At 43.1% G+C, this 125,604-nt stretch overlaps 1 protein-coding gene and 1 long non-coding RNA gene across 5 annotated transcripts; one reads left to right on the top strand and one right to left on the bottom strand.

Annotated features, from left to right (window-relative positions):
• The first annotated feature begins 11,716 nt into the window (after positions 1-11,716).
• LOC130594524 (calcium-activated potassium channel subunit beta-2) lies at positions 11,717-111,464 on the top strand. Of its 4 annotated transcripts, none has more exons than XM_057400489.1 (5): positions 11,717-12,253; positions 96,690-96,800; positions 101,941-102,090; positions 104,524-104,719; positions 110,737-111,464. In XM_057400489.1, the coding sequence occupies exons 2-5, from the start codon at positions 96,745-96,747 to the stop codon at positions 111,019-111,021; spliced, it is 687 nt and encodes a 228-aa protein (XP_057256472.1). In that variant the 5' UTR covers positions 11,717-12,253; positions 96,690-96,744; the 3' UTR covers positions 111,022-111,464. The 4 variants fall into 4 exon arrangements, with proteins under 4 accessions (XP_057256472.1, XP_057256470.1, XP_057256469.1 ...); XM_057400487.1 differs by having other exon boundaries at positions 11,729-12,253; positions 101,920-102,090; positions 110,737-111,461; XM_057400486.1 differs by lacking the exon at positions 11,717-12,253 and adding an exon at positions 62,103-63,058.
• Positions 24,968-71,782, bottom strand: LOC130594527 (uncharacterized). Its single transcript, XR_008971107.1, has 4 exons — positions 71,233-71,782; positions 26,311-26,440; positions 26,088-26,236; positions 24,968-25,734 (listed from the first exon to the last, which is right to left on the bottom strand). It is a non-coding gene; the product is annotated as an uncharacterized LOC130594527 (long non-coding RNA).
• Positions 111,465-125,604: the final 14,140 nt, after the last annotated feature.

Below are 125,604 nucleotides of genomic sequence, written 5' to 3'. Positions count from 1 at the left end.
GGGGAAGGGAGACTGACACGGACCTCGATTGTTGTCAGCTCGGCACCACTCACTGGGAGTGAGTGAACAAGCTACCTGACTGGGTTTAAACCACGACAGATAACCCACCCTAATTTCATTTTAGCCACAACTGTTAACGTGTCTCATTTTGTGCCGGGAACACTGGAATTCCAAATGCAATCAACTTCCCCCACTAACCCTAAAGGGAGTCCAGGGGCAGACACTGCACCCCAAATACATTATATACTCTCTGTAGCTCTCCAGACATTTCCTGCACGATTCCGTTAATCCCTGTTTCTCCAATTTGATTAATCTTTTCACTATGTCAAATACCTTGTGGAAGTCCAGAGAGATTAGATCTACTGCACAGTTTTTGTCAAGAAAGTCAATTCTCTTATCAAGTAAAATCATCAAATTCATCTGATACAATATACGTTTGATAAAGCTGTATTGCATTCTTTCCTTCAAAAAGAAGTTTTTTTCCTTCATAAAGCTTTGTGTAACATTGAGGTCAGCCAAACCAGCCTTTAGTCACATTTGATCAGCTCTTTCTCTTAAAATATACTAGGCAAGTACTATAGGGAGGGGTGAAAGGAACAGTGTTCCACCTGGAGACATACTCCCTACATATTGGCTCCAGCAAAGCCACAGCAGAATAGCACCTAACCTCTATTACCTGCTTTTCCACCTTTTTTTTTTTTCATGTTTGGAGTTTCTTACATTCTTTACTTCAAAAGCGGTTTGAAATCAGGCTTTTACAGTGTCAAAGTACAGAATCAGGGGTTTAGGAATCAAACAGACCAAGTTCAAGAAAAAATAATGTAAGTAGTGTATTTCCACAAGACCATCAGATAAAAAATGCTGTACCTTTTCTCATGGCAATTAGGGAATCTGTTCGCTGAAACAGGCCAGAGAATTGCTAAGTGCATAGAAGTAGGTGTTTAGAAATGAAAATAAAATTGAGAATATTACATGTGTTTTTTGCTTGGGTTTGATCCAGTTGTCTGGGTGCTGCAGCTAACTGGCTATTAGAGATACACAGCCTTCTGGCTAGGGATCTAATTCTTAAGCATTTCTATGTCCAGTGAAACACTGGCACAGGTTGCCCAGAGAAGCTGTGGCTGCCCCATCCCTGGCAGTGTTCAAGGCCAGGTTGGATGGGGCTTTGAGCAACCTGGTCTAGTGGAAGGTGTCCCTGCTCATGGCAGGGAGGTTGGAAATGGATGATCTTTAAGGTCCCTTCCAACCCAAACGATTCTATGATTCTATGATATCCTTTGGTCACTCATGGAAAAGGACATGAATTTGGGAACCTGAGAAGCTCCTGTGTGCTAAATTTATGTTAGCAAGTTTTTAATATTAACATCTTTCTCTTCCTTGCTGTCCCTTCTCCCTTCATCCTACCCACCAACAACAAATCATTTTTCTTTGCTCAGCCAGGGCAGCTTTTTCACTTTTCCTCCTTAAACCTTTGGTGCCCCTCCTTATTTTGTGATATTACTATATCTTAGGATGGCCAGATGTGACTGTATCCTGACAGATAATAAACAGCACCAGCTTTTCATAGATCTAGTCTATGAGTAAGCCCTAAGTAAGCCCAAGAGTGGTACAGTTTACATAAGGGAAGAAGATGGGGACAGAGGAGAGTAGAAGGCCATGAGTTGGAGGGGCTTCACACCCAGAAATGCTGTGCCTTGTACAGGTTACATCACATCTTTATGCTTTGTTTTTTGCTTTCTTGTGGCTGACTGTCCATGGCAATGATACACTCCCAAGCCAGCTCCTCAACACCTTTGTTCAGCACAGCGCTTGGCCAGAGCTCTGCATCTCATCTTCCCTCCTTATTATCCATGCTGAGATGTAGGAGACTGTTTCAATAACTACTGAGAAATACTGCACAGGACTGCATTATGGCATTTTACTGTTCATATTACAGACAAACAATAAAGTTGATGAGTTAATGAAAATATAGAAAAAGGAGGGTATTTCACTTGCACTGTTCTAGGAGCTCCTCAAGCAGCCATGGAAGGACAATTAAACTATTCTTATAAAAAATAAAATGAATGGTTAGTGACTGGAATTAGAAGAGAAAGTAATCAAATTGAAACATGATTATTATCAAAGACAGACTCTAATAGGATACCAGAGTCCGGTTGAAAGTTCCGGCAAATTTGAACTTAATGCCAAAGAAAACCCCACTTAATCGTCTTTGTTTCACTGAACAGTTTTATGAACCTAGTAGGGAAATTTTAACAAATCTGATTATGCAGGGGGAAAAGCTGTTGTCATAATTAATCTGATTCAGAAATCAGACTCCAGCAAAGGGGGAAATTTCCTTCTCATTTATATTCCTGTCAAACCACTGAAATCAGAGGGCTTCAGGAAAGTTTTAGACTTCCTTTGTGAAACTATCTTGCTTGACAGTAACTGGGCTTATACTTAGATTTAGGTGATTCTCCCAGTATACTCAAACATTATTGAGTATTATTATTACATGGAAAAAAAGATCTCTGGAGCAAAACCCCAGTTCAGGATTTAAGTTTTTAAGAGTAAAATGTGTTTGTACATTTAAAGTCAGGAATTATACCAGACAGTAGTAATTGTACAGTAGAGAATATATCTCATATATATCTCAACAAATACATACACACAGAATCTTGATCCTCTATTTCATTAAAAATGGCTATATTAAAAATTAATACCATGAAATTTCTTCACAGTGTCTCAAATACTTCAAGGAATGTCCTAGTAGCTAAAATATTAGTAATAAAATACTGAAATAAAATGCATGAATAACTTTGGGCAGACAGTGGCTTTTTGTTCAGTGGTTGCACAGCTCTTGACACAATGGAGTCCCTGAAAGGGAAACCTGAAAGGACCAAGCCATCCAAAATAATTAATGCACATGATTGAGTTATTTGCAAAAGACAGGAAAGAAAAAGCAGATCTTCATCTTTTGGACTTAAACCTGTACTGTCGTGGTGTCTGGGAAAGACATCACTTACTACTTACCAGTCTAGTAACACTGGGTTCCTAAATGGCTCCAGATCAACAATTCTTCATGTCATCCCATGTTTGTCAAGGCCAAATTCTGCCCATTTCCACTAGCACAGGTAGGATTACCTGTATCGACTGCTGAAGAGTTGCTCTGTATTAGTGCAGGTAGAGCTGAGAGCTGAATTTGGTCTCCACTTCTTTACCCCTGTGAAAGGTATAGTTTGGATTTCCTCTGTCTTGGAATCCTATCTTGACACATGCACACAAGTATCTCATTAGTGACCTCACACATGAATGCAGCTCTTGCCTTGGAACCCTCTGCTGCTATGAACCCATGCTGTCTGCCTCCCACTGACAGGCAAGTGGCTCTTGTTTGAAACAGCTTTTCACACAGATACTTTAAACCCTGCAGTCTGTGTGCAAGGCAGACACTCATCACTGACACAGGGCATCGAGGCTCTCACACCATGCAGCCTGGGGAGATTTCAGTGTGCTCTTCACTGGGAAAGGCTATACCAGGATCAGGTAGGATGCTTGGGAAAGCAAAGCCTCATCACAGGGTGCTTCATGCTCCAGGGCCATCTCTGCCGTCCCCAACATCCTCCCAGCTCTCCTCTGCACCAGCTACACCATACCATGCCCGTACACATCCACAAGGAGAGAGCAAACTGTGCTTTGATACTGGGTAGGACATTTCACACTTGACAGTGTTTTAGCTAGTTTAGCTAGACAGTGTTTTAGCTAGTTTTGTTCACTAGCTTTTAAAACATAGCTGGTTTCTGTGGTCTAAATTTTCAGCTGGGAGCCCCTGCAATAGAAGGGCAGGATTTGTGTACTGCTGGATAAATCCTCAAGCAGTGTTTTATTGTGAAGGATATGGCCCCTCATCCTGATAGGGATGAACTCCACAGCTTGCAGTGCAGCTTCTGCACCTGAAATTTCACAGTTTTAGAGTCAAGGTTATTTCCAAGGGTCCAAAAATAGAGCAAGTACAGACACAAAAATCTAGAGAATCTACTTAAAACTCCTCAGAGTAAAGGTCAGATTATAGGTGTATTTATGGACAAGTTGTTCCTTTTTCTTTTTCCTGCTTTTAAAATATCCTGAAGTAGAGAAACAATGCAGCATTACTTCAGTGGGCATAATGAGTATAAAATCATTTCAAACAGACGTAAACAGCATTAGGTAATGAAAACCAGAGATAACTCACTGGCTAAATTCCTCTGGAGTCCTATTCACTTCAGCCTTTGATGATACATTAATATTTTGCATATGAAGAGTTGAAAAATGTATCAGAGAGGATGGAAAAAGAAGAGATTTATCAATGAAAAAAATGCGTGTTTATGTCAAAGGAGTATCCTTGTAGCCTGTGTTAAAAGCAAACCTTTATCATCCTGCCTCTTTCCTCTTGGAAAGCATCTGCTTGATTTCCAAATACCATTTCCACCCCCCACCAAATCATTTCTCCATAAACATGTCTTGTGTTCTCAGCTGCTTTGCTGATGGGTAAGAGGTGACAGCTTTGTATAGGGGCTGTAAGCTTTTCACATGGGGGAAATAACTTTGTATGAAACCCATATATGTTTTAAGACGGATGTTTAAGATCAAATGTTGCCCTCAGTGGTATAAATCCCAAACAACTCTACTTAAGTAAATACAGTCACATCCCTTTGGTCACTCCAGGTTTACACAGGAGAACTAAGGAAAGATTTTGAAGCTTGGTGAGTTTTTATATTCACAACCATAAATCCTCTGTCAGTGTCTTTGGTGGGACCCACACACCCTGCGGGAGCATGTGAGCACCTGATACAGACTAGGTCAATAAAATCAAGAAGCTGCATCTTATGAGAGGTTTCTCTGTCCCCACCAGCCCATTTTCTCCCAACAGGCTGGGCTTCAAACTCAGCCCAATGCTCATCCTGCTCCCCAGCTGCTTCTTCACCCTCCAAGCAGGGTTGCATCACCTGCAGCATCCCGTGCAAGCATCCATGGTGATCACAGACACAAGAGCCAGAGAACATCAAGACACAGCTGGGGGAAAATGGAAGAAAAATTGTCTCCTGGCACCCTGTTCCCAGGCCAGCACAACCCTGAGCTCTCCTGGAGGATGCAAACCCCCAACTCCCTGCGCAGTCATAGTATTAGCCTGGAGGCAACCACTGCCTCCACAACCTGAGAGGAAACAAGGGCCCATCGTGGGTGAGGTGTTGCTCTGCCCTTCCTGCACAGGCATGCCTCTGCACACCTCCGCAGCTAAAAGGCAGCTCTAATGCCCATGCCAGAGTAAGTATTGTGAGATGTGCTGCTTGTCCTCAGTTTAGGAAAACTGAGAGGGGCCTGTGGAGCCAGTGAAGTTGTGAGAGCTGTGCTGAGACCTTGATGGCTCTGACATCTTATACATATATAGAAAACAGCCTTTCTTTCTGTGTGCCTTGTAGTCCAAAAAAGAAAAGTAAAATGTCTGCAAGATGGTTGTGAGGACATTGCAAGGGAGGTTGTGCCTTCAGTAGCAGACGTATAAGACCAGCAGCATACAGCGTAAAACACACTGCACAATACAGAAGCTACTTCAGGCAGTTTTAGGCTCTTGCTATTCTGAATTTCAAGTTTATCAGGTAGTCAGCAACAATACAAGCTTAACAAAACTGTATTTCAGTCATCCTGTTTCAGTTCTCAGGTAAAGCTCGCAAAGCACTTTATAAAGGCGGAGGATTATTCTTAGTTTACAAGTGGGGAAACTGAGGCACAGTGCTGCAAAATGACCTCTGCACATTACAGATGCTGACTCCCAGCCTATTTACCTGTCCGCTTCTGTTATTGCTTCATTGAACACTCCCCTCACTCAGGCACAGCAAAGTCCCCTTCCCTCCCCCTGTGCATGTTCTCTCCACAACTTGATCTTTCACACCTGGCGTGCAGAGCTTAGCACACAGCACCAAGCCATCAAAGAAACCCAAACAGGCATTTCACTGATGCAAAAGACCTTTTGAAAAGAGAGAGAACAGAAATAGCAGCATGAGCTTCATCAGAGAAGTGACTATTCCACCAAAGCAAAGCAGCAGCTGAGTAAAGAATAAAAGGAAGACCAGATTAAAGGAGATACGAATCCTGAAGAAAGGATTGCTCTGCATAGCAAATGATTTGCAGGGGAGTGGAAAAAAGGCAAGGAAAGAATTATCTAGCAATATCTTGCTGAAGTGGCTGGAGATGTAATATTAACATAGGAATAGGAAAGCGTGGCTAGAAAAAGTCGTCAAGAGCTGGTGGAGAAACAGCTAGGCAGTGTATGTAAAATCAGAGAGTATTTAAGTGGCCAATTTGGGTTTTCTATGAAAGGTGAATAGCATAATGTATTATCCATCACAAAGCAAGGAAATCACAGCAGCATTGGTCGGAGCAGTGCTTCAGGAAATTATTGAACAAGCAAGAAACAACCTCTGATCACAGCATTCTGGGAGAGGAGTAAATTTGGAGAATTGCACACAGAGCTTAAACCAACATGGGCTACAAATGTTTGAACAGTAATCCATTGCTTAACAAATGGGAAAGCAGCAGGGAGCAATTGCTGCTCAGCAGAACTGTTCAGAGCAGGAAACCATCTCTGCCCAACAGCTGCACACAAAATCAGGCTTTGAAAGCACTGGTACTGAGACCCAAACTGAGGAGAGTAAAATCACTGAAGTGTGAAATCAGGTTGGAATTACTCATCACTCAGCCTGGAGACTATCCCCAGCAACTGCGTGTGCATCCTCAGATACATATTTTACTAGCCTTTACGCAGTAAACATTCAGTGGGTCCAGCAAGCAGCATTGTGTAAGTAACCTGTTTTGTTGGATTCTGTTTTGTTGCCATTCAAACTTATAGTCAATCTTCAGTGATTTACTGAAGAGGATTGAGCACACCAGAAAATCATTTAATTTCATCATCTCTGCCAAAAGAATTCAATAGTTTACACTACCCATCATTGTGAAAGATTCTCTTTGAGTCTGGATTTCCCTTCCAAGTAATCATGAAAGGATGCCTGATCTATGCCTGAGCAGAAAACATACCGAAGTCAGTAGAGGGGTCCCTGTTTGCACCAGTAGAAGCAGTATGAAGAGTTAAAAAAAGATTTATTCTGATAACTGTCTTAGGTATGTCCCCTCTCTGCTGCTCCTTGATACCACTGATGACTAACACTGATGCAGTATGTAGAAGCTTTGATGTTTCTGAAAATTAGCTCTGTTTTATGGTATATTTGCTCTAGGTAACATCCCAGCTGGCAAGTATTAATCAACTAGCACATCCAGAAGTGCAGGAAAAAAGTAAGCTCTTGAAGATAGAAAGCAAAGGATGGGTTAAAGAGTCTTTATTTTTGCAAGCAAGTAAATGTACTCTGTTCCCCATCCGCCCCCAGAAAGTATGAAATGTAGCAGATGTTCTGAGAACAGCTAGCCTGCAGACTCTGTATAAATGAAGGTTGAGTTAGGGAAGAAGAAGGCAGAATAATGTTTACAAGAGAAGAGCAAGAAGATTTCCGACACCTGGGCAAGTTAATGATGGCAGATGGCAAAAGTTGAAGGCAAAGAGAAGGAGCAGTGAGCACCAGCAGCTGTCGAACAAATGGGGAGTAGAAAGGCCTCCACTGAAACTGCACAGGAAGAATTTAATACTGGCAGTTCTGTAAGAATGATAGTGTGACTATGCAAAGAGGAGCCTGTGTTTTAACTCCTCAGACAACTACTGTCAAAAGTACTCAATGGATTGTCAACTAAGGAGATTTTCACAGCAAGAACCATCTATTTGCATCAAATATCATCAGCCTACAGAGCAGCACCTTCTGGGTCATTTAACAACACTCCAGATGTAGTTATTTTCTCCTAGGCAAGTGGCTCACAAAGAGCTATGCAAGAAAAAGACAGAATTGGCATGTAAAGGGGGACAATCACACAGCATGTGGAAGTGATTAGCTAGTCAGTGTAATATAACTCAGTTAAATGAACAGATTTCCAGGACCTATGTCCTATGATTCTCAGCATGAGAGAGACTGCAAGACTATGGCCAAACACAGGGTTGCATTTCACCATCAGTAAACAAGTGATTTCTGACTTTATGCTAAAGATAATGGTTTATGACTAGTCACTCAGAATAACCTGAGTGATTTCCTGTGGCAGCATGTCAGCTGTTGCACTCTGAAGGCGTAGAAGACACAGGTGCTGCCTGTTTTACCACTGGAAAAAGGAGGGAGACAGCCAGAGCTGTAAATACAGGGACTGACTTCAACCAACTTTCTTGATTATTCTTTCATTTAAAAGACAGACATGGGGTTAGTGCATTTAGCCTAACTGTTAGGAATCTATCTGCCCCTACATTACACTCGCCCTTTTTAGGAAATAGCTGCCCTCTGCAAAACTCAGTTCTGAGTTCAGGCACCGCAAAGCCTGAGAGTGTCTAGACATGTATGACAGAATTCGGTCTCTTTAGAAGGATCCTTCTTAATGTTAAGACTAACTTTCATATACACTTATATGACCTGTTACCTGCCATGCACATCGCAGCTGTATTATTTGCCAGCCTAACTCTGCAGTGACCATTGAGACTCTACAGAGAGACCCAACATGGAAGAGCTATCAACAGATCATTCCTGCAATTCCTTTAATACCCAATTCACACCAAGTATCTATGGATTAGCGAGACACCCTGCTGCTGTTTCAAAAAGACTCAGCAAGTGGGTAGAAAGGATGCTGTCTGATAGGTAAGCAACTTCAGAACAAATTCACGCTGTTCTTAGAGAATTTGTCACCACAGGGGAAGAAAAGGTTATTGTATGTGAACCTGCATCTTTAATTACATTGTGTGCTTCCCTATGCAATTAGAAATGTGCATTTGTAACAGATAGCTACACTTTCTAGTTATGTACTTATCAAATTCTTGTTATAATTAGGATGACTCATAATGAAATTATGCACTAGTTGCTCCATTCATTATATTGTTTGACTTACAGTGAGCATGCAAACTACAAATCTCCTGAATTCTTCCCATCTATCATCCTCCTTAGCCATTTCCTTAGCAAATACTGGTCAGAAACAGAGGCATTTTAAATTATTGCAACTCTTTTGCAGGGAATGAGTTTTCTCAAAGAGGGTCTACTGCTGCAGGGCTGAGTAGCAATCTCAGCTCCTATAGGAGTCAATAGGGTTTTCCTAATGGAGGGCAAAGTGCAAGTACATGTGTGCCCTCTGTTTCAACAGGACAATTGTACTTTGCAGCATTCTCACAGTCCAGGAAGACAGAAAATTGCCATACCAAATCAGAGCAGTGCTCCACCACTCTTTGTATCTTCTCTCCAGCAAAGAGCAGATTGGTGCTCATCAGAAAAATGCAACAACAGTAGAACCCTGGTAAAGATAGGGAGGAGTTCCAACACTGATGGGACTGATGGCAGCTGCTGCTGCTGTTCAGTGATTAGAAAAAGTCTGGGGAAAGGGCAAGTATCACAGAATATGTCCCTAGCACTGAATATTTTTGAACTAATCAGACCCTATATGATCTTTCTGATCATTCCCTTTTAGCCTAACTTTTGCACCTTGAATAGTTTACCTCCCCCTTTCAGCTACTGCCTGACATTAATAAGGACATTATTCACCCCTCACAGGTAGTTATCACGTGTTGACCACATCCAATTGACTTTAACCTACTGCAAAGGATTGAAGCCTTTGGGATTGCTGTGGCAGGGAGGTCCATGGCTAGTTTGTTTACACCATAAGGGAGGAGCTGGGATAGTCATCCATATTTTTAAGAGCCCCCAGCATGCATAAAGGGGGAACTGTGAACATGGGTTGCAAAGATCACCTGCTTTAACCTGTCTTTGAACACTGTTGTGCCCAGTTCAGCACTACAATACCACAAAAGATCATCAAGAAAGTCAGTAACCCTAAATTTGAGTATCTCCAATAGGAATCTAATGTCTTTTGAACTGCTGTGTCATACCACTTGCAAATCAATTAGTGAGACAGAATTATATTGCTCAGGACAAGGAGAACTTTTATTTCCCCTTTTTTCTTTCCTGCCTTAAGGAGAATGTAATGCTTATGAAAGATGCTAGATAGATGGCAGTGAAAAAATGAATTATTCACAAAGCAGGTATTGTTCTGGCAGCCATGCTAGCGGTCAGCATGTAACTGTGCACCTTGAAATTCATGCCTACAAACTCTGAAGTCCCCTTTGCTCTCCCTTTTGGGAGAAGCTTAAGGTTCTAATAATCCCCCACTCTAAATGGAGAAACAGAACTGGAGCCTCAAGACCTCCCCTCCAAAACTGATTGTGTAAAGTGCAGAGGTGAAAAGGGGAAGAGCAGATGTCCAAGAGTGACAGCAAGTACAGGCATGGGAAGCACAGGGTGTGAAGGCAGCCCTGTTATGAGCAGTACTAATTTAGGGACAAATGTCATGCTTGTCATAGCCCCAGATGTCCCCATCAGCATCTATGGCTTGCCTGCACCAGCAACAAGCTTGCTTTCACTCAAGTTTCCATGAAGGCCAATTCAGAAAGAGGAAAGACCTGCAGATCACATGGAGCACACACGCTGACATGGTGTTTGGTAAAGCCCTTGGCAGTGTGGGCATCTGGTGTGCTGGTGGCAGGAAGTCATGTGGGGAAAAAAAGGGATGGTTTAAGTTGGCCATTTTTCCTTCCAGGAGCAAGGCAGAATTTACCACTTGTTCAGCGCAGACCAGCAGCCTCTTCTGCAAGAGCAACTTTCAAATAGCCTGTAACAGTCACAGTAGAACACAAATCCAAAGGAGAAGAATCAGACCTTAACTAGCCCTCAGTGCCCTCAATCCCTAACATTTAAAAACCTAATGCATATTAGTGTTCTCTTAACCCCTTAGTTCTCCATGGTCTGAGGCACAGCTGGGTTTTCACTGTGATCTGCTTTGCCCCTTCATCTCTTTAAATGCCTTCCATTTCTGAGACGTCTCCATGCATGGTATATTCATTGTAAGCCAAGGGCTGTGAATTAGGCAGGTGCTAAATAAGCAGCAAAAGAGCTAACTCTATCTTGCTCTCTCCCAGCCTGCCTTGGCTCCAACTTGTCTCTCCAGTCCTTCAGCCCGCGTGCCGTTGCTGCTGGCACCATCTGTGCTGGTGGCTTTTACTTTTGTCCACTAGGGACCACAATGGGATCAGCAACACTAAAGTAACAGCAGATGTTAACACGCATTGATCCGTCTTGACCTGGGCTGATTATTAACTGACAACCAAGAAGAAAAAGGCTCTAAGATCTCAGAAGAGCACTAATGTCTCTGTCCTGGGATCTACTGATGTGCATAGTTTTACTGAAAACAGCAGTCTCCAACAGCATCCTCTCACCACCACTCTTCTCCACATCACAGGCACCACAAATGCTGTGCATTGCTTCTGTTTCTTCTGCTTATCCCAGATGCTGTCAACTTGCAAATTTAGATTGTAAGACCCTGCTACCTGCAAACTGTATTTTGCTTTTAGGAAGTGTAGTGGACATCTGTCACTGTGTAAATACAAACCAAAGCATGGTCCATACATCCCCTTCATTCACTTTGTGCCACATCTGCCTTATGGAGTTTTATGAACTTTCAGCCGCCAATCGCTGCTTCCACTCACCCCTGCGACAGCCTCTCCTCACAGTGGGGGTGGACGCTGTCGCGTTTCTCTTGTCGTTCACATCAGTCCTGAGAGCTACGGCACTTCCCATTCCCGCGAGTGATTTTTCTCGTCAGTTTCAAAACAATGTGTGAAACCCTGCTCTGCAGAAACAGTAGCCTCAGTAAGTTTAAGGATGACTGAAGCTATTTCCTCCACTGGGGAGGTTTAAAAACTATGGAGGGATGAATGGAGTTAGACCTATCGCTGCATTTCTAGCAGACATCCTATTACAGCACTGAATAAAAGCAGGAATGACATGTCTAGCCTAGGTTAATCAACCCTACCGAGTGCAATGCCTTAAAAACACTATGAAACAGCCTTAAGTCAGCTTGAGATAACTAATTTCAAGCATGGCTGTCTAGTGTGCCTGTCATTCCTATTGTCCTTCCAAACTATTTCAGACATTTTGAGCAGGGAGTACTAAGCTATGAGTTAGCAGGGGTTGTGACATTAATGGTCAAAAAAGGTTTAAGCACCAGGAGGGAACAATGACAGCGCTTAACAACTGGTGGCAGTTTGGAGGATTCTGCTGGATCTCTGTTTATTAATAATCAGGCTTCGCCTCGGAGGAAGATGTGACAACTATCGGAGGTAGGATTTGCATGGGAAACAAAGGGAGCTGTTGCTGTTCGGTGCCTATTGTTTGTGTTTCGCTCACTGGCTTTCCGAGCACAGCCAGGTGCAGTCGGCAGCGGTGAGGCAGTTGTGGGGAGGGGGTGGTAGGAAGGGGGGATAGCCAAGGGGGGAAATACTGTTGACAGTCCTGTGGTTTATGGCAGAAATGCCTTGAGGACAAACTGGCTCAAATCTTGCTGCCTGCTGAGTGTGCATTCCACATCGCCATTCCCACGGAGTAAAATACATAGAGGTCATGCAGAAAACACTTTACTCCTTCTCTACTGAGCCAGCTGGGCTGTTTCTGAGATGGTAGAAGACAGAGGAGAAGCTGCCCTAAAATAAATGGGGAAGAAGAAAGCTATGGAGCCTGTAAGATGTGGCAGACATGCTATTAATGTGTAAAATGTGTCTGGAGTGTCACCAATGTCACTTGAAAAAGGGATAACAGAAGTGGGGGGGTGGGGTGTGCATGTGCTTGCAGGAGGGTTTTTCTGGGTGAGGAACTCCTCAGGTTATAACCTATTGCAAAAAAAGGTGCAATGTGTCCATCCATTTTGCATAATCAAAGCTTCTTCTGCACTGTTGGCATTGTCTTGCTGGATGAGAATTGTAGTTTCAGACAGAAAAAGCTACTATTTCCTCCTGTGCCACTGCTGGCCCCCTGCCACTCTTCCTCCCTCTGAGATAAAACAGTGTGAGAAAGGGTGCAAACAATGTATAGTTGGATGCTGAAAGGGTTGTGAGTGAGGGCTGAGGGGGGAATGAACACCCAGTAGTATAACAGGAAAGCTTCCCCTTGAAAATGCTTGCTTCTTCCCAGCCAGAAGTTCAAGAGATGATATGCAAAGTTAGAAGCCTCATATACTTTTTGACGATGCGCCTGTTTATCATTACCAGCCAAGGAAATGTTCAAACATCAGTCTGTTCTGCATGGCAAAAGAGGGCAGCGAGGTTGCATGGGGTCCTTGTCAGTGCAGGGCTGCAAGTTTGTGTTTTTGTCACTGCATATGACCCCCACCAAGACAAGTAACAAGAACTGAATGAATTAAAATCTTACATCCCTTCATATGCAAAATCCTTATCATGGGTGTATTTGATCCAAGTGCGATATTCCCTGTATGATGAATTGTTTTGACTTGTGTATTAAAGTTTCATTCCCAAACAACAGAGAGGCTTAAGAGTGAGTGGTATTTAGTAACAACAAAATGTTCTGCTTGCCGAAATGCTTCTCATAGGAGCATTTAAAAATGCACTTAAAGAAGTGAAGAGTCATATCTTGCAGTAAGAGCTATGGTATCACTCGCTGTGTTAAATTTTAAAATTAAGGTTATGATGTCATTTTAAATCTACTTTAATATGGGTGTCATTAAGCATACTTTACAATACTGTTGTCAAAGGCTCACAACTCGGAGAACTGTGTTAGATTGATTGTTTTCATTAAATATTCATTAGAAAAAGAATCCCTATCTAGCAGGGACTTACCCAGTAATTTGAATTTACTCATCCTAACTAATGTCCCCTTTAAGGAGAATTCAGTGTATTATACTACATTGTAAACAGGTCATGATGTAATTCATTCAATGACAAAACACCCGTGACAATTTAACAGCTAAAATGCTAAATGTATTCCATCAAAATAAACACAGATTTTGCTGAAGAGAAGCAACTATATTGGATCAGGAAGTGTGAGAATTTTTCTTAGGAAACATAAAATAAATATTCTCCATTTGATCCAAGCAACAACTTTTCAGTCAATCGCATTACTTTGCATTGCAAATTGTGGGAAAAAAATAATTTCTACCTGTGTTATTTACTCTACTGAGTAACATAATGATAACAGTGAAAACTTTCTTTCAAAGAAATTGTTTCTAGTGGTTTGCAGTATGGATCAAAGAGATATTATGCAGAGATATTAAATCTGTGTCAGAAATGAGCAATGCATGTGGAAATCGAGTATATATTTTTTCCTTCTTGTCTCACTTCTGTCCAGAGGCTTAGACTATTTTACTTTGTTTTACTTCAGTGCCTTTCTGAGGGAAGGGGTTGAATGGGTAAAACCACAAGGAAGTCAAAGACTGAGTTGAGCCTGTGTCCAGGTGCATAACTCCCAGAGGACTTGGGCAAGTCTCCCAACCTCTTTGCAAAAGAGACAGTGTAATAGCCCTGCTTTTCAACTAGTGCACTCTCCTCACCTTTGAGGAAGGTGTACTAGTGGTGCAATGGAAATACAGATGATAGTGTTCAGGGAATGAGGCTGAATGTAGAGCTCCAGATAAGGCAAACTGCTAAACAAATTTTTATAGCAGGAGCAGGTTAATATTTCAGGCATTTTCAAGTGCAAAATAAGACATAACGCAAATCCCATGATTCAGAACTAAATCTGTTTTCAGAACTAGTCCACTTACAAAAACTTCTGCCAGCAGCAAATATCCATTCATCTAGGGCCTGTCAGAAGTGATTCCAAAATTTCTCAGCATTCCCTTTGCTCCATCACTATAGAGCAGATGCTGAACCAAATTGCATCAGATTGATTCACTGTGCTGAGAAACAATTTCTCTGTTTACTTCAGAAGCTCCATGAGTACTTTTTGCCACAAACCTCACTCACCCTTCTGCTTATGGATTGTCTATGGAGCTCATGCAATTTTCTAATTTATTTACTTGATATTTGAGAATTTCTTCAGTGTACAACTCTTGGCTTACAGATCTTTTGGGAATGGCAAATGTTTGCAAATTCATACTGTGTTGCTTAGTTCAGTCATGTGGTGTTCCTTGATTAGATGATGTGTGTAGTTAACTTAGAGAAAGTGAATTGCAAATTTCACAACCAAGTATACTGTTTCATATTGGATTTCCATCCCTATCTGAGCAGTCAGGTTTAAAATTCATGTCTTGCAAGTAGTCGTATGAGCAACACATAAGCACTGAAGTGTTCCCACTAGACAGATGTGAGAGCCAGGTTAAACAGCTTTGTTTCATATGAATATTCATGAAAAGTGTTTGAATTCTTAAAGCTCTGTTAAAATGAATAGTCAGCATCATCCATCACACACTGCATGGGTCATTCTCTTACAATGCTTGCTATGTCCCTGTATTTTCCCTAACTCTCCCTGTGGAAACTCTGCAGCCAAATTGAAAGGAAAAAACACCATCATGGAAATTTCTAAATTTCCCACATTATAGCCTCTCCTGTTGTGCTTGTCTTGCACATTGCATGACATGAAGACAGCCAACAGAGAGGACAGCAAAAGAGCATCAACACTGATGCACTGAGTGAAGGAGAGAAAACATTGAAAGAGTGAACAAATAAGGGTGATGACTGGCAGAGCAGCGGCCAGTCACACAGAGGGTGTATGTAGGAAGTAAGGATTGACACAGTGTGAGTACATAAATACACCAATACAATTTTTAACAATGAATCTAGTTATTTTGGGTCATTAACGCCAAGGTTTATGATCTTACCAGACCCAGTCTATGGCAAGCCCTGGAGTTGTCACTCCCAATTCTTCCCTGTGCTGGTAGGTGCTACATGGGTGCTCACCACAGATGCAGTCAAGCAAGTGGGTGATGTGGTTTAACTTTTGTCATGCAGGGGTCTGATGACACGCTAAAGAGCTATGGAAGACTTGTGAAAATAACAGACAAAAAGAAAACTAACTAACAGCTGGTGCACTGTTTAAAAGCAGTGAAAATCAGTTGGGCGAAGAATTTCTGTCAAGTGCTTTTTACCAGAGATAAAACAAAAAATCACCTGTCAAAACACCAAGCTCTTTTGACTCAGAAACAAATGAGGAGGAAAAGGTTATAAAACATGACTATATTTGCCTTTTAAATGATTTTCTTTCTGTACTTATGCCGTATAGAAGGAAACCTCAGGTCTCCTACTGAGTGAGCTATATTGTCCAACTACTTTACGTAGAAAGTCAGGTGTGTGCTGGATCAACAGGGTTGCTGTGACTGCACAGAACCAACCAGCAGTGTTACGACCCCATTAGATGGTCTTTTTTACATTTTAAGTTATTTTAAAGTTCAACCATCCTAGATATCTATTCTAAAAACCAGAAATATGACTAAATTGCACGCAGCAAGCACTGTGTGCAAGGCACACAGCAAGAGCCACTATGGACAATACACGTGCGTTCATAATCTGTCAAGGCACATTTAAAACTGCTTAGGGAGAGTAAGAGAATGAAAAGAATCAGAGGAACTAAAATCAAAGCAAACACAGAGGATCTTTGCTAGGGCAAAAATTGACTCAATGTAATCTGGAATAAAATCCCGAATTCAAACTCCCCTGAATACCACTAAATGTCTTATTAGATCTTCAAATACTTTTTCTTTCTTAATATAAAGCTATTACTCATAATTAACCCACATCTCTGCTTGTGCCAAGCAGAATAATTTTGTGTGGACCACTTTTAAAGAAGCAGTTAATTATTAGAGAGAAAACACAGAAAATGTCAAATCCCAGCTCTCTATGCTCACATTGCTGGTTGCCCCTTTGGTCTGTGCTTTAGTGCTTTTGAAGCTTGGTTGGGAGCAAAGAGCTCCCACTGATAAGCTCCACAGGAACACACAGCAACATCTTGCAGCTGTAGCATCTTCTTCTAAGATCCTTGAAAGGTCAGAGGCAGCAACAGTCACAAGTGTACCTGGGTATCCACTCTGTTTACTTATCATCTGCTTCTAGAACCTTACAGGAGTGACATGGCAACTCTGAGGTCCTCATCAGCCTTTCAAAACTACTCCAGTAAATGCACAAGCTCTTTAGGTAATCATTTGCATCACATAACTGAACAAAACCTCATCAAAGCTTGCACAAGCCTATCCTACCTGCTGAATCCTTGGCCCTGATCTGAACCGCAGCTCCCCATGACACGGAACTGGAAGATCCAAAAACAGTGGGGAAGGTGTCTTTCAGAGGAAAGGAGAAACATTTCAAACTGTCTGTAAACCTTAAGCGTCTCCAAAACACTGAAAGGGGGTTATAGCAGAATCCCCAGACTGAGGACGTGATGGGCATAAGGAGCCAAGACCTGTATCCTGACCATTCCCAGGTACCCAGCAATTTTGTCTGAACTCAGTGTCCCTCCCGCTCTGTGTGCTCTAAGTCAACCACTGGCAGAAAGGTTTTGAAGACCAGAGGAGACAAAAGAGCATTTGTCCCATTTCCACACTTTCCTTTCAGTAGACCAGTGATTCAGAGGGGGGCTGAAGCTTCTGCTTAAGCCTAAAGTGGTTCATCTGTCCAAGGTCACCATCCAGGCACTGTCCTTGTGTGCCTGCTGAGGCACGGTACCAAAGAAGGGACAAGATAACATTGCCTGCCTTAAAGAAGTGTTGCAGAAAACATTCAATATACTTGGCTGTACTTTACTTGCGGGCAAGCTATTTTCCACCTCAGCAGAGTGGTACTCCTCACTGACAACCATTAGTTATTTGCAAATTTAGACAGACCTTATAAACACCAAGCTCCTGAGTGAATAAATAATGTTTCAGAGCAATAATTTGGAATAAGTCAAACTAGGAATGGTGAGAAGGCCAGGAGTATCATCCCTTTGGGACTTCCTACCACTTCTAATTAATATCTGGTACTTAAAGCATCACAGCCCATGGTTAAATCAAAGTCAGAAGAAATAAAGGATTGTTAAATCCTTCCAGAGTCTTGTGTCCCTCTCCATCCACAGTGCTCCTTAGCACCCCTGCCAAATAGACTGACTCTCTGACCTCAGTTAGAAATGTATGATTTTTGGGGGGGGACAGCCCAGGGGACCCAGCAGCCAGGCTGCCCTCGTAGCTTGCAGCTGCTCCAGGGCTCACATTGTCCCTTGTTCTCCCACTGCCTTCCCTTTCCCATCCAGCCACCCTCTCCTGCACCTTCCCAGGCTCTCCTGGCCCTCTGGCGAGCCAGTTCAGTGAGCCTCCCAAAAACTGTGCTTTGGCTTTGGCTGGCTGAGGGAGCCCAGTTGGGAGCCCACAAACACCAAAGCTGGTGCAAGAAAAGCAGAACATAGCCAGGGGTTAGATATGGGGAGCAAGGAGCAGTTGCAGTCCTAGCATGGCTAAACACTCTTAAATTATTCTGTCTTAATGACTTAGTGAGACAGCTGCAGAAGGAGGCTTCAGATAACCACATCTTAACCACAGCACCAGCGAGCACAGACAAGCTGTTGTCCCTTTTTGCCTGACAAATATAGAAGATTTGAAGGGCAAAAAAGGACAACAGCTTGTCCAGCTTGTCTGTGCTTCTTGGTCTTCTATCATTGGGGCCATCTAGCTATTGATGAGCAGTTCTTAAGATTATTATGTTGAATTCCAGAGCTGCTGTTGCAATGGTGGGGAAAGAACAAATTCAGCTGAGAAAAACAGTCCTTGCAAGTCAGATTTAAAGAGGCTACATTCAGTCTGGAGAAGAGAAGGCTCAAGGGGAGACCTTATAATTGCTTCTAGTACCTAAAAGGGACCTAGAAGTAACCTGGAGAGGAACTTTTTACACAGGCATCTAGTGATAGGACAAGGGGGGAAGGCTTTAAACTGAAAGAGGGGAGATTTAGCTTAGATATTACGAAAAATATCTTTACTATGAGGGTGGTGAGGCCCTGGCACAGGTTGCCCAGAGAAGCTGTGGCTGCCCCATCCCTGGCAGCGTTCAAGGCCAGGTTGGATGGAGCTTTGAGCAACCTCGTCTAGTGGAAGGTGTCCCTGCCCATGGCAGGGGGCTTGGCACTGAATGAGCTTCAAGGTCCCTTCCAACCCAAACCACTCTGTGATTCTATGATTTGGCAAAGTTTACTAATCCAGGAAATAAGAGCTTCAGGAATAAAACCTAAGGGGAAAAATCACTTCAACCAGGACATCTTTCAATTCCTTCAACAGAGCATACATATTTCAAGGCACAGGAAGCAATAATCCAAGCAAGGAACAAAGGAAGTTCATTTTTAACCATAGCATTTTACTAACTGGAGCATCTGCAACTGAAAGGTTCCCTCACTTTTTAAAAACCATGTTACTGATGCAGCAGGGTGTAGTGTAAACTTCTGACAAATTCCCCCTCTTCATTGGCTTCCATGTAAGATGTTGATCTTGCTGCTACTTTGCTCTTTAAAAGCTCTGCTGCTCTCCTAATTATTAATTGCATGAAACATGTATTCTCCCATCTTGCAAAAAGCATCACGAGACATACTCTCTGGTTGTGAAATCCACAGAAAATCATATTCGGTAGAGTTAAGATAATCCAGTAATTTGTAGGCAGCTGATTTGGAAGGATTTTGTCACAGGTAAACAGGCTTTGAAAAAAACAAAAATTGCTTTTATCTCTTCTTGCTTTCTGTTTTAGCTGTATTTCAAGTGGATTAGCATAATCTTTCCCCCACCAAACTCCACAACCCCATCTATTCCATCATTGTTCTAATTTTACAGGAAGAAAATGGCTGAAAGCAATTAATTAAAAATCTCTTCAGAGATGCATACGAGGATGCACTTATTCACTAAGAACTCACAAAATAACTGTGCATTTTAAAGCAATTTATCTGGTGCATTAAGCGTGAACAGGATGCCTTTGTTACGTACGCCCACCTTTAGCTGGTTCCCTACATGAGTATGCTTGTTGTGTAGAGATATCTACAGTAATTCAGCTCAGTCAGAGAGGATCCCCTTTTAAACTAGGTTTGAGTTTCTAGGTGGGTTTCATTTTTACTTTTTCCTGTGTGCTGAAGTTGACTAGTTTCAAGTGAGGAGTCTTTCCCTGCTGGGACCTGGATTGTCAAAAGCCATCACAGAACTTGCAAAATTCTGTCATTACACCAGAAGCCTTAACTCTGCTCCAGAATCATTCAGAGAAAATTGCCAATATTTGACAACAGAAGTTTTCTCAACAAAGACATTCTGACAAACTGAAACACCATTCCCTGAACACATGGACACCCATATGGGGGACAGTACTAACACAAACAGTAAACTACTGGCAGGAGTGAATTTATCATCAGCAAGAAGACACAAGTGTCTTCACACTATAACGTTGGACTAGGCTATTCGTAACTCTTAAGGTCTATCAAAAAAGTAAATTCCCATGTTGTAAGGTTTATTTGATTTCCTATGAACCAAATAAAAACTATAAATTTCCTTGAATTCACAGTGAGGAAGAAGGAAGCCAGGACTCTTGATCTCAAAGCTGTGCACTTCCTTAATAAAATCCCAGCACATCTGTGCTGTGAATGTAAATAAGTGCTGGCACCCAGGGTGAGGTGCAGAGGTTCTCCTAGCAGAGCAGGAAGAAGTTTTCTCTGCAGCGATCTTCCTGCTCTGTGGTGAGAGTTCATCTCTAGTGTCAATGCAGCAGCCCTGCTAGTCTGCAAGCACACTTCCCAGGCAATTTAAATATACCTAGGGAGGTTCCTAGAAGATTTCACATACTTCACTTCTCTTTTGAGCAGGAAATCTTGGACAAAAGATTTTTTTTGTCCCTCTTTGTTTCTAAGTTCACTTATACCTTTTTCAGCCTCCATTAAAACATGCTGCTGTCTACTCTTTTCCCTCTTTGTCTACTCCTTCTACTCTCTGTTCTCTTGTTTTTAGTTAAAACCCCTCACATATCACAGCCTGCTGGTGACTAGCCAGGTATCCAGATGGTACTTATGTACCACATTGGTAGGTGCCTTAGAAATAGCAGGCAGAGAAGGAAAAAATATCACTGGGAGGCTTCAGATGCTCTTTTTGATAAATGGCAATTGTAGACCTAATTAGTTGGTTCCCTCTTTTGGAGAAGCTGGGTAAGTAACAATGGTTGCAGTCCCAAGGAGAAAACAGGCAAGGACACATCTCTCGCTGCCAGGTTTTAGCTTTCCACTCAGAACAGTGTCAGGCAGATGGCTTGTCAATCTATTCTTCTTTGAAAGGCACCAGGTTTTGTCTGGGTTTGAAGATTTTTCTCAGTGCCCATCATCATACTGCCTTAGCACCACTACGCTGTGTCAACTACTTTTGCACAGATAACTGGTTTATAGAATAAAGAACAAACAACACTCACCTTAATTATGTGAGTATCCCTCCAGCAATAATCAGCTAATTGCCTCAGTAAGGCCAGAAGGATTTGGCTTTAAATCAACTACCAAAATTATTTAAGCATAAGTGCATGAATTCCTTTACAACTCCAAGGCCCACTCATTAAACATTATTTACATCTCAGAAATGCTGTTGCTTTTCTCTCTTGCATTTGACAAGGGGAAAAGTAGAAAGGATGAGGTGTCAGGAGCACCTGTGTGAGTAGGGGGCTGAACCCACCCCAAATTCAATGGTAGGGAAAATGTGTCTCCTTTCCCTTTGCTGAAACACCTCAAGAAGTCTGCCCATGGGAACTCCAAGCTGCATCATGCCTGGGGGTCCCACCAGCCTGTGCATGTCCTTCTGGGGATGGCACAGAACTGCAGAGGAATCTGCCAAGAAAGGGACCATTGCCCAAACCTGCTGCATCTGCATGTTTGACTTATACCTTAAAGTATGAGATAACATCCTTTAAACTATTTAGCTTGCTCAGTAAAACTGATACATGCTCTATTTACCTATAGAAATTTCTAGGACTTTTTTTTCACTCATATTAAGTAATCAATGTGTTTAATGTGGCAAATGCTTTAGCATGATACGGAAGTACCAGCAGCTTCATTTTAACAATTGGCTCTAGAGGGGGCAGGGGGCAAAAATCCTCAGAGTTAGCTGGTGTGCTGCACTGGATGCTGCCCATACAAAGGTACTTGGATAAGGCACTGATACGAAAGGCTTGAAATCCCACCTCCACCAAGGGATATGTGGCACAGAACTGCTGTCAAGGCCAAGACCTTCAATCAATCTTTCAGACAGCTGCGTCTTTTTAAATAGTGTTTTGCAGTGTTTCAACCGTTTCTAAACGCGCAGGTCTTGGGAAGAACCCCAGTCTAGATCTGTCCCATAAGTAGAGGCAAGCTATTTCTGCTTGCCATGTATCTCAGTGCAGGAGAGACTTTCTGTGACCCACAGCAGGAGCAACAGGTGACATGAAGGTGCACTTTGAGCCTCTAGGGTCTTCAATTAAAAACCCAACATGCTTATGGAGTTGTGGGACTCTTAAGGGCTAGGGAGGAGTTAAGGTGGTCAAGGAACAGTGTTTGGTACCTACAGTCTGCCTTGGTTCTGCTGAAGTGTTTAAGCCTGTTACTGGAGCTAAAGCTTTTTCATAAGCAGTCCCAGTTCATCGCCTCCCATCTTACAAAAAATCTCTACATGTCTCTAATGCTTTTCACTGTCAATCTCAGCACTCTTTTTATATCCATTAAAGACTTTATGAAATAGGATGACCAGAAATGAAAAAAGATTCTGAGGATAGAGCATGCAATTGATTTATGTTAATGGCATTGTAATAATATTTTCAGTGTTTGATTTTTGATTTATTTTTTATTCTGTACACAGCTGAAATGCTGATTACTTCTCTATTCCTCTCTCATTTATAAAACAGCCACTTACATTGGGCTCCACAAATTTATTCTCGGGTCTGTCTCCAAAGCAGTTAAAATATAATTAATTTAAAATCCACTAACACACAAGAAGTTGAGGTGATTCTTTTCAGTCAATCTTACTAGAATTTATCAGTGAGCTTCACTAGCTGTCATGCTTCTCATACATTTGTCTTTGTAAAGTTCCTCTGACTTCACTGGCTTTGACACATTTAACAACTGCTAATACTAAAAGAAACTCCCACCCTGTAATTTCTATTGAAAGACACTGCAAGCCTTAGCACCCCCCCATTTGTACACAAATAAATATCACAGTCACCTGCAACACCGTCCTTAATGACTTTTGCATTTATTTGTACTGATAACTTTTATCCCTTGTACACATCAGAGACATAAAAAAGCTAAGTGTGCCAAGATGTGTTAGTTTATAAAGGCAATCAGAGAATAAATATTACTGCTTAATTTTGCCTTCATAATATATTCTGACTTGAAAACTATATTAGGTGTCAAATCACCTTACCCTAAAGGGATTAGAATATGAAAAGTGATGAAGGGAAAAAAAAATGGCTATTTTTATGGAGGAGTTTGATAATAGAAGAGATTATAGAGCATGGTGCTGAGCACAAAAAACATTTATAGTCCTGTTTGTCAACTGAAAATGAACAAACTGTTTTGAACTAAGAACAGCCTGATTATTGTCTCCAAGTTGATACAAAATCAAATACAGGTATCTCATCAGAGGTATGACAAAGCAACTTACTCTTCTGTTCATTACAAGGTGGCTGTGCACTGCCTTATTTTGGCTAGAGGAAGACAGAAATACAATATCACAAATTTTGGGATCTGCTGAAAGGTGGAAACACCAACAATAACAACACTTTGTCTTCAAAGACTTGCTAAAATTAAGGGCTAGATTTTCAAAGCAGCTTGGCATCAAGAGCACCTTTAGACTTCTCTGGCAAATGGAGAACTGAGAACATGAAATAAAATGTCTTTCATTTTCAGCCAACCCCTATAAACAGCTAGCCGTCATCACACCTTTCCTACAGGTTAGAAAACAGGCATGATGCAGACAAGTGATTTTATGCGAAGGAATTTGAAGATTGCAAATGGTCACATAAACCTGTTTTGTAGCAGTGTAACCTAGTATCAAAAGTCTCTATCTTTTGTGATTAAAGCCTGGCATTTCAAGCAGACTCACAAGAGCAAGTCCCCAGCATGAGATCCAAATGTGTATCTGTATATTTGGCTCATGAGACAGCACAGCTAGTATACAACAATATTCATAGACCTTCATGAATGATACATAACACAAAGTAGTTACTGAATTAGTAAGCATAATTTTATCTAATTGGCATATTTTTATTATTTATGTGTGTTATGGTAGCCAATTAAACCTCCAGTTGTGCCAGGTTGAAGACAAGCATATAGCCATAAAGATCAATTAAATGCATTTAGACATTGCGCATGAGTGCATTGGACAACCCCACGGAGACTGCCCAAGCTATGAGAGGAGAAGCAGCACCCGAGTTCTCCCATCCCTATGAATGCAGCAGTGGACTTTGGAGGGGTACTGAGGAGAGCCCTGCACAGAGGGCAACCTACCGGGAAAATGAGCTTGACAGGTCTGAAGTCCATAAGCATCACACCATATCAGGACATCTGGCCAGTGCCCAGTCAGGACTGAGCTCCTTGCTGCAGCCAGAGCCTTCCCACAGGCACTTCTCGCTCTGCTTATTGTCCCTCCTGAGCAAGACTGCAAATCAACTGCAGTCTGACAGGTCTACCTTTCACAGAAGAAATTGAATCCCAAACATATATACATCTGCTATGTTAGTTTTGTACCTAGATACGTACGTATTTTTGCAATGTCTCAGAGGGACAGGGCAACAATTAGCTGGACATGTTTGAGATACCACTGCACTATCCTGCTGGCCTTTCCATTTTCCTTATACGCAAAGATACGTACTCTACCAAACCAGTAATGTGCAGCAAGAGAAAACATTCCAGCTCCAGGTAACATAGTGTATACTGTTACAAAAGCAGTAATCTTTGGCCACCTTTGCTCTTGCAGGCTGTTGGCCATCCTGCAGAGTCAAGTGCATTGATCCAACGCTGGGTATAGCCCAGGAGCGGTGCTGAGAAATGAGCAGGCATTATGCCTTGTACAGGGAAGCCTGCACAGACCTGGGCAACTAAACACACACACACACACATTCCCTCTGGCTGCTTCACATTCCTAGAGGGGTTATTCTTATTTCTAAACTATTTGGTGTAAGCAGCAAAGAGGGATGAAAGACTGGGACAGCAGCAGCTGCAAATGAATTGCCCTATCACAGGTACTGAATGATAACTTTGCAGCCATCTGAGGCAGACTGAGCAATCACTAGTATCCTGGAGTGGAGAGACGTAGAGCAGTAGTGGCCTGGCCAGGAAAGTAAAAGCTGGAAGAGTAATTGGTGACCATACTCTTTTCTAGCTCTTTCTCTCTGACTGCATTTTTTCAGGGGAGTGGATATGGTGGGGATAGGGATGTATATTTATAGCATCACAGGAACCAGACCATCAGCTCTTCTTTCAAAGAACTTGTTGCCTGCCATTAAATAGTGCTAGTATCATAAATCCAGAAGAACAACATTTTCATTCATAAGATTTCTTAGTATATACAGACACAAATCTTCCCTTTCTGAAGCAGTATCTGCATTTCAGATTCTCAGGCATACATTTCCTGGGATAGTGGGGCTTTTTTTCTATTCCTTCTTATGTGTTATCTTATATTTCTGGCTTTCATATGCACATGACTAGGAAACATTCACTTATCCAGATTTCCTTTTGCTCTCTAACTCATCTTTTTCATCTATAACTTATTTTATTTCCAGACATGAAAAAGCAGATACAAATTATATCTGACAGCATCTCCCCAGCTCCTGAGATTTCAGATGTGTCTTGCTCTGTGGTACCTCTTTTGCCAAATCTGCGTGAATAGAACAGAACATATGTCACAAAAGCAGCATTTTATCATAAATTAACCCTGATTTCTTCATTCAAATTCTAGTGATATCATCCAATTACTTCACTTTTGGCTAATTTCTGATTGTCTTTACTATCCATCCTCACAATTGAAGAATCAAACAAACAGGCTATTATGTGCAAAAAGTAGTTTTTAACATAAGACGGCAAAACATAAAAACAAATGCTGAAACCAATAAATTTCAGCAAATGCAAAGCTACAGCTGTCATCTGTATCATCAAGAGTAGCAACAGCATTACAGCTAAAAATGAAAATTCTCAAATTCAATCAATCTTACAAGATTGTACAGTACTTACTGTACCAACCCATAGCAAGAGCCGATCCCTCTTGGGGTCAATGTTTCAGCTGAAAAGGTGTGGGAAGAAGGATGACATTTTCTTATTTGAAAGCAGATGAGCAGAGGCACAGAAGAATGACCTGTATTGTCCAAAACCACACAGGCAGCCTAAAACTAAGTTAAGTCAGTCTCGCAAATCCCCGCACAATGACTAAACCCCAAGTAATGTTTCCTACTCCCACATTCATAGAATTGCACCCATTTTTGCCTTATCCCCTCAGGTCAGTGCACCTGTGGGGGCTGCCTCCTCAGAAAGACAAATGCTCTGTCTAGACACAGTCCTGTCTTCAAAGCCAGCCAGCAACATTCTTCCTGAGAAAATACAAGAAATTCCTTAATTGGTAAATGCAGGATAATCTGTGCCAATGAAGGTCTTATACTGACAGAGATTAACTTTAAGCCTTGAAACATGATTCTTTTTATGGCTGCTCCAAAATTTAATTTATTTGTGCTAAATATTATTAAATGAAGCATTCACATTACCCATCGACACATCCACTCCATCTCAGGAATCACACTCCCTCACCCAACTCTTCGGTTACCTATTTAATTAGCACATTTTTTTGTGATGGACATTTGAGGATTATGAGAGCCACAGGCTTTTCAGTTGATGAGTACTACCAGGTTAATGAAGGAGGAGAATAGAGAGGAGCACAGCGTATTTTTAACTCAGTCCCAGTATTCACAAGTGAGATTTTAGATCAAGGTAAATAATGCTGAAATGCTGCCAGACTTCTTTCTCTGGATTTCTGAATGGTTTCCCTTCGCTGTTGCCATGCCAAGTTTCAAATTTGCTTTGTGCCAAACTTCATACAAACAAATTTGCAGAGAATTCATTTCAAAGTCTGACTTACACTAATATGTCTGAGCATTAGTGCTATGTCTGCTCTTTCTGTGATCGCTTAAATGAGGAACAATAAAGCCAGATTTATTTTTATCTCATCACAGCTAAGCCCTAGATTTTGCGTAAACAGATACCAAATGCACCTAAAACTCTTAAATATCTTTTTTTCAAGCGCACAAAGCAAACGTAGGAGGGAAGGGAAACTTCATTGTCTCTTTACAGGAACACTTTAAACTCCCTGTTCAAGGTTTGTTTTCCTATTACAGCTCCCAGAAACTCACATAATGCTCCAGCTGAGATCAGCAGAATCAGGCTGCTGAAGGAAATCTGTGACAAGAAACCCATGTGGAAAACCCATTATTTTTATATGTATATTTCCAAAGTTATTTTCAAATATAAATAAATTATAATATCATATTGGAACTAAAGCATTTCTTTTCCCTTGAGTATCCAAAGATATTAAGATGCCCAAAGCACTTCTAGTGCTGAGAACTGGAAGAAGACATGTGCAAAGGGCCACAAGCAGCAGGAGCAGCTCCTTGGCTTCAGATCAGGTCATCCTGCTTCCCACCAGGGCCATCACCTCCTGGGGAGAGGTGAAGACTGGCCAGAAAGCTGCAGCTAATTAGAGGTAATTAACATGGTTAGAAATCCATCCCGGCAGCTATTAGAGAGACACTCAAGGAAAAGGCAGGAGAAGATGAATCCAGACTGTTTTTCACTTCGGGTGGCTACTCGGCAAAAAATGTCAGTGGGAGAGTCGCCTCCCCTTCCTCTCTCATGTGCTGAGGAAAAATATCGGTGCAAGTTATCCGCCATCTGCACGCACCACCTACCTGTCTCTACCACTCCCTCTCTAGCTACCTTCAAATATCACAGATCATCCTTTGCCCTCTCTGCTCCCTCCCCATGGTCTCATTAGAAGGAGTCTTCCTTCACCCGAAGCCCACACTGCTATGGCACTCACTAGACAAGAGAGAAGGGTGAATATGCTTTGGTTTAGGTACCTCATTAGAGGCATACCTTGAAGGGACCAGATGTAAATTAAAAATGGCCTTTGACACTGTCTGCTTCTGATGAACTAATGAAAAGGGTTATAAGGCACGGCCCAAGCCAGGATTGGTGTGTTTCAGGGCCATCCTCTCCAATGGAAAGCAAGCACTGCTCCTGGCCAGGTTTCACAGGCTTCAGAAAGTGCACTGCTTCCCAAGCCTCCCCTTTCCCACTCCCCACCATAAAACAAAGCTCTGTGTCATTTACCCAAATGGCAGCTGCAGCTCATTTGGAGGTAGCCCAATTTTTCAGATTTGCACTTGCATTCATGGACATTTAGCCTTTTTATAAACACATAATGAGTCCGGTTCAACTGGGGATAAGCCAGGGCTGCTTCTTGTAGCAAAGCTCCCATTGCAATGAATTCATGCATGGCCTGAAAGCATGCAGCCTGGGCAGAGGGGATCCAAAAACAGTAACTCAGTTTTTACTACCCAACAAGATACACAGAACTCCCAGAAAGTTGCTTTTTTTTGTTGTTTGCAACAAAAAAGACAGTACAGTCCTTTTTCTCCCAGACAGCAACCTGACCCTGCCCCTTCAAGCCCCTGCTATGCAGCCCTTTAAAAACAACAAACCATCCAAGCAAATACTCAGAAAAGCCCCAGGCAGCCTTTTCCAGCTTTTCCTTCACTGTTGGGCATCCAGGCAGGACAATCCTGTTGCCAGTTATGGCTGGCTGAACTTTCCCCTACCACAGAGCCAGGATCCACATCATTGAGCTGGCCCATTTGTGATGTAGCCCAGGTGAGAAGCAATAAGTGCACTATACTAATCACTTCCACACTAACTAGCTCTATGTGATTTTGCCATAGGAACTCCTCTGCAGTCCAGCAGATAATGACTTTTGGGTAATGCAAGCCATACACCTCCTGCTGGGCACTCACTGGTCAACATTCTGACAGAACCAGCGCAGTCTTCTGCCAGCTGTTACTTTGCCTCACTCAGCTGTAATTCACTTTTGCATGCATTTTCCTGCACTGTCCTGTCATAAAGAGACACAGGTAAAGAGCATTATCACCTAGGTAAAATTATCCTTCTCTGCTTCAGTCCCATTTTCCCTCATTACATCTTTCCCTTGACCACAGTGAACAGCTGATCTTTTGCAGCACCTGCTCTGTAAAGTTGTGTAGACATTTACAGTGCCACTCAAGATAAGTTAAGGCTTTTAATCTTTCAGAACAATTTGCCTCACCAGCTGTTAGCTATCAGAGTCTGCTCCAGCTGACTAAGACCCTCCGGTATCTGTGTCTAAAATGCATAGTGCACTTAAAACCTGTTCAGTTCTCATTAGTTCTCTCTAGGTAGCAGTGGACTATGCAAATATTTGCAGCCCCTCACCCAAAACCGTGCTGTAGAGGACTTTATCTGAAGTTGCAGGGAGGGTGTAAAACCACAAGAGCACAAGAAGCCCACAGGGGAAGCAAGCCTAAGAATAAACCAAAAAAAAGAGAAAAACAACCAACCCAACCAACCCCAACCTCCCCATGCCTCATCCCCCCATCCCCACATAAAAGGGAAAAAAAAAAAAAAAAAAAAAAGAGAGAAAAAGAGAAAACCAAACCAACAAAACCCACAGCCATCTTCTGGGCAGTGCTGTGGCAGCGCACTGCCGCATGCTGATACAGACGTTAGGTCTGGGCAGTTAAATCCTTTCTCCCTCCTTTGGGCAGGAAACCTTTCATGGTCAGACACCAACATGGGATTTTAGGCTGTCCACCTAATAATAGTTATGAATACAGAATAACCAGAAAATGGAGGGTTGAGAGCATGAAAACATCACTTCAGAATTCAGTGGGAGAAAAAGTATAAACCACTCATTTTCAAGTACATGACCAGTCTCAATACAAAGTACATTTAAAGCAAAATTTTCTGGACTAGGGCAGAGAAAAGTCAGTTAATCCTTTTACTTGGAGCACATAGTTATTTCCTAGGATGTATTTTTCCTTGTTCCGTGCAAGTCCTTGTATCATGGGGGTCTTAATCTTCAGCACAATTAAGGATCTTTGGATTTTCATTTTCACAGTTACTTTGATCTCATCTTGCTGGGGGAAAAGCAGTTGCTAGCCTCACTTGTCCACAGTATTAGTTTTTCCGTTGTCTTTACAGAAGCTATCAATCTACTGACTGGCTTTTGTCATGATTTAAAAACCTCATCCCAGTAAGGTTGTTATCTTTCAGCCATATTTCACAGATATCATGAAACTGGTTTATACTGACATCTTACTTAGCATCCGGCTAACAAGACAATTGCAGGGAGATATTGCCAGAGATATAAGGCCATTATAAAATAAAGAAAGAGCTTTAAAGCTTAACAGGTTGTTTTCTGTAGAAGGGATCATAATGAAGCTCCTGTGCACAAAATAGCCATTTGCTATACAAAGACTGAAGCGGAAAAAGTGCCCCTTAATGTATAAAATAAATCCTAGAGAGTGGCTGAACAACAGCTCAATTCTAAGCTGAAGTTTTTCATGGCTTCTTGAATTATCTAATTTGCCAGAAGTGAGTGACTGCTTCTGGGAGTGTAAGGGTGCTAATATTGCATTCTGGAGTGATTAAGGTTTATCATTTAAATCTTTATAAGAGTGTTTTTAAAATGCATATTACTTTACTTTCTTGATAAACTATGATAGCTCCTTAGGAGCCATTAATACAAATTAGGGTGCACACCATACATAGTAGAAAGCCTCATGAAAAGTAGTTCTTCCACATGCAGGGTAATCAGCTTTTAAATTATATTAACTACTGCAGCTGTGATGTTTTCCCCCAAGTTTCAGGGATCAGATCACTTTTATAAAAATATTTTCTTACTGAATTTTGTTTCCTCAGATAAAAGCTCAGTTTTATGTTGTGCAAGCAGGAGGTGAAAAGCTGGGGACTGGCAAACTGCAGGCAGGGGAAGACAAAAGCCTTTCATTTGTACCAGTTAAAAATCCCCAGATACCTTTCAGAAATAATTTCTATAATCTAAAAAATACGTTGCTATGCACATGCAGAGCAAAGTTTCTTGCTTGTTGCTCTTACCTCCAGGTCCTTATTTTCAGTGTCTTTTTTAACATACTGCAGCTACCTTTACCCTGCACAGCAAGCTCACTGGGGCAAATTTGTTTTCTATAAGCACAGTGGGCTTAGCTCTTTATTTCCTGTGCCACAGAACTACTGCAAACATCATCACCACCTGGAAAACCCTACCCTGGTGCATATTAAATAAACTAAAAGAAAGAAAAGTTATACTGACTTCAATTAGAGTCAGGTCAAATCACAGCATTTCACCTTGGGCTCCATCGAGCTCATTCAAGGCAAAATCAGGTCTTGAGCCAGGCACACTCTGACAGACAAAATCAGGGGACCTGGAAATAAGGTGGTTGCTGGGACAATGGTGTAAACATTAGATCAGGTATAATTACAGATGTGTTCTTCTAAAGAAGATCTTTGGCTAAAAATAGTGGCTGTGGAAAACCTGAGTGAAAGCTCCCGGATCTGTCTCATACTGGATAAAGCAACCTTGTAATCACTGCAAGTGACACATGATCTTCTCAGACCAGTTATTACAGGTCAAGGGAGGATGGCTTCATATGCATATTGTAACAGATAGAAAGACTGAATAAAACCCACCTTTGTACAGGGAAAAGACCTGATGATGGATTCTGTTTTGCTTTTCTAATGGAAGGATCCCAAACCTCTCCATGCTGTGTCCTTGCAGCAAAATTCCCCACGCTCCAGTGCTCCCACGTCAATCACAGAAAGGCAATCTCCTCTTGTGGCTGGATACAGGGTAATGTCACTTTGCAGACCTTTCCAGGTGCTTGTAAAATATGGCTGGGATCAAAATGGCCATGAGGAGTGGACAGGAGGAGAACACGGAGGGCAGCTGTGCGCACTTAGAGAGTAGAAGAGCTGTAAGCTGCTGTAGCATTCATCTATCCTATATGGTCAGCTAAATTAATTTGGGGGTTCTATAAAACCAGGGGGAAAATTCTTTCTCTCTGGCAGATGATACTTTCCGATCACCAGTTACGATTTTTTTCTAGCTTTTATAGTGTCATAACTTGCTACCAATTATGCATTTGAAAACCACATGCTGGAAAAAAGCTGCTAGCTTTCTATACCACATTTTTGCTCACTAGAAGATTGCAACAGGCAGCAACGCACAACACCAAGGAGGGCTTGTTTATGTGTTAAACCTGCAGGTATCCATCTACAAAGTTCTTTATTCATCAGTGATATATCCTTCTGCTGCTACTTGTGCTATTGAGCACATCCTACACACACACATCTTCTTGACAGACTAAGACAGGTAGGATTTGGAGAGAAATGCTCTTGTACAAAATAACCTCAAGCCAACTCCCTGCATCATATCCAGTTTCCATCATTTTTGAGGCCCATCTCCATCATTATCACATTCTGACTGAAAGCTTTGTGGTTTCAGACTTTGGCAAGACCTGTTGAAAGCAACAAAATTGAAATGTGTTAAAGCCTTTTTCAATGGCTCCTTTGTCTCACATGATCCATGATGAAATTTCTGAAGGAGTGTTTTCCTTCCCTGCAGCTCTTCCCTCTCATTTTTTTCCTATAATGAACCTACTTGCCTTAAGTACAAACTTTTACCTTTTCACACCCTTTGCACGGAAGAAGTTTAGTTTTACTATGGCAACCATGCGTCAAAGGTAGGATCCTTTCAGACTTCTGTTTCTCTCTCTCTCCTTTGAGCAAAGACTGAAATATATGTGGCAGAGAGGCTTGTAAAATCCAGTTTCTACAGATGTCGGTCTGAACTGTTTCTTTATTTATGAGGAGCATCGGACAGAGCAGGCAGATGCTGTGTCAGATTAGCTGTGCTTGTCTCACAGGTGCAGGGCAGACGGCTTTGGATGTGCTCCAGGCACCCGGGCACCAAATAGAAAGGCTGTCAGAATAATGTTGCACTTTTATTATATGAAAAGCAGTGTGAAGCACCGGGTTCCTCACTGCTTCTTGCGCGGAGAGGAGCGGCACTATGAAAGATTATAGTACAACTGGGAGGTATAGAGAAGGTGATAATTTATATGATAATATCTGATAACGGTGTATAGTGTATTCATTTGCATAAATACTGAGACACTCTCAGAGTTTATCACTTTCTGCACAGTTTTAGTCTCTACACAATTACACAGGAAGGCCTTCAGTTGCCAGGGCATGTTGTTGTGGTTTTTTTTCTTGTTAAGCTCAGCAAGCATTTGAGCAGTATTTCATTAACCCAGGTCTAGGAGGTGGTTTTGGCATAGGATGTTCCTGTTGCTGCCATATCCAGTGCCTCCAGTCATTGGCTTCGTGCCTGGTTTGATGCGAAGCATCAGCAGGGCTGTGCGAGACAGACAGTTGTAGGCAAACAGATTGGGGTGCTATAAAATTAACACCCAAGTGTCAGGAAGAGCGCGAAAGCTAAAAATACTCACTGTGTGCCTACAGCCAAATTTGGAACTTGCATTAAAGAGGCTTTTTCTGTCTTTCCTCACCCTAGCTCCAGGGCACCTTCTTCCAGAGCTTTATTTCCAGAAGCGCACTTAGCCACTGCCCTGACTGCTTCGGGGTGGCCATTGGTGCCCCTTTTCACAGCCCTCTCAGAGGTGGCAGCTGAGCAGCACAGCTCCAAAGCTGTTGGCAAGTGCAAGCAAGAGTGCCAATAGTCACTTTTGTAGCACTTTCCCACCTTGCTTTCTAGAACTCCCCAGGCAGATCAACAAGAGACTAAAAACACTCAAGTCCTACTCTCTTGGAAAACTGGGAGAGCTGAAGAGAGCATCAGACAGAGAATTACCCTGCCAAATGTCTAAGATGATAACCATTTAATGTATCTGCAATTCTGCTAGAGAAACTCACAACCATGTGTAATGGGCTGTGATCTCCCAAGAACATTTTCTTCAAAGTGTTTGCAAAGTGGATTTTGTAACTATGGAGGGGCAGAGACAGGTACATCTTAGCTGTATTGTGCTGTTACTGCGCTCAACCACAGCAGAGAGTGAAATACAAATTCAAGCTACAGATCTGCAGAAACAACAGGCAGAAGCTAAATGTCATGCAGAGGTATACTAAAAAAGCAACATTATAAGTAAGTATTTTGTTTCCTTTCCCTTCAGCACTGCTGTTCCTTTCATTTAAAATGAGGGAGGTGGAGTTAAATTTACAAGCAGCAAGGACGTAGGAAAAGTTGGTAATAGCCATGGGGTCAATCTATAGGGATTGATCCTGCCAGTGATTGAGCTGTCTTCCATTAAACGACTGATGGAAATTCCGAGTGCTCAATTTACCTTTCCAGTACAGGATTTTTTACCCAAACTTCTTCTCTGCCTACTCCAGGACCGTCAGAAAATCTGTCCATATCACTAAAGACTTCATTTCCCTGATTACTGTAGCAATCCAACACATTGATCAAGTACAGGCAAAAATTCTTTGAGCAGTCAGGGTGACCACAGCATCTCATAGGGATCTTTGATGAAGGCAAAGAGGTTTCCTCTCAGTATGAGAGCTCCCAGAAATTATCTGAAGACACTATAAAATTCTCCTGGCAGTCTCACTGGACCTGCTAGTCACGACAGTGCCCAGAAGCCTGCATTGATTTTCCTGCGTGGGGAAGCTTTATTTCCAGAAGTGCACACACAGATTCAGGTTGCTGCAACAGTCCCTGATGAGACATTTTTGTGAGGACAAAACGCTGCCACTAAATATCACAACCAGCTCTCCACCTCCAACCCCTCCAGTATGTCTTCCCATCCCCAGAAAGTCTGGTTGGATCAATCCACCTCAGGTGTTTCAACCCCTCTGACCCATCACCAATCAATTAACTAGTCAAGAGGTTTCCTCTCAGGCTAAATATTGAAAGTTCAGCAATTATTATTTTAAACAAAACACTAAAACAGATCTCCTATAGCCTGTTAAAACTTCCCTGAGGTTTCAAAGGACCTTGACAAAAGCTGAAAGGCCCTTGTTAAAAACTGTCACCCACCAACGTTGTAGTTAACCAGTTTCAAAGCAGCCTGTCCCCCAGCAGCAGCTGCACCAAATGACATCCCGCGTGATCCTCTGCACCCACACGTGCAGGGGATCACAGCCCCAACCAGGACCAGGACTCTAACATAACACTAACAGACCCCTAACATAACATGAGTTTTAAACCACACAATTACTCCCTGGTACCAAGGGGTACAACATTAAGGAGGAAAGCAGGCTGAGGTCACTGTGTTTTGACCAAGGACATGCATCTCCTGCTGCGGAAATCAGGCAGGGTGGTATTCAGAGGCTTTTTTTTTTGTCACAATCAGTGCAGGGAAATCATGGAAATCAGATCACAGATAGATAAGCAACGAGGAAAAACCCTTGAAAAATAGGGACAAAGTATCTCTCTGATAAAACAATCACCAAGATTAGCACTGGGTAGCTCCAGCCTCAACAGCCTCACCTGAAATATGACTGAAGTCTGGTGTGCGAGGCAGTCAGCCAGGAAGGGGAAACTATTTCAGCTCAGGGTTATTTCTATTTTTAACACTTCTATGTTTATTTCTGCATTTCAAACAAAATGCAGGGAAGTCAACTATCTGTGCACTAGGTGAAACTGCAGATGAAAGACAGACTTTTCTTCAGTGGGAAAAGTCAATGATAACCAGGGCAAGTAAAGCCACCCTTCTATCCACCTGGTAAATTCCTCTCCTGGCAATTCTGGGACAAATCATCAACAGATTATGATCCCTAGATGTTGATTACGGAGCCTATGTTTCATCTGATGATTTTTAGGTCAACTCTTAGACATTCACATCAGAAAAAGAGTTCTTAACAAAATGTAGCAATTTTTCCACCCAGTTCTTTTAGCAATCTTACCCCTGACCAGGAAATAGCTGGCAAATAAAGCAGCTACCCTCTTATCCTTGGGAGATGGTTCATCCAGACACATTATGTTGTAGCAAGTAGTTAGCAATAATGAATAATTAATAAATGATGTATTTGTGTTCTCAATACCCCAAGGTTTCTGGGCACCTTCACAGAAAATAATTAAAACAATAGATTACAAATAAGATTACAAGTCCCTGGGCAAGTGGATATACATAAAGCCACAGCAACGCAAAAACAAAGAGGATGTGAATGTGATGTAGAAGCTAAAAAGTTCTTGTGCTTTGCTGTACAGACTGCACAGCTTCTGATCATGTACCACACACCACCCTAGGATCTGAAGAAGCCAAAACCAAAGGCAAATACCAGCCCTAGAAACAATATTCACAAGCCTTACTATCATGAAAACATCTTAATGCTAAAGGATGATAGCTAAGGAGGGAAAACACAGGTTTGCAGGCTATACAGATGCCTAAGACCATGAGTGAAACCAGTGTGAGATGCAGGTACCTCCTGGCCATGTCTCCTGTGAGGGCCTCTTCTAGCCAAACTTCCAGCGATTCAAATGGCTTGGAGAGCAAAGAGCAATTCCTGAACATTTCTAGTACTGTGCCTCTTACATAGAGCTGCCCATGTATTACAATTGCCAAGAGCTGGGCCAGACACCATCATTAGCATAAAGAGGCAGGTTGCATCTTTTATCTTTGTATCTGATTATCTTTGGGATAATCAGAGCCTTTCCCAAGCACAGCCCTAATTGGGAGTTAAAGTAAGCAGCCTCCTCTCCTTCTGTATACAGACAAACTATTTTCAGACATCCTTCATACCTACTTGAATAAAATGATCACCTCAGCAAAACACAGTGGGCTAAAAGCAATTTTTTCTAAGCTTCCTGGTGGAGTCACAAGGAAAGGTTTCCAGCTTCCATTTGAGAAGCCACCTGAATTACATTTAAATAAAAGAATTCACCAGTTTGAACAGTTATGAGCAAAATGCAGAATGACTCTGGGGTTGTTAAGTCTCAGGGAGCAGAAGGGAAAAGTGGCTGTTTGCAACCTGGATCACCTCTGTTTTTTCCATGCAGATGCTCAAAGAAACTTCTTCCCAGATTTTAATTTCTCTCTCAATGGTGCAACATGAAGGTTCCTGGAGGCTTAAAACCTAATATTTAATAGCTCTAGTTATGAGCACTGGGAAGCTTTCCCCACCACAGAGAAAGAGCATATCTGTCACATATGCCCATATATCCAGCCTATAGAGTTACCATTTGCCACATTATGCTTTCAGTTGTACAGCACGGTTTGGCAGTGCTACAACTTCACTGCATCCTAAGCAAGAACAAAAATCTCCCACTGACTTAAACTCAGTGATCTACCTGAAAACAAACCCCATACCTCTAAAGGCAACTCAGCTTGCCATCCAGGTGATGGTATGTGGTAAAGAAAGTGGCAAAACCTGCATGCCTAGGAGCAGAGGAAGGGAAAGCTTCCATCAGCAGTGCTCACAGTTGGTTCAGCTTCACTCAGTTGGGAAATTTCACCTTGATTTTTATTGTTTATCTCATTACATTCCCTATTACATCTGTAATTGTCTCAGAAAAGCTCATCATTAAGTTTATCTTTTCTGAACTCATCCCCAGGGCTCAATGCAGTGATGAAGAAAGTGTGAACATCCTTATGCATTAACGTAAAACTTACCAACATCAATGCTTCCCCACCTCCTTGGGCAATGACGCTTTTAGAGAGGGGAGGAAGCTGAAAGTAAGACTTGGGTGAACATATTCAAACTTTTGCATAGGTGTAGCTGCTTATCGTTATGCCATTATGCAAGAGAGGGGGTGAGCCAATGGCTGAGGAAAGGTTGCCTCTTTTCCACACTTTCAGCTGCTGAAGTCCCTTTGGTGACAGGTCAGGATCAGCCAGTGCTAACCCCCAAGCACTGGTGCTAGTGGAAACCTCGGCAAGAGAGGCTCTGCAGAGGCACAGGACCACCCCTGAGGCCGTTGGCTGCCTGCAGGAACAGTACCAGGCCATCTACATCAATTGGACAGCACCAGCGTCCCAACACCACCTGTCATAAGGATAAGTTTGCAGCCGGCCTCAGCTCACACCAGGCTGGATGGAGGATGCCGAGTCCTGGCCACAGCTCACTAAGGTTGAGGATTTAGGTACAAAGTGTAGTTCTAGAAAAGTTACCATGCCCTTACACTTACCAAAATGTAAGTTTGAGGTCCAATAAAGCACATGCTGTTGAGCTTAGAGGTTCTCCTTCTTCATACTTGAATGCTGAAATGATTTTTAAATTTATGGGGTTTGTCTGTTTGCCTGGAGAACTGTGATTAGTATGTGTTATCACACAGAAAGTGTGTAAACAATTACTGCTCCAGAGCTGTTCAACTAGGCTGCTTCCTATGAGGTTCTTCTTGGCGAGTTTTTTTGTATTGTTGTGAAGATTTTTGGGTTTGTTTTTGTTATTGTTGCTTTGATTGGGTTTTCTTGGGGTTTGGTTTGTTTGGGGTTTTGGGGGGGGTTTATTTTGTTGTTTGTTTTTCTTTTTAACAGTAGATTAAAGGGTTGTTTCTGTAGGAAATTGACATCTTAAAAATATTGAAAATGAAATGTCCCGAATCAGAGGCTAGGAATGTCTTATTTCAAGCACTAGCTACTCAATGATGAATTAATAACGGTATCTCAAATATATCTTCCATCAATATGCTTATTCAGATTCCATCAGCATTTAATTAGCATAAATTATTTGACATGAGGAGAATTCAGGCAGTCATCAGAAAGAACACTTCTCTTATAAGCTACTGAAGTTCTTGTGGTTTCTGCAAGGCAGCAATTCCTCCACCAACCCACACCCCCAGCCCCCCCCCCCCAAAAAAAAAAAATTCATCACAAATTAAATATTTTCACAGTAAATTTAGAGCTTAGTTTTCCCTGATTTTCTGAGGATAGGATATTGGATCTTTGGGTTTGGTTCAGGTTATCTTCTAAGTTTTATGCCAAGCAATAGCAGTTATACAAACGAAATAACAGCAATATCTAGCTGCAGAAGGACCTTCAGCAGTCCCTGTAATACTACAGTACTACAGTGAGGTGATGTACCAGTAAATCACATAAACCATTTCTCATTTAAGCATCTTAATTCAAGAGAAAATGTTTATGACTATGCTAAAGAGCCTGAGTTTGGGTTGGTGTTTTTTTTTGGGGGGGGGGGTTAAAGTCTCATAGCAGTTCAAAAGGTCTTACTGCTCTGCCTTCAAAAGGGTGCAAAGAAATGCAGACTGAATTCACGGATGGGAAAGTTAGACAGTAGAAATGTCAGCCAAATGACCAGAATGAAGAGAACGGAAAAAGCAGCTGGAGTTCCCCATTGGGATGAACAGCATCAAAATGCTCTTTTGCAAAAAAGAAGGGAACCAAGCAAGAGGGAAAGACAAGGACATGCAGGCTCCTAACAGCAGAAACAGAGATCACTTTTTCTGTGTGCCTTTCTGAAACTGAGAGAGAGAGATGCCTGCTTTAACCTGCAACAAAGAACTAAAAGCCAGATGAGTGAAACCAACGTTATTTGTATTAAGTATCACATTAAAAGCATATTATACTATTGGTTTTGTGTCACGTTTTTATCTAAATGTATTCTTTTGTCCTGAAGTTTTGTTCAGTGAAAAAGTTGATTCTAAATCTTTGATGCAGTTATTCTTTAAACTAGAACAAGGATTGCTAAGAAGTGTCCCGATCCCCAGCCTATTGCTCCAGGGAGGTCAGGAAGGGCAGTGCACCAGCACCGATACTGCTGTGCAGGCTAGAGCAGCAGAGCTGCATGTACGTCTGGAACTAGCTTCTTCCAGAGGCTACCAACAGCTGCAAAAGCTTTCTGATCTGTAGTAAAGAGCAGATCCTAGCCCCAAAGGTCTTAGGCAGTTTGTAATAAGAGGCTGACTCTCCTTTGCTTCATAGGAAGAAGAAAGAACAGCTATAAAAATAAATGGAATTAATGTATACTGCAAGTGATGGGGAAAAGATGAGCCCTGCATTCAGTTACACTGTTCCAGCCCATATGATCCACTGTAAATTAGTTAATATAAAGCTCACTATCCAATAGCCCTCCCTGCTATTGTTACAAATTGCAGTATAGCAACACCACTAAGCACCACGCAATCCTGCAGCAAGCAGCTGTTTGTTCTCCAAAGAGTTCACAAGAGACCAAATAAGCAAAAGAGAAATAATAATAGCACAAAGTGCCCAAGCTTAGGAAGCAAGTCAGTAACTGAGGCTGGAATACAACCTATGTCCTCCTTGTCCTTGCTGCATGCAGTGGACTCCACTAGCCTTTTGGTTGGCTAGTTTCTTTTGATGCAAGATGCTGTGCTAAGACTCCAGTATTAATAGCTGTAGTTTCCCCAGGTATCATACAGGTCTGTAAAGGCTGACAAATAAAACAGCATGTATGGAATAGTGCCTTGAACAGGGCAGGTCTTTCATAAACTGACAGATAATGGTTGTCATCATAGAAAGAGCAAAGATCACCCACAAAAACAGTATTATGCACACCTGTTTCCAAAGCACACAACATTCATGTCCACAGCCAAGTAATTGTGAATATTTGTGCAGCCCATCTTAAACCTTGGTCAGAGAACAAGTCTCATTTGGGGTTTTCCCATTAAAGCAAATCACTTACCAATGTGTTTGAGCCTCAGAGCCTGGAATGGGGAACTGTGGGACCATCATTTTCATATCTCCATTCACTTCCACCCCATCTTTTTTCAGAACTGAATGGCTCAAGAACGGTTTTTCAAAAGCAAGTAATAGTGGCACTCAATCATTCCCACCCTCAAAATACTATTAAAAGTGGGAAGACGAAACAATCATCCCTCCTTCATGCACAGTGCAACACATTCAAACTACATTATGTGACCTACACATCTTTGGGTAGACATTCACACCACAAAATGTTGCCAGGAGCAGCTCCCAGCAGCGGAAGTAAAGCACAGACAGGAGTTTGGGCACCACCAAGTCTCTGGAATTTTTACAGCAGGGACTGATATTTTCAGAAAGGAAATGAACTGTCCAAGTCTATGTGAATTGGGCTCCTAACCTCTTAGGGTTTTTTGGTTGGTTAGCTTTCTTTGTTTTTTGTTTTTTTTTTCTGGTTGGTTTGGTTTGAGGGGATGGGGGGGGTGGGGGTGGTAGGGTTTTTGGTTGTTATTTTTTGGGTTTTGGGAGGTTTTTTTGTGTTTGTTTTAAACATCCAGGCCAGAATTAGTAACAAAAGCATTTCCTTTTCATCCTCCCTTGGCTTTTACATTTTTCATTACACAAGTACGAAACAATATTGCACTGAGACAAGCAGTCAGAGCTAAACTGAAACACCACTTCTGCCATAATTCCTCTCTTTCGGTTTCTTGTTTCCCCCTCTCATGACATTCTCAAAAGGCTTATTAATAACAACTGGGAAGACAGATCTTTTCCATCTCTTAACTATCTAATGGGTAAGCTTTCCCTGGAATTTATTACTGAGATTTCTTCCCCAGATGCCATCCCTCCATGCCTCACTCCTCAAGAGCAGTGGTACTTCCAGAAATTAAGTTAGCTCCACTTACTGTGCTATATCCGCCATTCTCGACAAACCACCCTTCATTGCCTTAATGTTCTCATTATGTTTGATACATTGCATCACTGTTCACTTATTATAGCATTTTAACTTGGGTTCCGATTATACATCACCAGTGGAGCTCACTGGGATAAAGGGCAATGAATGCTTTAATTGCCTGATAAATTATTAAGGACACTCCTTTAATTGGGTAATGTGGTGTTTACATCTTTGAAGCAAATACTTACGGAATTTGCATGGGTGCAGATTTTTGCTAAACACACAGCTACCAGCCACTGTTTCCCCTTGAGACTAATAGTTTCATCAGGCTATTAAAATAAACACCACACAGGATGGATTGTACCAGCTGGAACAAAGAGGCAAGTTTCCATCAAAGTCAAAGGACGTACATTGACTTACATCAGCTGAGGGACTGGTCTTCCTCCTCCAATGGATTTCACTCAGAGCAATGTGAAATAGCAGGAGACCTACATTTTACACTGCTTTAGCTAACCTAGTTCATTTGAACTGAAATGGGTCACAGTGTACCTACACAAGAAGTTCAGGAGCAAACCCAGCTTCAGAAGGAGCACAGGGAAAATGCAGCTGGGGAGAGCAAGTGCGTATTGCATTAAACAAAGCTCGGCATTACAGAAACCTAGTCTTCTGGCCGCATTTGCAATGAAGGTCAAAAATAAAACATCCCCTGGAAGGGCACAGTTTAAGAACCACTTGCAGCTTATAGGGGAAAAGTGGGGGTCTACAGCTGAGAGGGAGAAGCACACTCGTCCTTGAGAACTTGCTGCTCCCAGATTTCTGTTCATCTCTGTATTTTGAAACTGGGATTTCTTCAAGTTTTGCAACACCCTTTTTTTCCCGAGCTGTGTGAATGTGAAAATATTTGTCGCATCCTGTCCAGCCATATGCTATACTTCTTGCTTATTAAAATAGAGAGAAGGGAGCAGATTGTCTAGGACGAAGATTTGTGTTGCTGAGAAGTATTCAAGAAATGGGCTTTTCAACATTTCAAAGGCGTTTCATATCTATTTGTTATCAGCTTTTGGTAACACAGCGTGCCTGAGCTCAGACTCTGCATACAAAATACCACTGAAATGAATCGTACTTTATCTCACTCTGACTTGATTCCTGCACGCTGAGCTCTTCACAGGTTCAAGGTAAAGAGTGACTAAGCCGACAGAGTCACTCTTGTTTCTGAAACTATGTAGTGGTTCCACTTACAGCTGGTTTTGGAGCAGTCTCCCTGTGATTCCTGGCAGTCCATCCTGGAGCCATCGGGGCTACGTGACAAGTAGTGGGCAGGAGTATGCAAAGAGCTATTTGGGGAGGTGAAGATAGGGAAAACAAGACTGTATTAATGCCTAGTTTAGCAATTTGGGCACAGATACCCCCTTTTCACTAAAGGGGCTTGAACTTGCAGAGAGACACAGTGGGGGTGTGGGTGTGATTGCACCCAAGTAAGATTAGCTGGAAGATGGGCACCACCATCAGCAAGTAGATCTAATGGGGGATCCTCTCCCTCAGCCCTCTGGTATATCCTGTGACTTCCTTCTCTCCCCAGAAATATTTTTCACCAGAATTGCCACCAGGGCCACCTGGCTTTCACTTTATTTAAGGCTCCACTCTCATTCCTCTATGGCCAGAGGACCACAAAACAATCAAGTTAAAAAATGTATATACACACACACATATATGCATATGTATCTATAACACACTCCTAAGAAAAGAGGACGCTTTGATGTCTTCTTTACCTGTCAAGAGGCTACTGTGTTTTGTTGGGGTCAGGATTCAGCCCCATGTCATGCCATACAACCCTGTTGCATAGCAATAGCTTGGTTTGGCCGCAGTTTCCTGCAACACTTGCATGAGAACACAGTTAAGCCTTACAGAAAAAGAGCTCTCTGCCTTTTCAAGGGCTGCTGAAGAAAATACAGTCACAAACCTACTGCTTACTGTCAGTAAGCCTCAATAACAAAGTCAAATTAAGTGAAATCCCAGCTGATGCTTCCTTACAAATGCTGAGGTTGAACCAGTGCATCCAGAAAAATACCTAATCCAATGTTCACACTTTAAGAAAATCAATCCCTGCAAACATGCATCCAAATTAAAACAAGTGTAGGTGGAGAAATTCCTCAGGTTAATGCTTCCAAACAGATCAATGTGCAAAATCCTGTGAATTGATTTCCTGGAGCTCCAGCTCCACATTAGCTCCTCCTAATCTGCCATGGACCTATGAAACCAGGGAGTGAGGTTAGTATAGTTTCATGTTCCTCCTTCTCGTTTTCTTCTCCCTCCAGACTCTGGCCACTTGCTCACCCCCTCCAGGCAAGCCCAGTACAGCCTTCCCTCTCCCTGTTGCCTCTCCATCTCGTTCTCCACCACAGAGTAGTTGTCCTAGTCATTTGAGAGGTTTCTACCCCCGCTAACTACTTTCCTGCTGCAAAGGGCAGGGCTTACAGCAGAAGAAAAGGCACAGTAACATCTGGAGGCTGGGCATGAGCAAAGCCCAACACAGCTGTCAGGGGAGAGTCAGTGAAATCCAGATGTGCAGGAAAAATAAAATCTCCTTCCCCATCCAGTTGTGAAGCAGGCACTGCTTATTCACTCGTTTTAACGTTTCCCCTCTATCATGCTGCTTAAACGGGTGGCGGAAAGAGCACACCCAGCAGTGCCCTTGTTTTTATGGGATACATCCCACCTCCTTTCACTGACAATCTTTTAAACTGCATCCCAATAGGGTCCATTTGTCAGTCAAAACATCACTGTGTTGCTCAGTCAGTTACAACTGCAGGGCAGCTAAGCCCCTTTATACTGATGGTGCTGTTAATGAGTGCAAAGACACTCATTCAGTGACTCAATAACCATTAGAGTTACCTCAAGGTAAAGTTTACCTCCAACACCCATGCTATCAGAAGACAGTACAATCAGAGAGCAGAACAATGAAGAGAAATAAAACAGATTTAAATGCATGTTTTGGGGATGGTGGCAGTGGTGTTTTTTAAGTGCCTTCAGGGCCTTTAGCTACACACACGTTTGGCAGTGAAGCCCCACAGGGACCCTTGAACAGGGGAAGACTAGGTGCAGTGGGATTCCTGCTTGCAAAGCCTCCTGGAGGAGAGACATTTCATACCATCACCCTTCTCCTGTGCCAAGGACCTGAGAAAACGGTGTGGTTGTTAGTTTACCGCACGGGGGCCCAGGCACCAGCCTGATAGCTCACTGCCAAATTTGGCCTTTCCCCCAACAGCTCTTTGGAAACTTAATGGGTGCCACTTACCATTTCAGCTGCAAGATCTCTGCATTTTATCCTGCTTTTGGATGTCCATGTGCAACTGGGCTTTTGACTTGCTTGTGTTTTACACTGTCTAGGTCTGCTGTTCTCACTTTCATGTTAGCTTTACCACCGTCCTCTACAAATTGGTACTTTACAATACAAAATATAGCAGGCTCAAAGTGACTACCCTGTTCATCTGTAAAGAAAGTCCTATAAAGTGCAGTAACAGCCTGTAAGGCACTGCACCAACTCACTGGCTTAAAATCCTCAATGCTGGGATCAAATAGTCTTTAGGGTTATTCCCACAACAAAATTAATACAATCTCCAGTGGGGAGGGCAGCAGGACAAACTGCCAAGCAGAAAGACAGCCATGCAGTCAAACAGCCACTGCTGACCTGCCTGTTGGGCTCTGCTGCCTGTGCTTGAGCCTACAAGCACAGCAGCAGCTCACCAGCCTGGCTGTGCACAGCACTCATAAGGAGCACAACCTGCAAATAGGGAGCAAAGCTTCCTACCTCCTTGCACCACCATTCCTCATATCTGCATGCCTGTTGTTAGTGCTATAGGAGCAGGACTACTATGGTATATGACACAAAAATATATGCACAAGGCTTTAGAGGACTAGGGTTGTAATGATGCAAAGGTCTTGCTGGAAACATGAGGCTCACCAGGACGCAGGCTCGCTCTGAGGTGGGTACAGTGAAGAGGATGGTGGAGAAAAGGACTTGTCTTCCTGGAGAAACATTTCAAGTTTACCTTCAAGGGAAAAGATCCTATTGTGTTTTCCATACACCACCACAGCCCTGTTGGTAGCTTCTTCACCTGGCTGCAGACTCAGTGGTGTGTCACACAGCTGTAATGTGACATTAGAGAACAAAAAAGGGTGCACATAAATCCTTCTCCAAGTCATAAATGCTCCAGAATGCTATAGGCTGACAAAAATGCAGGCTGAAAACAATACAGAATTTAATTTGTAGTGTTCTACAAACTATTACAGACAGGCAGTGGCAAATAGCTTCCAATTTTGCCTCTACTTCAAGGCATTTCTTATCTGTCTTTGCCAAGATGACCATCTATCACATCTCTTTGCATGTGCCAGAAATAACAGGCATGTTGCATCTGATTATGTTGCTTTATCTCTACCAGTGTTTTAGGACACCTTCCCATTTCGGTTAAGCTAATCTGATAAGATTATTTCTGAGCAAATTGCCACAGCAGAGGGACTAAACTGCCTAGCAGAGGCCAAATCCAGTGTAATCAAATATGCTGCTTTTGTATTTCAGGCACTGATTTCAAAGGGTACAAGTGCACCATTTCTCTGATGTCAGAGGCAAAGCAAAATTCAAACTCAGAAAAGATTTAGAAGAGTCAGGTGCCCCATATTGTGCAAAAGGAGTACGGGAGCAGGTAGGAAAGCAATACCAAACCTTCTCCTAGCAGGAGCAAAGCTGGATCCAAATTTGATCATCTCTCCTCAAAAGCTGGAGCAGTTTAAACAGAACCTTTTTAGCTGTGGGTGACAGGACCTCACTCCCTCCTGAGCCCTGCAGCTCTGGCATGGGGGCTTGCAGCCAAGCTCCCGCTCTCTGCCTGCCCCTGAACAAGCAGCCTCCAGCCACAGCCACACAGGCACCAAGAAAATGACTGATTTCCACAAATACAACTCCTTTAATTTAGTATTAAGTTTCTCCACAACAGAGGCCTGGAGAGGGTAGATAAACACCCTTGGACCAAGGGATATGCAGAGCTGTTGCAGAGCAGGGAGAGACGCAACCTTGCAGTGTGCACTCAGGAGCATGCTCTCACACATGGCTAAATTGCTCCAGCTGAGTTATTTGTTGTGTCATGTTTCAGCAACAGAAGTGACAGCACTCTGGGAAACAACCTTTGATACTCATATTGGAACCATAAGCATCAGAGCACTGAGGCTCTACTTCTTCAACATCAAAGCTACTATGTCAGGAAGAGCAATGCAGTTGTGTGCTGAAACATAACACCCAAAAAAAACCCAGCACGGGATTCCCTGGTGCAAACTCTTCCTAAGGCCAACCCAGCTATGTGCTCTCCCATCTCAAGGTCCAGGTTGGACACTGCCAGAATCAGAACACACTTTAGGAGACCAGTGTTTCTGCTTGCTAAGCATCCAATATCTCTTGTAGAGATGAACAAATAATGAAGTTTCCAGTCTGATGGACAAAGAAGGTCAGAGATGAAAAATTTAATTGCAGTTGATGCAAAAAGGACATTTTTTTATTTAAATGATAAAATCCACTTTTCATTTCAAGTCTACTTTAAATATTTTAAAATCTAGTGCTTTTTTAAATTAAGTGATATTTTTAAACTGGAAAACTTAGACTCAAAACAGAGTCTAAGAGTTTAATTTTGAAAGTACAGAAACAGTATTTGGTGATCTGTAAAACAATAGAGTTTCAGAAGACCTCCTCCTAACTGCAGCCAAAATGAGTTTGATTTAAGCCATTTTTGAGAAAAGTTTGAGTACTTTGAAGCAGAAAAATTCTACTAAGCTTCATTGAGCCTTAATGCTGGAGATGTCGAATGGAGTTGTAGCTTGCAAAGACCTCCACATCCACCTGATCTGAGGCAGTTTTCACAAGGTAGCAAATCTATTTTTTCATGGACCAAGTGGGTAATTTTGCAGTAAATGATCCTTGATTGGTCAATTTACCTTTGACTACAACTCTTTTTTGTCATCCAGATGTATATCCTGAGAGAAAGATGCCTCCCCCCATGCTCATAGTTATAAACAACAAGAAAAAATGTGAAGGGGAATATCATCTTATCCATAATTCAGCCATTTCCCCTGAACAGCAGGATCCGTCAGCCTGCAGCTCCAGTCCCAGCACACACTAGGGCCATGCAAATACTTTGGTTGGGTAAGCCATGGAGGCAATTAGGCTAAACCACATAGTTAAGACCAGAGTTTGGGCATCCCGAGAGATTCTTCTACTTTCAAATTATTCAACTACAGCAATGGAGGCTTGTATCACTGATGGTTCCCAGATAATCATATTCATGGTTATCCAGGAATAATTTCAGCAATGAGTTGGCTCAGCAGCACAGCCTTCCTCCCTGTGATATGACAGTGGTCTGCTGGAGCAGGCACAGGCTGAGCTGCTCAGTGCTTTTAGGGGTCTCAGAGGGAGGTGGCGTACCCTGCAATGAGACTGCCAGAAGGGGCATTGAGTTTAGCATTCCAAATATCTGCAAGGAAGAGGAGCTACTGGACTGGCAGAGAAGAGCACTCAGGATGTGTTAAGTGACAACTTCTGCAGCCTCTTGCCCATCCTTCCCCTCCCTACAATTCTTCACAAAAAAAAACCCAACTTATATAGAAGGGTCAACAGCAGAAGTGTGTCATCTAGTCTGTCTACAGGGACTGGAAAATTGGTATGAATTATCCTTTCTAGTAATTACTTGATCCTACCTAATTCACAGTAGGTGATGTTGACCTCAATAGACCAAATCTAGGTTTCTTAGCCTACACCATGCCTTTACACTGTTTCCTAGCTTCCATTGCAGAGCTACTTTTCAGCTCTGTCACCTCCTGGCTCACCTCTACTCTGGCTCCACAGCATCTCCTCTGTGAGTCCTGCCAGCTGCACAAAGCAAACCTAAGCCATTCCACACCACTCAGTGAAGCGGGTGTTTCCTTCATACTGCCCCAAAATGTTGCAAATGCTCCAGAAAGGGCAAAGAAGTGTTCAAGATGTCTCCCATCCTGGAAGTCCAGGGAGATTTACATCCTCCTGCATGTACAATTTCAGAGAGATTCAGGGCTGTTTGACATACCAGCCCAAACTAGTGCCCCCACAAAAGAGTAAACTGCAGTGTAAAGGAGGTAGCACTGTGGATAATCCCAAGCAAGTTCTAAGGGATATCAGTACTATGACATATAAATTGATTTTTCAGACTGAGCTTAATGGCTGCTTGTCTCAAATAGCAAAATTAACATCCCATTAGGTTTGCTAAATAATTCATGGCAATACATTTGATGGAGTAGCAAGTTCCTACAGTGAATCATCAGTTTCACATTATTGCTCTGACAGTAACTGAGATTATGTCTTAAACGAAGGCATCTTTCATTGTTTCCACCATCCACACCCAGATTCTTCTAGGGCTTGAAGCCTCACCTTTCCTATTTCCCCAAGCTACATTTAAGGGATAAAAGGAATTGTTGCTGTGAAGATTTTAGTTTAAAGCAAATTTAACCGTACATATAAGCTTAAATTACTGTTGAATTTGTTTCCAGCAATGAAACATAATTTGAGCTCTGCAAATTTTTCGCATTGAAACAATGCAGAAACACTTTTTAGTCACAAAAATGAAATGAGAGTTAGCTGAAAAGCATTCTGGGGACCATGAACTTTTTGCCAAAACTCAAAGGAAAGATTACTATTGTCAATCAAAAGGCACAAACTTCCAAATTGTCTTTTGTGCGTGTGCATTGTAGGGAGAAGGGCAAACCAGACAGAGTAAACATTTCCAGCAGTCTTTGAGATACCCAGCATATCAAGTATTGTGGGAGGGATGCAAATAATTCCCAAAGAACCTTCTGAACAGATGCATGGCGTTACCACTACAAGTTGAGAGGGAAAAAAAACCAGTTTTCCATTTGTAATTGAAGCACCCCAACCTTTAATAAATCCTCTCTTTTTTTATTATAGTATGTGAAACCAGAGCAGAGTCTCAAAGAACAAGACACCGGCAAACAAACCACACCATTCACTGTGTTCTACTTTGTAGCCTGAACTATGTTTTTTCTTAATGTTAAAGCACACTCTTCTCCCAGAGCAAACCCACTGTCACTCCACCAAGCCTGGGGAGCAATCCCAGGCTTGATCCAAGCCTATAAGGATGCTGGGGAGGGACTCTTCATTAGGGACTGTACTGATAGGATAAGGGGTAACAGGTTAAAACTTAAACAGGGGAAGTTTAGATTGGATATAAGGAGGAAGTTGTTTACTGTGAGGGTGGTGAGGCACTGGAATGGGTTGCCCAGGGAAGTTGTGAGTGCTCCATCCCTGGTGGTGTTCAAGGCCAGGTTGGACAGAACCTTGGGTGGCATGCTTTAGTGTGAGGTGTCTCTGGCCATGGCAGGGGGCTTGGAACTAGGTGATCTTAATGTCCTTTCCAACCCGAACTATTCTATGAATCTATGATTCTAAGACAGCCAAAGGCAAGCTGGCTCCTGGCCTCAGCAGCTTTCTGCTTTAGCATTTGAAAGCCTCATTAATTGCTTTTTATTAAACATGTATTTATGCACAGAAAACCTATAAACAGTGGCTGGGGCCCATGTTGGTTTGGAAACCAGGAGCCTGCAACTGTGCCTCCTACTGGTTCCATCATTCTGTTTATTTGTGCGATTGTGTTTTACACCCTCCCCTGCAGAGGAGGTATCATTAAAGCCACCTGGAAATGCAAAGTACCTTTCACCACACAGACAGCTGATAGTGAAGACACTAACCCCGGTCTTGAGGGATAATATATCCCTTAAATTTGGTTTTACATTATCTGTCAAACCCACTTTAAATTCCACCTCTGCTCCCCAGGGGTGGGCAATTCAGTACATATGTGGAACCCCCTCTCTGGCCTTCCCTGGAAATACCAGATGCTATGGCCAGCAGTGCTGACCTTCAGATCAGAGCACCCACGACACTGCAAAGTCAGACTTTCATGGCACCCCATACACGAAATATTATGCCCAAAAGGGACAAGTGAAGGGAGAGAGACACTCAGTATTTTCCTGTTTGAACTGAAACATTTTGTAAACAAGGTTTAGCAGGCTTTGGATAAAATTTGAGCTCTCTATAGCCCTAATCTTAGAGATTACTAGACATTCTCTTATTGCTGAGGGATCAAAGATGAATAGCCATTTTGGCCTGTGCTTCCACAGCAGCTTTTGCAACATTAGATATAATGACCAGGTTCTCAGCCGGTATAAACTGCTCCAGCTTTATTTTCTCCACTAGCAATAAGGCAGTTCATATCATCCAAGGACTTCTTGCAAGGTCAGCATTAGATAAAGCTGATACACAGATCTCATTAAATTATATATGTTTACTGAATTTTTTGTTTCTGCTGAGATCACAGATGCCAACCAACACATTAAGATATTGTCTCTGCAACAAACACAGGAAAACTTTGCAGCCTTGGACTCATAGCCTCAGCTTGTGGGTCTCTCTGTAAGACAGACTATGATGCTCAAGAGATATGCAACTAGCTGGAGGTGGCTCAGCAAGCAGCAGCGTGCCCCGAAGTGAATGAACTTGCCATTCTCTGCACAGAAAATACAGTGTGTGCTTAATCTCTTAGACTTCAGTTTAGTCCAGAGCTACAACTGGTTGTGAAGGCCAGAGAGGAAGTCCAGTTTAAAAGCTTTTGAAAGATACAAACACACTATACAGGTGCTCTAAGAACAAAGTATTAGTTCCATCTACGTTTCTCTGGTAATGCAGCCAGATAAACTGCAGCAGTGATATGTCCTGCAGTGAAAGTAGGTAGCATCCATCATAAGAGTCTGAACAGCAGAGGTTGAGAGACTCATTGCAGGAGGCTCTCTTGCATTATAAAAAAGTTAGTGAATGTGAGAGATTGTTGAAAGACAGAAAAAGTCTGGAGAACACTTGAGCACAATGTTAAAACCTATGAGCCACTGAAAAGGTTTGCTGCTTTGTAAGCTAAATGGCTATTCATGCCATGAAGACGGTGACAGCACTAACAAGATTTATCAGCAACATCTACTCTGGACTCAATGAAAAACTGCCCCAGCAGAAACCTGCTAGCTCTGCTGACATATATTATCTTTATTAGAAAAGCCTCTCAGATAACCAAATTCATTAGGAATTTATTCAAAAAAACTTCTGCATATGAATGCAGCACAGACAGATACAAATGGGAGCTTTGGAAATACAGCACTGTATACAGCATATGAAACTAGGGCTACATTTGTCAGTGGGTGTAGCAAGGAGAGAGGTTTAAACAGGGGGGTTCTGTAAAGCACATTTATAAGTGAGATGGCATGCTACTAAATAGCTTGTGCTATCACTGCAGTTTGTACTTAGGCTCCCCTTAGTTCCAGTAAGGTCGATGCAGTAGGGAGAGGCTGATGCCATTGCCCTCAGGTGCAGTAATTAGTGCTCTTCATTGTTCATTTTTCTTGACCAAAGTCTACACATGTTCAAATTAGACACAAAACAAAAGCAAGAAACTTTACTCATGCAGAGCTAGCAGAGCAGGATCCAACATCCCTCCCTCTGAGTTTTTCCACCAAAGCTGCTGGGTCAGGCAGGCTTGGCTGTAACAGTGAGCACTGTCCCCCTGCCAAGTCCTGGTGAGCAAGGTTGGGAAACTGCAGTAACTGTCACTTCTAATTTTCTTTCCAACGTGACAGAGCAGAGGTATGAAAGGAGCAGTTTCCCCCAGCTGCTCCCCCAGGGCAGAGTGGCCACAGGCAGGGCCTTTCGGACATCCCCAGCACACAAGAGTTCAAAGTGCTTCCATACTCCCAGGCCACAGCTTCCCCAGAATTTGGCTTTGTGATTGCTGCTTTGCACAAACACTGGGCAAGCTCCAACCTGGAGCAAAGCAGGGCTGGAAAGTTGAAATGCAGCAAAGAGATGATTCTTGCTAGCAGGAGGGACTCCCCAGCTGCATCTGTCCCAGCCAGCAAAGCTGCTCCCCAGGTTCAGATGCACATGACGCACATGGCAAGGCATCAGAGATGGCCATGCAAGGTGAGGAGCAGGCCACCTCTAGGCACCCTCCACACCATGAGACTGTCTCATCCCCAGATTATCTTTGGATGCAGGGTGCTTGTAGGCCACCATAAAAGATACAGAGAATACCATTCCAAGCAGTCAGTGTAAGCCTAGACACAAAGCACTGTGCAGCAACTGAGCAGCCCACTTTGCCTTTACACAGGCTGGTAGGCATCTGATTCTCCCTATTACCTGATCCAGGGAGGTTCAAGAGAGCTCCCTTTGTGGTATGCAAAATTATGAGATGGTGGCTTCAGGCAGGAGCAGATGGCAGGGTCCAGGCAGGGGTAGCTTTGAACTCTCCCACAAATCCCCCACCTCCTACAATCTGACCTAACACTGGCATCATTCATAATCTCAGCACAGTGACACACTTCTCTTGTCCTTTAACTTTGGTCTAAGGGGCCACAGAGCTGTTAAGGGAGGGCAGTGTGGTGCCAGCAGGAGTGGAAGCTGATGAAACCCATAAGCTCTCTTAGCACTTTGCTACTAAATCATGCCCTTTCTCTAGAGATGGGGTACAATTTATATAGTTTTTTTTTAAAGGCAGAAGGGGCTTATTACATGAAACCATTTCAACCCCCTGTGATATACGTGCCAGCATATTCCAGCTGGGATTTCAGGTGCATCCCTTGGAGAGGGGTCAGAGCCATCCTGGCAGTTCATGCTGTCCTGGCAGCTGGGCACTGCTTGTTACACACGACAAGGTGCTTGAAGCCCAGACAGCCCCATCCAGGCAGGGGAAAGGGACGTGCTAGCAGCATGTATTACCCAGAGAAGGTGTGCTTCCAACTCCAACATGGCTTTGGAGAAGCGGAGAGAGGGGATCTGGTCTCTATGCCCTACCTGGATCGCCAGATTTCCTGCCTTTAAAAAAACCCAGTAGGAAATTGTACCTAAGAGTGAATCTCTGTGATCAAACCCATTGGTTTCCGCAACTTCTCATTCAGCAGCCTAATGACAGCAAAAATTGAGAGTTCATGCACAAGTCCAGTGGTATCCTCTGGCACAGCAAGATGAAGCTCTTAGCAGGAAGGTCACACAGAAATTCCCAAGTTTACCATGCAACATCATCCCATCCCTACACAGCCTTACAGGGCTCTCAGAAAAGGAAAGATCATCTCTTGTACAAATCTGTGTGCATTTCAGTGCGTTAATGAAGTTCTCAGCTCTCTGTCCATATTAAAAGGACACACTACACCATACCTTAAAAAGTCAGGGAGTGCAACAGCCTCTGACTTCTAACAGCAAATTACTCCTTTAATCCTCACAGAGACATTCAGTCTGGTGCTGAAGGCCTAAACTCTACACTTAATCCTGCTGCTGACCTAGAGATGTCATTAAATGCAGAGGGCTGCACAATGTTTATAAGTCATGAACCATCAGCCCGGCTGCTTGCTGGCCTCTACTGAGACACACAGGTAAAGATTTCCTATCCCCAGCCCCTCCAACCCCCCAAGGCAGGGCTGAGGTGTGTATACAACACTTGCACACCCAAAGCAGCAGCAAAGTGCACTGAAAAAAAAAATCAGTGTTTCAAACCAGTAAACCATCACCTTTAACCTGTGAAGAAATCAGCTTAACCAGGAGATGTTATTAAGGCAAGCCTTACAATATAGATAAATAGCAACTTGGTTTTAGTGTCGTATTTTTACTACTGGATGGCCAGTTTTGCTAAATTGCATATCTAACCCTCCAGAGAGCCACAGACCAACAACACTGGGAGTACACCGTTATTGTAAAGGACAGGTGGAAAAAGGTACCTTGCAGACCTTGGAGTCCCTCCCATGCAAGGGGAGGCAGAGATTCTCAGTGATAGAAAGTGACACAGTGCATTTAACTAAAACTCCACTGGAATAAGAGGAATAAGGGTTGACAAGCCTGTTGTTCTAACAAAAGGTTTATTGTGGTCTCTGTGGAAATGAGGTGTCCTTCCCTGCACCAACTAGCAAACGTGAAGAGACAAGGCAAGTAGGTTGACTGGAATCTCAATTACATGACACAGGGACAGACAACAAGGGTGTTACGTTCAACTTTGCTACAATACTTCAAAACCCTTAAGAGGCAGTCTCAAGCAAAAGAATAAAATGCAAATCTCACTTCTTGCCAGCTAGAAAAGAACAAAGAATTTCCCACAATGGCCTCTGAAAGATTAGGCACACTATTGTTAATGCTGCGTGAGAAGTAGACATTAATTAATGCTGAATTGTAAAGAAATTCAGTAGTATCCCACACTGCACTCCTGCTGCTGCACCAACGAACTCATTATGAATAAAAAATATTAAAAACATATATCAGCAGGCAAAGTTAATGATCTTCCACATATTATATTTGAGCAACATATTCCATTAGACTAGAATGAAGGAGGAGGAACATATCTTGGCTTTTGTTACAGGATAAGATCACAGCCCAAAGCGCATCTTTTACTAAGAATGTTTATCAAGTGACTTCAAAAGATATGTGCTGTGACCCTGATCCAGACACTTAATATCTGCCACCTAGTAGATTTCTTTTTGTCTACAAAATGGTAACAGCAGCACTTACCTTCTGAAAATTGAAAGTCAGGTTTAGGTGTGGAGACCACTTTGTTGCTCTCTCTTTGCATGGTGGATGATACAACAGTTGGGGACATCCTTTAGACTCCTCCAGCTATAGCAAGGAGACAGTGAAATCACATGTCAGGATAGCATGGGTGGGTATTTAAGAGTAGTCCTTGTGGAGGAGGACCTGGGTATAGTGGCTGACAGGAGAAGCAGAAGCCCAGCAAGAGGTGGTTATGGCCAATCAAGAAGAAAATTGGGCTCAAAGGAAGAGCCAGAGGTGAGACAAGACCAGCTGAAATGGATGAAGTAGACCAAGCAGCATAGGGCTAGTCAACCAAAATTGCATTTGTGCTGCCAGACAGAAGCAGGTTGAGGCTTTCTGCATTACCAAAGATTAAAAAAACACCCAGAGGTCTAGGATTGCATAATCATCCTAAAACACACGTGCCAAAGCCACAGCTGCAGTAAATCAGTGATGCTCCAAGGACACCTGAGAGTGGCTCAGCTCCATGAGTAGACCTGGCCCAGGGACACCAGCTTTTCTCTTCAGCATTTCCTTGTTCCCAAAACATCTGTCACCTTGCAAATTAACCCAGCCTGACACTCATTGTGCTGCAGCTGCAGTGAACCTTTCCTGCAAGCTCCCATCTCAGATATTTATTTCAGTAGTTCTTGCTATCATCTCTTCACTATTTTTACTACTTCCGTTAGTCTTTTTGGCTTGAACGGAACAGTTTCCCTTCACATTATTTCCATCATTGCTTTGCCTGTTTCTGATACATGTGCCAGTGACTCTGAAATTCCACAAAGCTTAGCTAAATCCATATTGTCTGGTAAACAATAGCAGTATGCCTCCCCATTAAAAAAAAAACAACCAAACAGCAAACAGTGAGAAGTTTATTAATGTAGCACCAGATGAATTTCTGGTTTATATAATTATGCATTGAATTTAAAGAGAGATGTCATGCAGGCAATCATTGGAGTCATAATAGACAATGTGTAAGAAAGAACAAAGGAAAAATAATTTTAATAAAACATTATGCCCTAAGCAAGAAATATGCTTCATGTATCATGCATGAGTAAAGATAGTTATTTGATGTAAAACAGAATTGTGACCTTGCTGAAAAGTGTTCATTACCTAACGCTGCAGTAAGCAAATTAATGGATTTTGGAATGGTGCAAATAACAGTAATAATCATTTTGGTTCCTGGCATTTGCTTGCTGACAGCCAGATTTAGCAGCAAGTGTTTTGTATTATTATTTATAAAAGGGATTGCAAACAGAATTCCACATAACCTTAAAGACATTACAGAAATGTATGTCTAGTGCAAGGGTATATTACTCATGAGTAATCAAGGTTTTGTAAGGGCTGATAAGCCAAGCAGTGAAAGCTCAGACACAAAACGCTGCCTGCCAGAAGAGCATATGTTTTATGCTACGACATGTATGTACATGGTGCTATCAAATATGCATCATTCTGGCGTTTGAATCTGTACATAGGAAGGTTTTGATTATGGTTACTATGGAAATTACTCACGCAACTTCATATGCATTTTGCACATGATAAACTGTTTTGTGACAATTATTCTGCTGATATTATGGGAATGGCAGCACTCCTGGGAAGTGTTGAATTGCCAGGTTTGGACACCACACTCTACAGAAAGTCTCTCCTTTGCTAAACAATAAGGGTTGTCTCTAATTAGCTCTTCCAGTAGGCCCCAGTTCCATTCCTGGCCCTTCTGAGGTGGACTGGAGCTGCCCAGAGCCCCAGAACCCTGCTTTCCAGTGTGGCACTACCTCAAAATACCAGCAGCAAATTTGCACTTCAGCAGCTGATGGAGACAGTTCACCCTTCCCCCCCCTCAGCCAGACTGCAGAGCACTGGGGAAGGGCTACAAGAATTGTGTTATTTGGGGTGAAAATTTACTGCAAGAGTGACTGCTGCTCCTGAAGGGGTTGGACAGATAGAGAAAAGATGACGGTTTCACAATGACAGAGAGCACCAAAGCGCTCTGCCCTAGCTGAAGGATGTGCTGCCAAAAATTCAGAAAGGCAGCAGGAAACACTGTGAAGGTTTACCTAATGAGGTAAACAGGGGGTTTACCTCATTAAACCTGCACAAAACCTCAATTAGGCCTTCTGAACAGCTTGCAATGGAGCAAGTATTCTGCATGGAGCTGGGAGGATTACCTTTGTTTTTCAAAGATCACAAATAGGTTTCTAAAACACCTTGATGTATTTAAAATGGTAACATTATTAGGCAAGTAGGTACAATAAAAGAAACATCTCTGCAAACAGAAAAACCCCAGGCATACACACATTCAAAATGCTACTGCAATTTTAAACCCTGATAATTGTGTTGTAATGTAAGCAATTGCATCGTGAACATGAACATTGCAGCCAATACATCACCACAGCCATACCTTCAGCTCTGGCTTCAGTGATTTTCCTCAGCAAAGTACCCTCTGATTGCAATAGGCTTAAACATAACTCATGGCACGACTGATTGCATATGCCAGAATGAGTTTAATGAGCAAACATGGCTTCTCTCTCGCTGTCTGTGCAAGAATAGCAGAGGGAGAAAGCCTTGTGCTGTGGGGCAGCTCTGGGCACTGGCTCAAATGCTGTCATGATTTACTAAAAAATCCCCACTAGAACAGGCAACTTTTCTAACAGAAAATTTCCCTCCTCTAAGAAAAACAAATTAAAAGAGGGCTGAAAACAAACCTGACTACACTCTTGCAGACTGTCATTGCTTTCATCAGGCTTGCTCTGAATTTTGCAGCTTCAGAGGCTATATGTAAAATACATTCAATCTTCCCTGGGTCCAAGACATTTCTTCTCACCCATCAACACCCAGGCTTACGTCCAGCAGCTCACACAGAAGCTGCCCCACACTCAGCCTACTTGCCCCAGGGGCAGAGGCCAAGGCAGAGCAAACATGCCACCTTCCTCCCTGCCACCTCTTCACAAGCTAATGAATATAGTAAATCACCAGTAAGCAAATGAAAAACACCACTGTATCATGGAGGGACCAGAATTAACAGCAAAATTGACTGGAGGTACAGGAGCAGTTGAATTTGATACATGGCACCCAGCATCTCCCCAAAGCTGGAGTGGAAGCTGCAAACAGCCAGGCTCATGTGAGCAGTGGCCAAAGCACTGTAGGTGATCCCCCTATAACTGACAGGTCCTCCAACAAGTTTGCTGATCATGCTTTCCATACAGTTTCAACTAAAAATATTCATAGTGGGTACCTGATATAGGCTGAGTTTCCGGGGGGAAAGCTTCACAGCTTCCGAGCAGCAGTCTGGAGATATATTTTATCCACCTTACAGGCTCTGAAGCATGTAATTGAAAAGCTTTAGTAACCCCATACTTTGGAGGAAGAGCTAGAAATTTTGGCAGGAGGATTTTGCTGTCAGAAGTGTGTCTTTTGCTTTTTCTAGAGGGTGAAAAAGCCAGCTTCTATCTAGCCTATCAAGGTTTGCAAACACTCAGTAAAGGTCACCTCAAAAGTAGCTGCCAAATTCTGCAGCTGGGCTTGTTCTTGGATGTCCTTCTTCCTATCAGACCCCAGAAGGGGACAGTGCCCCTCACAAGCCCCCAGGTTTCAGGAGAGAAAGCAGCAGCTCATTCTGTTCGTATCCTTCCAGCAGAACATCCCCAAGCATGTGCCTAAGCCCCGAGCCTCTTGCTGAATGCTCTGGGCTGGGTACATCCCACCAGCACCAGAGAGGGTCTGGCCCTGATGCAAGGCTGTGCCGGAGCTGCCTGCTGCCCTCCAGGGACTCCAGCATGACGTGGGATCACCCACAGTCAGGATCTGAGTCTGTTTTTACCCACACCTGTACCCATCCCCCAGACCTTCCAGCAGCACTACAGTTGCAGTCATTATCACCCCCGAGAGTGTTGCAATTTTCTGTACATTCAGTTCCTCAATTACATTGATTATCACATTTAACATTCCTGGTGTGACAGGAACAGACTAAAAATAATAAGCTTCTATCTTCCTAATACAAATGAAGCCCATTTCTACTACTGAGAGTGTGGCGGGCTCATTGTTGCACAGTAAAGAAGCTTTCATCTCAAAAGATCCAATTCATAAAAAATACTTGCTAAGGCTGTGCACATTTTTTTCCCCTTTCACTACCACTGACATTCCTCTAAGTTCAAATCTGATTCGGGATTAGACCAGCAGTTAAAATAAAATGGAAGAGGTAAAAGCGAAAAAGAAAAGAATCACCCCTTGCCGCCCCAGGCTGTGGGCACCAGGATCCATGCGCCTTCCACTGCTATAAATAGCTGCAGTCACCTTTGCTCCATTTCCCAAACTAGAAAAACACTGCAATAGAGATAGAAACAACAAAACACTGTACATAAATTATTTATTTTTTCTTTATATGAAGTTGTAGCCAAAACCACCATAATACAGCCAAGGAGATGCTGTCTGCAGGCACATGCAGGGGAACCACTGAAGGAGGGGTAAGGCAAAAACAGATTTTGATGCTCCAAGTCACAATGGTGTGATTAAAATATATAACAGAAATTGAGATCTGTCCCTCTGGCTGCTCCAGAGCTTCCGCAAAAGTAAACAGTCTTCAGGTTTGCCCACCACCTCCACAGGGCAGGACAGGCTCCAAGGGAGCATACCCTGCTTCAGGAGAGTTGTGCGGTAGGACATGGCACTCGGGCTCTGCTTCAACACCCATTTGGGAGAGATGCAGCTCCTGCTACCCCTGGGCAAAACACAAATGAACCTGCTTTTCTCAGCCTTCTGCTTTCAGCCACACCATGGTCACAGAATGGCACTGGGTATTAGAGATACTAACATCAAATACCAGTGCTGTTGTATCTGACATCTCTCCATCCTTCCCTCCATCAAGGGAGCCTGGAAATGAAGACAGATGGGATGTATCCCATAGACATCCCTCCTCTCAGGGGTTTCATCTGCTTCTCCACTTCCCTGTCACCAAGAGGCACAGGCAGAGAGAGATCTGACAGTGGCAAAGGCTTTGCTCTTTCTCTCAACCTTCAGAAAGAAAATTAAGTCAGGAAAGAGCAGAAGAGAAGGCTTCCCCTTGTGTTTCCCTCCACGCCTGAAATGGTAGCACTCAACCACACAGTAAATCAGGGACATGGTGGGATCTCACCTGCTCTCCCATACCTCAGCACCCACAGTGGCAGCAGGAGAGCAGGACGGGGGAAGGATGGGCATCTCTCCCCTTTTCCCCTGATTGAGGGAGGGGGGTCAGGCCTTTCTTATCACAACTTTGATTATCAAAAATCCCATCCCTTATCCAAAACAAGGTCATGGGTCACTTACATCAAAAATGAGCTTGATTATCTTAACCCTCATTTATAAGAGCAAGCTCATTATCAGCCATATTACTTAATAAATGGAGGTTTGTGCACTTTAGGATTTGCTGATGGGGTAGCACATTTACATACAAGATTTTGCTGCTAAGATTTAAACACCCTGAAACCACAGGTGTAAATCTGAGTAGGGCTCAATCAGGCCTCCCCAAAGAGATGCTGGGTCTCTCCTGCCCAGATATTAGAGATGGGAACAAACGTTTTACCCCAGATCACAGACACCCATAGTACACAACAACCCTACTGCCAGAACTGGCTGCAGGAGCCTTCCTCCGGCTGCTGGGTGCTTCTTGGGGGTAAGCAAGCCATAACAACAGCTCAAAAGCCTCCTGCAGGGATAAAACATCTCATGGATCTGGAATTTTGTTGCTGTTTGTTGTATTAATTCAGAGGAGTTAGTGCCATGGGACAGAGAGCACTAAGACTAATGAGAACATGGAGAGGAAGGAGACTTGCCTAGTGTCTTGGCTATGGATCTGCCCCAGACTTCATCCTCCCTCTGCTGGCTTCTGCTAAGAGCCATCTGAAGGCTGTTGGCAGAGAAATCTGAGAATGATTTTTAATTCCTTATTCATCTGGTAAAAGGAATTGAAAGCAGCTCAGCTGCACCCAGTTAGAATTCAGTCTGTCCCCTTATCTACCCTGCTGGGCTCAGCATCATGGATGCCCACACACAGAAGCACCACCATACTAGTGCAGGTGCTGTGGGCATGCGGAGACAGAGGTGCACGAGACGCACAACATGAACACTCCTATCTATCCTCGTACTGTTACCTTGTCCCTCTAACTCCGGGAAGCTCTCACTGCAGAGCTTGTCAGCCTTGGGGATTCATGGGTCAAACTCTTCACTTACACTTACTTTTTGAACACAGTTACCAGCTATTTCAAACATGAAGTGTTCTCAGCCTTACCTGGGATCAACTTTTCCAGCAGTGCTGGTTCCAGGAAAAAACCAGCCCATGCACAAACCCACAATCAGATCTTTAGTGAACACCTTCCCTCTGACTCGAGCAGCTGTTGGAGAACACACAGCATTTTGCTGCATGCCGAGGAGGGGTCAGACAGCAGGGCCTCATTACCAGAGCAAGAGAGCATCAAGCAACCAGGCACACCTACTGCAGAAAGCGACCCCCTCTCTTAATCTTTGCATTTGGTAATCAGTCCCATACAAGTCCAGAAATCTGCCTTATTAAACTCAAACTGCTGAGCCTCTTGTTAGATGGCAGCAGCATCTTTGCCTGTGGGATTATTTACCCTGCAGATAGGGTAACCAACCCTGGAGCAGCAGAAAGGATTTCTAGGAGAGACAGTGCAGCTGGTGTACATTTCCCTTCCACAGGGTGATACCATGCTGTTTCACAGAGAGGCTGCTTCCCACACACATCAGAAAATATCCAGTATAGCTGCATCCACACAAGGCATATGTTCCTGTATAAGGTATCTATATGGTGTTGCTCTTCTTCCTGTTTTCACTGTATTTTATCTTTAAATTCTGAGAGCTTTTTTTGTAGCAAATCAGAGAGGAACAGCTAGTTACCAAGGAGATTCTCTGATGAATCAGACACTGACTGGTATAAGACCTAGACAGGCTATAGCTTCTTAATTTGTGAGACCTTACGTTTTAGACAGGGGAAAAAAGATCCTATCACAACCAACTGTGGACCACGCCAGCAAAAGCAGCGTTTAATTTTGCCATAGAAGCAAATAGCAAGTGCACAGCATAGGAAATCAGTGAGCAGTCGGAGATGAATGGGAGCGTCTCTCTGGCATGCTCTTGACTCAGAAAAGCAAATACCATCCAAGGACAAAGTGGTCGGATGGAGGTGACTGAGGGAAAGCCTGGGAAGCCCCTGATTTCACACCACCATGTGCAAGGATACACAGGGATGAGAGAGTACTGGAGAAAGAGCTGCACGCCTGCTTCCCCACAGCCCTGGCATCTTGGAAAGTAAAGGTTGCACAGCCAGGTGAAGTGCTGTACATGTGCCAGCAGTGGGCTCAGCAGAATACCGTGGCTGTTCCAACCCTGAGCCTGCTTTTCTGACTGACTCCTGCAGTTTTCTTCTGAGGAGCAGGCGAGAAGGATGAATTTTGCCAAATGACAGCAAAGGCAAGGACTTCACACCAGGCATCATGCCTTCACAAGGATGGCCATCATGTCACGGAGAAGCCCAGGCAGACAGGGATGCATGGGCAGAGCAGGAAGGAAGAGGAATTTTTATAAAGGTGGGGATAACAAGGAGCTTCATGAAATAAAGTTTGGAGAGAGAAAGCCCAGCTTTTTCGGGCTGACTTTTTTCAGAGGGTCTTCACACCCACTTCCTTCTGGCAGCTCATTTCTGAGTAACTACTGAATGCTGGTGCTTCGCCTCTATTTAAAAACAGAGTAATTAAAACTGCCTGGGAACTGCAAGAGCCGTGAGAAATATTTGGAGACATCGAGAGACAAGATATATGGAAACTTGCTGCTTGTAGATAGGCCATTTTCACAAAGGTGGAAGCCACAGAAGTATGTAGATGAGAGGGAAAATCTCTCTGTCAGATCCCATTGAAATCTCCATTTTGGGCACTGCTGCTCCGCTGCTAAGGTAAACCTGATCCTTTCTGGGGGAAGCTGCAGGATGCACCAAGGTGCTCAGGACAGGGACGGTGTTGAGAAGTATCAGGGAGTAAAGATTAAAGTGTGCGTTAGAGCAAATTCAGGCTTTACTGCTAAGTGCACCCTGGAAAAGGATTTCCTAGAGTGATTGAGTGATTGCATCTGACAAGTGGCTGGCATGAGCCAGGCTTTAACCAAGGATTCAGGTGAAGGACAGTTTATAGGCAAACAGTTTCAAGTGCTGTTTTGAGACACAAATTACACTTGCTCATCTGAGGAATGAATAGCTGCTGGTAGCATTTGTTGGCCGGATTTAACATCTTACAGTAATGTTTTAGTGATGTATATTGTGATGTTATTATGGGGGGGGGGGGGGGGGGGGGAAGGAGGGGAAACAACTTCTGAAGTTACCCTGCTGGCCTCATGTAAAAAGCAAAATACTCCAGAGTGCTGCAATAAAGAACGAAAACAGCATATAGGCTAGGGAAGGGGCACAAGAAACACTTCCTGACAGCAAGCTGCTTGAGGCACCACAAAAAGAAGTTGACAGGAAATTCCTAGGCACAGCTCACAACCAGATGATAACAAACTCTGTGCCCCCCTCCAGCTTCACACGCAGCAGCTTGTACAGCATTTACTTGCTTCACTTCCCAGCTGTGCCAGGCAAATTAAAGGTGTAGCAGCAGCAAATTTTAATTTGACAGGCTGACAGCTCTCATGCACTTATTGGGCTATTGGTTCTTATTTGACTTCATATTTATGATCTTTATTCACTACAGCATGAAGCTGGAGTTGCTTATATGTTTGCATTTACAACGGAGAAGGGCTGAGGAAGCAGTAACTGCACACAAACTTTCCACAGGCAGAACACAAACTTCCATGCACTCCCCAGCTTACAAGCATCATACCTCAGCACAACAGTACTGTTATTCCAGCCTTGGGCTGATTTGGTATATCCATATTCCCCAGAAAGCATTCAGTTTGTTTTTCTAAATGTGTACAAGCAGCAGCTGTTAGAATGTAAACCATATCTTTACACAGGGGTTTCAGTGCAAGAACAGCAAACAGGCAGGTTAGGGATTTACAAATGGAAGAGAGGAGGTAGTGACAATTTAAATAATTTGTATAAAAACCTGCAGCTGAACAGAAAGAGTGTCCAGACAGGAACTTACATCTTCATTTCCACTCCTTTGCAGTAACTGTTAGCCTGGAAAAGTCATCATTCATGACTTTTGCTATGCAGCAAAGCTGGTCTGAACACAGGGACTAACGGTAGCATGGCCACTGTATGATGTGGTCCCTGGGGTGGGAGAGGGCCTGCATTCTGCCTTTGCTTGTGAATTTTGACTGCAGTAAATGAGTAGGAGGTTGACAATGGTCTGAACACTGCCTCTGTAGTTAGATTTGTTGCCACAAGCATTTGCCTGTGTAAGTACCCAGAATAAGATCAAGGAAAGAGGTGGGGAATCAAGAGGAATATGAACTGCCAAGTAAAGGGTGACTTCCATCAAGCCATGGTGGTTGACAAAACATCTGGTCCTTCAGTAGTAAGCTGGTGCTGGAATGGGGAGAGATTGTGTTACAGATATAGCTAAAATATAAACTGATGTAGTTTGCTCTGAACCTCTGCATGTGTATGTTCTTACATGGTGTTTCTGAGAAATCAGTTATTCTCAGCACATATAGCTTCTGTTGCTGAGCAAAGAGTCCAGGCGCTGGGGAAATTTACGAAACAGCCATACAGATTAGCTCTTGGTCATAATCCACTCAGTTCCATCTGAAATCCTGTCTTTTCCCGGGAAGGCTTTGTTACTTTGCTAGAAATCCCCTTACTCACCAGCTGCCCCTTGGCAGGGCAGACTGGTTTTGCCTCACAGGGATACTCTGCGCTCGCGTTAGCCATTGACTTTTCCCCACCCAAAAGAAGTGCTTAGTGGATCCCGCAGGACCTATCCGCTGTGTCCCCAGCATGGTGCCCCAGCACCAGGAGTCCTGAGGCAAGTGGGTTGAGCAAGTCAGGTTTAGGAGCAGGACTCTGAACCAGCCCAACCCCTCACACACCCTAAAAGGCAAAGCTGAGCACCAGCGCAGCAGGGAGGAACCCGATCCTGCCTGACAACCTTCTCTGAGTGACCCAGATTGCATCAATGGGCTTTGAAGGGAGCCCACAGCCAGTGCTTTTCAGATGGGAGAATAGGTTTTTCAACATGGGGCCCAAAAGAGACAAGGAGCACAGCAATGGGAAAGGAAAGCAGAAGGCCTCAACACCCTTCCCACCTGCAACACTGGTAAATGTCTCTTATTTTTCTTCCTACTCTTTTGCTTTTAAAGAAGCTGGAGAAGTCATCCCTTGTCTGCTACTTTGCATGCCAAGTGCAGGATATTGGGGAAAGCCCAATGTTGAAGACTGAACCTTGCCTTCCAGGTTACTCTTCCAAAGCCCAGAGGCATCCCAGCAGACTGGAGTAGAGCATGTGTCCAGAATGACCCAATATTTCTCCCCTTTGTATTCAAGAGTCATTTTGTAGGTAGGTGTACCAATAATTAGGTGCTGCATGTTGTGCCAGCAGAGGAGCAGTGGTAGTAAAGGAGTCTCTTGGGTTTTGCATGCTTGTTCAGAGGCTACAAATGCAGAAATATTGATGCTTATAATACATCTCCAGAGGAAAGACCAGAAGAGGCAGCAAACTCAAATCAGTGAAAGGGTCTGCATGAGCCCCGGACAAAATAATGCATGTCCCCCACATGCCAAAGTGCCCACTCCCATGAGAGTCTCCCTTTGGGACGCTGCAGCTCTGCAGTGCCTCTTGGGCTGAGCAATACCTTTTGGCTCATGTAATCTTCTTTAAATGCATCAAGCATCTTCCTATATGTAGGTGGGAGAATAGGACTGCAAGCCACAAGCACCATTATTCTGGGCATATAAACCACTTAGAGCAACATCACCTCTTAATGGAAGAAAGGCATCTCAGCAGTAGCTACACTAGGAACCATTAGCTTACTGCCAGGCAGCTTGATCCTAGACTTTAACATGCATTTAACTACAGGTCTGCAGCACAGATATTACAGTGCGACTGTAGAAATGCACTTTTACAGGAATAGTTTTAGTGCCAATTGAACTCAGTGGCAAAAGTCCCTCTAGCTCCCATGTAGCAGGGACTCACTTCTACGTACCCACGTACAGCTAAACGCTGTTGGGTGGAATATTTGGTTGTTAAAGTATGAGGCAATGCAATTGCAGTAAGTGTTTCGCCAGAAAAGCAGCAAGGTGGAATGTGGGGACTTAAACAGAAAATGACTTAATTACCATTTAGGTAGAGATTCTCCAGTAGATCTGAAAATCTGTGCTCCTGATGCAGCCCCAGATGCTTGTAACCCTTGTGCTACAGACACACATCAACATTCTTTGCTGGGCTAGGTCCAGTTCAAGTTGGCTTTACTTAGCACCACACTCGCCCTTCAGCCCAGGCGCATACTTGCCACTTAGTGCTCAGAAATACCAATTCCCAGCTGCACTGACGGGGTGTGCAGGAGGCACAATGGGCCACATCTCTGTGCAACGTCAGTTTAACTCTCAATTTACTCTCAGCAGAGACATGACCATTTCTAAAACAGGTCAGCTGCACCCCTCAGTTGGTAAGCTGTTTTTGCTAACTGGGATGTGTCCAACAGCAGTCTGATGCTCTTGCTAATATCAATGGAGATTTTAAATTGCCTTTAATTAGAGCTTTGGAAGATCTCACTGTTTCTCAGCAATTAGCTTCTGTACTGGGTTTATTTGAATTGAACAGTAGCCCTCTACACTAGAGATATGACAAGCTTGGAAAACTGTTCATTTTTACTTTTTTTACTCTGCTTCTAATTCTTAACTCCATTGCCAATGTGTAAAAGCTGATGTGGAGACAAAATATGTCTGAGACAATGAAAAATCTCAGAAATAGCTTAAGCCCATCTATGTCCTATCCACATGCTCACAGTTGGGTTTATTCTGCTTATAAACAGTCTGTCTCTGTTAATATGCAGTTAATTATCTCTGAATGAAGCTGCATGGTTTTGAGAAGCACTGAAAGTTTCAGGGATGGGGGAGCACAATGGGAAGCATCTTACTGCTGCTGGCAGATCTGCTGGGTCCCAGCACTGCAAGCTGCCTCCCAGCAATTAAAAGGTCAGCATCAGGAAGCAAAGATTGCTCCTGGGTGGGATTTGCTGTCAGCAGAAGATCTTAAGGCAGAAGAAAGAGACCTGTCCCCAGCCCTTCCTGTTCCCATTCAGCACATGTCCATCTTTCAGTGTGTCCACATGCATTCCCCTCCCCCCCCAGCTCTGTCATCCTTAGATTCCCACACAGGTGGTCATTTACCTCTCCAGCTGTCCTCAGCCTGAGACATCTGACACTGCAAACAGCCTTATCCCTACTGCATCTCCACATCCTTGTGGCCTCTAAGGCTCCTGCCCCTCCACACTGCCACCACACCAGCTCAAAAACTGTAGAAATGTACTTATGTGAGGGATGGTATGCTCTCAGCACATCAAAACAAGCCTCCAGCCAAGTTATTAAAACCATTTAATAGCACTTCTAACTGCTACTGAAGTTACACTAAAATACTTACAATTCATAAAATCATAGAATGGTTGGGGTTGCAAAGGACCTTCAGATCATCTAAGGTCTTGACATGGGCAGGGACACCTCACATTAGACCATGTCACCCAAGACTCTGTCCAACCCAGCCATGAGCACTGCCAGGGACAGAGCATTTACCACTTCTTTGAGTAACCCATTCCAGTGCCTCACCACCCTCACAGTAAAGAATTTCCTCCTTATATCTAATCTGAACTTCCCCTGTTTAAGTTTTAACCCGTTACCCCTTGTCCTATCACTACAGTCCCTGAGGAAGAGTCCCTCTCCAGCATCCCTGTAGGGCCCCTCCAGATACTGGAAGGCTGCTATGAGGTCTCCATGCAGCCTTCTCTTCTCCAGGCTGAACAGCCCCAACTTTCTCAGCCTGTCTTCATACGGGAGGTGCTCCAGTCCCCTGATCATCCTCATGGCCCTTCTCTGGACTTGTTCCAACAGTTCCATGCCCTTTTTATGTTGAGGACACCAGAACTGCACACAATACTCCAGGTGAGGTCTCACGAGAGCAGAGCAGAGGGGCAGGATCATCTCCTTTGACCTGCTGGTCACACTCCCTTTGATGCAGCCCAGGATACGGTTGGCTTTCTGGGCTGCAAGCGCACACTGCCTGCTCGTGTTCATTTTCTCATCAACCAACATCCCCAAGTCCTTCTCCTCAGGGCTGCTCTGAATCTCTTCTCTGCCCAACCTGTAGCTGTGCCTGGGATTGCTCTGACCCAGGTGTAGGACCTTGCACTTCCAAAGATTTCCATCACTGTAAGGTCTTAAAGCCACATAAGACTGTAGCTTTAACTGCGACCCCTGCTCCCAGTTACAGCTCTGCCTTGCTACAGGAGGCAAAAGCAGGGAAGGATGGTGCTTGTTTTCCTCCAAACAGATTTGATGGAAAAAGCGGAAAAACAGAACCTGGAAATTTTGGTTAAAAAAAGTCCCTTACTGTGTCAGTCTTCTACAGTGATTATAAAATTGTAACTTCTTTCAAGGCGTTTATCCTTCAGCACTTTCTTTAAAGTTTACATCCACTCCTGATCTCAAGGGCTCAAGCTGTACTCTTAACATTTTCTGAATTGCAGCCTCCTGATCCAGAAAAATAAGCAACACCACCAACAAAACAAGAGCACAGGTGCTGCTGAAATGACAATCACTCCCCAGGATCTGAGCCTGCAGTTACATAGCCCGAGACAGAAATCTACTGCCTGCACCATGCAGCAAAAGTGCCAGTTTCCCTCCATTCAGTGATTAAATAGATGGCCACATAGCAGTTAGATGACCTGTGTCCCTGTCCAATGCTGTTAAGTACTCAAGCAGCAGCACAGCTTCACTTTAATTGCATAAGCATACAGCTTGTTCAAACTCCACTCAGGCCCACACTCAAGGATTTAAAGTAGTCTTTAGAGTAGTCACTGCCTCATGTGTATTAATCTCCTTTGCATACCCATAAGGGTCTTGAAAATTTCAGCTCCCATCCTTACTCCTCCCGTACAAATCATGCACTCATTTTGATTCAACAGCATAAAAAGACCAGCAACTAATATCAGAGGGGTCAAAGAAAGCAAGGCAAAAAGTTTAGGCAGAAAAGCTCTACCAGAATCCTACATAAAGGATCAGGTGAGTTTAATACATCCCCTTTTAATCCTTACAACCGCACTCTCAACCCACAAGCAGCAAGTTTCACCAGTGCACCAGAAAGCTACAGCTGGTTTGGAGCACTGCAGGAGGAATCTTCATGTCATACAGCAAGCACCCTCTCCAGATTGACCATTTTTGTAGGCACCCAAATTACCTATAAGTACCCAACCACAGCCATAAATCAATCAAACCATCTGCAGCTTCCACAGGAAAACTCATGCAAGACAAAAGTATCATTTTCACCGTGGCTAACGGTCATGAACTTGGAGGCTGAAATTTTAGTTCATGCCAAGAAATACGGTAGTCAATAACAGATTCAGCCTACAAATAACTAGAAGGCCTGACCTGTGCAATCGGCTAAGGATAGAAGATTCATTTGTTTTTCAGTTATTTATTATCTCTCAAAAACTAGCAAAATTGGCTCATTCAGAGTTACATTTAATAAGTCATTGCTATATTCTAGCCCAGACTCCTAGAGTGATATGTCATTAAATCTGCTGCCTAGTACTACAGACAGCTGCTCCCATACAATAACACTGATTAGAGCACATATATTTGTCCAACTGAAAGAGTCTGAGCATCAGGCTGAGAACAACAAGGTGCTCACGTTGAGTAATTAACATCCTTAAAGACCCTCTAGACAGTCCTGGGTATACAGTGTGTGCTGTAAGGAGAGGTTGTTTATTTGGGGGAGCTAGTAAGCAGGGAGAAGGGAAGTCCCTCATTCTCAATCAAAAATATTAAAGACTGGGGCTTCTGTTGTAGGACCACTGCCAAACTATTGCTTCTTCAAGAAACTGGCTGAAATCCAGTGCTCAAAAATGTTGTCAATGGCATGTTCTTAGGTGTCCTGAAGAAGATAACACAGAAACATGGGCTATCATCCACTATTGCTGTCAGCTTTATATGACAAATGTCAGCATAACACAGCCAGGGCTGTATCCTTCTGATGACGGCAGCCTTGTAAAAGCCTGTCAGGCAACCTCATGCTGGGTCCCAGGTGGGGACAGGATTACCATCAAGAGCTATCAGGTACCACAACCCTCAAAGCTCAAATCTCTATTCTTTCACACCTTCTCCAGATTTGCCTTTTCTTCCTCCACCTTCCTCTACTGAAACCTGTGGCTATGCTATGTTCACCCTCTGACTCAATAATGAGGCTTGCATCCCCTCACACTAAGCAGATTACCACCAGCACTTGTCCCCTTTGCAACACTGCAACTAAAGTCTCTATTTCTCATCTTATTTTCCCAATTTGAAATGGCTTGGTGCCCACATGCCTCTCTTCCTGGCTGCACCCTCATGTTTCCCCTAAGCTACACCCCCAGCATTGCCTCTTAATGGCCACAGGAGCACTCAGCCTCTGTCTCATGCTACTAACCCACTCTCCCATCTGGTGCAGGAAGCACCATCAGCTTCCCTCAGGCTAGGTTTTATTACTAAGCGTGGAATTTTCCAAATATTGACACATTTCAGCCTAAATAATATCCTATTATTGCTTATAAAGCTGGCTCTGTTTCACCTTCTACACTACATCAAAAATTACTTAGCTGCCTTAAAAATAACTCACACATAACAGCAGCAGAAATAGGCTATGCTTAGCACAGTCCATCAGCTAAACTAAAACACCAAGACCCCCATCTGCTTATATCAAACTGAGACAGGCATAAATCAATACACACATTTCTGGGCAGTTCTCCCATAAACACATATCTACACAGGGAGGAAACCACATACATTCAGCTTAATTGAATAATAGTGTAAATTACAGTAAACACAAAAATGGCACCTTGATGCAGTACAATAAAATTTACACAGAAAGCTGAATACTAGGATAAAAGATACTCTACAAAACAACACACAGATAAAAAGGAACTACTGCAGACTACTGGATATACCTTGGATGGACTTCTGCCACTTGCTTACAAACATCCTGCCCTATTTTAAACAGCTCCCAACTCTTTGGTCCAATGCCTCAAAAAAAGCTGCTTTCCTCAAAATGTCTCACCTAGAAACTACACAAAACTGCTCCCAACAAAACAACCACCACAACTCTTCCTGAGTGAGCTATTCTGTAGCCTCTTAATCTACCCTTGGTCATGAGCACCTGGAACCTGGTGAGCACCTGGTCTGATTGCTCTGAATTGTCATAGTTTCATTAACTTTAACAGATCCCTGACAACAATTTGTATCAGTTGAGGACCTAGGAGCTAATTCCTTTATTTGTTTGAGCCCAGCCCATGCTTGGAGATAACACAGTAGGGAAAAAGAAAAAAACATACAAAGCTTTATTTCCTATTAAGCTTGAAGCCAGGGCAGTGGTAGAAGTTAACTTGCTTGCAAGCAAAAGATTTTACTTTGTGATACATTGATTGTACCTCTGAAATTCAGGCAAGAGGTTTCACACCCACTTATTTAACAACAGCTTCAAGGGACAGTGAGCAGGAGGCAGAAGATGTCTTGGATGTTTTCATGTTGCTAAGGAAACTGCCTCTGTGATGACCATTGCTCACCACAGCTGGGTCACTTGGGCTTTGCTTCTTAGAGTAAAGGATGAGTCATGGCTGGAGAGTAAACTGCACAAACTTGCCAAAGACTGCTTTTATTGCCTACTTCCACTCAATTAACAGTTATATCCAACTCTTCAAATAGACACAGAAAAAAGAATACAACCGCTATTTTTTCCACACACTGTTACAGGTACTGGCAACGTTAGGGTGAACATTAGGATGTGTCATGCCAAAATGTCTTGATGACACAACACTGGCTATCACTGTAAAACTTTGGTGAATTGTAGTACCCCTTCCAGCTGCAGCTGCTGCATTAGGTGCTCTTAAGTTTGCGGTATTAGACCTCAGGATTCTCAGTTATGTTTCAAATTTTCTGTTAGTCCAAAGCTTGAAAGCTGTGATGAGTTAATATCCAAACCAACCTCTACACATGAGGCTGCAGTACTCCAACGTTAACTCTAAGTGGGATGAGATTCCATCTGATGAACCTTGGCTCAGAACTGATAGTTCTGTTTGTTGTTGCCAGCTGTGAAACAGCAGGGTGCCTGAGATGAGCATCCGCAGCATCCACTTCCACAGGCCAGGATGTTGTTCTTTGTTTCTGGATCTAGATAAAAATTCATCAGACTTTTGGGAAGGAAAAGGTTTCATAGCACAACAATGCCACGAGCTGCTAAGTGACCATTCTGCCTGACATGATAGGAGTCTTGTGGGAACGCTGCTTTTGTGGGATTTTTGTTATTTTCTTGGACTGATCTGTGAAGAAGGGCTAATTTTATGTGATTTCAGCCACATATTTTCAGATGAGGGCATATAGAAATGGTTTATTTTAGATCCATCCAGCAACCTGAACACATAATCCTTTTTGCAAGGATTCAAAGCCAGTTCCTCAAAGCCCTTCCCAGAACTTAACACAAGAGTGTCAAGTGAATGTCTTTATATACACTGATTATCTTTCTAATTATTTGTAAAAAGAGATGGCTGATTTCTGAACTAAGACTTAATGAAGATGTAACAGCTTGGCATTTGAGCATCAGTGACTTTGTTTCAGTGATTTTTCTCATCTACTCCCTTAAGTAGAAGCTAGCTCCCATCACATAGCTCCAGGGCCAGCGCTGTATCTTGAAGGGCCAACAGGCAGTATACAGATGTTGGAAAAAGGCAGCAAAACATTCACATGTTTTGACATGCAGGTCTATGCGGCCCACAGCAGAAACCTGTTGGAGCAAGACTCTCTGCATATCGTATTATCAATACTGCAGCATCATGCAGCATGTAACAGGTTGCCTCCATGGCAGCCGGACAACTGGACCCAACCTGAAATCATTTGCAGGCTTGTCCCTCCATTTTCCGTAACACGACTGGTGCTAAAGAGAATTTTGTTTGTTTCCAGACTTCCTTAAAAAAAACTTCACCTGGCTTTGACCTCAAATCCTTCTGCTCTGACAGGGCTGAGAGAAGATTGTTCTTTAGGACTCCATCACTTGTTAATTCTCTTAAAGAGATTACTCAAATCTCCTAAACAAACATCAGACTAGATTTTGGGTTCAGCATAGGTGCTACAATGACCTTGCTGATAAAATCAGCATGATCTAACCTCACAAGTTGGAGAGGGATGCCTTGGATGTAATTTTGACTCGGTTTGACTGTCATGGTAAGTTATCTGACTGCTCTGCATCTCTATTCCCCTATCTCTAGTATTCTTGCAGTGTTCCTTGACAACCAATACAGAAAATGTCAGGTCTTCCAGATCTTTGTGGGAAACACAATATATTGACAAAGTCGCTGGGGCTACACACAACTTGCTGTTTTCTTTTTCTAATGTTTATTGCTTTTTCTTTTTCTCATATTTGAGCTCTCTGGTTCATTTCAGTGTCAGCATGAGGCTGGTTTGCACAGCATTCCAACTCCTGTGTTAATCAGCATTCGGCTGGGTGCTCCGGTACAGGTGCTAGGGCATGATATCATACCCCAGGGTCCTCTGTGGACTCACCTCCTTTGCCTGCCGCCTTTGGGTGATTTGCCCTCTGTGCAGCTATTAGCCAGATTTATTTATGTTCTGCATCTATTTGTGTAGACTTCTTTCTGTCTTGTTTGGGTTTCAGAAATAATTAACCCTGCAACGACAGATGTGGATTTTGGCTGTGTAACAGACAATTTCTTAAGAACCAGGAGTAGCTCAGCGAGTTAAGTCTTTTTGTCGTTGTGTTGTGGCCAGGAATGAAGCATAGAAGTTTTATCTGTGATGAGCTTTTCACAAAACATGGATCATTAAGTCAAAACTGTATCACCTTTAACCTATACCTCTTCTGCTGTTGTTCTGTTACTGTTCTTTAACCCTGGCAGATTTCGTTGCAAAATCTCTAGCATCTGTAATGGAAACAATTCCAAATCCAGTAAGAATTCACAGAATATATAAAAAAAAAGTAATATCCTTGAAGAGCAAAACCCACTGACTGAAGCACTTCCATGTAATTTCAAATCTCTTTGCCCAGTTTTCAGTTGTATTTATCCATTTGCTAATCGAATTTTCTAGTACTTGGCTTACAATATCTAAACAAATATCACTCATGTGGAAACACATTAAAATTCTACCACCAGCTGGAACTTATGGCTTCAAAAGTCTTGTCAGTTTTGCTCCTCAACTGTCAAGATGTAATGGTGGGTATGCCTTCCTCTCCTAAAAATGTATTAGTCGCATTCACTGTTCCCTTCCTGAGCACTGTGCTCCATTTCACTCTCACTGTTGTCCATTATGGCAAAATTATCCTATTTCTACTACAAGTATATCTTGATGAGAAATATAACTTTTTCTGAAAGATTTCTTCATATGCTATTCTTTAGTTTTCCTTTGTTATTAATAATTCAGTATATTTTTAAAAAGAATGTTGACGCTGAGATGTGCTACACATAGACATTTCAAAGAATTTTACTATGACAAAATATTGGGAATAGTGCACAGTAGTCAGAGCTGAGAAACTGCGTTATACACTCTTGACTTCTGACAAAAGGAAGAGCGATCTGATTTTGTTCTGATTGCAAGGGCTGTCATCTGAGGTGGCAGATCAGAAGGCTACATTCCATTACACCACCTTTGGTTCTCATGTCCCAGATGAGGCAGGGCTGGGTCTTGCTTCTGCACATGGAATGCCATGCAGGGGGGGCACAGTGATCCCACCCTCTCTTATCCCAGCTGGGTTCCCAGGGATAAAAGCGTCTGTAAGGACTCCAGGCTGAGTCTGAAAGTGCATCTCCGGATGAGGCAGCTGAAATTCGCTTTGTGCTCGGTAGTGCTGGCTCCCTTCCCTTCACAGCTGTCTCTTTCACTCCTCAGGGGCTTGTATTTCTGTGAGCTAATTTAAGGAGAAAAGCCTCTTTAATCTGGTATCTTACAGACCCAGAGTATGGATTTTTTTTTATTTTATTTTAAATAAAATATGAATATTAAGCTGTTTAGGCAAGGACTTTGTCTTCCAACATCTCTTAAAAGGATTTAGTATGTTGCTGGTATTAGAGGTGTAAATACTACAATAATATAATACAGTTTGGAGCTCAGAAACTTGTTTCATTAGGAATAGGCTCACAAAGTGTATCTCTGTGTTGTGAAGGAAAAGGCTAAGGTATGAGGAGGGCTTCCCACAAAGTTATTTCTGAGCCTTGCCCTGGAAAATCTTGGGATCAAGAACCTATTTTGATTTAGGTTTTCTTGTCATTCACAGGGCTTTTCTCGTTTTGATTCTGAATACAAAGATGTGAAAAGTACTTAATAAAAAAAAAAATTCTTTCAGAAAAGAATACACTGAAAAAATAATTTAACAGAATAGTAATGTTCTTGTACCACAGAGCAAATCTAATACCAACTTTATAAATTTAGTAAGATCACTGCAAAAACAGAGAAGTTCAATCTGAAGTGCATTCTTGAGGCTGAGGCCAATGTCCATCCAGTACCATAGAAATACTTCATCAGCTTCAATACAAGGCAGGTCAGGCATCCACTGCACTTGGATTGTCAGTAGCTTTTACTGTATTTGCTGTATATTTAACTCAAACTTGATACTGCCATTAAAGTAACATCCAATTTTCACAACAGTACAAATTCTCAGTATAGAAACATAGAATTCTATATGGGTTTAGATTGAAAAGACCGTTAAGATCATTGAGTCCAACCACTAACCTAGCACTGCCAAGTACACCACTAAACCCTGTGTGCTGCATATAGATGTCTTCTAAATCCTCCAGGGGCAGTGACTTCACCACTTCCTTAAGCAGCCTGGTCCAATGCTTGACAGCCCTTTTAGTGGAAAGTTTTTTCCTAATATCCAATCTAAATCTCCCTTGGCGCAACTTGAGACCATTTCCTCTTGTGCTATCGCTTGTTACTTAGAAGAAGAGATAAACAAAGCAGTCAAACAGGACCTGCCTTTCATAAACCCATACCTACTGGGCCTGGTCACATGGTTGTACTGTACATGCCACAGGATAGCACTCAAGATGATCTGCTCTGTAACCTTTCCCAGCACCCAAGATCAGACTGACAGGTCTATAGCTCCCCGGATCCTCCTCCCAGCCACTCTTGTAGCCAGGCATCACATCTGCTAACTTCCAGTCAACTGAGACCTTCCTGCTGAGCCAGGACTGCTGATAAATAAAAATGGCTGTGAGCACTTCCACCGGTTCCCTCAGTACTCTTGGGTGGATCCTGTGTGGCCCCATAGACTTGTGTGTGTTTAAGTGGTGTAGCAGGTTGTTGATCATTTCCCTTTGGATTAGGGGGCTTCATCCCACTCCTCATCTGTGTCTCCCAACTCAGGGGTCTGGGTAGCTGGAGGAAAACTGGTTTTACTATGAAAGTCTGAGGCAAAGGCAGCATTAAGTAACTCAGCCTTTACATCATCCATTGTTACTATGTTTCCCTTGCATCCAATAAAGGATGGAGATTCTCTTTTTGTTTCCTTTTGTTGCTAATGTATAGCAATGTATAGCAACACTTTCTATTGTCTTTTAAACCATTAGCCAGATTAAGGTCTAGTTGGGTTTACAGAATATTTCATCTGCCTCTTCATCCTGGTTGAGCGGTCAGCAACAGACTCCCACCATGGTATCTGCCTTTGGCTTCCAGCTCCTCCTGTTTGTTGCCCATGCTGTGAGCATTGGTGTAGATGCACCTCAGTTGGGCATCCCACCACCTTTTTTGTGGGAGAAGCCCTAATTTCTATGCGACCATTCTCAGACATGCCATCATTTCTAACATGTACCTAACATAACCCTACTGCTCTTGAATGCAAAGAGCAGGAGGCACTGCTGTGTTTATGCCAGAGCCACTTCCTCCATTAAACAAGAACCAAGTTGGTCTAGAAAAATCACAAGTGGGTGGGAGACAAATATCAGACCTTCTTAAATGCAGTGTAATCAACAGGCAGACTCTACACAAGAATCCTAGGCTAATCCTCTGAGGATCCCTAGAGTCAACGAGATACAGGTTGCCCATCTTGCAATGATTACACCATTGTGTTGCCATCCATTGTATTTCTCATTTCACTAATGACCAGTTCATTGTACTCTAACTACTTCTTTACTACCCATATCCGCTGGAAATGATCACCTTCCTTACCCATAGATCCTAAAGGTTCTATGCCATAGTACATGTGGAATTCAACAGGCTTCAATGTACATGGAAACAGTTGGCAAATGCAGCTGCTGTGCATCCAGCTATCTAAGTCTACCATTTTTTGCAGGTCCCATCAATGTTTCCCAGTTGAGTGTTCCATTAACTTTTTCACCCCTTATTTCTTAAAAAAAGACCAGAAATAATCTTAATCCCCCTTATCTTGCTACACTATTATCTTGCTACATTCCTGGTGGCTTCACACAGAGATTCTGTGGAACCATGTTTTTTTATTTAGCTCAAAATTGGCTTAGGGGAAGACAGTGTAAAAAGGTCTTTCCTTGAGCAAGCTAGAAACAAGCATGAAAGTCTTAGTTTGTGACTGATTTTAATTCAGATCAGAGGAGCATTTGTTTTACTGTAGTTTCAGAGAAGGGAGCATCTCTCTTTTGAGATAGGAGATAGATTCTGATTTGATCCTCCCTTTAGATTAGTCCATTAGAGGAGCCCAGGATGATCCGCACACCCTTGTGTGCTGGAACCAGCTATTAACTCACCCCTGTTAACTCTGGAAAGGCATCACTACTGATCATGATGTCAGTAGTGTCCTTTCCCTGATGAACTGGGAGTCTCTGCAATGGAAAAAGGAGGTGTGAAGACTGGCATCTGCTTAAATACAACTGCCCAGGAAGGAAACATACTGAATCCACTTTAGTGTAGGATTGAAGTAATTTTATGGATTGTGCATTTGAAAAAGCTTGTATATTAATAACTTCAGTACAGAAGCTTTCAAGTTTGAAGCAAGCCTCTCAGTCTCTTGCTTCAGAAAGCACAGTCCAAAAGCTATTGATCTATTCATACAGAGAAGCACCCAACAGAGTTATCAGAATCCATGCAAACACTCCGAAAAAGATTCAATATAAATAATAAATAAGTAAAGACCCAGGAAATAGAAAAGTACAATTTAAAACTAGTGGAAATGTTGAACCAAAGAATAGCTGTTTATAAGCATTTCTACAAAGGCAATTCTGAGAAAGGGAAAAGGGAGTGAAAAAGTAAGTGGATAATTTCAGAGGTGGCAGACCAGACAAGCAACATCCAGCTCAAGGGAGATGGGCAATGACTAGAAAGTGGTGGAAGCAACACTGGGTTTTTTTTCAATTTTGATTTTATATATGAATTTAAAAGTACGTTATACAAAACAAGGCCTGAGCACCGTTACTGAACTCAACCCAGGGGAAAGTAAAGGAGCATGAGCACACGTATTCACATACATGTGTTTTCCATGGCTGGGCAGTCTAATTTTGCACCCATGTTCTTTTCTGAGGTCAAGAAAAGTTTTGACATGAACCCTGTTTCCTTCATTTGCTGAGCCACTTTTCATCTGCCTTGGTTGCCCCTGAAGCTGATATGAGATGGGATGGGACTGAGTCAGGCACCACCACCAGCCTTTTAAAATACATATCAGCCAGTTCATCAGGTCAGGATTTAGGCTGATACCCATTTGGTAGGCTTTGGGTCATGCTAATCCTACACTATAGTGTGGACAGCCTATTTTGAAAATATTTAAATTCTTCTTCAAGGCCTGATGACATCCAGGAGCCCAAACTGCTCAGTGCTGGGTACAGCAGTAAATAAAGGCCAGCTCCAGCCCTGGGCAACTCACAACATGCTCTAGTTTCATTTCAGGTGTGGCACAGCCAAAAATATAAAGATAGGTTCAGACCAAATGCCATTTCACCCACTCCAGTGGATTGCATCTTACCCTGTAAAGTAAATCCCAGTTGTGAGTAGCCATTCTCTGCTTGGCTTTCAATGAGGAATGGCAGCAGCCCAGTATTCTGAGGAGAAAAGGTCACAATACAGTACGATTTCATCTCATCCACTTTAGTGTACATGAAAATATTAAGAACTTGCAAAAAATGATAATAATTATCAGCTGGAAAAAAAAAAAACTGGTTTAGCCTGTAAGGCTGAGTCCTTCTGGAGAAGTTAATTAAGTTTTGCCAGAAAGATTTAAACTTTTCCTAAAAGAAGGAAATAAGCTCCACTGCAGTCCCAATGCAGCAAAACGGACATGTGTCTTGTGCACTGTCTCTGTGAACATCTGATGTGAATCAGCATTGTTTGCATTTCAGTTATCACATCCCAGAAATGAAGCACCTCCTCTCCCTGCAGGCAGCCTCAGCACACCTAGAACATGAGTGAGCAGGAGTTTGGCACCAACCTGAACCGCATTGCTTCTTGGTGCAGCCATATAGACACAGACAAAGCCAAGCATCTGCTGTGACTGCAGAGGTTACAGGACAGTTGTTTGGCTGGCATAAGTTAATGTATCACTACCAAAATCAGTGGAGAGGCCCTGATGGACACAGTAAGTGCAGATAGAACAGATCCAAGTGGTGGTGGGAAAGGAGAGAGTAGGAAGAGACAGAAGGCACCAGGCAAATAAGAGGGAGATCAGGAGGTGACCTCAGGTTATGAAGCACAATATTTAAAAAAACACAGGGGAAAAAGTACTTTGTCAGACAACATCATTAAATTGTGGAGCTTCTTGGCAGAAGATCCAGTGAAGGTTACAGTCAGAGATGGCTTGGGATAGAGGTTAGACAGTTCTGAAACCTGCCAACTGCAGGATACCAGGAGGGTACATGAGGTCCCACAGGCTGGTCACAGCATCCCTTGCAGCTTTGTGCAGTCCTCACACCTGTACCAAGAACTCATCAGTGGGAACCTGGCGCTGAATGGGGTGAACCTGGGCTTTCGCCTGGCATCACTGCTCCTCACATACCTTCCAAGAGGGAGAAGCAGAGGGCAGGTCACAGGCTGATTTAATTCAGCTCCACTGAAATCAAGCCAGACATCAGGATGAAGCTAAAAGACTGCTGAACTCAATGCTGGAGAAAGGGTAATGCTGCTGAGTTTCATACGTGGTCCAAAGGACACTGAGGGGAAGAAAAAGAGAGAGGGGTTAAAGGTTTAAAAAGCATTTTGATAAAACAAGGTATTGCCAAAAAGTCAAGCAGAAGCCAAAATGTAGCCAGATCTGCTATTATTTAACCTTCAGAGTGAGATCAGGTCTCAGCCTTTCTATTCTTGGTAACAGCTGATGAACACAGTGTAACAAGGCATTAATAAACATCTGCCCAGCTCTTAGATTAACATGGAGAAGAATTAACGGAGGTCTTAGCATGTTCATATTTTCTAATTATGGCGGATGACTTTATTTATAGAAATAATGGGGAGAATGGAAATTACCACTGACACTATGTCAATATATGTAAAGAAATCCAATCATTTAGTTGGATTACATTTGGCTAAGGAGTCATACGAACAAAAAGCCCTTCTTAAAACAGTTCAGTGGTCAGTGTGTACTTCATGTTAAAAAGCTATTAAGATTAATATTCTTTTCAATTAATCAGTGGGAAAATAAGTAATTTCTGACGTGTATTCCTGTGCCTTTGACTCTGACAGAGACAGGGCTGGGAACAAAGCTTTCCACCAGGAGAGGTGAAGGCCACTGTCCCTTGTGTAGCTTCCTGGCTTTCTATATCCTCTCTGGACAACCCTTCCCTCAAGTCCCTGAAGTATCCAAAATAATAGAACAATGCCCAGACTGAAGCCTGTGCTGTATTTTGGTTGTTGCTGACCATGGCTAAGCCAGCTCATGCAACAGCTCTGCTTCATGCAGTGCCCTCCACTCTACCACTGGTGATAAAATATCATCAGTGCTTCTGTGGGAACAATATCATACTATACCACTGAGATAAATAAAGCACAATTTAAACCTTGATATGTTTAAGCCTTTTAAGAGAGGGGGAAAGGCCTATAAAACTCCTGCTAAAAGAAACATGGCTGTTTGAAGCTTGTTAAGTAAATCCTGAAGCCAGCTTTTATCGGGAGGTGCTGGCATTGGTATTAGAGAGCTACTGGGGTTTAAGAAAGCTCTGGGCTGACTATGGCTGTTTCTCAGGGTTTTAAAATACGTTTCATAATGTTCAGTTCAGTTAGGCAGTTTGGATCTTTTCTCCCAGAAACCGGAAAAATGAAATAAAGCTACAGTTATGGTGACAGATGGTCTGTTAGACACAGAGCATTGCTAGTAATTTTGTTCCTTGCACATTGAAGAAGGAGATTTGGAGCGATGCTGGAAAGCCAAGAAAGTCCTCTGGTTCTCTCTTGTTTATCCAGAATGTGTTTCCTAATCCATTCTGATCTTCCAAAGCTATCAGTCTGAATTAATGAAAACAGAGCAAGGAAATGTTATTATTTCTATTAATTATAGAGGCAGATTTGTGCAATAAACAGAATTCATATCCCTATGGTGCTGCCTAAGTACCTATAATTCACCCGCTCCTCTCACAACAGCAACATCTTCTTCACATTGTTTTACAAATTAGCAAACCTGAAATCACACCATGTACAGTGTGATGAAATTTAGTTAACTGTAGGGGATGTGATCTGCTGAAATCCACAGGTGGTATTCCAGGGCTGCTTCTCACTGAGACTGAGTCACAGCTCCCAAATTAAGTACTCCTAGATCAGCTTCATGTTTTCCATAGAAGTGAAAATACAGTTTCTCAGGAAATACTGTCAGTTGCTTGCTGCCATTGCTGGTACTCTTCCAAGTACTGACAAGCTAACAGCTGGGAAGATATGCTTTCAGAGATAAGCAGAAAGGGGGGACAGGACACAGCTACAGCCAACCTGACTTTTCAGGTCAGTCAACTGGCTTGTATTTACTACAGAGTACAGTGGAGTAACATCCCACACATGGGTATCTTTTCTCAGTAGCCCATGTTCAATACATGCATATCCCATGGGAATTTATTTTGTGGGTCAAAACCTTCAGAAACAGAACTGGTGGTGCTGCCTCCTGGTCAGTCCTTCCTCTCCTACCACCTCAACACCAGTGTTGGCATCTTGTGGAAAGATTAACAGCAGCAATGGGTTGGATGAGCATCTTCTGTCACTCTATGGCCACCTTCATATCAGATCAAGCCTGGGACTAGAAAGCCACAGAAGGAGCTGACTGGTGAAAGCACTGTTGCTCTAGCAGCAGTGAAGGAAGTGAGAGCTTTCAAGGTGGTGGTAGAAAAACGAAATTCCTGAGGGCATAAAGAGGAGCTGGAAAGGTGTGGAGTGGTAGTCATTTTTGCTCCACTTCAGCTCTCCACCTTCCATATTACATAAACTTTGCTTTTCTCCGCACCTGAGAAAGAGGAAGCAAATTGCTGATTCCAGGTTGGTAAATGCATTTGATGGCAGAGCTCCTACAAGGAGCTCAGAGCTTTGAACCAGCAAACTGGTCTGACTGGGGAGCACTCTGGCAACTGAAATATACCCCAGTAGCAACACTTTCCAATAGCTGTAAGGTACCAACAGCAGACCACTTTTGATGGCAACATATTCTGATAGCAAATGAACAAAAAAGGAAAAGGTAGGCACTTCTCTGGGCTATAGTGCAAAATGTTGGTTTATCTACTACTCACAGTGCTGCTGATGTTACATTTTAAGCATTTGACTCAGACATTTAGGTAGAAAAACAATAATGTTTGACTTTGATTGAATATTGGACATGAATTTCCATTGTGACAAAAGGTAAAAAAAAATACAAACAGCATGAAGAAATAAAAAAGCTAGTATTGCACAAAATGTTCCACATCAATTTTTAAATCAGATACTGAAAAATCTCTCTTTTGGATTGCATGAAGGTCAAAATTCAGTTTTTGAACATTCTATCAGCAGGGATTATATTTAGATACTGAACCTCCCACCAGTTTAGGAAGAATATTTCTTCAATTACATCCAACATTAGTCCAGCTGTCAGGATTTCCCAGGGGACCACAGCAAATTGAAGAAATGCCTTTGCTCTGCTGCTGACAGGTTCTGTGGCATTGCCCTACCACTTCACACACTTCTGCTTTCAGCTCCTGACCTCACTGATGTAAATAAGAAGAGAAACAAGTACCTGGTCTCTTCTGAAGTACATGTCAAAGAGCATGAAAATGATAGACTTCATTAAGCTACTACACCAGCTTTAAAAGAAGAAATAGAAAAAGCTGAGCTAGGGAAATCACGACAGCATTTCCAGCGTAAGGAAGAGGAGCAGGTGGGGGTGAAAGTTAAAGTTTATACCCTACAAAATAAAAATGCAGTCCATACTGCAGCAGCCTCTGATTATATTTTTCTGTAATTGAATTACTACTATCCGATTAATATGGGGGAAAAGCCCTCTGAACACACCAGGAAGAAGACTACTGGTTTTTATTTACTAACTACACCGTATTACAGTGTTACAACAGGGACAGCTCAAGTCATCTGCAGGTTGTTGGCTGTAACCTTAGCAAGTTTTCCTACGTGTGCTTACACTGATGCAAATAAATTTAAAATTAAAATACCAGCTTTTAGTAGCAAGATAAGATTTTGAGAATATCTACACATGAGAAACATTTTTGGTTAAATTTACCTTAGCAGCCTCCTCAGTCACAAGCTCTGCTCTAAAGCACCTTTATAATGAGATAGATACACACCCACTGTATTCCGTGGGAGGTGGAAATGGTCTTCAAGATTTCAAGGTTAATGTGAAAACATAGCTTTTCTGCATTTTGATTCAAATGCAATTTACGTGATTTCTGGAGCTTAGGGATCCTCAGGAGAAACAGAGGCAGGAAGAGCTTTCATTAAAGCATCAGAATGGTGAAAATTAACAAGCATTATTAATTAGGTTAAACAGTCTTAAAAATTAGAGAATACAGTCATAACCTACAAGTTCTGATTTTCAAAATCTATTTCCTTCAGTTATTAATGGCAATATCAAATGCTTAGTAAAAGCCTCTTCTTGGGAAGAAGGTGGGTGGGCAATCGCATGGCTAAATGATGGACCCCTTATAGAAAAAGACCAGAGAAGATAAGATGGTGCAGGCTGAATCTGTGGTAATTATTTGAGCAAATCCCATCTGCCTGGCACTCACGGGTCTTGCTTTCTTGGCAAGAGTGTGTCTTCAATGCACTTTTTAGAAGCCAGAATCTGTTTTTAATCTCCCTTGCGACTTTAGCGTGTTAAGACAATGGATTTTGTCTTGATCCTGATAGTTCCTGTCATTCAGCAACTGCTGGGTGGCAGCTGGCTGGCATCAGCAGCACAGCCCTGATGCCCAGAGCAAAGCCAGCAGAGTACAAGGATGATCAATCCCAGTGAGTTGTCATGGGGCTCTCCAGCTTGGCAGTGTCCCCAGGACAGAGATGAGACGTTTGGATGAATGTCGCTACTTAATGGTGAGGAAATTTGTGCCTACAGCATATAAATTGTTTCCCACTTTCTGAAGTTGTTCATATTGCAAGTGGCGGTTCCCAACATACCAACTAGCTACCTTCAGCTGTGTGAAAGGGGATGGTGCACAGAGCTGCTGGAACAAAGTGAGAGTTTTTTTCTGGATTAAGAGTCCAACACATATGGACATCATGCATCCACACATGTAGACACATGGCATGTCCTGAACACCACCACTGTGTAAGGAGTTGTGAGAGATGGGTAGGAAGCCAGCCACACTAAGATACCCATGCACAGCCTTGCAATTCCCCTCAGCAGTGGGACAGAGTGGGAAGCAGGAGAGGAAATAGTGGGATCTAGGGGCATGAGTTAGGAACTCTCCTGAATCTGCAATCTGCCCTGGTCATCAAAAGTTGGACTGCTGGGCACCAACATGGTCAGGTAAACCCACTGTATAGGAGAAGCTGTTCAGTGCCAGATCTCACACCAACTTTGCTAGAAAAGCAGTTCTTGCTAAAGTATTTTGCGCTTGAACATCTGTACCAAGAAGGGTATTTTCCAGGAGCTACTACAAAATAACTTTCATAAAGGGGCCCCACAACCAAAAATCTATTTCTGAATACTGACAACTGGCCCAGTAACTAAAAATCTATTCCTGCACCCGGACAATTTCAGTGTGCTGCCAGTGCACAGTTCTGCCAGTTTTGCCGTCACCAATTCCTTCAGGCAGTTTTGCCCAGCACTGTTGAAAAGGAAAGCATTCACTATACCCTGGGGGAAAGAAGTGTGGAAGTCCTATTATCACTGACAGAAGTTTTGTCTCTAATTCCCCATCTGCTCTTCTGAATGTTAAACTACAGTATTGGCACATAAGCTTAAATGATAAATAGGGATTCCAAACAGAAAGCAAAAAAAAATTAGGCTGGTGGTGTCTGCAAAAATGTGGTGTGGGCGCTCATGTTTCAGGAAAGGGAAATTATAGGACAAAATAATGTTGTTATGTGATATTGATTGAGGGGAAATGTTAGCACAGAATAGGATGAAGTAATGGGTCAAAAGCAGACTTATTTATTTCTTTGATCTTTAATCCATATGGCATCCTGCGCAGCTCCTCCTTCCTATTCTTATTGTTATTTGTGTTTAGCAGCCAAGTAAAAAAACACATAAGGCAAGAAATCCAAGAAGAGAGTAATAATGTGCATAGTATTAACTCGTTGGTTTTGGAAATATCCATTTATCTTGGTTAAATAAAAGCTTAGCCCAAATACTAAGCCAAGTAATCATGATTAGGGAGAGAAAAAGACATTCACTTCTTTGGAAACTCAATACTCTTCAACAGTAATAGCACTGCAGTTAACATTTTTCCAAGCTGGACTATTGCTGTAATTAATATAGTTTGTTGCTGTATGAGGAGTGGAAGCATCTGTGTCTGCTCCTACCCTCATTTTCATTTGTAGACCAACTATGAGACCAAAATACATTGGGGTTTTGTTTCATAGGCATGGCCGCTTCACTGTTCAGAATGCTCCACTGGCCTCAGAGGACTGCCAAGATTTTTTTATCTTTGTTGGTTCAAAACTGTGTAGAGGGAATATGTACACTGCTCTCTCTTAGAGAGACTGCTTCTGTTCTTTTTCACTTTTTTCCTGACCCTCAAAAGTTGGTTTTAAGCTAAAAAGTATATTACAAGAACACATCTATACAGAGACCCTCAAGTTCTCAAGTTACTGTTTTCTTAAGGAGGTTAAATCTGTATCTGTACCATCCAGTATATCATGAACTGAATTCAACCACAGTGCACGTGATTTAGTACTTACACTGATTTGTGACCTAATAGGTTGGTGCAGCACTGTACTAAGCCTGGCTCATCATTCTCATCTCAGTAGTCATTTGACTCACTAACTCTGCCAATTTTCCCATCCACTTCATACCACCACTTCTGTAGGTTTCATTACTACCTTTCTGCAGTATGCAGCCACTCCTACTCTCTCGTGTGTGTGCATATGCATATTTTCTTTTATATTATGTTCCCTGTCTTTCTAATACCCTGCCTTGATGTAACACACTTAATTTCTAACTTTCTCCCAGTCTTGTCTATCAGGCAGGTTCTGATCTGTGTCCTAACTATGAATGTATTCATTAGAAACACTTCCTTTAGCTCTTTAGCTCCTTTAGCAGCAGGGACATGCACCTTCCCTGTAGGAATTAGAATTTTGCACTTTTTTGTTTAGTCACGCAGTATGTTTCTGTCCCTAATATTCTGTGCCTTGGAAATCCCTACCAGTAGGCAAAGCAAACAAGGAGCTCCAGAGAGCATCTTCATGAGTTCAACAGTCCGTGGACATGCAGCCATATTGAGCACAACTTAGACTCAAAAGCTAACAGGTGCCTGACTCTACAAAAATAAAATTTAAAAAATAAGGCCACTTGAAATCTTCAGTTGTGTGAAAATTACATGAAATGTATGCAGGAGAAAAAGTCTCCGGGGGGGCATGAAATCCTGTTTTGTGAATTTGATGCATCAGTTCATCATATTTAACAAAGAGGGCTACTGGTGATGAAGTCTGTGTCCTGAAAGGATATGGAGCCACCACAGAGTGTTTATGCTGCAGAATGTACCCTTTTGCTATAAGACAAAAAGGAAAGAGGCTCATGAGATCTAAGCTGGATGTTTGCTTTTACTACAGAGGGGCTTACTTCACAGCTCCATGCCTCAGTATCAGTAGTATGAAGGTATTATATCTGCCTTTCCCCACCAAGAACTTTTCTTAGTTTCAAGGGAGACAAGTAATTTCTATCCAGTGTCTGTTATAAGCAGGTTTCCAAGCTGAAGAGGTCAGAACTATTCACAACCTGTCTGTAGACATCCCTTTGCATTCAGAGGTTCCCCACCAGGTCCAAAGGACCAGTCATGAGGGAAGTATGACAGCCAGATAGATGGAGACCCAAGCTCACACTCCTCTAATTTCCCCAACCTGGCAATCTCAGAAATTTAGATCTCAACTAACTGTTTCTTGAATATACCAGCATATTTAATACATCACTGATTGACAGCCAGGGAAACTCAACCAGCACATAGTTAAATCGCTTGAATTTCCAGGTCATACTGGCAGGGCTGATGCAGAACTCCTGGTCTTCTTCCTTGGCCACTGTTTTGGATCCAATCTTTTACTAACTTACCTGCACAAACCCAGTGCAAAAGTGGTTGCCTGAAATGGCGAAGTAGCTTTATACCAATACCCAAAGCCAGCCTACTTACTGGGAGAGCAGTGTGGGCTGGTGGACTTGAGCACCAGTCTGGATCAGGGCTGAAGCCAGTAAAAAGCAAATCACCTCCTTGCTCTGTGCCTCTGTGTCTCACCTGTACTTTTGCAGAATTGATGGATATCTCTGCATAATGGTCCTTAGTAAGGTGTGACCACCCATCAGCAGTGTATGCATTTGGCCAGCTGCAGTCTGTTAGATCTTTGTAAAAATTAACAAAGAGACTAGATGAAGACTGCAGTCTTTTCCACAGAAAATAAAGCCAAACAGCAGCTAAAGCTAGGTAGGGGAGGGAGAAAAGGGGAGCGGAGAAAGCAGACCAAAGGCAACATAAGAGTTGTATTTATTTTTTAATCCCATCTCTTTTAGTGTCTGTGATGAACACTGTAACTAAAGGAATCTAACTGAATTAGAATTTCAATATGTCCTGAGCAGATTGGAGCTGTTTCCATTCATAAGCAGCACGTCCCAGCTGTAATTGCCTGCTTGCTTATCCACACAGCTCTTTACAGCTAATCCAAATGCAGACTCAAAAATAAATAGTGCCAGTGCATTCACTTCCCGCTGGGTAGTAGTTTTAGCTCGCCTCTGCTTTTGCTTTGTTCCGGCTGGTGCTCTCAATGGCACAGGGACTGACTCAAAGGAGATAAAAGATGATTGACCTGCTCAAGGAATTAGGTGGCAGAAAAAACACTCCTGCTGTATCTGCCCTGCCGGCTTGTGCTTTTCCTCTGGGTGCTGCTTTGAGTCTGTTTATCTTTCTCTGCCCTCACCTCTCTCCCCAGCCGCATCATTCGTGTGATCTGTTTCTCCTTCATGGTTTCCCTAAGGGCTGCTAGTACCCACCCTGTCCCCAGCAATGTCTCACCCTTCTTCTCCCTCAGCTCCCACTTGGAAACACACCATCAGGGTTTTAGCACTACTTTCCTGAAAAGAAACACTCTCTTCAGGGATATTTAAAAGCTGTGTACTTCTCAGATCAGGTCGTCTCTGGAAGGGTGTAAAGCTGAGGCAGAGCTGCACAAAGCTGGAGCCAGAGCGGATGTCCCCATGAATGGGACATGGCACTTCCTCAAAGCAAGGCTCTGCCTTTGCTCTCTGATAAGGAAATCTCTCCTCCCTCCACACTGGGTGGAAGGTGGCTGTCCACTATCTTTTAGGCTATTTTCTTCACTACATCCACCGCAGACTTCGGATAAGTCTCAGCAGCCTCTGTGCCTCTGTTCACTGCCTGTAAATTGGTAGTGCCAACATCCTGTTGCATCACAGTTTGGGTATGTAAATCCCAGGTTCTGAGGTAATAGTGGTGAAGGGACATGAGTCAAGTCAGAAGCCACTTCAGTTCAGCACAGTTGGAAGTGTCCAGCTCAACTGCGCAACTGATTAGTCTCAAAAATTGTCTTTCTGGTATCCAAAAGAGCCTCACCTAAGTTCTGGTCAAGTAGATACCCACAAAATCTCAGCTGAGAAAGAGGTCATTCTCCCTTTCATGATGAGAGGCTGCCTCCAGTGTGGAGCTAGAGCTGGAAACACCTCCCGGCCCTGGGAGTGAAGGAGCAATGCAACAGTAAGCCTCCAACTCCTTTCTCTCAGCCTTTCTCCATTTCCCACTAGGCATGTCATGGCTTGACAGCAAAACACAAAGCATCTTCACTGCCAGCCAGCCTGGTCCAGGGCCATATAGCTCTTCTGGTGTGGTGCAGCACCCAAAGTGATATATCCTTCTGCAGTTACAGAGGATTCTGCTAAAATGCAAAGGATTGCAAGAAATGAGGTAGTGCAGCACTTTGCCTGCCTTCATTCTCCTTCCCAGGATCCTTCCTCATCAGTGTAACACTTGGTCTTTGGCAGAGCAGATCTCCCCATAAAACTCTCTTGGCTCAACTGGGGGCATGTTGCAGGGGTATGACCCAGCTCTTGCCACTGCTGCGCCCTCTCCCAAAGCCACACCATTTCACAGGCAGATTGTGCCCTTCTCTGAATGCAGAGAGCAGCTGAGATGATGAATATAGTGCTTGTCCAGTGTGTCACTTGCTACGTAAATTCAAATGCAGCACAGAAAGCTAAAAATGTTTGCAGAGTCCTGATAGGCAAAGGGGACAATTATCCTCAGCTGTTCCTCACAAATGCTGATCCCCAGTGACTGCAATGTGCCAAGAGAGGCATTGCCTCGTGCTTGGATTGTAAACTCATCACCCCCAAAACATGAGGACGGTAATAAGGGCTGGCTCTTCATTAGATGCTCTGCTACCTGGAGATAGCCTGAAAGTATCTTCTGTCAGGTACAGTGATGGAACTAGCACATCACTTGTACTACATCCCAGATGAGGAAGCTGAGTTCATAGCGTCAGTGCTCCAAGGTGGCCAGAAGAAAAAAAGTTTGGACTCTTTTGCTTGTGATGACAGATACTAGCTCACTCCTTTTTACCTGATCTGGGGACACAGGAATTTCTTCAGAAAGTTGATGTTTCAGTAAACCAATCAGAATAATTCAGCCTAACGCAGTGCAGCCAAGGCAAGTGAAACAAGTCATCTTGGGGATAGCAATGTATAGGAAGAGGCCCTGGGGGGAAAGAAAAAGAAAGAAAAGAAAAAGTGGAGAAGGAAGTTGAAGTCAGAAAGATCAGGAAGACTAAAGACTATAAAATCTACAGCCGTGCTGTGTGGGCTACTTAGACTAGCATTAGGAAGGTAGGTCTTGGGAAAGAGCTTAAGAAAGCAGCCTAGGGATGAAAACCATCATTAAAAGGCAAGGCTTGAAAGTTTTTTGGAAATGCAGAAAGACAGCACTCAAGAAAAAACATCAGGAAATGGAAACCTGGAAGATTTAGAGGTTACTTTGGAATATTTATTTTTGAAGTGTAAATATATTGTGATTTGTCACATGGCAAAGAGGTATAGATATCTCAGCCTGTCTGAATCTCTCTCTTACTCCTGTATATACTGGGAGAGGGAAGTAACAATTGTAAAGGATAACTTCAAGTTAAATGAAATCTTGCCTTTGAAAACAAACAGAAATGCTACTGTATTCCACACATAGCTAAGCTGCATCCCCATATAATGGCTTCAGTTGTCACTGGCAGCCCTGTTCTCCTCCTCCTTTGGACATGGAGTGTCCTAGACATGTCTGTGCCATGGGATCCCAGCCAGACTGCCTGTATATTTCCGTCATTCAACTAGAAAACTAGGTGGAGAGCTCAGCCCTGAGCTCTGGGGAGATTTAGGAGAAAGGCTAGAAATAGAGGTGAATTCATTAAGGAAGCATCATTAGCCTCAGTCTTCCTAAACTCTTGTCAGTACATTAACACCAGCTGCCCACTGTCCATTTTCCCCTTGCCATAATAAGGAACCCCAAATTCAAGGTCAACTGCTAGTTGGATAAGTCAGTTAGTACAGCCAGAGCTCCTGAGATGCTCCAATGAGAACAGTTATTTATGTCACTCTCTCCTGCAACATGTCCATTAGCTTGCGGTACAGCAAAGTCTGGTCACGAGGCAGAAATGCACCATTTGATATTGCTGTTGCTGCTTCACAGTTTAGTGTTGCTGCTGCCAGAGCATTAAATGATCCCTAAGTGGTGACTTTCTTCTACTGATGCAGATGCATTTCTTTTATGAGTTATCTTTTTGCTGTTTTTCTTGGTCTATGCTTCCTGTTCTTCTCTTATGGCCACACAACTGGGATTGGTGCAAGCAGGTACTGTGCTCAGACGGAGACCTGCAGATAAAACAGGTATTTTGACTACACAAAAACCACTGCCCTCTGAATTGTGCCAGAACAGGGGAATTGCCAGCTAGATGTTCACCTGGTTTCTTGTTTCAGTGCTAGCTTGCGAGACCTCCCTTGGTATATGTGTACTGGGGTTTTTGTGTCACACCACAGCCACAGCCACAGTGGGTCTCATCCAGATACCCCAGGTTTCTCCTCACACTCTCCCTGGTGTAGCTCTGCTTCCATCCCCCCCTGCATGTTGTCATGGACCATTCTTTTGAGTCAGACATTTCAGACATTTCAGGAACGGGTCCAGCTCTTACATTCTTTCAATACCAGGACTAGAAAACTACCCTGGATCATCTCCTGAATCAGACAGGAGCATCTTAATACAGCAGTTACCTCCGCCACTCTGCCTGCAGAAATATTCCATGCATCCAAAAGCCAGACTACACAGCAGTCAGGCTATACTTCAACAGGCCATTTTATTTATTCTTCCATTCTTCATGACACAATATTTCTCCCTGTTTTCCAGCTCAGCAAAGTCATAGGAAAACATACTATCATGAGACATAGGTGTGGGTAAGACTATCAAGGCATAACTGTTTATATTCAGTAAATTCACTTTAAAGTTAACCACTGTCCCCTTGCAAGTTGTATTTGATGCCTGGTTTCAGCCTCTTCCTTTTCCCATAGGTGGAAATTTTTCCAAAAAAATATCTCACTGGCCATGAGAAAGACCAAATATCTCCTATCACCCAATAGTAGATGTCCTGTCTGTCGAGGAACTTGGCACTGACCATTGCATTGTGGTATAGGGACAGGTTAACATGTGGGCTAGCAGAAAAACTTCAGGGCTCACAGGGAACTGCCACAGGGTTCAGATGAATCCTCTAGCTGAGGAATACAGGGATCAGACATCCAGAGCACTTGACAGCATGGACAATGTAGGATGTGTGTATGTGTGTGTGTTCAGACAAAGCTTAAGAGGTCCGTGATCATATCTTTAGGTAATTGTTTAGCTCTTGTTTTGACGACTCAGGTTGCCTTTTATAATGCAAAATTAATGCAAATGCTTCCCTTTCTACAGTGACCACTTTGCCCATGAAAAGAAATGCCATAAGGGGAGCAAAGCTCATTAGTTTAGTGCCATAAATGATTCTCCTAGGTCTCAAAACCCCTATGATTAACATAAACATAGATAGAGACAACTACAAATAAATACACATATAAAACCCAACTATCCATCTAAAAACATGGTCTGCAATGTCTTTGGCTGTTCACAGATGTGGTAACCTAGAGGTCAGGGACATTTAATACCAGTCATGACATATGCCTGATGAAGGAAAGCAGCCAGCCCAGAGTGAAAGTAAGGACAACAAAGCACATAATATACCTCTCAGGGTACCAACTAAGGGATTTTAAGATTCAGCCTCAAACTCTAAGCAAATGTCACCCCATCATGTTTTCTTCACACTGCAGTCTTCTCTCAGGCAGTTGTTGGGTGGACGTGTTGACATTCTTTTGGACAGGGCAAGGTAGTTCTAATCTTACAGGAGCTATCTCAAGTCTTCATTTTGCAATGATTGTAAAAGTGGAAGCCTTGTCAGGTTTTCCAGTGAGTTACTTAAAATTAACCAGAACATAATGTTCAAGAGGAGGATGAGAATGGGGGAAGATAGGAGGAGTGCGTCAGACCTGGGTAGACCCACTGTATTAACATTGTGGGCCCTTAAAGCTGCTTCTCAGCCAGTATGGAACAATGAAGTGCCCTAGGTATAGGCATACATAGGAGAGTGTCATCACTTTTTACTTAGCATTTCTCTCTTAAACATTGTGCATTTATTAGGGGTAGATGCAAATGCAAAGAATAAGGCATGTTTTGTAAAAGCCAAAGGCAGGTCTCCTTGCCTGTCTCTGTGGAAATCACACCAAGAGACAATGGTGTTGATGCCACACTGGGTAAATAATGAAGGAGACAGGATTGTTCAGGCAAAGTCAAGCAGGAAGCCCGGAGTTCAACACAGCATGCTGACGTTAGCAAAAGTCACATCAAGTACAGCAGTTTCCTGGTAACCTGCCCTACGGGAATAACACCCACAGACTCCTGAGAGTCAAAAAGCAGCTTGAAGCACTTCTTCTAAACGGATTTAACAGGTATTGTCATGACTTTAGGTGCTCCAGCAGTGGCACAATCCACTTTCACTCTAAATGCTAGGCTGACATCCTGCATAAGTTTGTTTCATAGGCTGATTACTTGTTGGGTGATGAAAATTAGTTGCCAGCAGCTGACTCAGAGAGGCAACAGGCAAAACAAAGAAAAGTAGCTCTACTTGTTTTCTCAGAAATGAGAGAGGGGACAGGGAAGGAAAGGGCATCAAAGCCCTCCTTTGGGATTAAGCTGGGAGAGAAGAAAGGTATGGAAGTTTGCTAACTGACCTGGTGGGGCAAAACCCAGTCATGTAGGTTCCAACTGTTCTAGGTTACAAGTCCTCCAACGGCCTTCAAAGAAGGGTCTTGGGGAATTTGTATTGTTACTGTTCCACAAAAGGCTCTTACCTCACAGTTAACCCCCACCTAAAGAAACAACTGATTTTAGTAATTTATATCTGACCTCGGGAGTGGCAGCGTTAATGTCATCAGTATTACCATTTTACACCGAATTGAATGTGAGATTATGTGTTAAATAGTGACAGCTTGGATTGCCCCACTAATAAAGCTGGCAGCATTAATGCTGTCACATATGGACTGCTTCAGGGCACTGGCACTGGTCTGAAATCACTCTAACTTTGGTGGGAAGAGAAATACCCCTTTTTTCTACTCTGGCATGCCCTCATGGGACAGACCCTTCTCACCCACCTACTGCCCCAGCAGTGCTCCTGCAATTTGCTCTGGAGCTTGCAAATCCACCTCCCTGCCCAGGCAGTCCTGTCCAGGTGCCCCTGTAGACTTAAACAGCAGCAGAAGCTTCTGATCACCTCTAATGTGTGCCCAAGTTTTGCTTAATTAAGAACAGACTCTCTGATAGCATTCATCACCCTCTCCTGATGGCTCTGGGACCACGCAGGCTGTGGCAGCACAGCCAGCCAGGCCTTCCTGTCATGCAGCTCATGTGTGAAGTCCTAAAGGGTGCAGTGGCAAATATGTAATATTATTTTCCAGCATTAAAGGACTCAGCCTGGAACAGGTCTCAGGCCAGTATCAGATGAGGCCTCTAGGCCCACAGGCAGTTGTTCTGAGCCCTTCTGCATTGCTCGGTGCAGAAAAAACAGCTTGTTCAGTGAAGGCTTGTTGGTCCTGTTGTGCTGTCTGAGGTAGTGAGTGCAATCTCACATACCAGAGTAAGGATTAGACCCAAGATCCTGCAACACAAATTTCTGGCCATTATCACTATAAGACACTTCTCAGTGGCTATACTGATTAGACCCTGACAGATGCTATTTCACCTTCTAAACTATAGTTATTTCAGGAAGGAAGAGCTTCATCTTGTTTATTCCCCAATACTTAACTAGAGCAGTTGTAAGGAAAGAGTCTTTTTTGGCTCTCAGAGCTGCAGTGATGACTACAGAGTGAGGGAAAGGGCTGAGGGAGATTTCCCTGCTTCTTCGTCTCTTTTTTTTGGACGTCTTTCTTGTCCAGTTGGCTGTGCATGAAAGCACAAAAGTTTTGTGAAATATTACCTCAACAAGGTCCCAACCTGCAAGTCCCAGTCCTGGGCCAGCATCTCTGAGCATGGAAACAGGATCTCAGCAAGGAGGAGGTGACAGGGTGACCAGCTTGGCCAGTTTGCCCAGCCAGATGCCCAGCTGGGGTGTTTTACCTGGGTCTGCTTGACGGTGGGGCTCTGGGCTGACTCTAGATGGGAAGCCCAGTCCCTTGGCACCCATCAGCCTGTCTGCGTACGGATGGATTTTAGCTCCCATCCACGTCAGTCTTCCCCCCCCCAGCCACCTCTACAGGATTTAAATATCCTCTCAGGATCACCACTATTCAAATATTTAAATTAGCCCTTTGCACGATTATGTAGATAGTGACATTACAGACTTTTTAGACAAGGAGCACTGGGGAATTGATATGCCTTCTTTGATGACAGCATCAACAGTCAAGTTTAATTTTCAGTGAGATGAAGAATGGCACCCAGTGTAGGAAAAACTTCAGCACTAAAGTATTTGGTATCTGGAATATATATATATATTTTTTTTTTTCTTATTCTTTTCCCTGAATGCAGTAAAAGCACAAAGTGCTGTGCCATGAAGTAATACAAAATACAGCCCCCGCCAGGAAGGGTTCAGTTCTCAGAGACTGAGATTTTAGCAGAGCCTCACTAAACTCAGCAGCAGATTAGGAGGAGCTACAAGTGGAGCTGTAACCTCACTAGAAGAGCCTGAGAGAAGGTAGCAGCCCTCATACACTGCTGTGAAACAAAGAAACCCCTGGGCAGGAATCTAACTGGTCTGGACAAATGGCCCAGAATAGCAATTTCTCTGTGGGAAAAGACATCTTTGTCACATCAGTTACATTTCCAAAGAATACTGCATTTACATCTCATACTTGTGCCTCATTCAGACACCTTCCTGGAGAACCTCACCTTATTGAGAACTGCAGTACAACCGATTAATTCCAATGAACATGTATGTGTTTAAACAATAGCCACATTGACCCCCAAAAATAGTGCCATAAGAACACTGGATGCAGCTATTACTTTTTTTAAGCTACCAAATATTTCTGGTCCGTGGTGGAAATCCTTTGCAGTGTGGAGCATAGTTAAGCCTGATTAGCCAGCATTCCATTTTCCCAGTGGGGCTAATGAGATTTGTCCTTTGTTCACACACACTGGTCTGTCATCCCCATTATTTTACATCTCACCTTGAGTTAAGAAAAGGTACATCTTCAGGGTTCACTGGGCACAGCCACAGTGGATTTGGCACACTGGATGTAATATGGTCTGCCACATTGGATGGGCAGTGACAAAAATTGTCCCTCTTCCCCCAGGTCCTTCCATCGTCCCACTGCAGCAAGCAAAGCCAACACTGGGCAATCCTCTAAAATGTTTATTTGGACCAGTGGCCGGAGCTCTACATCTTACAGACATGATGAGAAAAGGTAAACAGCATCTATGCTGATTGTCTCTTACGGGTTTCAATCTTTAGGAATGTGGCCTGTAGCTTCACTTCAGTGGCGCCTCTAGAGAAGGAGGAAGGATGCAAAGGGTGTCCTCTCTTTGTCTCTCACCCTCCCAGCTACTGCTCCACTGACAAGAGGATCAGCCAATGAGTACCAGGGTTAACATGCCAAGCCAAAACAGAGTGGAGGGACAATGCCAGAGCCATGGCCAAAGTCTTCCTTCTTCAGCAGCACACTGTGACCATCTTTGAGGTCAATACAGACACACTTCACATTTAAAAGCACACTAATCACTACCCACAGATTTGCAGCCCCGGCTCCAACCCCTGTGAAACCTTTATGCCTTTTGCAAGTGTCCTGCTTCCAGCCCACACGACTGCCTTCTCTTCCTCCACACACACACACACTGCCCTGTGTCCACCTGCTGGGTCATTGCCCTACATAACTTTTACACATCTGGATGATGCACCCAGCTGTCAGAGATGCTTTCTCTATGTAGGTGTGCATGTGTGAGGATAAGCGTGTATGCAATACATTGCACAATAGCTGGGGGTTGAGAAGTAGCCTAAGAATGAGCTGGTAGCCACAAGCCCACTTACATGGTGTAGCTGGAGGGAATAGGCTGAAGGAGACAGAGGACTGTATGAGTTACTGGATCTCCCAGGGGAGCAGGGAATACAGGAAAGGGAAAGAGAGGTTTTAAGTCTGCAGATAAAGGCAGCACTCACTTGGGAATGAAAGAAATTAAATATCATTGAGGAAAGAATAATTGTCAGCAATCCTCAGACTCATCCTTCCAAAGTCTCTCTCCTTTGTAGTGAGATTTGCTGGAGAGCTTGTCTTGTCACAACTGGACACATTTCCCTTTCTTTTCTTTCCTTTCCCCCTTCCCTCCCTTGCTTTCTCTCCTTCAGTTCCTCTTGCAGTCACTATCAAACATAATCACAAAATATCAAATTCCAGTGAAACAGAAACAGATCTCTATGTATCTACAGTGACAATTAGTAAAACACACTCTTCAGATATTCTGATGAGACGCTACTGCTGACACCTCCTTGGAAAAATGCTGTCATGGGTTCAGGCAGCAGAGCTGCCCTCAGGATGCCAAATTTCTTTGGAGAATTTTCTCATTTGCTGAACTTTTCTGCAAAAGTGGCAGAGGTGCTCAGCTCCTTTGATAATCCAATCCCAAACATATTTTGAAGCCACAAAGACCAGCTTGGCAGCAGGTTTCCATGAACTTCCATTTGGAGCTGGTTGTCTGACTGCCTCCTGTACTTCTGCAAGTTTCCTCTTTAATTGAATTTTCTGGTATCAGTAAACATCTCAGCATGAGGTAATTTGAGTGACATCTATATAACAACTGCGATATCAGAGAAGTGAATGCCAGTTCAAAGTCACTCTAAATAATTCAGGCAAGCAGGTATCCCCATCGGACAAGCCCCATTACTGTGCTAGAGGAGGCAGCATCTCCCTCAGTGCCACACCATGGTCCATTTGCAAGGGAAAGAATTCAAAGGTAATTTGTGTTTATTTAAAGAAAAAAAAAGTAATTTCAGGTGCCTGGAAACTGAACATCTTTGCAGAGCTCCTAGATCTACACATTTTGGAGCAAAATAAGAATTGTTGTGCTGGGTCAGAAGATTACTTTAGCTTCTCCTGCTCTATGTGGCTGTGCCCAGTTGCAAACTCTTTGCATACAGAACCATTCCTAATACATGCCTATAAATTAATCACATCCCCTGAGCTACAGAGTTCTCTTGTGTCAGCAGAGGCCATAGCAAGTTAGTTTGCCTCATCCTTCCAGTCAGTGAGTGCTAAAAGATCATGTACCTCATGATGGCAAATGAAGCTCTTGGCTTCAGCAAATATGGGCAACTCTACAGAAGATGCAGATCTTATTTATTAAGGCTGCTAGGCTCAGCTCGGCATAGTAACTCTCCTTGGCTGTCTCACATTGAGGTTACCATAACCTGGGCTGTCTAATTTCATCACATAGGTCCTCCCTAAGCCTTCCTCTGGAGATCACATTGCAGAGGGATCCCCATGCTGCTGCTGTGCAGAGGTATGGAGAGGGAAACCTCTGCTGTGCACCCAGCAGGCACAGTCATGTCCATGTTTCCTTTCTGGAAGCCGATCCTGGGTAGAGCAGCCAGCCCATATCCTCTGAGCAGTCTGGCAAAAGCAACATGGAGATTTAACAGGGGAGAATTTCAGTTTGGAAACGATCAAGGGAGCAAAGACCTTTTGTCCTTGGAGGCTTGATCTCTATTAAATGTCTTTGCACAGGATGGAAAGACCCCATGTTCTGACAGCTGGGACTTCTTTAAAAACAAACAGCCTGCCTCAGTGTCATATTTTGGAAGTTATCACAGGTAATTGCAAGTATTAGGTGAAGTCACCTAGATGAGTAGTGTCTGGGATGCAGTGATCTGTACTTAAGCATACCGCAGCAGTCAGCTAATTGTGCCTGTGCAGCCCTGGGATCCAAAATCAGCCAGCTAAGCATGGCACTCTTCCAGCTCACCAAGCAGAAAGAGGACCCTGGGCTGTGTCAAAAGTTCACACGTACATGGAATCCCCTCCAAGGAGCAACACACACACCTGTGCAGGCCCCCACTGCCACTCCAGATAAGGAGATTCTAAAGTTGCTCTGTTAGTGGCAAAATATTTTGCACAATGTATCATGTCCCCCAAAACCAGGGCTCTGAGGGGCAAAAATGTGATGTCTGGTAATAGCAGATGTCCCAGTATCATAAGGAGAAAACTGACACCTTCCCAGTGCAGGCATGAGCTGGGAGGAAGAGGAGGGAGGGTTACTCAGTGTGTCTCCCAGGCTGCGTCAGGATTGATGCATCGCATGCTGGCATGTGCCACAACACCATGTGCCTCAGCATGTGTTACCACATTGAATCCTGTCAGGGATTCAGGAGAAAGGCCTCAGGGGCACCAAGCTACCACTTTTCTTGATGTTCAGGGCTTTGAATAACAAATATTTGCAGAAGAGCAACCAAATGACCTCTAAGGCAGAGCTTTGTTTAGCTTTATTTACCATATGGCAGGCGAGCATGGGACATCCACCTGGCGGGTGTTCACCACATACCATCCCTTTTGCCAGGAGCCTGCCAGTTAGATAATTTCTACACCACACCCTTCAGCCCATCCTTTTTTTACCTCTCACTGCATGTTTCTTGGCTCAAGGCCACATGGGAAATATTTGTAACCATTCTCAATTAGATATTTGTTTTTAAATTGTCCATTTGTATCCCTTTTATGTCCTAGCTGTTCTGATGACATTAGTGAGCGATTGTGCTGCGTCTGCTTTATGGCTACATGCTGACATAAGTTATGCTGTGTGATCAGTTAATGTGCTGGAACTGCACGACAATCTCTGCCTTCCTGCCTGCTTCCATTTGGGAGCAATGCAAATCCTAAGGGCAGCTCTCGGAGTTAAATACAGTTTGATAAATAATAATAGAAAAGTAGCATCAGACTATTACTCTACATTACTTCTTTGAAGACAACTGCATCTGCCAGTTCACAATATATCTTTTCTCACCAACACCAGAGAAAATTTTGACATGCTGAATTACCATTTCATTTCCAACTAGGAAAACACTGACAAGATTTAAAGGATGGTTTTGAAAAGAAAGCATGGGCATCTAAAGATGTGAATTACAGTTGGATGAAGAAACCTTCAGGGGTCTTAGTTATAGGAAACTACTGACAACAGTATCATCTAAGCAAGATTTTTGCTACAAAACCCCACACCATATGTGCTTTTCCTGAATATGACTCATCACCTAAATACATATTAAATTTCAGTTTCAGGGATTTTATGATTAAGCCTATTTTCTTGTTTCTACTCTGTTCATGTATGGTTTTACATCTGTCTTAACTCCATTTCTTTGTCCCTATTAGTGAATGTAAGCTATATGTTTGGTCTGACATCGGGCTTATTTCCAAGGCTAAGTAAAACTTGGTGGTTTCAGCAAAAATGAGTGGTGGGTTTGCTAGAGCCCAAAGTGATGTTGATGTTGCTCACCTGCCATTTTGCAGACAGTAGAAGAGGAACTTCCTCCACGTGTACTACTATGCCCATGTTATGGTGGTGCCAGGGCTCAGAGGTGTGCGGTTCACATGCTTCGGGTGCTGCCTGGATGATTCAAAAGAACTGTAGCAGAAAACACAGGAGATTTTGACCAGCCTCAGGTCTGTAAGTACATTTTAAACTCACAAAGTTTGAGTGTGTTTGAAATGTACTCAAATATTTCCTTCTTCACTATTGTGTCCTCATGACTCATTGAATCATCAAAGGCTCAGAGATGAAAGAAGGATTTATGGTTAGAAAATGCAAAGGACTTTCTGCTGAAGGGGGAATGGTTTGTTGTATCTTCTTTCTTTTTTTTTTTTTTTTTTATAAATAAAATCCCAGAACAAATAGCTCTGGTGAATAATTTTCTGCGAGGGTTTTCCCTGTAATGAGTAGCTGGGCTTCCAAAAAGCTATTTTACAAATAAAGTAAATAAGCTCTCAATCAAAAAACCCCACAGAAATCAATTGCAAAATCCCCATAGAGTTTCATGAGCTTTGAGTCACACTCAGGGCAGAAAATCACCTAAACCATTAGCCTGTAGGGAATGAAAATAGAATGTGGTCCTTTCAGATAATTTTAGTGATGCTTTTCTTCAGGCTGATTTCTACCTATGGAAACATAAGACCTGAACTGAAGAAAAGACACCTCATATACCTAAACATCTTCTAGCAGCCTCAGAGGGCATTGACAGGTCAAATTCAGCTATCATAATTCAACTGAGCCAATGAAGCTGTACCAAAGAAGGATTTACTGAGCTGGCACAAGTGTCTAATCTTTATATTTGCTATAAGAGGTTTTTACCTTTTCAGAAATGGCTGTAATATATTTTGGAGATGAATAAGTTTCCACCAGGTCAGAATGAATCCAATGAAAAAGGACACCTGAGGACCCTTAAGCCTTTCTCTCTCACAAGATGGGTATGGAGGTGGAACTACCCACCCTGTAAAAGCTTATTTGATTAGATATGAACTTCACATAAGAATGTATTATTTTCAACCTCAGAAATATTTACCAAAAAATCAGGGATCACGATCTACTGGACAAAAGGAAAACAGTTACAGCCCTAAAAGCTGGAGAAGACCGGGCCATACTCCTCGGGCTGGCCATGATGGTGTGCTCTGTCATGATGTACTTTCTCCTGGGAATCACCCTGCTGCGGTCTTACATGCAAAGGTAATTTCATGATGGTTACCCTGATCCCGCTTCATGTGCCTTATTCTTTCAACTCTTTTTATTAAAGTTGGTTTTTTTTTTCCCTTTGGTCAGCATAGGCCTGATTCTGCATTTCCTTACCCCAGTATAAATTAGGTATACTTAGAGAGAAAGCATGTTGGGTAATACCAGCGTGAGGGAAGAATTAGTTCCCTGTTTGACAAAACCTTGATCCATAGGCTTTATATCTGCCACAGTTCAACCCTAGTATAATATCCATATCAGGCAGTCGGCTGAACCCTGTAAGCCTCTCAGGGGCTGTTGCTGCAAAGCCCAGATTCAGGAGAAAACAGCAGAAATATTTAGTGGCCTCAAGAAAAAACAGATTTCCAAATGAAGAATGGAGAATTAATCTGGGAAAGAAATCAAGCTGCTCTGTATGTATGCATGCATGTAGCTTTCCATGTAGGCTATTACTTTCATTTTAACAAGTGAAATCTTCCTGAAATATAGCATTTGCTGAAAGTGAAAGATCATCTTTCATCATTACTGCACTGCACTTAATTTTTCAGAGGCCATCTCTGCCTTCCTTCTCTGCCATGAAGCAGAAAATTTGACCTGTGACTCATTAGCATTTGAAATCAGTTCACAAGCACCAGCCCTATTAAAACTCCAGCCCAGACAGTAACAAGACTGTTAGCAATGTTTTTTCCACCCTGATGACTGGATGTGTAACTGGGGTTCAAAACATCAGTCTGTCGTGCCCAAACCACCCTGAGGCAGTAGCCAATACTTGGCATGTTTTGGCTTACAAACCACTGGCTTCTTCTTTAGGCATGTACAATAAGTGCATACCAGTTAACTGGTATGAACGTCCTCAATTATATAAGTGCAACTGCAGGGAAATATTTCTTCTTGACCTTGCAATGATAAGGAAAATGTAGCCATGCCTGAGGGTGAAGAGTACTCACCTGCAGTATCTTATTTGTATGATAAAGGTATTTATTACTTTTTAAATCCAAGTAAAGTTAAGTTGAAAACAGAGATCAAGACCTGTTAAGTATCCAAGAGCATTTGTTTTTCCAACTTGCTCTCCCCTACCTTTCAGCAATTTCAGGGTCAATTGCAGAGGCTGCTAAGGTCAAAACTGCTCATGTGGAAAGATATGACTTATATTGCAAACTCTATGAAAAATTGCCAAAAGCACCTATGAAGTATCAAATATTCCACCTTCACAAGTCTGTTGCAGGTAGATGTTATTTTATTACCCCCATGCATGAATGAAACAGCAGTCAGAAATGTAAAAGAGAGAAGAAGACAACCTAGGAGTCTTTGCTATCACTTCTCTTCACACAGTCAGATCTCCTTAGGGATTATTCTCCTTTACAGACAGCAACACCGCTTCCACAAAATACTGACTTGCAGGGAAAAAATAAGTAAATAACCTTTTCATTTGATTTCCCCCCACAAATTGTAGCATAATTTAAATGTAAAACTGAAAATACAAGGAGAATAACTGCCAAAGTAACATATCAGGATAATTTGTCATAAACCTTTGATATTGCATATCATGTAAAGCCTTTTGTAGGTTTGTCAAGGGACAAGCAGACCCTCAGCCCATTCACGGTGAGGAGCAGAACAGCCATGCTGGGTGTAAGCTGAGGTGCTGAGTGGGACTGAAACCTTCTCCCAGCCCATGAAAGGTTTTTTTCACAGAACCCTCAGTATGCCCTTCCCATGGCTCTCATCCCCAAGGAAAATTCAGCCATAGATATTTAAATGCATGCAAGAAACCCAGGTGAACATTGCCAGTGCATACTGAGGCTCTATCATTCAGTTTTAGCCTCTGGTAAATTTGAGATAGACCAATTTCAACAGCTGACTTAACTTACGGAAAAACAAGCAAGGTGCCACTAGAAGAAGTCTTTCCACAGGGAGAGCTGCATGCAGAACCACTTATGTGTTACTGTGTCTTCATGCATATCAGTATGTGTACCCTGGTAATTCAAAGTCATCATGCCAACCTTCACTTTAAACTGAATGGGGTTTGTTGTTTAACCATTATGTCTTGGTCCAGGGTGTCATGTCATGCAACACTGCATGCATTTTACTCTTTGCCATGGCAGGCTGCTCAGTTTTCTTCTCTGATATCTCTGCCGGTTCCATTTGGTTTCAAATATACCTTCTCCAGACTAAAAGTTCCAGTGCCCTTTTCATTTATACATAGACATAAGTGAGTCATGTATTTTTGTTCCCAAAGCACAAACTTCAGGTACAGAATAATACAGTCTGTGATGTGTGATGTGAGAAAGTCAAGCCTTCACTCAAAGCCCTGCAACACGTACTGTCTCCTACAAGATGCCCCTTGGTATATCCCTGATGGAAAGCCTGACCTGCATTTTGCGCTTATTGCCCATTCTTGCCATGCTCTAACGTGTCTTTTTTCCTACTTAGTGTCTGGACAGAAGAGGCTCAGTGCTCACTTCTCAATGCATCCATCACAGAAACCTTCAACTGCTCATTTAGCTGTGGTCCAGACTGCTGGAAAATTTCCCAGTACCCGTGCCTCCAGGTGTACGTCAATCTCACCTCTTCTGGCCAGAAGCTTCTGCTCTACCACACCGAGGAAACAATGAAAATTAATTCTGAGGTAGGAGCATAGAATAAAATTTCTTCCTAAATGGGTTTCCAGAGGGTTTCTCACCTTGTTTTACGCATTCCTCGCTTTAAAGCAATATCAGCCTTCCAGCTCCTGCTTCACTGGTAAATACAGAGCAGAGAAAGCAGAAATCAGTACACAGACTGAGCTCACATCTCTGGAGGGGGCAGATTTCCACCTCCATCCTAAGTGGGAGGATGAGCTCTTCCCTCAAGGGGCAATATCCCCTGACGGCTGGAGTCTTCCTCATCCTTTGCAAGTGTTTTACAGGTGCAAGCTAACGCTGAATACATGACATTGATATTCCTGTGGAGCTGTGGACAAGTCACTTACCACTAGGGTATGAATGCATGATAGTGAACACGCCTAGTAATGTGCACAGAACATCCACAGGGGTGAGAATAGAAATGGCCTTATTACTACTGGGCCAGGCAAGGCAACAGGGAGAGATGAGAGTCCCATGTCTAGCAGCAGATGTGTCTCTGTCTCAATATCTGGTGACAAATTCTGCATCCTGAGCATCTCCTCTGAGGTCAGCTGTGCCACTGTGGTCAAGGCAGACCATTTAGCCCTGTAGATGGTGCAAAGATGCTGAAAACGTGCTGAGCAGGGACTGTCAAGATAAAAGTAGCAGCATAAAAAGAAAAGGCCCGGCTTTGGGGCATGTATAAGCTAGGGAGTCAGCTCACATTTCTCATACAACTTCCCGGATTCCAGACATTAAACAAACAAAAAGTATTTTTAACAAATCTTAAGAAGAATTCCTCTGTCTCCTTCAGGAAATACAAAATCCATTAGAACTCCATCCAGGTGGGATGGAGACAGCTCCTGTCTAGAGGCTATAATGAACACAGCGGATGCACAGAATGCATCTCCCTGCCAGCCTACAGCCACAGCTGTGCAGCTGATGCAGTGTTGTGTATCAAACCAGGCAAGCAACCACTTCTTTGTTAGGGAGTGGAGGTGGCTAAGGAGGGTGCTTGCTCCCTCCATGCAGCACGGCAGGATCGGACTAAGAAATATCCCTCTCCTCAACTTCTTATCTTCATATATATAACAGCACCTGGGTACCTAAGACTGCAAACTGCAGTGAGCCAGGACGCAGCTAAGTCATTTGACTTATAAGTGCTAGATTTGCATTAACTACTTAGTTATCCAAGGTCATTGAATGTCCAAATGTGGGTGCTTGGCAAAGCACAGCCTGTAACAGCAGAGCCTCAGTTCAAGCTACTGACAATGTAACCTATTGTGTTTCTATTTATGGCAGCATTTCAGTAGACCAAATTACTTCTGCATATTAAGATGAAGTGTTATTAAAATCAGTCAAAGCATGTCATGGTTGCACTGGGCCAGTTATTCTGGTAGATAATTAGTTCCTGTGGCTGAGAGGAAAAGCTCTATGGATCTGAAGTGTGAAACGGGGAACAGTGCCCCCCTCTTCTCCTCCAGCTCAACATCAGTGCAGAAAGGAGGCACTTGCCATTTTTGTTAAGCCTGTGGCTTCTGATGGGGCAGAAGCAAAATCCAGCAACACTCATGCCACAATTTGATTAAAACAGATCAAACCGGTCTCTGTGCTCCACTGGATTCAAATAAATCTCCACATTCTTTTATTGATGACTTTTGCTTGCTGAAATGGACTTTGAAATTCTCCCACATGCCGCCTCCTCTTAATTTAATGTAGGCATAGTTAATGCTTCTCCAGCCCAAGGTTGTTTTACAAGTTAAACTCTGCTCTCAGGAGGATTCCTAGGTTTTCCTGACATGATGCTGGCTATGTGACCTGAATCCAAATGCAGCTTTGAATGGAAGTTTGCAGTGCCTATAAAATACCTTGCTTCTTGTGCCTAGCTGGGATCAGCAGAGACTCCAAGCTCAGACCAGCACCAACCTATCTCAGCTCCTGGAGGGGTGCTCCCTCTCCCCCAGCTGGAGAGCGGCTCCATGCAGCAGGAAGAGCAGCCTTGAGCACTCCAGCTGGATGCTTGCTCTCTCTTCCCATCCACCTGCTCAGGCCCATGTTTCCTATCTTTGTTCTTGCCAAATAAACAAAATAGTAGCTGTCCCTGTCTCATTGAGCCATGACATTACTGGGGACACTGCAGAACACAGTGCTTACCCTCCAAGGCCAACACCAGTGACCTTCAGAACCTCTACCTCACTGAGCACCACCACACACACAGAGTGGCATCTGGAGCCCATCACTCGCCTGTCCCCACCACGTAGCATGGATGGAGCAAAATGCATTTTGACATTAAATAATGATTAAACTAGGAGACTTGCTGTCTGAGCTAATAAGGTATAGCAAGTAGTAGGTGTAATTTATCTACAGCATGCTGCTGCCCATCTCTGGTGAGAATCACTGCTAAGTAAGTGGATACCAGTTGAACTGCTCAAGTGTTTCCCACGAAAGCACATGGGATTCTTCATGGCTATATCACTTTTATTATATTATTATTATTATATACATTTTTATTATTTGAGCTACTGCTAATTTATAACACATGCTCCATAAGTGAGGTAGCAAGCAGGACTGAATCACCAGAATCACTGTTATGCCAGCTTTAACTGCCTGAGATTCAAAAATTATGGGGGATGTTGTGATCGCCTACTGAAGGTTCAGGTGTTTATAATGCAGGGGTAATTTGCCTGGTGCAGGGAAGCCACAATATTCAGCTGCAGTTCCCAGTACAACCATTTCTGGGCTGGGACCAGAAAATTCAGTCTGCAGGAATCAGTATCAGACCAGCTCAGACACAAGGCTCCTCCTTCAGCCCCCCGTTCAAACCTGTTACACTTTTCAGAAGAGATGCAAACTGATGCCACAATTCTCACAAAGATTGCCACAGCATATATTGTCAAAGTTCCCAGGCTCAGCATGGACACAAACTCCAGTGGCAGACATGATGAGAGTCATATATATCACTGCCCAGTCAGTCATTGACTTAAATGAAACTGCCCCCAGCTTGTCTGGAGATGCTTTGTGATCTCTATCCTTGGAGTTACTTGTAACTTGACTGGACAAGTCCCTGAGCAACTCTGCACTATGCAGGGCATTGGACTGGACATGTCAGTTCATACAGGTTACCTATCCAACCCTTTAAACAAGGAAAGCAGAGCTGGAAACATGAAAGTAAGGTCTCTCCATAACTGTCTAGTACATCCTTCTTGTGATCAGGTTGCAAGCAACACAAGAACCTCTTTTCTCACTTTGTATCACAGAATCCTCACTTGAGGTAGAGGACCAGACATTATTTACTTTCAGATTTCCACATTTCCAAGTGTTTGACAATGCAGACATTGTGATAAAACAGCAGATTTAGTAGTTTAGGTTCACAGGTACAGTGTAACAATTGCAGATCTAAATTCCCTGCCAGACATTGAAGAAAAATAATGAAGACCAAACCAAAGAAAACAAAGACATCCCATTATCCACACCTGCATACATGTTTGCCAATGACCTGTACAACAGAGCAGTCACCAACATGGCAGTCAGCCCTGTGTTATCCCTGGGATCTCAGAGGGGAAGCCGAAGTATGGAAGTAGGTCAGAAGCACCCTACAACTATAACTCAATGCACACAAAAAGTCCTTCTGCAGAGGAGCTCCTTGAAGCTGAGACCAAGCTGCCTCCCAGAGCTCAGAAGAACTGGAACAAGTCAGATAGCACATTGGAGTAGAGGGCACCCATATCTTGAAGACCATAGCCGGGAGAGAGGTATGGTTTCAGCAGAAAAAGGCTGGCACAGAAGCAAAGTGAGTCAACCTTCCCCTGCACAACTGTACTTCTGGGAGATTCACTCTCTGAGGCCCTCATGTCATGAGCAGCCCAACCAGCTCAATATGGCTGATGGCTCTGTGTCATCAGGTGTAGAAGGCAACAACTGAAGTTCTGCTTGAGCACCAGGTTTCCTTTGAAAATGCTTGGACTATATTCAGACTTGCAAGAAGTCGGACCTCCCCCCACTGCACTCCTGGGACATTTCCACAGTCCTTGAATCCAACAATCTGTCATCATTTGGGCTTTTACATGCCTGCTGTTTTCTGTCAAAAGAGAAGGGCTGGACTTCGGAAAGAGTTGCCAAGTCCTCATTTAATCCCTTCCCTCAGAATATTTCATAGTTTGCAAGAGGGGGGGGGGAAAAGGCAGGGGAAAAGAAATCTGAGCTGGAAATGCCTGCTGTTAGACAGTGATAGCACAGAATTTAGTAAAAGAAAGGGGTACTCTTCACTGAGAAATTTCCCTTACGTACTAGATTATGATCTATTAAAGAGTCATAGGCACTGGAAGAGGGCTGTGGTTTTAGGCATTTAAGACAAAGATGGGCAGAGTGCAAGAGAACATCCTGGAGCAGGCCCACACAAGAAGGAAGATGAATGAGATGCTACCACTGATATTTTCCATCTCTAATTTCTGGAGCTCCATGAAATATTCATAATGGCAATGCTGCCACGTTCTACCCTTATAGCTCCACTCTGCTAACACCAGACAATCTTTCTGCCATGCTTCAGATCATATTCTGTGCTAATAAACTTGCCAATGAATCAATCAAATCCTGTTACGAGGTTAATCCTTTGATCATTATTAGGACTAGAGATATGTCACAGTACATTACAAAAAAAGTCGCGGTGTAGTCTTGAAAAAGAACAGTGGGGCTTTTATAAAGTATGTCCATTAAGCCAGTAATAATCAAAAGCCATGGGTCACATTATTTTTATCAAAACATCTTTTTTTATTTTGCAAAGCTCACTTTCATTTAATTATTTGGAGCTACTTTAGATGCTGGCCCAGGACAAGCAGTGCAGGCAAGGAGCATGGTGGGACCCGCAATCACCCCATAACTGCAAGGGAGCAGTGACCTGCTGGGTCTCCCCGTGCACATTCAAGCAGTTAAGCAGCAGATTTCCACCCCTCCTGAAGCAGTTAATCAAAAACCTGTACAGGTGTAGAAACCCTTCAGGTGTGGAGAGGCATGTCTAGACATGAGGAGGGAGCAAGGTGCCCTGTACTGCTCCTATCAATCCTTTTCCAGACCAGCAGCAGCAACAGCAAATTCAGGTCTTTCTGCTCTAGGTCAAAATGCAGATATGGCCTCAATCATTGCATGTCTGCCCATCACCTCACAAGCCCACACTAGTTCTTCATAGAAAATGGTCAGCATAGGCCCAGGCTACTGTCCTACGCATCCCATGAAATATCTGTAATGCATGGACTCCATAAGCTGATTTTTATATTAATTTGCCCTTAATATTCTTTGAGAATTCTAGTTTGAAACTGTATTAGATAAAGCTGCCCTCAAACCTTTTTTTCGCAGTGACTGAGATTGAAATTCAAGCAGCATCCTCAGAGAAAATGAATTGCTAGATTTAGACTGGGGTCCAGAGCAAAAACAATACGAAGACCGATCCTGGTACCCAGGCTGATCCTCAGTTAGAAGTTGAATGAATGTCTTATGGGTTTTCAGGAGGAAAACAGTACTTTCTCCTAAACTATCTGTTTTTCTCTAATTGAGGAATTACCCCCATGGGAAAATCTGTATAAAGGCCTCTCATCAGCCTTTTCTGCAAGTGAACTCCTGTGCCCACCATGATCACGTTGATCCAATCCAAATGAGATATAAACTACCAGATTTTTATTTACAGAGAGTCAGTTACCCATCTAACTGCAAGCATACGCACACCACTTTAGATGAAGAGGTACTTCATCAGTTCCATTTTAGCATGTATAAATTAGCAATAATAATATATTCACCTAACTCACGAGGCCACTGTGCAGATTAAAGCACTAATGTTTGTACAATATTTGGATGTTCTCCAATGGGAAATTCTGTAGATGCGCAAAACATTGTTCTGTCTGTGATAATTTTATTATTAGGCTTAATAGTATTCCACTCCTATTAAGACTATTATGAAAAGCATAATCATCTTGAGATTTTCCTGCTTGTCACCTGAAAAGAGACATCATCTCTGGTTTGGAAATACATTTTTCTTCCTCTAATGTCTTCCCAGTGCTCATACATACCCAAATGTGGCAAGAATTATGAGGAGTCCATGTCATTGGTGAACATCGTGATGGAAAACTTCAGAAAGTACCAGCGCTTCTCCTGCTTCTATGACCCTGAAGGCGTGCAGAAGAATGTGATATTAACCAAACTGTACAGCCACAACGTACTGTTCCACTCTCTCTTCTGGCCCACATGCATGATGATTGGCGGGGTCGCCATTGTTGCGATGGTAAAGCTGACTCAATACCTTTCCCTCCTCTGTGAGAGAATCCAAAGGATCAACAGATAAAAAATGAAAACTTCTCTGAGATTTAAGTACAATGAAAATACTGTTTTCTCATTCTTCACCAAAGAACCTTAAGTTTGTAACGTGCAAGTCTGGTATAAGTTCCTTACTATATTCTTATAAGTAGAGCAATAATGCAAAAGCTGTTCTATATGCAAACATATTATTATGCAGACAACTGAAAAAATACTGTTTTGTGTTGACTGTCTATATGATCTTGTTCTATGCTGAGACTAGTATTTCTTTCTTTTCTATGGCCAAAATAGGGCTCAGTGTGACCATTTGCCAATCTTAGTCAATTGGTGTTTTCAACGTAAAAGGATTCTGGAAAAAAAAGAAAAATCACTGCTGGGCAAAGGGCAGCCAGCCACTTGTGCATCGCTGAGGTCTCACATCTGGCTGAGCCCATTCAGTTGATTTGTGGCTTTGCTTTTTTATTATTGGCTGCAGGGGGAAAGGGGGAGCATTAACAGTGAGGGGTTTTATGGTAAGGCAGCACAAAAGGGACATATTTTTGAAGCCAGAATAAGTATATGTTATTTTCAGCCTCAGTAGGACTTGGTAATGCTTTGTGTTTGCTCCCCCAGTTCAGAAGTAATTTGTACCCTGTAGTGTTTCAGGTCTTTTGGAAAACACTTCAGAGTTTTATTTCATTGACTGCTATGATTTCCTCCTGTCTTACCCACATCACCTTTGTCACTCACAGAAGCTGAAAAGAAAAAAACCAAAATCACCTTGTTCCATTTTCTAGTCTGAGCTCTATTGATGGCGGTGGGACCAGAACTCCTATACAAAGGTTTATCACTCATTTGTCTTGTATTTGCTACCATATCACTGTAAAGAAAAAAAAAAAAAACAAAAAACAAAAAACAACACAATTGGCTATTTTTTCATTTTTTACTTCCAACTATTTTAGATTTTTTTACTTGATATATATACAGATATATATAAAGAAAAAGCTATATTGAACCTAGTTGTGTATTGGAACTTGATTATTGGGGGAGGGGGGGTTGTTTGTTTTTACCCACTGGAAAGCAAACAGTACAATTCATTTACAACCTTCATCCTTGGATAATATCATAACATGGAGGAGCAGCACTGCAGGATCTTATCCAATATTCATGATATTATTTCAGTCAAAGGTCTCTGTTGCTGTGACATCAGAACTGACAAAAATCTCATCCAGTTCTATGGTTTTATTAGCTGAATTGTTAGATAATCATCATAAGGCGTCTGGAAATCTCTCCTGACCTTAACTCAGCTTGCAGTGCTGGCTGACATGAATTATGATTTAAATGCTCAGGTGCAATGATTTATTGGAAAAACTGAAATTCTGACTAAAATGTTGTCCTGTCTGTCAAACATTTACCGCAGGGATCTTGCCAGTATAAATTCATATGTACTAGTCACAATTTCTGCATAACTTTTTATTCCCCTGTAGAAAGCATTCCTTCTTATGTTTTAAAGATAACTCTCTCAGTTTCTCACTTCGCACCCAGCCTGAAGGACAAACCCAAGGCAGCTCTTGTAAGCACCTTGTGACTCAGTATTCAATCTCTCAAAGAAAACATTTACAGACCTATTCAAACCAAGAAACATTTTCCCTGCCAAAAAGACTGCAAAGCAAGTGCTCTGCCTAGCTCCTCTATAGGTACCTTTCCACAATGTAGCATTAACATTTTCAAGATGTTACAAAACTTTACAAGTCATGCAAGTGTAATGTGAGCTGTAGAAAAAAGAAGAGAATTCTCAGCACTGAAAATGAACCTGCAATCTTGTAATCAGCAGTATAATTTTCCATAGGTAAATAAATTCCTGGAGGGTGGGGGTATAATGAGCGCTCCAAAAGTATGTAATAAAAATATTAAATTAAATCTTCCAGATTTCAATATGCCTTCAAGTCTGGCCTGTTTCATCAGACTTCTCTTTTTTATAGCGTCTATTGCCAAGAAACAAGGAATGCCAATACAACAGGGAATTCGCTCCTTGTCCAGCTCTCTGCATCAGCTCAGTCACTAATGCCAAAGGAAGGACCATGCTGTCAATTACAGTTCACAAATCAGAAATGGTGGATGGCATCGCCAGCCAAGAGCTGTGATGGCTTTTTCACACCAGTACTTATGCTGACGTTGGCTGTTTACTTGACCTGTGATAAAGTAGCTCTTTGGCTGTGTGTGTGACATTTTCAGCACCTGTGTTTGTGTGTTTAGGTTCTGGTGACAGGAAAGCTTATTGTTCCTGACATTTACACATCAAGCACTGCTTTCAACAGGTTGCGCCATAAACATTTCGCTAGCACTCCTGTGGGTGAAACACCTTGATGCTGTCGCAGTCTATAATCATTTTGTTGACATTAACAGCAAGATCTGTGGGGTAGCAAAACAACTTGAGTTACTGGATGAAGTGAGGCAAAACAATAATTTTAAAGGGAATTACCCACCTGATCACTGGCACAGTTAACCCCCTACTGGAGTGTTATCATTGAAAATGTGATTTTTGACAACTCCTGCTGTCCCAAAGAGAGGTTGTATTTCAGTGGGGATGTTAGCTTGTGCTATTTCTTATCATTTTAATATCATGTTTACCCCTGCAAAAGGAACTGTAGGCAGCTCAAATGAGAAACACATGGTAGTAATCCAGCAAATCTACTCTGTTTGAGACTGGTCCCAACTCTTCCCAACACAAACGTTTCACATCTCAATGTCTTAGCTGGGCTTTCAGGACAGCTGGGAGCAACCAGTGATGCAAAACCGTGGAACAGAATGGTATGATATGAAAATGGTAATGCAGCAGCCAACATCTCTTATGAGCCTGAGAGGTACCCTTGAAGGATTTAAAGCATGTATAATTATTTCAGGTGCCCAATTCACATAGTCTTTTAGTAGTTGTCATTTTCTTAATTAGATTATTTATGTCAGGTCTTATTTCTCTTCTGGAACATCTAAATCTGAAGTGTGAACATCCCTGCAGTAGCAATCTGAAACTTGGCACCTTGCAGCAGACTTACTAAAAGTCACCAGCTATGATAATGGAGAGCTTATTTTGGTTTAGCTTTTCCAACTGAGAAGACATCACTTTATTTCGCAAAAGGTACCCAGAGTGCAACTCCAGTGTGAGCTTGATGTGACTGCAAAGAGGAGAGATGGCTCAGGAAACATAAGAGCCTTCACATCTCAAGACACAAATGCTGTGATTTCAAACATGAGACATAAAAAGGGAATGAAGTTCCAAAACAAGGCTGGGGATGCTGCTGGCTTTGCCTCCTCCTCATCTCCATCCTCATCACCAGTCGCAGAAGAGCTCAATGAAGAAGCTGCTGAGAAAGAACTGGCCGGTGAAGGCCTGGTTCACGGATTCCTGCACTTTTTTGACTATAAAAGTTGTGGCCTCACAGCAATATAACTATTCTAATATAACCTCTACAGGAAATGGCAATTTCAAGGTAATACTACTTTAAAAATTGATCAGCTAATTTCCCTTCTCATACAGTCATGGTCTCATTAAAATAGCTGCAGCCATTCAAGTAGACTGAGCCAATACCTTTGCAATAACACATTTTTTTCATAGACTGTGTCTGAGCACAGTAGCATCAGCTCTCCATCAGCCACTGTGCTGTTCATCTAATGAAGATCTGGGGAGAAAAAACCCCACCTTTCTGCTCCACTGAGCACTTACCAATTCCCAACGCTAGATTTTGCGGAAAGAAACCGTGCGCAGCTTTTGGTGCACTCAAACATCTCACAACCGGATACAAAGTTTGCCAGATTGTTTTGTTGCACAGGAATGAGTGAAAAGCAGGGAGGGTAAACACCAATTATTTTGTTTCAGTGTTTTGGAAACAAAATGTTTCCGTTTTTCAGTTTCAATTGATGTTGCCTTTTAAAATGCAGGGTGGGGGTAGGGGTTTAGTAGGGAAGATTGAAATTCTGTCATCTCAGAACATCCCTGATCATTACTATGAGCAAAGAAAAGCACAATGCCTACCTCAGAGTGTAACAGCTACTAAATTAGGAGACACCAGGAAGGAAAGGAGCCCCTGTGTGAGGTAGCAGCCACCCCAGACATCAGCTTCTCTCCTGAGCACAAACATCCCCATACAAGATACTGATGTGCAGTCAGGCCATAAGATTCAGTTGTTTGAGCTGCTGCAAATTAGGGAGGGCCCTACAGGCAGAGCCCATGGCCAGTACATCTGGGCAGTTGGACTTGGCATGCCGTTTTAGCCCCAGGACATGGCCAGAACAGTTCTTGGCCCATTATGAGTTGGCTCTCCTAAGCTATATTCTCTCTTGTGTTTTGAGGGGTGGGTGCCAGTTGCTGGCCAGCAAAGCTGCGCTGCCTCTCACCACATGCCAGTCCTCCAACAAGCTGCTTTTTTGGTCCTGATCTGCAGTTGCTGAATGTAAAACAAACCTCATTCCACACAATGGATTTTATCATTCAGAAATGATCTAGGGGAAACTAAAAAAAAAAAAAAAGGAAATGCTGCCAGGTGAATTCACACCAGGCTTTTTTAAATGAATCAAATATCTCTGAACACTGGAAAATGTGTTAACATTAGCAGAACCCTCCATACAAGCTTATCTACTTTTTATAGTGGTCTATTTTCATACAGGGAGCTGGTAAGTATGTATTTTTAACTGAACTACATTTATTCAAGTTGAGAATTTAGCCCAGTGATTTTATTGTAACAGAAGGCAAGAGATGCCCATTCTAAAATGCTCTGTAAAGTCTGTATGTCCATCAATATGAAAGTGTGGCCATTTCCACGCAGAAAAGCAGCAAATGCCTCATAAAAGAGATGAGCAGAGATGGTGAATCGGCTTTCTCATCCAAGCATAGAAAAGGTTTGTTTACTTTGGAAGAAAAACAGGTGGGATGTAGAAACATCTCCAGGAGGAGTCAGGCAGCTCAGGCTTTTTTTTGGGGGGGAGGGGGGGCAGACATGTTCACCCCCTAAAAAAGAAAAAAATTAATAATAAGAAAAGGCTATTTTTCCAGGAGCACCTCCATTTTTAACACATTTTTGCCATTCAGTTCAACCCAAACTTTATTTTTAACTACGTCATTTCATTTCAAAAAGTTAATTAATTTGGTTTGGAAGAAATAAACAAACAAGACTTGAACCCCAAGGAATCTGCTGCTGTCCCACTGAGCTCCTTGTAGTGGCCCAACTTTTTTTTTCTTTTTTAGCTTGCTGAAAACATTAAAGATTTTCTTATTTTCATCCCATACACAAGATCGGGGGGAATAAAACTGCAACTGCAACAACAGCAAAACCAACCAGCCAAAACGCTGTGGAACTGAAAACATGCTTTCCACACATCTCAGGCAAAAATGTTTCAAGAAAAAGTCTCCTAGGGTGGGTTTTCTAATATAACATGTGATAACATACAAGAGGAAGGTGGGAGGTTTCATCTATCTTCTTAAAGTCCCCAACCTGGCTATTCTTTTCCATAACTACAGTTACTGTTCTGTATTCAATTACAAAAGCACTTTTTAATACTCAGCTATCTGCACACAACCCCAGATCACAAGAAAAGGATGTGCTGTGTAGGAGACTGCTGGGCAGCTCCAGACCCAAAACTGAGTGGGCAAAGAAGACAAGCACTTTGAAAGCCTTCCATGTGAAGGCATTTATGGTTTTAATCACCATGCACATAAACTGTGTTATATTCATCACTAAGCAAAATCTGATGACTAAGCAACAACTCCTTAACCACTCCTCTTACAAGCAAGAGTTTAAAGCCATTGATACAGCAAGACAGCTGAACAATACAAAAGGAGTGTTTTAAAGCTGCAGAAGGCTGCAAAACCCGACACTGAGGGATTCCTGTTGTAATTGAGTGCCATTTCCTCTGCACCTCTTACTTAACATGCTCAAAGATGGGTTGGAAAGCAAATTAGTATCAGCAGTAGCACATTTCCCACCACCACACACTCTTCTCTCCAGCACAAGCTGGCTCCTAGCCCGTGCACAAAGGAGTTTTCTTGGTCTCAGTCTCAGACATTATCTCCTACCCAACAGCGAAACAGGCTAGGAAATTTGAGGCAAGTCCCATTAGTACAATTCTTTTATTAAACATCCTTCAGGAGGGATGGAAAAACATGCAGGGAAAAAGACAAATAGAAAACATGAATAAGTTAGCTGCTCTGCTTTGCTCAGGAGGAATGAGGATCCTCTGCTTCCACACGGGGTTTTCAAGGGCACAAGACATTTGAGGGCCTCAGTGTGCATGGGTAGCACTGAGTGATGTGATCTGGTCAACCAAGACACACCAGACACATATCCCTTGGTCTAGCTACAGCCATCTGAACTGCTGACAGACCTGTCCCTGGAGGTACGCCCAAACACAAGTCCAAGGCCACAAAACGCTTATACAGGTGGCATGCTCTGTTCAGAAGTAGTGACCAGGATTTCATTTCATGGGCACAATGCATGGCCCTTCACATATCTCCACTTCCCAAGGAGCAGATGCTTATTAGTCCTGGTGAACCAGGTGTTAAAAGTTCTGAGTTATTCAGTATCAAAACCAAAAAAAAAAGAAAAACTTTCAAGGAAAAATAATGTCCAGCCTGGACATGATTTTGTTCCTCTAACAGCCAAACCTCCACCAACCTTAATTTAGGGTGCAAGAGCAGCCCAACAAGTGAATTAACATGGAAAGCAAGTACTTTCTCCAACAGCAATGCTGTTCATATTTGTGTACTCTGTGCCCACTTCATACTGGGCCCATCATTAACTTATCAGCAAGCTCAAAAAACCAATTGCAGAAAATTGTGCTGCTGACCTGAAGGGTTGACCTTCTACAAAGTCACTGGTGATTTTTTTTTTCCTTCTCTGTTGATCAAAAACAAGAATCTGAAGACAGACCTTGACCTCCTGCTCCATGGCACAGAGCGGACACACTGCATTTATTGTTCAGTATACAATTGCTCATGTCACCTCAGTACATGGTCACGGCAAGACCAAGACACCAAGATAAACCAGCAGACATGGTTCCCACCACCTGGGCAGCAGGAAAAGAGGGACCACAAACATTACAAAGCTCACATGGAGAGCAGCAGAAACACTGGGCTGGGCTCTGGGGATGGCAGTACCTGGCAGCGTCAGAGGAAGGACAACCCGACACTTGGTAGGCAACTGCCCCAAGTACAGGTCTTGTCAAATGAACAGGAACCAAGTCAGAAATTATGATGGAGTTGGCTGTGAATGGAGAATTTGATCAACGTTGTTTACAAAGCTGATTCACTGCTAATACTCCACCACACTCTGTTCTTCACTGAAAGTGGAGGACACTGGGCAGAGCCATCTAGGGGGCTTTCCCCATGCTAAGGAGTGCCACAATTACAGCCAGCATTAGAGGGAATTCCAATCCTCTCCTGTCAAAACCAGCAGGGCTTCACATATCTCTGACCAGCAGGTTAATCCTGAGAGAGGAGCTAGGAGTGAGGAACTGCTGCCCATGTTGCAGAGGGGCACAGGGGAACCTGGGCTGCTTCAAGTGTCCCTGCTTCAACAGGAAGTGGTGCTTGCTCCTGAGCCTCATGGTCTATGCACAGGAATGTGGGACTCACTGCTCCTGAATTTCCAGTGTCCAGCCACTAGTTCCGTGCTGAATAGTCACCTTAAGAGAAAACATCTGCAGTCCCATATTTCTGCTGCCATCTCCAACAGTCCTGCATCTTGAGCCAGTAACACTTTGGCCACAAACAGCAAATTAACGATCTAGGAAATCTGTTGCTCCCTCATATCCTTTCAAAGTTCCCCTTCTGGCCTCTCTCCAGGTGAGAATTTGGCCATGCTCATCAAAACATGCAGGAAAGCAGAAGCAAAGCCCAAATGCCATCTGCTTTCCATTATCAGAGCCATGTAAACTGCATCAGCACCAGCCCAAATTCAAGTGCTTGGACAAGGAGTTTTTGGGGACACCAGCCCTTTGACTTTTGCACTGACCCTCACCATCTGCAGCTTGCTATGGAACCATCACCACAAATGACTCAAGGGTCACCAAAGGGAACTGTGAGGAAGGAGCATCCAGGGCTCTCTCATCCAGTCACTGGCCACTAACACTTCTGCTAGGCTGAACTATGTTCCCAGTCCCCAAACACTGATGGCCCATGCCTGAGCCTGAGAACCCTCTAAGCTTTCACACTTCATGCCAAGACCCAGACAGGAAGCAACAGTCCACCCTAGTCACACCATCAGGCACATTCACAAAGTCCCAAATAGCCACTTCATTTCTTCTGCATCTGTGGTGCACATGTATTGGTGAAGATCTTTATCCTACAGAGGCTATGTGCACACACCCATGGGTGGGCTTGCTCTCTTCTCTCCTGCGTGACTGGAAACAGGCACCTCTGTTCTTACCTGGTGTTGCCTTGGCTGTTTAACAAGCTAACCCAACAATTACTTCCAGCCTTGGATAAAAATCTCCTGTTCTGATGCTGTTATTTAGGTAGGACAAGACTATAATTGCACCCTAAAAAGAAACCCCAAACTCTACACTTAAAAGGACATCATTTAGCTTGCAAAAGCCAACACTCAAAGAGTTACAAAAATGCCAGAAACAGAACTGCCTGAATAGTCCCATGCAGCACCGCTTGTATATCAGCATTATGATACAGGCTGTAAGTATACAGTGAGATATCATTTTCCACAGAACCCCTGGCCTTGCCCTAGATAAATGACATTTAGTTATGAAGTCATTGTTTGACACCTTTTTTTAACCCTTGTCTTTCCATGTGTGCCCTCAATGCCTTATTGTACTGCTGCCAAATGCTCCGACAGCAGACTCTTTGGCTCCTTCTTCAAGGCACAAAGCAGCTCCATTCAGTGATAGCCACGGAACTCCCAAGCACCCCAGCTCAGAGATGGACACCATCAGACGCTCAGATTAAGCTGGCTTTTCATGGCAGAGCATCATGCAAAGTTATCATCTGTGATGCTCTGGTACACAGGGGGTGGTCACAGCTAAGGTACCATATGGTCAGAGAAAGGATGGAAGAGGGAGACATGTTGATGTTCTCTAGAGGAGGACACTGCTATCATGCCTGTGAGGGTGATGAGGATTAAGGTAAGGGAAACCGATGGAGAATCCTCTTCTCTCCCAGATCTTGTGGATCCTTTTCCTGCCCAACTCTGCCAAGCATCAGTGAAACTGCCAGGCTGGTGCAATGCAAACGCTGGGCTCTGCTCTGAGCAGGGCAGAGCCCAAGCAAGTAAGCACCCTGTGAAAAACAACCTTAAGGAGCCATTCTATCAAGCCCAAATTGGTTATCTTCAGACATTTCTGACCCCTGGGAAGCAGGGACAGTTTGCTTTTAGTTTTTTACTCCATTGCGTCATGACCTCAGGAAAGCACCCGTCACCAAACCACCCACTGCACCCCACTGTCAGAGAGGTTCCCAGTGAAGGCCAGCCCCTCCACCAACCCTGCTTCAAGAGCCCATCTAAGCCAACTCACCCACCGCTCCCTAGAAAAGTCCGATGACTATTTTTGAGGCAGAGCAGATAGACAAGAACGAGGGCAGCAAACAGACTTCCTCCAAAACTCATACCTCTGGCCAGTTTCCACATAAAATAAAAATCTATTGACATTGACTACAGCCATGAGGTACTCTGTTCCTTCAGGTCATCCTGGCCTTACACATGTGCCAGGACAAAGATCAAGGTGTTTGTGCACTTGAAAAAGTTGGAACTGATCAAAACCAGCCATGATCCCACAAACAGACTGTGGGCTGATAGCCCATAGAATCACAGAGATTTCTTCCCCACAATAAGCCATGAGTGTCCACTGGGATTTACCACTCTCTGGCAGCTGGCAGCAGCCATGGTGTACATCACCATATTCTAGCAAAATGTGGAGAAACATGATAAAGCAAAGCAACAAGTGGGAAGAAATTAAACAAAACTAATTGGCTTACCTGGATTGTTTCAAAACTTTCCCTCTGCAGTAAGTACTGCTTCACAGACAGCGGACACAGGTCACAGACTCTTTCTCACCGGTCCTTGTTTTCAGTTACTCCACCTGACTCCATTTGGTTCGAAGCTGGCAGAGTACCTGCTCAGTGACTCCAGAACATCTCCAGCATAGGAAATACAAAGAATTAATGCAACCTCAATGCCTAACACATTTGCATTGTGTAGCATTTCCTGTTCCTTGGGAAGGAAATCAGCATATGCGAGATGCAAATCCTTAACCTTTCTGAATTGAAAAAAAAATAATTACATTTATCTTCTTAATATTATATGGTCCTATGGAGGATGAGAGCCTAGCAGCACAGTAAGATGGGAACTGTGTAGCAGATCAAGACTTTTCTATGCATCCTCCTGACTGTGGGTTTTGAGCTAGGCCTGTACCTCACCTTCCATGCACAATTGCAATTGGGGTACCCCTGAAGTACAAGTCCTGCTGCTAGCTATGTGGTTCAGAGGGCAGTTGCAAAAAGAAGGAAGCAGGAGACCGAAATAACTAAAGCCAGCAAAATTTCATGTAAGTCCCAGAGCTCCCTTTCATAGAACAAGTCAGTGACACAGAAAATTATCCTACAGTAAAGTTATCTCTCCCATGCTAACCAGCATCAGCTGCTTGCTTCCCCATGCTATGTTCATCTGGGAGTCCTCCACTGCAGACCATGAGCTCTTTCGACACAAAGCCATCTTCTGCCCTGGGTTTACAGCACTGAGTACAGCTGAGCCTTGACATACACAGCTGAAGCTACCTTACAGTTTCCAATGTAAGCATGAACCCCATAGGCAACTTTATGGCTGATTTTCTAGTGTAGAAAACCTTCCCTGTGGCCTGAAGCACGGGGCTGGTTAGGTCTTGATGCTTTTCAGCAGGGCTGAATCCCTGCAGGGTAGAAACTGCACAGGGTACAACCACAAAACCTTTTTTATGATCTACCAGCCACAAGAAAGCAATTTTAACTTATCAGCCAAGGGCTCATCCATAGTACCCAGGGCTGAGTTACCATGCCAGGTTTGTTTGGGTAACACTTAGGAAAGAGGTAGATATATTTTTGGTGAGGGTCTATTTTCAATGCTATTTTCATACCTCTGCAATCTGTTTGTACATCATTCACCTTCTCATTGGTGATGAAAGGCAGCACCCTTAAAGGCTTTTGACTGCCTTTTAATTAAGCTGTTTAAACTGATAAATTCACCTAGGGAAAATTCCTTAGAAAGAGTGATGATTTTATCAAACAGAGCAACTCTCAGGCCACAGACAATCTGGAAGAGCAAGCTCCTGGACACACTGCCACTCTCCTTTCCAAGTGCATTCCTGCAGTGCTGGTGGTGGTAAGTAAAAGTAATGGGGGCACCAGTAATGCCTTGAACCAGTGCTCTAGAGAGCTGGGGAGCCACATCTGCATGTCCAGATGGCCTTTTTTTATATATGTGATGGTCTGGCACAAGGACAACCTTTAAAACAATAGTGTCTTTCTTTGCATAAATATAGCCTGTAAATGCATATGCTGTGCTTGTGGGTGGACCGTCTGTCTCAACACAAATTTGGGGTTTTCTGAAAGGTGGGTTAATCCGCAAAATAGAGGAGTGTCTTGCAGAAGGGGTTTGCAGCTAATCATATCGCAGCTAAGAAAGGTTTCTTCCACAGGGTGTTTTCTGGAAAAATGAGTAATGAGAAGTTCCAAGTTTAATACATCCACACTTCGGGCCCAGTTTTGCTTTTAAAGCCAAAGTCCAACCACTTTCCTGCTGCTGGGGTGTGTACCCCAGGGCTGGGTCCTGCCAAGGGGTTCGCTAGGCAGGATCTATTCCTCCAATCCTATCTTTGGCAGTGAATGACTCAAATCCAGGTTTTTCCAGCCTGCTCTCCCAACCCAGCCTGCCCTGTGCATTTGGACAGACACTAGTGCTCTCCAACTCGGTTTACCTTTGAGTTTCAATTGACCATGAGTTAGCAGGACCCGCATTAGACTGGGACCCATGGGACCAACTGACAGCACAATGCCGGCAAACTCCAGGGCTCCACAAAACCCTGCTCTGAATCCAATTTTTCTTTACTACTTTAATTCACTTGATGCTTTTTCCTGGAGATTTTGACCCCTTCTCTTCCTTTCCCTGTTTTTCCTTCAGCGTTATCAATTACTCCAGCAGCTCCCAGCCCAGATCTGTTTTGCAGGGAGATACCAGCTTCCACAGAGCAATTCTGTCCTGTCTGAGCAGAGTTTCAAAAATAAAAAAAATCCCTCCTGCTCCAGCCAGACGGGGCACTCTTAGCCGGGGAATGCTAAAGTACTGAAGTGTATGAATTTCAAATCATCCTGAAGTAAAATATGAATTCCCTGCAGGAGCAGTACAGTTCCTTCCTCAGAGAGAAGCTGATTAGCAAGGTTAATTATGTACCTGCCAACAGCAGTCAGTGAGTGTTTGCCCATGCTTTTTAAGTGACAAGCACTGATAATGGGATCCTTGCTATACTCGGGTATCTAAGCACACATCAGCAGCTAGAAGCTCCAGCTCTGCCAGGCTGGACTGGGAATTTGTGAGCAACAGGATCCAGAGCTGAGATCAGACAACTCAAATCATAGCTGAGCCACACCAGTGCCTCCTGTAGCTGCTGTCAGTGCATCAACTCTGCCCTGGGCACCAGCAAGGACAGTGCTACTGAGCATGAAGAGGCTGAATGATTTGTTCAAGCCAAGCTTCTACATATTGATGCTTAAATCACTCTTGCATGGTTATGGGAAAAAAAACAACCAAACAAAAAAATCACCGTTCAAATTTGATGCTTCAAGCAGGGATTTGGCAATGGGAGTTTTCCCTGCACCAAACTGCAGGGTTGTAAGAGCTCAGACCCTGAGACAGATCCAGTCACACCCAGAGAACAAGTAAGGTAACAGCAGCCACTGAAAGAGCATAGCAGCAAGCAACCCAAAAACGTCAGTCCTCACTTCCTCCAGGTACCACACACAGCTGCACCCTTCAGCTTGGTCTGGACCACTCAGGAAGCTCAGAAGAGCTCAGAAGCAGCTGTGTCCTCATGTACAACCATTGAAAGGCTTCCACAGTAACACGCCTTTCTACAGGTATCTGAGATATTTCTCACAGAAGCAGGATAACTGATTTTTCAGTAAAATATTTTTCTAGCAGATAATAGTATTTCTTACCCCAAAATTTTCAAAGGCACACTGTGACAGTATCAATAACATTTTGCCTTAAAAGATACAAATAAGGGCATTTGACCTCTTCAGATAAGGATTTTATGGTTGAAATGCAAGGAAACTTATTTCTTACTTTCATTCATTTTCATTATAAACAAATCAAATGTCATTTTGTTATCAAAGCAAGTTATCACTCAGCTGTGGTGTTTGCATTAACCTGAACTGTCATGTTGAGAGAAACCACAAACCAGACTGTTGCGTAGAGCAATAAATTCCAGGCTCCAGTTACCACACTCACAGAAGGTATTTCATACTCTGAGCACCCCAGCACACAACTCTGCTATTGGGCACAAGGAAGGAATTCACAGAGTTTCAGCCTCTGGGGATGTGGGCTTACAGAGAAAAAGCACAGTGAAGAGGCCAAGGAAATGCCCACTCCGGGAAACCTGTGCTAAGCTTTTTCAAGGGCAATTGTTTTTGGCATGGAGCAGAGCCTGCAGCAATAACAGCTCAGCAGGGAAAGCACCTGAAGGCTGGGTAATGTTTTAGGTTTGAAATTAGGCTATTTCAATTGCTTGTGTGTCCCAGGGGAGCAGATAAGGGCTGGAGCTAGGTGATGTGAGGGGCAGAGCAGCACATGCCAGAGCCTGCCAGAGAGCTGAGCTGACCCATGCAAGAGGGGTAGCTGAGGCACGCTATGTGCTCAGTCAATGGGTGATATATACTTCTCTTATAAAGTCACATTTTCAAAGCTAGATGCTGAGCTTGTGTCCTTGGAGCTACAATATGCCAATATCTTTTTGGAGATGCAACTTTTGTGAATATTTCAAAATACAGGTTGCCATGCCTGGCTCGTACTGCAGTGCAGGCTTAGGTAATTGAACAGTTACAGGTGCATTCTGCCTCACTGAATTGCATTTGAATACCAGACGCATACAAAACTCGGGTTTTGGAAGAGCCAGAAGACCAGGGACATGTTACAGCCAGCATCTTCAGAGGCTGCTCCAAAGCCATTTTGCAAATTCATCTCCTGAATGCCTGATAGCCCTTCAGAAGCAGAGAAACATTTGTTAAACAGCAGAGTTGCTTGTGCTGCGCCTGCCACCCTTACCAAGGCACTGTGCTGGGTTGATACCCTTCGTTAGCAGCATCCTCCCTCGGCCTCTGGAACCTAGCTGCCACATTACTGCCAGGGAGCCACCAAGTAGAGTCAGGCAGGTTGAGAGACCTGAAAATAGGTTTCCACCCATCTGGCCTGGCCAAAACAGCAGAGACCTGTACATAAGCTTCACTTCCAGATCTGAGCAATAGCTAGCATGAGGCAGCACCCAACACAGCTCCTGGAGGAAAAGCAAGTTTTCAAAACATTATCCTCCAAAGGATACTAGGAGAAGGGGTGTTTGTAAATATAAATTCCTGAGGTATTCTTATAAATAATGAGACTACTGCCTTTTT

The sequence above is a fragment of the Pezoporus wallicus genome, unplaced genomic scaffold (genome assembly GCF_028554395.1).
Source record: "Pezoporus wallicus isolate ANWC-B61680 ecotype Strahan unplaced genomic scaffold, APGP_CSIRO_Pwel_v1 contig_6897, whole genome shotgun sequence".
In the NCBI taxonomy this organism is placed as follows: Eukaryota; Metazoa; Chordata; class Aves; order Psittaciformes; family Psittacidae; genus Pezoporus; species Pezoporus wallicus.
The sequence above is the reverse complement of the archived record's forward strand: the minus strand, read 5'-3'. Positions and strand labels throughout refer to the sequence as shown.

Excerpts from the sequence above, each read along its gene's own strand:
- LOC130594524 (XM_057400485.1), top strand. The coding sequence starts at position 62,988 with ATGAGAGGGAAAATCTCTCTGTCAGATCCCATTGAAATCTCCATTTTG. Across the intron at positions 63,059-96,689 it reads ACTGCTGCTCCGCTGCTAAG|GTCCTTCCATCGTCCCACTG; the intron begins GTAAACCTGATC and ends CTCTTCCCCCAG. Across the intron at positions 96,801-101,919 it reads TACAGACATGATGAGAAAAG|AAATATTTACCAAAAAATCA; the intron begins GTAAACAGCATC and ends TTTCAACCTCAG.